The sequence below is a fragment of the Chamaea fasciata genome, unplaced genomic scaffold (genome assembly GCF_029207755.1).
Source record: "Chamaea fasciata isolate MVZ Bird 193981 ecotype frontalis unplaced genomic scaffold, bChaFas1.0.hap1 SCAF_2, whole genome shotgun sequence".
NCBI lineage: Eukaryota > Metazoa > Chordata > Aves > Passeriformes > Sylviidae > Chamaea > Chamaea fasciata.
The window spans coordinates 35,541,113-35,685,291 of NW_027094087.1; the positions used below are offsets into that span (position 1 = coordinate 35,541,113).

Genomic DNA, 144,179 nt, shown 5'->3' on the forward strand with positions numbered 1-144,179 from the left:
ACAAACAAAAAAACCCCACACTTTAACATTTACAAAGCAGACCACATATCAATCCACAAGCAACTCTCTATTAAAATTACAGAGTCATAGGAAAACATTAGAAGGGACCCCAGGAGGTCAATTCAGACCAACTTCTTCTCAAAACAGAGCCAGGATCCAAGTTAGATCAGGTTGCACAGGGCTTTGTCCAGATGTTTGGAGAAATTCCAAGATTTTTTATGCCACTTCTTTGGGCAGCCTGTTTGAGTGCTCCCATGCTGCAGGCCCTGTAATCATGAAACTCCTTCTAGTTGTTTAAAGAAAGCTTGACCCATTTTCTCATCTTGACAGAGCAGTCAGTAGCAGGTGACCCCCATCATGTCTCCTTGCTGGCCTCCTCTTGAACCCTGACATAATTCCACAGCAGAACTCCACACATTTAGGCATATTCTTTTCATTCACTCTCTCAAAGTTAAAACTGTAACAAAGACTGGCAGCTACAAGCAAACACACCTTTATTTGACAAGGTATAAAAGCTGGCCTCGGACACCACTGTAGTGTTACCTCCACAGTAAACTTGCTGTTCCTCCAGTTGGTTGTAAGTGACATAGCCATGTCCACCTCCTTAGTTTTCTGCCCTAAACAAAAGAATTTGGAACCTCCTAACTCAATCATCTGTCAAAATAGCTTTGTGACTCAGGGTAATGAAAGGCTACTGCAAAAACCAGCACTGAGACAACTTGTCCTCAACCCTTTCCTAAGTCCCAAATCTGAGTAAACTCATTTAGTAGGTATATGAAGAACCCTCCCTGAAAATATTTCCAAGTCTTATGTGCACTAAATTACCATGAGAACATTTTCACGTGCTAAGGGGCTAGAAAAGAACAAAGTTATCCTGCAGGGAAATAAAAATAAAGTAACACAGAAGTTGAACTTATCTGTGTTTGAACAACACCTCAACATACAGGTAGGTTCCTTAACACCTTCAAGTAAAGGTCCATTGGTTACAACTGGACGTAAAGAAAACTGGGTCATGAAAAAGAAGTAGATAATACTTACCAAAACGTTGCCTAAAATTTGCATCTCATAACCCAGTGTGCTTGTTTCTTCAAGCAGATGTGTTGAAAAAGAAAAATTTTCATAGATTCCTTGAGTCTCAGAGATAAGAAAAAATTATTTCTAGTACTTTGATTAGTAGAAGATTTTTCAAAGAAACAGGAGAAGCATTAACTTTTCTTACATTTTAGTGGAATGGCTTTGCCTACAAAGTGACCTATATAATTCTGTATAGAACAAGCATAATATTTAATGTATTTATCACAACTGCCATTTACTCTTGAATAATTTTTTTCTATGACCTCTGGCTGCTGCTATTGTATATTTAAAGTTCATAATGTGCTGCCCAAGCTGCAGGCACACAGACAAGACTATATATAAAACATCTCAAAGCAGTAATTCAGAACTTCTAAGTGGTGTGAGCAGGTCAGTTAATTTTAGAGTACTAAGCAACACCAAACTTTCAACAATATTCCCATCTCAACTTCCTCACTGCTCTTTCCATCTTATTTCACTTGAAATACTGTGGCCATAAACCACTGGGATTGATTAAATCCCTATGGAATATTAATCAAGAGAAAAGATATGTTTTTGTTCAGTGCCTAGTCCCATGGTGCTTCATTAACCTAATTTCCAAGTGCTTCAAAAACCAATTAACTGATCCAGGGGTTCTCCCAAAGATGCCTTATGCCCAAAGGTGCCTTGGCCAAATTAATCTTTCTAAGAATACCAGAAGACATGTTCATTCTTCAGCCTACTTAAAACTGCCTTGGTTTCATCATCTACCAGTGAATAGTGGAGGATGCACAAATACAGGCACATTGTGCAGGATGGGGAAGGCAAATAAACAGCAGGGCAGAAGTAAAACCTTCCACCATGTGCATTTCCAAATTTATGTTTCCTATATATTATAGGGGAAAGCAGGAGATTCCAGAATGGTTTTGTCTTGGTTTGGGAAGACAGGTATCTGCCAGGTAATAAAAAAACAACTGCAGTTTCCTTTCGAATGGAGAGTGTAAACCTCTCCCTCCACCCCCCTTTTTTTTTTTCTTTTTTAATTATAAATTACAATCAGAGGCTCTTAGGCAAAGATTTGGGAAATAAGAATAGCAGTTCTTTACTAGTATGTATTACAAAGCAAACCAACAGAAAAAAAAATCCCACCAAACAACTACAGCATTAATAACAAACGAAAACAGTACCAAGAACCTTGAGGGCTTTGTTTCACAAAACCCAGGGCAGTTTGGTTTCAGTGTCCCTGCAGGATCCTCAGAGCACCAAGCTGAAACAGTGGAAAAGTCCTGGGCTGGTAGCTGGGATGGCAGGGTGTCCCGGCAGGCAGGGGCAGGATGTCCCAGCAGCGCAGGAGGTACAGGGTCACACTGTAGCAAGAGGAGCAGCGCCGAAGAAACCGAAGGCGAGGCAGTGCCTGGCCCAGCTCCCGCGGGTGGCAGAGAAAACTCAGGATTCAGGCCGAACCGGTGATAGAGTAGATTTTCCAGGACTGGATCCCTTTGGCCACAGTGAAACTCCTCCAGCCAGCAACAGCCGTTCTCTCTCTCCCCGAACGCCGGACAAAGAAGAGCCCGCAGCTGCCTTAAGCTCTGTCTTTTTCCTGCGTTATCTCCCCTTTCCAACTTTGTCCACCTCTTTGTTTCGGTTAAGTACTCTCAAGTATCCAACACTTGGTCTCCTTGGTAACTCATGGGGAAAAAATTCTTTAGAGAAAGAAGGAACAAACCTAACCCCCAACAGGTTTATACAACTGTCAGGCATCTGAGTTTGACCTGATAATATGGTGGAGTACCCTGCTCAGAGTACATAAGCAGGGCTTCTACACAGCAGGGTCAGACTGCGTACAATAGTATAAAGTAGGAGACAGGACCAATATCACAAATATAGTTGGGTTTCTGTGGGGGTTTTTTGGTAGGGTTTTTTGTTTGTTTGTTTGTTTGTGTTGTTTTGTTTTTTTTTCTTTTTACTATCTGGCTAGTCCCTTGCAGGGTTTATTTGTCTCTTAGAAAAGTTCAAAGCATGCTACTCTTGTGTTATTGGTGTATTGCTTTATGAAGCCAACATTTCTGTTTTCCACAGTAGCCCTCCAGTGTTCTTATATCATGATTTACTGGTACTATAGGTTTTGCAAATGAGGCAAGACAAAGTCCAATTTCTGGAATTCATCCTAGGTCCAAGTTTTGTCTGCATCAGCAAGTAGCATGGGTCAATAGGAGTAGAGTGCACAGTCCTTGCACTGCTGCTGAGTACAGACTGTCTGTACTGTATGTGGACATGGGTACAACACAACTTCAAATTTTTAGTGTTAAACATCAGCTGTCTCCCTAGCAGGAATCTGAGCAATGGTTCTGAGGATGAAAATCCATGCAGAGCCAGTGAGGTCACAGCTGTAGGCAAGTTTCTGTTCACAGCCTTAAAGGTAAATTCTCATCCCAAATATGATGACTGAAGTGAATGGAGAGGTTTTTCCAAAATCATACAGTGATAATTTTAAGAGGTGGGAAAAAAGACACCAGCAAAGTGAAAGATGGGCAAAGTTTCAGCCTTGTCCTCAAACTGGCAGCTAGGTGCACCCACTCTCTTGGATGCTGTGCCTCCATAAAATGGAAGGAAACACAGGGCATGGAGATACATGGTAGTAACCCACCTTTACAGGGGCACATATCTCTCTCAAGTCTTTATAGCCTGTCAGAGTGTGTTAGGTATTGCAGTAAAATGTTTCCTAAAATGTATCTTTTAAAACATTGGCTGTTACATTTCTTCCCCCTCAGATTTGCCCTGCTGGTGTTGCCAGTTCTGGTGTGTCCTGTGGAGGATGGCATGGCATGGCATGGCATGGCATGGCACAGTGTGAAAAATCCAGGGCAAACCAAGTGTGGAAGTCATCGCTCTGCATTCTCACAGCCCTTTGTAGTAAATCAAAAGAACTGTGTGCCCAGGTGGCCAAAAAGGCCCGTGGCATCCTGGCCTGTATCAGTAATAGCACGGCCAGCAGGAGAGAGAAGTGATTATCTACCTGTACTCAATATTGGTAAAATTGAGCCTTGAATCCTGTTTCCAGTTCTGGGCCACTCAATTCAGGAACGGCATTCCAGTATCCAGAAAAGGCCAATAATGCTGGTGGAGGCTCTGGAGTGCACGTCCTGTGAGGAGCAGCTGAGGAAGCTGAGGGTTTAGCCTAGAGGAAAGGAAGGTCAGGGGTGACCTTATCACTCTCTACAACTTCCTGAAAGGAGGCTGTAGCCAGGTGGGGATCGGCCCCTTCTCCCAGGCTACCAAGAGGGCATAACCTCAAGCTGTGCCAGAGGAGGTTCAGTCTGGACATTAAGAAAAGTTTCTTTAGGGAAAGGGTGATAAGACATTGGAATGGGCCCGAGGTGGTGGTGTAGTAACCATTCTTGGAGGTGTTAAAGAAAGGACTGGATGCATGCACTTGGTGCCACGGTCTTGTTGATGTGCTGGTGTTCGGTCACAGGTTGGGCTCGGCGATCCCAGAGGTCTTTTCCAACCTATGTGATTCCGTGGTTCTGTGAAACACGGGGCGACGGGATATCGCAGGGCTCTGGCAGAGGGGATGCGGGCAGCCGGGAGCGGCGGGCAGAGCTCGGGCGGAGCTGGCCCCGCGGCCGTCCAGCGGCGGCGGCAGGCGGGGCCGGACGAGCGGCGGGAGGGCCTTACCCGGCCCGGGCGGGGCGGGGCGGGCAGAGCCGGGCGCTCCGGGCCGGGCTCAGCCGCGGGCACTGCGGGGCACTGCGGGGCACTGCGGGGCGCTGCGGGCGGCGACGCGGCCGGGCCGCAGCCATGAGGACCTCCCTCGGTGCCCGCTCGGAGCCAGCCGGCTCCAGGGCAGCCAGCGGCCGCTTCTGGGCTGTCGTCCTGGGAGCAGCGGCGGGGCTCTTCCTCCTCGGGTTCCTCATCGGTACAGTGCAGACTAACCCTCCTTCGCATCGGGGACTCGTCCGTCCGGGGGACGTGGCTGGGAGCCGGGCCGGGGAAGGGCCGGGGTCGGGGGGAAGCGGGCAGGTTTCCAACGCCCGGGGTTTGTGCCGAGGATGCCCGAGGTGAGTCCGTGCTCACCACCCTCCGTGCCTCCCTCCTTCACACCGGGCGGGTGCAGTCACTGACCCTTTCAGGGATACCCAGCTCCTCCGCAGGAGGAGGGTTTTCGTGCCTTTTTCTATTTACTTTTTGTTAAAGTAAATAGGAGTAAAATAGTGCTGTGGGTCAGAGAAAGGAGCGCTGGGTTTGTGAGGAGACAAAAGACATACCCCTCGTCCCTGCTGCCTTGAAACAGCACCAGCCGCAGCCAGAGAGGCAGGAACGTAAACATGGAGCTGGAGGGACTCGGACAGGAGGGCAGAAATAGTTTTCGGTGTCTCACCTGCTCTCGTCCCAAGCAGGCAGGGCTGAGGGTTGCTGCCGCAAGACTCCCCCTCCCTACCTTCCATTTGGTTTCACATACAAATCATGATCAGCTTACAGAAGGATAGAGAACAAAAGAGCCACTTGTATTTTGCAGTGCCATTTGGTATGTAGTTGACATTGGTGCCATTGGGAAGCCCCAACTGAATTCCTCTCTCATGTGGAGCCTTTCACTGTGCCGGTAACCAGTGCCTCACTGGTGCCAGCTTGTTACCCTCTTGAACCCACTGGTTCTCTCATTAACACTACCCATGTAGCTGCTGCTGCACATGCACTGACCTTGTCCAGTCTGACTTAAAAGTGGATGTCAGGAACACTTTCTAGTCAGCTGTTCCTTTCATCACTTACTCTGATATTGCTTGCTCAGAAAGGGAAGGATTCCAGAAAGGAGCCAGACAGACCAGAGAGTGAGAAAGGAGTTACAAGACATCTGTTCCTGACAAAGTGTGCCTGTGTTTCTGGGAATTTTTTGTAAAGCTGCTGCCTTATTATTGAGGTGACTATATGACTGACAGCATGATGTTCTGGTGCTTGAGGAAGATAGATAAGTCTCCTTAGCATCTACAGGAAAATAACTGATAAATAAATCTAAGATAGTATTTTATATTCTTCAACATCTAGCTAGACAAATAAGTTCTCTTACCATTTGTGGGACTAACACTGCCATCACTTTGCAGCGAGCATTAGGTTGTATCTGCTTATATGTGCTGTAATAAAACCAGTTCTAAAATGTAAAACAGTGAAAATCTTGTCATGAGACTAAAGAGAAGTGGTGTGTGTCATGGGAACATTGCTCTGATGTTTTTACTTTTGTATTTTCATGTGTTGTACAGGCTGGTTTGCAAAACCGACAGATAAGAAGACATCTCTGAGTACTCATGAGGACATGAGGACAGCATTTATGTCTGAAATGAAAGCAGAAAACATCAAGCAGTTTCTTTAGTAAGCAGTGTGTAGACTAATCAGTTCAGACAAAAAAATCAAATGAGAGCCAGACCAATGATCACAGAATCATAGAATTTTTTGGAAGGGACCTTAAAGATCTTCTGGTGCTAACCCATCTGCCATGGGCAGGGACACCTTCCACTAGACCAGGTTACTCAGAGCTCTGTCCAACTTGGCCTTGAACACTTCCAGGGATGGGACATCCACAACTTCTTTGGTAAACCTGTGCCAGTGCCTCACCATCCTCAGAGTAAAGAATTTCTTCCTAATAGCCAATCTAAACCTGACCTCTTTCAGTTTAAAGCCATTATCCCTTCTTGTATCGCTCTATGCCCTTGAAAAAAGTCCCTCTTGAGCCTTCTTGTAAGCTCCCTTCAGATACGGAGAAGTACTATAAGGTCTTGGAGCCTTCTCCAGGCTGAACAGCCCTAGCTCTCTCAGCCTTTCTTCTCAGAAGAGATGCTCCAGCCCTCTGATCATTTCCATGGCTTCCTCTGGGACTTGTTCTATCAAGTCCTTGTGTTGGATCTCAGAGCTGAGCACAGCAGTGCAGCTGGGGTCTCATGAAGCAGAGTAGAGAGACAGAATCAAATTCTCCAACTTGTTGGTCATGCTTCAAACAATTCAAAACCATTTCAATGGAACATGAAAATATAAATATTTTAAAGTCTATTAAAATTGAATTGATGTAAGAAATATTTCTATTTTAGTAACTTAGAAGCTTTAACTGCAAGTACTTGGACTTGATTTGTTTGTTTTAGGGATTATTTTTCACTTAAGATTTGTTAAAATCCTGTGTTTATTCCAGTCAGTAATAGGCCACAAGTCACAGTTTAATGATAGTTTACTTTCAGTGTAAAGAAAGAGCATCAGCTATTGTAGGAGTAATCAACAAATTTGGATTTGCCTCATACTTCCATTACATAGCATGGAGTTGTGTAAAACTAAATTACTAAAAGACCATTTTCTGTTTATAGGATTGTGGCAATCCCACTGCTGTCATTTTAAGTTTATTTGCCATGAACTATTGCTAAAGATAAATTAGCTGGAAAGTATGGTCACTCTCCTATGTAGCAGTCATGTACTGAACACATGCAGACCCAAAGATTTAGGAGTTAGAGTCTTAACATGTGTTTTGGCTCCTGCAAAGTCAACTGTTGTTAAACAGCTCTGTGAAAGGACTTTCCTGCCCTCTGAACTCCCGGTAAGCAGAAAGCCTTGTACCTCATTTACTGTCATGTGGCCAGTCCTGCAGTGAAATACAGCAGATGTTTAGTCACTGCTCAGAACTACCAGTACAGGCAGTCAGATTAGAAGAGAGAACGAAGAAAAACACAAGGTTCAGTTGAATGGGAGTGTAGTACAGGAAAATGTTACTGCATAAATCAGCTTCTAATGAAAATGTGATACTTAAACACTTGTAGCTCCTACAGAAAACAACCATTCTCAGTCACAATTACATATAAGTGTGCTCTTGGTTCAGTATATGTCATCCAGAAGATGATGCTGTCACCGTAACAATGACTTTTAGTACAGTGTTAGATTTTGGCATGATCAGAGGAACATGGTTTTATCCAGCAGCATTTGGCTGCTAAGGATTTTGTCTAGTTTGGGGAAAAGGAGGCTGAGAGGCAACCTCATTGCTCCCTATAGCTTCCTAAGGGGGGGACACGGCAAGAGAGGTGCTTGTTTTTTCTCCCTGGTATCCAGTGATAGGATGTGTAGGAATATTTCAAAGCTGTACCAGAGAAAGTTCAGACTGGACATGAGGAAGCATTTCTTTACCAAGAGGATGTTCAGACTTGAAACAGGCATTCTAGAGAGGTGGTCAATGGCCCAAGCTTGTCAGTGTTCAAGAGACATTTAGACAATGCCCTCAACAACATGCTTTAAATTTGTCAGCCCTGAATTGGTCAGGCAGTGGGACTAGATGATTGTTGTAGATCCCTTACAAGCAATCTCCTCTCCTCTCTCCTCTCTCCTCTCTCCTCTCTCCTCTCTCCTCTCTCCTCTCTCCTCTCTCCTCTCTCCTCTCTCCTCTCTCCTCTCTCCTCTCTCCTCTCTCCTCTCTCCTCTCTCCTCTCTCCTCTCTCCTCTCTCCTCTCTCCTCTCTCCTCTCTCCTCTCTCCTCTCTCCTCTCTCCTCTCTCCTCCCCTGTATAGTTCTTTCAGAGTGGCTTTCTTTGATGGCTTTGGTCCTATTTAAACTCCAGAATTTAAGTTTTTTCCTAATCTCACAGCCCTTCATAATCAAAGATACAATTTCCTTCATTAACACCAGCTGGTGCCACACATGCTTCTTTGGCCTGTTAATGGCATGGTCATATGATAGAATGAGGACATCATGATGACAGCCTCATTCAACTGGGGTTTTTTTCAGCTGGCTTCACAACTGGGCTTTCACAATAGTCTGGACAGTTATTTTATTTTTTTTTTTCTTTTCAGACAATGGACTGTTCATTATTTATGCTCTCTCTTGCTGTTTGTTATTCATGCTGGCATGAATTTTCAGTCACACACTGTTGAGTTTTTCTCTTCCTTGTTCATACGGTACTCAAAACTCACTCTTTTACTTGCCAACAAGACACACTAGGAGTGAACTTTTAGATAAACCAGTATGTGTGCCAAAAGTAATTAAAATTGTGGGATTCAAGGAGAATATCTAGTTAAATATAAGTAAGGATCAGAGTAATTATGCACATTGCTAAACTAAATACACAAAAATAACTGTACTCAGTTTGTTTATCACTTCACAATGATAAGGTTTTACTGTGCATAGGACTGCATAGGCCTACTGTAGCTCAGAAGAAAAGGAGTGAAAAAGGACAAGACCCCATAGCTGGTGTCACCATACCATTCTTGCTAAACCATGCTGCCAGGAAGATTTAAATACCTGTGCTAGATCAGGGCAGCCTGAAACCCTTCATCTTAGTTTATGTGTACAACATAAAAATACACAGATGCTGAGAAGCCTTGGTCCTTATTTAGCCTGAGTATATCTGATCACCTCTATGAGGTTTATTTCCAGCTAGGCTAGGAGGAGTTCTGATTATGACCTTCAATGCCTGACCCTGCTTATTTCTTCCTTTTCTCTAGCAATTTTACACAGCTTCCTCACCTAGCAGGAACAAAGGAAAATATGCATCTGGCACAGCAAGTCCAAGCTGAGTGGGAGAAATTTGGTTTGGATTCAGTTCAGTTGGTTCATTATGATGTCTTGCTCTCTTACCCTGATGACACTCAGCCCAACTACATCTCAATAATTGATGAGCATGGCAATGAGGTACAAAAACCAGTTTTTCCAACCAGGGAACAAAATCACTTTCATACACCTGGGAAAGCTGTGAGGGAAAACTGTCCTCTGTTCACTTAATGGTGTGGGGCCTGGCACAAAGCTCATGGATATCTGGGATTCCAGTTAGCTTTTATATTTTGCATCTCTGTTTCATAATATATGTGTTAGGAATACTAATATTTAGCCTGATTCATACAGCATCCTGACATATGGATTAAAAACGAATTATGGAAGAGGATTACTTCATGTAATTCAATTGTTTGAAAATTACTCTGTTATTTAGGAATAGGAAAGAAAGCTTGGTGAGCACCATTTTTTGCATTGATTCATTATACAGTATTGATGATTCTGCTAAATTCAGTTTCTGGAAGATTAGAATTTAGGTCTCTGGATGTACCATCACAGGGGGAATGAGTTCATTACATACTGCCTGAAGTGCACATAGAAGCTTAAGGGATGAACAGAATGCAAGCATTTTTACCGATGTCATCTAACCTGTTCCTATCTGCTGTACCCAGACCACTTCAGGGAGCCCTGTTTCATTTATGCAGGATTCTCTGTGAAGAGTGGAGGTGGGATTTGTAAGTCACACATTGAGCATGCCTGCTGAAATGGATACCCAGTGCCTGCTAAAACTTTGGCCACTTCTTAGGTAGAATTCTAAAACCAGAGTCCTTTAGATTGCTTGTTAATGCTTGTTAAATGTGCTTGTGAATAAAAGGTATTTCTTTTCCTTATTGCCTTGTTTACCTTACTTATTTTCTCCTTTCCCATTAGGTTGTCAACACATCATTGTCTGAGCCTCCTCCTCCAGGTTATGAGGCTGTCAGAGATGTGGTGCCACCCTACAGTGCCTTTTCACCCCAAGGAACGCCCGAGGTAAGATAGTAGAATGTTGCATAGTAAAAGAAATAGAGATAGGAAGAGAAGGAGGATAAAGAAGCAGGGACAGAAATAGAAAGAATAGAAATGGAAAAGATGGAATACCATAGTTAACTGTAACATTGCACAGAATATCAGAGAGCAATACAGAATAATTTGAAGTTCCTTAGGCTTTAGTTCAAAACTCAGCTTATCACCAGTAGGAAAGGTGATCTATGTTCTTGTGATTTTTGTGATGAAGCAATGTTCAAATTGAGCAGTCATATATATGTTTAATTTTTTCCTCTAGTTTGAGACAGAGCTGAGTTTTATTTTTTCTTTTCCTTAAAAACCATGGTAATAAATCCTTAATATCAGCTGCTGTAAACTTCCCCAGATATTTCTGTAACTATGCTCCATAGTTTTCCACCTTGGTGAATAAATAGACTGTTACATTTACCCGGCCAAATGAACAGTCTCACTTTTCAAAATACTGCTTGCCCAAGGCTCACACTGACAGGTATAGCTCCACAGTGCTTAGTATGCTTGAAAAGCTTTTGCTGATATTTCTAGCTGGTGATAAAGGCATTGTTGTGATCTGAATTTAACACTAATCCTTCGTGTCTTGTTATATGGATGATATCGGCTGTCTTTGATAAAGCTGGGCTGTGTAACAGGAGTTTTCTGTTCTATGATCATTAGGGGTTTCAATTAATATTTTGTTAGATTAGAATTCGTTGGTGTTGTTCTCAATATCTTTCCTGTCTGTATGTCGAATAATTTAGGTTGACAGAACCCTGGTCCAGGGTCTGCTCTATGCTAACATGCTAATGCTTCTCTACTCACACAGCTTGGTATTATATCAGTCATGTACTTTGTGATATTTGTTAGTAAGCTGTTCAAGTCCAGAAAACAAAGGGAATACTGTATTAATTTGCCTCAGACACTCAAAGAAAGCTGGAGAACCAGGCAGATAATCTGTACCCTGGGACATAAGAGCTTTGAGTGTTCCAAGAACTGCGATGGGAATTTTGGAACATAGTGTAAGATAAAATTCATGAGTTTTGACCTTTTATCATCACTATCACCAAAGAAAGGCAGAATAACATTGCTACTTTGGTTTGTGATGAGATGTGGAAAATAATGAAAACAAATTTGAAAAGCTTCAGCTTCCTTCTTTAGGAAATTGTTTTATTTTAATTAAATACAAAATCTTTGTTTCCAGTGAAAACAATACCTAAAGACAAAGTTGTCTTTTCAAAATCTGATGCTTATTTTCATCTTATTACATAATAGTTTGACAAGACCTCCAGGTACTTATCTAGTGCTGTTAGCAGTAGCATTCTCCATTGAGCTGTTGTCTGCATCTGTACTGCAAACAGCACAGGAGGGAGCATGTGGGAATGCTCAGTGGGGCCAAGGCTCTTCTGAGTTCTTGCAGGCCAAGAATTTTATGTTAAAAACCATTACTATCTTACTAGATCACATACTCCTTTCAACATGCTCTTTGACATTACTGTTTCAAGCCCTGCCTCTTTCTCTCAAGGGTGAGTTGGTGTATGTGAATTACGGCCGCACCGAGGACTTCTTCACGTTAGAACGTGAAATGGGAATTAACTGCACAGGAAAGATTGTTATTGCCAGATATGGGAAGATCTTCAGAGGAAATAAGGTAATCCCCGTGTATAAAAAGGTTGCTGCCCTTCTCAGTGTTACTCCCACTTCAACTATTCTGTCTTTCAGTGTTTTCTAGAGAATGAAACACTTCCCTAAGGTGTTCTGGAGATTTTAGAGTAACTGAGTTTTCATAGATCTGTGTTCAAAAATGATTCTTTAGTATTTCTAGGATAAAAGTAAGTCAGTTGGAAAATGTTCCATATTTTAATATTCATTTGCATTCTATAAGTTGTTCCGAAATATCACTACTAGAGTGTCATACACTCTAATTTTGAACTAGATTGTTCTTCCCTGTTGGTTCAGCTGTTCTTTGCCATGTCTATAGTGTGTTTATAATGCTTTCTGTACACCAGACAGAGACTATAACTGTATGGAAGTTATTTTAAATTCTGTATTTGGTTATTCAACATCTCTGTCATATAAATTTATTTTTAAACTACAGTTTTTGCAGATTTCCATGACCTAAAAGGAAAGGGCATAATCCTGTACATACTTCAGCATACACTCAAGTTATTTTCTCAACAGAGATATAAGAAGACAGTCTATTTTAAGAGGGTTTGGCTCTTGTACAACAACTATTTTGACCCTAATTTGAGCGGACTATACTTTGTCTTTGTCAGTTACCTAAGGGTATCAAGCACTGAATTCACTGGATGCCAATCCTTATTATATGCTGTTGATGAATCTTGTGTGAAGCTTTTAAACCGATAACTGACTGGTTTACATACATAAAATTTTCACCAGTGAAAAGTGGTATATAACTTATATTCTGTGTCAGATAATATTTTCACCAAATTGTTTACCACTCCTAAAGATACTATCTGAATAGAAAAGACTTAAAGATTGAAGAAGGTATTACTCTCTTTGAATCTTTCCTTAAAATGAAACACAAATATCTTAGAGTTACTAATATCTAGAGAGGCAGTTTTCCTGTGGTTTGGAAATTATATGCCCTCTCTGACACAAAGGGGTATCCTCATTCTTACCGTAGTATTTCTAATGACTGCTTATACACTGAAGAATTTGGTAGCCTATATAAAATCTGGAGAACTGTACTGAAAGTTTTTCAACTTCCTAATGGTGTGCAAAAATAGGATAGAGGATGAGGGCAACTACTATATTTCCTTAACAAACAAACAAACAAACCCCCTCAAAAAACAAAACAAACAAAAAAAAAACAAAACAAAACAAAAAAAAACAAGGAAAGGAGAAAAAGCTATGATATTTCTGAGTTAAAATGCCCAAATTTAAAACTGTTGAGGATTAGTTGTCACTCTGTCACTATCCATCACTGTCACATCTAGTAGCAAACCAGATTGGGATGTCAGAATGATATATATTATACAATAATAAAGTCACACAGGAACACTTTAAAAACAGCATGCAGGTCAGTCCTTCTGCCGTAATGAGCCTAAAATGTGGCTCTCTGGATTTAGTCTTGTTCACAGCCAAAGGCACTTTCAAGCTCTCCAATTATAATTTTCCTGTATAGACCAGACCCTGAGATACATTCAGGGATCATTTAGGTAAATAAGGTAAGAAGGAGACTACCTGAAAGACACTGTTGCATTAATGTGATACAGTTTTTTCTATTCGTGTAGGTTTCTATAGTCTGCTGATTGTATTGATCTGGACCACAGAATGCAAACTCAGGTTATGTAGCAATACTCTGGAGGATGTTTTCCATGTCACTGATGTTATCTTCTAACTAAAAGTCAAAGCAACTGCAAACCTTTTACTTTCATATGAAACCTGGTATCTGCATATATATTTTTTCAGAAAATTGTGAGACAGTTCCGGGCCCTCGACTTATCCCAAGCACTGTAGAAGACCCTGAGAAAAAATCACTGTAATTTATACTTTCTTTTGCTCCTTGAACTCTGGGGTCAAGCTATAAAGGACTGGATAGGGACAGGAGATGTGCTTTGCAGGTGAAGAATGCTGAATTGGCAGGTGCCAAGGGAATTATTCTGTACTCTGATCCTGCTGACTACTGCGCACCTGGAGTAGATCCTTATCCAAATGGCTGGAACCTTCCAGGTGGAGGAGCCCAGCGTGGGAATGTATTAAACCTTAATGGGGCAGGGGATCCTCTGACTCCGGGTTATCCTGCAAAAGGTGAGTGACTTGTGCCTAAGTTGTTTCATTTAGCAACTAAACCACATCATTTTGATTGAAATTCCTGAAGAACTATTTTTACCACCACTTGGGCCAGCATATCTAAGAGAGGCAAACACCTCAAGAAAAGTAGTCTATAAGTGATTGACAGAGTTGCCTCCAGGCAGCAGAACTTGTGCTGGAAGGGAGTACGTGTTCAAAACAGCAGCATGGCAGAACGGACAGTGTCAGTGATCACACAGATGAATCCATGTCTCCCTCAATCACAAAGGGTCCCTGTGAATGTTGTATTAAGGAGGAAACTATTCTGCATGTGCTTTTTTCCATGTCATGAAGATGAAGATTTGTAAAGAAAATTACTTGTATTTGAGCTTCATCAGAACAAAACCTAGATTTTGTTTTGTACAAAAAAACAGCAACCCAGAATATTCAGCAGTCCAGTGTATAAGATTTTTTTCTGCATCTCTTTATCAACTGGCAATTTCTTTTAGTTCCCAGATGAATGTTCCAAGCATCACACTATGGGCTTCTTTCTTGCTCTTTATCTGTAGCTTAGTCTGAACTTCTTTCCCATGAGGAGAAGTATTTCTATGTAAAAGCATTTCAACACACACACAAAAAAAAGAAGAAATAATCTTAAAATTTCCAGCCATTTTTAAATGCATGACTGCAGACACTATGAGAGAACCTTGATTAGTGTCTCTCTGAAAACATGTTGATGAAGCACAAAGAATGAAATTACTGGGAAGATGTCAGCTCAGCTTCTGGAAAAGCAGAATGATTATTCCTGACTTCAGTGTTAAGACTGTGCTATGAATGTACAGCTTCCTTCTGAGACTGGTAAACATGAAAATATCTGTGTTTGGCTTTCAGAATACATGTACCGATTAGAGAAAACCAGTGCTGTAGGTCTCCCAAAAATTCCAGTTCATCCTATTGGCTATCATGATGCAGAGTCATTGCTGCGGTGAGTGCATGGGATACATGAGGTATTTTTACTAGATCGGTTTTTTTGGAAGTTATGAGAGTATTTGAAAAGAGAGTAAAAAGACTTTTGTGCCCTGCTTCTCCTGTAGTTGTTGAAGTAATATGTTTGTTTCTTGTTAGGACCTCTGTAGGAGGTAAGTGTGGTATCTGTTGTTACATATGAGCTATATGCAGAGTTATCTGGAAAAAGTCGTTTGTAATATGGGCTAATATGTCTCAAATTTTCTTTTCTTTAAAAGTCTATAGTTATCACTGTTATCAGGGTAACTGCTCATAATAATAGAGGTAAAAAACCCTCTTTTATCTACTGCCGTTACTATGAAGTAATATACTATAAATATGATGTAGCCAGACATTTCTGTTCAATAAGTATTAAATAATACTAGAATTTGGTTTGGTTAATTATAAATGAAACCTAAATCCTTTAAAAATACTCGGTCTTTGTTTTCACTTTTGTTTTGAGAAGTCATAGCATCTTATTATTCCTGCCAATATATTTTTATATATAAAATTTACTCGGGGTCTGGAGACATGTTGAAGTGTTCTGTGGAATAAAGATTGACTGAAGTATGTATTTACAGTGAAAGACATGCTTTCATTTACAATAAATATATTTTGCTTCCTAAGAACCAGAACATCCAGCATACTTTCTTTGTATCTCAGAAGTTCATATCAAAAATAGAAGTCCTTCAATGGAATAAGTCTGGGTGATTGTGATCCACCAAATTACTGCATTTCCAGTTCTGTTAACAGGAAAAGCATGGCACTTTTGAAAATGGAACAAGAAAGGCTGACTTGGACTAATCATGTTTCTCTAGCCATCTTTGACACATATCAGCTGTCTGTACTACAAGATTAAACTGTGTGCAGGGACAGGCAGCATAAAACTATTGCCTGTGCTGTTAAAGTGTTGGAATGGTCCAAGTTTCTCTCTGATGATTCAAATGCAAATGCAGTTCAAGGCAGTGGAGTGTTCTTGGGACCATTTATAAAAGGCAGTTTATATGCAAAACCTTTTGGCCAGCACTGTCTTCCAGGGTAGCTTTAGGCCATTCCAAGCTGATCTCCATGCCCAGGATTATTGCTCTGTGTTAATTTACTAGTTTTAGTATAGTTAAAATTCCAGATTATTCTCCTGCCAAAGCTTGTAGCATAAATTGTATAAAACAAAGACAACACCGGTTTGTTTTTGCATGGGACCTAGCAAAGTGTGGTTTCTGGTTCCTCATTTGTTTGGTGCTCTTGTAAGATGTCTGTAATTAATAGTGTTTTTTTTGTTTTTTTTTCCATCACAGTAATATGGGAGGACAGGCACCACCTCACAGTAGCTGGAAAGGAAATTTGAATGTATCTTACAACGTTGGTCCTGGTTTTACAGAAAATTATTCTACAAGGTCAGTTTTGTTCCCTAAGGAGAGTGTTCTTGGGATCAGGGAAAAAACAGGTAAACCAATAGAGTTTGACCAAAGATTTAGTAGCTGGATTTATGTACATCTTTCCTTTTATTTTGGCTATTTCCTTGGCTGAAATATGCTCAGTGCAAAGCATTAGTACATTATGTCTTCATTGGATGGATATGACCTACTTGCTTTAGTTTTCAGCTAGTCTTGACCCAGTTTCATTTGAAAAGCATCTAGCCAAATAAACTATTTGTTGACAGTGTTTTGTTTTGTTTTGTTTTTAGCTTTTGTTTTCTTTTTTAAATTCATATGTCTTCTGGTCTTACCAATTGAGTTATATAACGCAGTATTAAACTGCTTCGTATAAGCAGTTTTTCCACTCAGCTTTTCCAGAAAAAGAGCTTAAACTACAATGTCAATTTTATTGCTTCAGATTGTTTTTAACTGATTTAGTAATTACAGTTTAGAACTAAAATCTGTGTTTCAATGTTGTCTGAGTACAGTATACTGACTTCATGTGAACTGTTTAACTTCATATAATTGTTCATACTGAACTTTATATGGACCCTTGGGGCAGAGTTGTTACACCTTCAGCTGTGGTACAGATAAACAACTGTTGATGTAGAAAAATCTCTTGATGCAGCTCAGGTTGTCTGAATTTCTGCTGCGTGAGGTGCTGCAGTAGTATTAACTGTGCTGGCATATTCTTGTTTTGGCTAGGGTAGAGTTAATTTTCTGCACCGTGGCCGGTGTGAGGCTGTTTTTCATTTGTCATGAACACAGGGTTGATTATATAGAAATGTTTTTGCTCTTGCTGAGCAGGACTCACACAGAGCCAAGGCCTTTTCTGCTTTTTGTGCTACCACACTGGTCAGAGAGTGGGGGGTGCATGGGAAGCTGGGAGGAGACACAGCCAGGACAGGTGATCCCACCTGACCAAAGGGATATTCCAGACCATCTGACTGCATGCTCAGTACATAAAGTGGGGGAAAGAAGGAGGAAAGGGGAGATATCTGGAGTGAAGGTGTTTGCATTCCCAAGTCACCATTACATGTGATGCAGCTCTGCCCTTTTGGAGATGGTTGAACAGTTTTGCTCAGCTTGTTTCCTTGGCTTTTGCTTTGTGTGTAAGATTGTCTTTATCTCAACCCACGAGTTTTCTACCTTTTACCCTCCAGATTCTCTCGCTGCTATTGGGGGAGTGGGTGAGTGGCTGTGTGGGGCTTGGTTACTGGCTGGGATGAAACTGTGACATGGAGTCAGTTCTGATTTGCTCCAAACTGCAGAAAATTAGAACTATTTACCTTTTTAACATTAGATGCTTTCCATTTTTCTTTCACTGTTTCAAATTTAAAAACTAGCTGCTAGCAAAAGATCTTTGGAATTCTGATCCTGTTTTCTGTATTAATCTTGCTGACATCAGCAATATTTCACAGCTGTCAAGGGCTAAATGCTGTTCTCATTTGTGCAAGTATGAATCCATAAAAAAACTATACTGTAATATTTTCAGATTTATTTTGGTTTAATAGGAGACAAATTTGGTCAAAATGCTTTCCTTGTCATTTGTATTGTACACTTTTGAAAGGTGTCAAGATGTTTGGTTATCTAATTTGGTGGATTTTCTCTTTGTGTTTTCTTCCCAATACACCAGAAAGGTGAAAATGCACATTCATAGCAACAATGAAGTAAGAAGGATTTACAATGTGATTGGTACCATCAGAGGCTCAGTGGAACCAGGTAAAATCTTTTGCTGGCATAATCTGAGTGAGCAGTGACCTCTATATGAACTTCATGGTTACAAGGGGGACATGAAGAGTATAATTTTCTCTGAAATATTGTATTGCATGATCTTTGAAATGGTATTTGCACTGGCTTTCATATGCTTCAGGGTATGTCAGCACTTTCACTGTAAATGCTGATTTTCAAGGGGGAGTCATAACTAAGGTGGAAATATTTGTCTTCAGGCAAGTAACTTTACAATTGAAAGAATATTTTTAAGTGGCTATTCTCTTCTAAGAAACATGGGAATGGATTTTGCATTCCATTGGAAGACACTATATCCACCATTATTGACTACTGTCTATCTTACAGTCTCTTGTAACCAGTGTGATTTTATACTCTAAAAAACAGATATATAGACATCCCTAGAATGATGATAATACCATTTATCTTCTAACTGCAGTACTTTCCTTTTGCTTATAACACAGCTGTTAACCATATTATAGTAACACAGGGACCTAGTCTGAATTTTATCTCAATAACCATATCTCTGTCATGTTTTGGACAACCCTTTTTGTGATTGATTATGTATCTCCAGAGAAATACTGCATTCAGCACATAAATTCACAATGTTGTGAATTTCTGTGCTGTACAGATATGATTAGTGGATCAGCTTCACCATGAAACACATTATTGTGAAGTAAGGAAAAATGCTTCTATCTTTAGAAGAAACCTGTAGTATATATAATAATAGAACTAACAACGTGGAGTTTGAAGTTTTAAGACTTGTGGGATTCAGTTACTGGCTTTGACAAATTCTTCAACACTGACTGAAAATGCAGAAAAAATGTCTTCAGAAATGTAAAACTTTTTTTTTTTTTCCTTTCTATCATCTACTTTATAAACTATTCATCTCTGTTGCTTGATACATATGTGAAAATTAGAAATTACTTCAAGCTGACATCCTGTGTCAGGAAAAAAGTATTCCTAAGTAAACCTTCAAAATTAATTTCTCTAGACAGATATGTCATCCTGGGAGGCCACCGTGACTCATGGGTATTTGGTGGCATTGATCCTGAGAGTGGGGCAGCTGTGGTTCACGAGATTGTGAGGAGCTTTGGAAAACTGAAAAACAAAGGTAATGTAATGAAAGAATAAAGCACATCAAAGTAGCTGCTCCCAGCAGTGCCCATTGATTTCTGTGAGATCTAAACATATGCTTGAAATGAAAAAGTGTATCTCACTGAGGTCTTGAATAAACTCACTGCTGTGCACCTTGCTGTATGTGAGGTACTTCTGCTCAAGAGAAAGTACACCTAGAGGAAAACAAAACAAAATGGGGGATGCTGAAATAAACAGGACATTTAGGTACAATTGAGTACTCTGTATTTGAGGCTGGTCAGACTGGATATGTCAGTGGTACTATACTGACACAGTGGTAGGCTGATAAAGGATTTGTCAGGGCCACACTGAGAGCCTTCTCAGCACTTGTCTGTGGCTTGGAGGCATAGTCAAGAATAAGAGAAGGATGTCAGTGTAATGCTGAAAATGAGCTGTGCAAACATAGTAGGAGGTAATGGTTAAAAATACCTCATGCCTACTTGCATTAGAATAGAGGAACAACTGTCAACTGCACCAAGTTTCTGTTGCTGTCAGAACAAATGCTGTCTCCCTATCTGACATCCCATGGAGAGGAGCTTTGACATAAATACTATGCTAGAGAAGTGTTCTTTGCCTGCCCATTACACATAAAAACCTATTGACATTTAGTTTTATTTCTATTTCTTCCCAGTAACTGAATATCAGGGGAAGCTCTCTGGAATCCAAATGGGAAAAAAATTAAAAGTTTAAAAAGAAAGGGAGTAAAAGATGAAAAGGTTCCAGTAGCTTCAAAGAGAACGTTGGGCTGAGATACAGCATCAGGGCAATAGAGCCTGTTCTCTTTGGCCTGGGTTTAAATTGAATGGAGGACTTCAAGTGAAAGATTTTTCTTTTGAAGGTGATCTGTCAAAGTTACAGGGAATTGCTTGGGTTTTGAAATCTGGAATTTGAAAGACAGGTCAAAGAAGTTCTGTAATAGGTATTAAAATATGCCACTTTTCTGTCAAAATAGACACTGAAATACAACGTGTACTAAACTGAAGAGAGCAAGAAGATTAGAAAGGTCTTCCTTCCAGAATTTGTGCACAGCACATTATTTTTCCTTGATCAGAGTTTTAGATTCTAGAAAATTTTCTTGCATTTAAAGGTGAGAGACAAAATACATTATTTGGCCCAATATTGAAGTTGAGGTGAGATTGCTACAATAGCGAATCATTATTAGATTATTAACTTCAGGTTACTGAAGTTTTATGTATATCTCTTTCCCCACAGATCATGGTAAAAGATGAGCCCCCCCAAAATGCCATGTGTTTTCACATTAGTCATGTAACAAGCAGCCTTTATTTTTGTAATACAATTTTCATGGTCTTTCATTTCAGGATGGAGACCAAGGAGAACAGTGATATTTGCGAGCTGGGATGCAGAGGAATTTGGCTTGTTAGGATCAACAGAGTGGGCTGAGGTAAAGCCAAGAGTGTTCAAAAAGCAATTTGCATGCTGGCTGCCCTTTGAGAAATCTGCACTAGAAAGAAGCACTTCTTCTCTCCCCACCTCTTTTCCTTAGACACACATTTTCCCTCTCCCTTGAGTTTCCTTTTGAACTACCAAGAATCCCTAGCTCCTTGCAGTATATGATATCCTTCTCTGAAACAGTTGTTTCTTGTGTGAATGGGAAGTTAGTTCTGAGGGGAAAACAGGTTTATCAGCATTTTCTTCCTTTTTTTTCCTTGTTGTAGGAAAATGCCAAAGTATTGCAAGCACGGGGAGTGGCTTATATCAATGCAGATTCTTCTGTTGAAGGTACATGGATATGACTTGTGTTTTATAGGAATAGTGATGGTATGACTGGAAGGGATTTTGTCTTGGAGATTCATGAGACCTTCAATGTGATAATTTTTGTTGCATTAATTCAGAAATAAATATGGGGAGTAACTGTGGCTTGGAATCATAAAGTATCCTTCAGACATTTGTGTTGTTTCAGAGAAAAAGTTCTTTACAGTAGCTCCACTGTTTGGGAGGTTATAAGAGAGACAAGAAATGTTGTGCCCTGAGTTCTGTGGCAACTCTTTAGAGTCAGCTTCTTCTCTTAAAATGTGCATAATAATCATGGGGACATAAGTTCTTAAAACTTGCTTCAAAAGCTGGGCTCTAACTCATCCTAACCAATAAAGTGCACTGAGAAGATCATAGGAAGACTCTTCTCAGCTTGCTCCTCATAAGGAGTGTAGCTTCCTAGTCCCTTTCTTATTAATAAATAACAGCATGAAGTTTCAGCTGAGGGAACTTCCTTCTTAAAATAAATAGTTTTTCATGTTTTTTCAGGAAACTACACCCTGCGAGTGGATTGCACACCACTGATGTACAGTCTGGTTTACAATCTGACTAAAAAGGTAACATCACTTGGAATTTTTAGCCAGTATGTCTGCCGCTCACTTACTTGATGGGGCTCTGTCTGTAAAAGTATGGTGTCAGATCATTCTTTTCTGACTGTAGTACCCCTTTTAGGTCAATAGCTAAGGAACTGGAGCTTTTTTCCAGGACAGGTAAGGGGATTCCCAGCTTATACCATTAAATTATTAGCTGTTCAGGATTGGAGGATTTTTCCACTCCTCCTGTGAAAGCATTCCTTCTAAAAAGAGAAGCATAAAAGCATGCTGTGAACCAGAGGACAGAAACAAGCATGTACCTGGCTGCCCAGATCAGCTACTAGAACGCCCATGGTAGTAGGAGACTCTGACTCCCTTTAGGCAGGGGAAGAAATTAGGGTGGCTACCATGTTGTTTTTGTGTGATGTGACAGGTTTGGTCAATGTCCTCAGCTTCAGTGTACCCTGTTAGTTACTCTTTGTCTCTGACCATGATGCTCTCACACATCTGTGTGGCACACAAAATTGAGAGGTAGGGACCTTTCTCAGGAATAGCCACACCATCTTAGATGTAAGATGTTCCTGGCTTTGGGACTGGGTCTTAGAGGCTTGGATTTTATTTCTGTTGTTTTTGTTTTGGTTTGGTTTTTTTCTGTTTAACTGTATTAAAGAGTGAACATTTAATTAGTTTTTGCATATGTTTTAGATGCCGATGTAATGTACATTCAACTACTGTGTATATTCTGTGAATTTACTTTATCTGCCTTTATCTGCTTTACGTATTCAGCCATTTGACAATTTATTATCTCTTTGAAGCTGGCATTAGACTGGTGCAAAAGTAAAGGAAAAGCAGTAAATCAGTAAATTTTCTGGCAATTAAAAGGCAGCAAATAAAATGGAGCTCTGTTAAAAGTGGGTACCCAGATAAAGAGACTTCTGTCCTGAACTCAAGAAGAGTTCATCACCGGCAGTTCCCATGGTAACCTGTGCTAAATGAAGGTGTTCAGAACTGTCAGGAAATCAGGTCAGCAGAGTCTCAGTTTGGACACCAAGGGCCATCATTAAAATCTTGGCCTAAATACTAGTAAAAATGCTTGTGTAACCCTTCCTCGAGTTGGGAAGCAAAGGCTGATGAATGCATTTAACTGCAGCTTGTTGGTAGCTGATGTCTGAAGAGAATGCTGATGGGGAAGCATACCCCATGTGATCCCATCCATAGTTAGCGTGTGGTAAAAAATTTTCATGCTGATAGTTCTGTTCCATGGACAAAACCCCAAATAAATTTGTTTTAATTTGATTCCTACTGTGGAGTAATTCTCAGATAGAAGATATATAGATTAATAATTGAGTATCTATTAATAATCTTTAATGGATTCAAAATAATAAAACCTCAGCAGTCCACCAATATAAAGGAAAGATGAAGAAACATACACAGTGTTTAAGTTGCTCAGTTACCTGCTAATTAGTCAGTGGTAGGAATGAACTTTAGAATGATTGTGATTTGTATTACTCTCTAGCGGCTATGATGACATAAACACCTGTAACACAGGTACTGTGCAGTTTGCCCTTTTAAAGTTGCTTTTGCATCCATAAACATGTTTTTGGGAACTGAAACAAGGTAGAAACAGTTTTGAATTAGACAAAGACAAAATTGAAATTTTCTGCCAAAGTAAAGCAAAATGTTTTGATTTTGTGAAGGATTTCTCTTTTGAATATTTAAATTAAATGGCTGAAAATCTCATAAAGAAATATCAGAATTTAAATATTGACGTGAAATGTTTTGTTGTGTTTTCTTCCATCTAATTTTGCCTATTTTTTTAGGAAATAAACTATTCTTCTGGAAAATGCTGTGCATTTGAAGTGTTAAAATGGAAATGCAGAAAGCTTGAGGGTCTTAAGATGACTTACTCATTTTCCTAAGCCATAGGCTTCGTGTAATGACAGCTTGTTGACTTGTTGCTTAGTAACATTTAAAATTTTACCCTTTGTCTTTTTTCTAGATACCAAGTCCTGATGAGGGGTTTGAAGGAAAATCTCTTTATGAGAGCTGGTATAAAAAAAATCCATCAAGTGAATATAAAGAGGTCCCCAGGTCAGTGACAAAAGAAAACAAATTACATACCAAACATTATTATAACTTCTAGGGTGTGTGTTTTAAAGAAATACTCATATGAAAAGCAATGGTGTGATTCTCACCCATATAAATTACGGATTTGTAATGATTGCAACTGATACACTATTGTACAACAGGTTTGTGAACCTGCCTTTGTGGATGAACAAGAGGCTTTATATATGAAATGTGTTCATTTAGTTCATAGAGGTTTAGAAAAATAAGGGTAGTCTGCACAAGCCAGTGGCAGTTACACAAGATGTTAACTCAATAGCTTTCCTTTGCAATTTTTTCCAGTCTTCTGGAAGGCCTCTGAGTTTGGGTGACTGGGGAGCACACCAGGCAGGATTTTACAACGTTGTCCTTCAAATTTACCAAGAGGTTTCTACAAGATCTCAAATTGATTTTATTCCATGAAGCCATGCTGGTACTGCTGTGATTTCTCTGAGTTGAGAGCTTGGGATAGTGGAAGTTCAGCAGGAGGAAGGTCATTGGTTCTTGTCAGTGATAAAAAGACAGTGAGATACATTCTCCTCTTGAGAACTCTGACCCTAAGAAGGGTGACTTTGCTCCTACAAGAATGCATTTGATAAGGTGCAGGTAATGCAGGGGTCAGAGGCAGTTCATGGTGTATTGACAAAAAAGAGAACACTGGGAAAAGACTCTGTAGTGTGTAGTGACTGACTGCTGAATAAATAACTACCATGGTATACTTGGAAGCAAACTAAAATTATACCTTAAGTATTGTCACTCAAATAATTTTCCTCTTTCTTGTTTAAAGAATAAATAAACTGGGTTCTGGCAATGACTTTGAAGCATTTTTTCAACGTCTTGGTATCGCTTCAGGCAGAGCACGTTACAGTAAAAATTGGGTAAGTCTATGTCTTTGTAGTTTGGACTCTCTTGTCTTATAGTTTGTAGTTTGGTCTTCCCTGCCTGATAACATTACCTGTAAAGGAGCCATTTGGATTTCCATTTTTTTAAGATAGTACAGTTCAGTGTGTCAGAGTGGTGTCTAATTACTACAACTCTATATGCTACCTCAACACAAATATATAATAAATAAGAATGATCCACTTGTCACTTAGATGAAAGGACTTTTGCTCAGGGCAAATGGATGTGCTCAAAATTACCTATGGCTGATGAAGGCTTCTGAGTAACTTATGGTGACTTTGAATGATTTGTAACACTTTAAGAAGCTTTGAATTCAAAATGGTTCCTGTTTTCTTGAAAATATGGGTTGGGTTCTGGAGCATACTATGACAGATTAACTGAGAAATATTCAAGGAGCAAACTATTCAATGTGGTCATTTCCTCTGAAAAAGAAGGAATATCCAAGAACACAAATGATTATTGAATCCAAGCAAGAGAAGAAGTAGAATCTCACCCGGATTTAGCCAACTGAGAGTTATGTGTCTATGCTTAGGTACTTTCTTAGGACTGTGTATATGATCAGTGGAGAGAGATTTCTCCAAATGACCATTTATCTCAGCATAGGGTAATGTCTCAGAGAGTCACCAGTACTTCTCCTTCGACTGTCTATAGTGGCTACACAGGATTAGTGTGACCTGAACTCTTAAACTTTACCATGCCTTGAATCCCACAGCAAAAGTTTTCAAAAATAGAAATAGACATAGCTGAATAATGGTTTTGTTTTGGCTTGGTTTCCTTTGTTTCAGGACATAGAAAAATACAGCAGCTATCCAGTTTACCACAGTGTCTATGAAACCTATGAAATTGTGGAACAATTTTATGATCCCACTTTCAAGAATCATCTGGCAGTAGCTCAGGTACGGGGAGGGCTGGTGTTTGAATTGGCCAACTCTGTTGTGCTTCCTTTTGACTGTAGAGATTATGCATCAGCTGTGAGCAACTATGCTCACATCATCTATAATTTGTCAAGGAATCATGAAGAGGAGCTGGCAACATACAATGTATCCTTCGGTACGTACAGTCTTCCATCACATTCCTCCTCTGTTAATGCTAACAGTGCCTTCCTTATATTAATGGATGTCTTAGTCACAACCTGGTGTTTACCTTGTGCTGTATGAACAACAAATAAAACAAGAACAATACCCTCCATTAATTTGGAAATGGAAGTGTTTTGTCACTAGCATGCCTATGTGGGGACTATGCCACTGCCAAATAGAGCTGTCACTTACAGTTGCCTGTGCTTTGACCTGTGTATGATTGGCCAGTATTGACAAAATGTATCATTGTCATGTTTCCTTAAAAAAAAAGTCAGCAGCTGATCCTGTTGGATAATTCTGAGAAACCTTTTTTTAATTAGCAACATTATAGAGTATTCAGTTTAGGGTTTGGCTGCTAATGGCCAATAGCAGGTACACGTGCATGTATGTACACACACACACACACACGTTCTCAATCTTTCTCAAAACTCTCTGTGGAGGGACATAACTGTAAAACACAGGTTGCTGGGATTTGTAAAATCTCAGACCTACCTGAACAGTCTGGTTCTGATTCCATGATCCGCTTTTTTGATTTTTCTTTACATCCTTCAAGTAGCAAATAGTAAACAATATTCACAACAATACTTATTGCTATTGTTTCTAAGAGAGGTTTTCACACAGAATTACATATTTTTTTAATGTAGGAATATGGGGTCATATTAGTTTGCTTCAGTGAGACTTTTAACAGTTCACGATCATGATCACAGTGGAAGATAAAGTTTTAATTGAAGAATTTGATTTGTTAAATGATATCTTCAGAATCTGAAGTTAAATATTTTCCTCCTGCTCCCTCCCTCCAGATGCTCTGTTTTCAGCTGTGAAGAATTTTACAGAAGTTGCTGCTAGCTTTCATGAGAGACTGCAACAAATAGATATCAATAAGTAAGTTCAACTCTTTTTTCTTCCATTCAAATACTCCATGGAGTCCTCTGAGCTCAAGAGGGCTTAGTCTTCACTTGCTGTCACTTAATAGAGAAAAAGAAATAAAGAAGTTGTAGTTGTGGCAAGCTTTTTGATGAGCTTTCAAGAAATTCTATGCACCGCCTATGCCAAAAGGCCTAGCTTGCACTTGACTTAATTCTTAATTTATTCTTTGGAGGCCATGCCCAGAATGACAAGCCCAACTTCCTTTTGTATATACATATATGTATGTTCCATTTCTTGGGAGGAATCTAATTTAGCCATATGCTTACCCTTATGGAACACTAACTGAGGATAAAAGCCATCTTTTTAATGGCAGCAACCTTCAGATAAAGGAGTTAACAGTAATCTCTTATGCAGAAGATGACATTTCTGACATATGACATGTATGTGACATTTTCAAAATGCCTTTATTGATGGATGGCCTAAATCTATGCTTTAATTCAACCAACCAGTTTCAGTTTCTGTTTACAGCACTGTAAACTTGAAAAAATTTCCTTAATGGAAGTAGACTTACTCCAGGTTTACTGTGATATAAATTTTAACTTTTTTTATTGGTGAATGCCTTTGAAGGTCTACAAGTTACTTTGGATGTAAACCACCAAGCCCACATATATTCTGTATAACCTCATCACAGGTCTTTTACTTATTAAGCAGCAATACTATGTGCAGGGCTATTAAAAGCACACAGACGCCGATGGTCTCTGCTCTAGGGAATTTAAAATCTACCATCAGAAAAACACAATTCTCGGGTAGCTCAAAAGAGGATTTTAACATCACAGGGTTCCTTTCTCTGATATTTATATAAAAACAAATGCAATTTTATTGAAGTAATTTGTGGCTGGCTAGATTTCAGGAAAAGAGGGTCCTTAGAAAACTGTTGAAAAAAAGAAGAGAATGGTCTGCTTAAGCATCCTCATGAAGAGAAAATAAAGGAATAACATGAGAGAAAACATGAGAGAAAATACCTGAAATGCTGTCTTTTGACATTATCACTTGGCCTTTAAAAACAGCTTTAAGAGACTTTCCAGTTATGAACCAGACTCTGTCACAGCACAGATCGGGATAATTCTGTTTTGCAGGTTAGCTGCCATGGGCTGTCTTTTGTGGGCTACACTTAACATTTGACATCACAGATCTACTGTCCTTCATAAATCCAGATGTGTATTCTGGGATAAGAGTAGGTCAAACACACTGCAGTTAACATATTCAATATATTCCCTTTCTTTATTATTATTATTTTAGCCTGCTTGCTGTCAGATCACTAAATGATCGGCTCATGTTTCTGGAAAGGGCTTTCATCGACCCTCTTGGATTACCTGGCAGGCCGTTCTATAGGTGAGAAAGGTTTACTTTTCACTTTCCTCCTGGAGTATTCTATGAAAATTCCTTTAAGATTTATCAGTCTCTAAATGGAGTTATAATGATTTTATTCAACACAGCAAAAGTACATGAGACAGGAGGAATAAGATTGAAAAGGGGAAACAACAATGGGGAAAACTTCAGTGTGATACACTCTACAGAATGAGGAAGATTCTTGTTGGAGGCCTATTCAGATAATTTCTCTTGGTTTTATTATGCTTCTAAATATATGTAAAAATTTAGCCCTGGAGTAATTTTAAATAATTTTAATTGTAGGAACTTTGGGAAGTTGTTCTTATTATTTGAAAGTGATATAGTGTATAATTGAAGTACCTACAATTTGATCAATTTTAAGAGTACAGCCATGCTAGCAAATGTAGTGTGGAGGGCAGTACTGAAACAGCAGGGAAGGAATTCAGTGACCCACTCATACAGTTCAAGAAGTACATCTCATTTAAGAGGCAGTGAATCAAATCCAGTTTTTTGGTCCTTCTACCAATCTGCGAAATTCAGAACAGTAATCTCTCCACTAAAAACTAACTTCAGAAGGAGGAATTTAGACTTGCAGTCTAAATACCTCTGATAGTTCATGGTTAAAAATCTGTTGGGAAGAGTGTCTTGTTAAAAGTCTTTCCTACATCAAAGCATACCTGTATCTGTTGGAGACTATATATCTGTGAGAAAAAAAAATCTTGCTTTTAAAAAATCTTTTCATTTCATTTAAGCTGAGAGGAAAGAAAATACTTTAGTTAACTTTATATCAAGTAGCTTTAAGGGTGTGGAATGCATATGGCATAATGTAGCTTATGTTATTTTCTTGCTTCATAGACTTTAGCTACTATTGCTGCAACAATCTTACTGATTTACATCTTCAGTGTCAAGTGTTTACAGCTGGTTTATAAAACAAAATAGTATGTTTCATATTCCTAATGCATAATATTGTTATTTTTCCCTTAACTTCCCTACAGACATGTTATCTTTGCTCCAAGCAGCCACAACAAATATGCAGGAGAGTCCTTCCCAGGAATCTATGATGCCATGTTTGATATTGAAAGCAAAGCTGATCAGCATGAAGCCTGGGAAGAAGTGAAGAGGCAGATTTCCATTGCAGCCTTCACTGTGCAGGCAGCAGCAGAAACACTGAAGGAAGTGGTATAAATATGAACAATATAATTGTCGGTGAAGACTAAATGTGACGGTTTTCAGAAGCCTTAAAAATGGAGCATTTGAAAACACTAGGAGGATTATGACAAAGAACAAAAAAAAAAAAAAAAAGAAAATCTTGGTCTTTGCAAATAATATACTAAAGTGGAATGCATTTAGTAATGTTAACAAGGTAATGTACTCTATTTTAAGACCTCAGGATTTAGATGTCTCCTGAATTGAGACTGATGATGTTTCAGGTTTTCTCTCAGCTTTGTATTTTAAGAACTGGTAACCACTGCATTTATTTTCAGAGTTTTGAATTTTTCTAGCTTGGTTATTATAGCAATCTCCATAGTTCTTCAGGAAAACAGAATTCATTTCATGTTTCTATCAGTTACTAATTTTGTTGTTGCCTTTTTGTTATTTACCCTGGGTTTGCATAATTTTACCTCAAGACAGACCTCTCAGCCCTCCTTTTCCACAAAGATTGAGATGGATATGGAGATGGGGAAACTGTCACATACTGTGTGCAGCATGTATAATAATGGTAACAAGTTTTGGGCAGCCAGCCCAGAATACTCATCCATGACATTCTTTTCCTCACATGCTGAACCTTGCAGCTGTTTGCAAATAAATTTAAGCAAGAAACTTTTAGTCACTGGAATAAAAACAAGGCAATACATCTTGTCAGACATATAGTCATGTCACAAAACGTCTTTCAAGCTGAAGACCCTACTGTTATTCTTTTAACTAAAATCTACCCTTGCTTTGCCGTGTCCCTCTAGAGATGTTTTTAATATGAAGACAGAAGCAAAGAAAATTCGTCATGTCCTTAGTTTGAAAGGATACGAGATTATTACAATTTTTGTAGAGTCTGTATGTCTGATTATCATGTGCTGCTTACTCTTATGATGGACAATGGGACAACCAAGACAGAGGAGACTCAAAATCAGATCCCATCATCTGAAATTTTGCCACTGGATTATTACTAACCTCTTGTACTGCTAATATTTTGTGTGATTTGATGTGCCATGTTAGCTGAGGCCTCTACCATGTCTTAAACTACTGTCCTGTCATCTGATGGTTTTCAGTACCATGGCATATTATTTTCTTTCCCACGAGGCTTCATTTAATCATAAATATTTCTGCACTTCACATTAAAACCTTTTAGACAAGTTACTATAATTAAGTCATTATTTTGCTTAACTGTTTGTCTTTCTGATAAAATATCCTAGTTTACCAGATAATGGGAAATACTATTATACCCATAGTTATTGCCCAGTTATTTTCACTTTTTTATGAAACTGATTGGAGTAAAATAATGGAGATGTCTTCCCCCAAATCCAGTGCTGACGGGAGGCATTGCTGACTTTTTGTTTTGTCACTGCTGTCTGCTCCACTGCCCCACTTTTACCCGTGGAGAATTCGTTATGACTGTCTATAATCCACCTCTGGAAAAAATTAGCCAGGTTAATTTAGTTAACTTATCGTAGATGATTTCGTCTGCAGCAATTGGGACAATGATAAGCCAAATCCACCATGCAGAGAGGGGCAGCAATAAACAGCTCCTGTTGACCAGGTGGATGAAATAACATTATTTTTCTATTGCTGAGAAAGATGAACTGAAGTGCCAAACTCCAAAATTGTGGAGATCTTTCCCTATGTGACCTGTATGCTGCTTCAGCAACTTTTTCTTTCAGTCTAGAAGACATAATTTTTTAATCTCTGGCCTAAGCATAGCATTGTTTCATTTAGGGCCCTTTTAATTAGTTTAATTGCCCTTTTTGGCAATAGTTAACAGATAACATCTGGGCCAGGACTACACAAAATACAGAATTAGTTAGACACTTAAACTACCAGCAGCATCCATTAAAAAAATCTGTTGCCTGTTCCCTAATCACTGCAGGGAACAGGATATAAGAGCAGAATTTTTTTTCTCTTCCATTGGCTACAGGCAGAAGACATAGGCTTGTGTGAACCTCATGAAGTTCAACAGGGCTGAGTGCCAGGTGCTGCACCTGGATCAGGGAAATTCTAAGCACAAATCCAGGCTGGGCAGAGAATGGATCGAGACTGGCACTAAGGAGAAAGGCTTGGAGGTGTTTGTGGATGAGATGCTCATTGTGAGCTGGCAAAGTGCACTTGTGGTCCAGAAAGCCAGCTGCATCCTTCACCAAGAGAAGTGTGACCATCAGGTTGACGTAGGGGATTCTATCCCTCTGCTCTGCTCTCGTGTGACCCCACCTGCTGTACTGTGTCCAGCTCTGGGGCCCCAGTATAAGAAAGGCCTGGTGTAAGGAATCTAGAGGAGAACCATTAATTCACAGGCTTGGAGCACCTCTGCTCTGAAGACAGGCTGAGAGAGCTGGGGCTGTTCAGCCTGGAGAAAAGAAGGCTCTGTGGAGACCTCAGAGCACCTTCCAGTACCTAAAGGGCATAAAGAAGGCTGGAGAGGGACTTTTATAAGGACAAGGAGGAATGGCCTTAAGGTGAAGTGCACAGTCCTTTACTCTCGGCCTCACTGGGTACATTCCTCTTGTGGAAGAAAGGGTCAAAGTTTGCAAGCTGCACTTATCAGCTGCCAGGAATGTAAACTTTTAGTTGGAATATGATAATGGCCTCCTGAAGCTCAAGATAAGAGAGAGTCCGACTCAAAGAATGAACATCTACTACCGTTTTAATCTGATAGAAAAGCTGCAGAGGCCATGAGAGAGTTCAGGGGACTGTGCAACTGGCAGCTCAGAAGGAAACTGCTGTTTTGAAATTGCAGTTGAGCATTCCCCTGTTGCCATTTTTCCTGCCAGAGCTGTCTTTCCCACAGATCAGGGTCCCTTGGTCTCTCAAGCCACAAGTTCAACCTTTAGTCAGACAGTAGGTCAAGCAGCACAACAGTAGCATATCTTTCTTGCTACAGATATTAAGCTTTAGGGCCCAGTTACTGAGCAGCTACAACCTACAGTTTACAAGCCCTGGCATTCATTGGTGTTTCATGTAGCATTACTGGCTTTACTACTTGGCTGAATAGTAGAATTCGTGCTGAATACCATTCAGCACACAAATGCATGCTAGTTTTGCATTTGGCAAGTGTATCCTTGCCAGTTTTTGAGCTTTTTTATTTTACCAGGGATTTATGTGTTTAAAGTGAGTAGAGTATATGTAGCTGCCTGTGGGTGCTCCTGGCTTCAGCTGAACCTCACTCTTGTTTTCACTGTCAGAATGAGCAATTCTCACTACTCTTGAACTCAGCATGAGGCATATGCAGTAACTCATAATTTTCATGATAATGCTAAAATTGATACTAATTTAAAGAAATACTCTATGTTCAGGAGTTTATGGTTTGAACCCTTTTTCTCACCTGCGCTAAAAGAGTCCTTTTACCCCTGTAATCTTTTCAGTTTGTTTTGCATAATTTCTCTGACTACTTTGGGTTAGTCTTATCTCCTTTTAGCCTCAAACCTTTGATTAAACTTAGACTGAAATGGGTGTTTTCAAAATTGAGTAAAATACTCAGCTATTATCAGCAATGCTCTTGTAGGAGTCTCTCACACTGGTAATATCTTAGTTCTAGCTGAAAATGCCCCATGTGAAATAACAGGGTGGCTGATGGATGTGGCCAGGAAAGGACTCAGAGGAAGGTGAGTCTTTGGGATACTGACCATTTCAAGAGCTCTGAGGTGTCTCCTTGGGTACAAAGTGAGATGCTCAGTAACAGCTAAGAGTGAGATGAGGTTTGAGTTGGAACAGCTTCTTCCACCTTCTCACATATGTGACTGCATTCCTGACATGCCTTATTTTGGATCTCACATGTCAGGAGCATTTTTCTCTGACTCCAGTTATTCTGAGGAGCATTTTTAAGACTTCATACTATACCTCTGGCTTTGTGATTGAATGATGTATGTGTTGTGTATGTGTGCATATGGATGCATGCAACCAAACCTCATCTCGCTTCTGTTTCACCTGGGTGAATGGTCGTTACTCAGCCTTCATATACTGATTTTCTTCCAAGGAGTTTGTAGGTGAGATAACTCAGGGATACTTTCAGCAAGCAAATACAAAATGTTGGTATATCAAACAGATATGATCCCAGGGGGACAATAAGAATTCTTGTGTAGTAGTGTCAGTCTTTTCACCAGCCTCCACAGCACACCAAGCTGATTCATAGAATACAACTCATCCGTTTGGGTTGGAAGGGTCCTCCAAATGCCATCTAGTCTTCTCCCCCCTGCAGTGAGCAGGGACATATTCAACTGGACCAGGTGGCTCAGAGCCCGGTCCAGAATGACCTGAATATTTTTCCAGGGATGGGGAATCCACCACCCACCTGGGAAGCTTGGGCAAGTGACTCACCACTCTCACTGTAAAAAAATTTCTTCTTTACATCTAGTCTGAATCTACCCCCTTTCAGTTTGAAACCATGACTTGACCTATTGCAACAGGCCCTACTAAAAAGTCTGTCCCCATCTATATTGGGTTTGTGTGACAACATCTTCACAGTGAGGGGTTACAGTGGTGGCTTCTGTGAGGAGCCCTGAAGCTTCCCCTGTGTCTGACAGAGCCAATGCAAACCAGCTTTGAGATGGCGGCTGGGCAAGGCTGAGCCCATCAGTGGTGGTGGCAGCACCTCTGAGATAACAGATTTTAGAAGGGGAAGAAAGTTAGTGTTCAGAAGCAATCGAGCCAGACTAGAGAGGAGTAAAAAAGTGTGAAAGGAACAGCCCTGCAGACCCCAAGGTTAGTGCAGAAGGAGGGGAAGGAGATGCTCCAGGTGTCAGAGTGGAGATTTCCCTGGAGCCTGTGGTGCAGGCCATAGTAAGCACCCTGGCTACACAGAGCAGTATTCAGAAAAAATCTGAATTACCCCAGAGAAGGAAGCTGTTAGAAGCTGTTACCCCAGAGCAGGACACAAATGCTGCCCTGTACAGGTTTGCTCTGTCTAGAGGTATCGGACACTCCATGAGCTCCCAAATGGCACTGGCTGTTAGGAAATGAACACTGTCAGTACAACATAATTTAAGTGCCTAAAGTTAGGTTCTTATCACACTTTAGATACCCTAGGATGTCTGGCCTGATCCCAGGATGGCCCCTGTGTTGTATATGGCAAGCCTATGGCACAAAGGAGTTGGGACTAAAGAAGGTTAAGTTGAAAAAAATGGTTGCAATATGGGAGAAGATGTCTTAATTTTTGGCTTTGTTTCTCACTATCCAAGTCTATTTTAATTTGTAATAAATTGTTTTTCCCTGAGTGGAATCTGTTTTGCTGATGATGGTAATCAGCAAGTGATACCCCTGTGTTCATTTCAACCTGTGAGCTTTTCCATATTATTTTCCTGCCCCAGTTTTGTTGAGGAGAGCATGTGATTGAAGATAGATTTACACTGTACCTTATACTCACATTCAATTTTAACAAAATATACTCCACCTGTGGCTAATCTACAGCATGTAAGAACATGTCACAACTAGTAACTAATAGTAACAAGACTGTATTTTAAGTGGTAGAAGCCATTTGGCTGCTGCTTGTTCAACCTTAGCATTGCTAATGCCCTTGTCACTTTAAAAAGTCGTACGCAGAGAAATAAATACATTTCATACATTCTCACAGTTGCTATTCTTACCTTCTTCCTCCACTGATGTTATTATCATGTGAGGTCTAATTTTGATAGTAATCTCCAAAAGCCCTTGTCACTTTACTGTCTATTATGTGCCAGTCCTACACCTGTGGTGCCATATAAATGCTAATAATACATCAATATGCTCATTCTTTATGAGTTCTGTAGGTGGAATTCCATCTGGTTTGTATATGTCAATTCAGATGCTGGTGAGAAATGTCATTGCTGTTCAGAATTTGTGACGGTTTATGAGCAGTTGGGAAATGACAGGAAAAAAATCACAAGACTGGACCTGCTTATCATTTGAACAAAGACATCCATCCCTGTGCTTAAGACAGTGGCTGTGAATTATGTGGAACACCCAGGTTGTGTAATTTTTCTCTGAAAAGCCTTAGTTTAAGTAATTAGGACATCAATCAGTCTTTTCTGCTTTTTCTGAATATTTTCAGCTCATCATAATGTATTTAAGAAAGTTTTGATATTCAGAGTACTGACATTTCTTTCACAAACTATCGACTTTGGGAGTTAGTGGTAGGAATTTGGAGCATTCCTGGGCTTCCAGAAAAACTTTCCTGTCTTCAGCCATATATAATTGGTCTCAAATGGGCAGGTCCTCAGTTCCAGAAAGATCAGTCTTGGCTTCCATGTAGCCATGAAGGAACTTGGCAGCAGGAAGTGATGCACAGGGTCAGAATAAGTTTATGCTAAATGTGATGATTGTAAGAATGTGTTTTTTGGCTGTTCCCTGGGCTGAAGTTGTTTCCTTCCCCATGAGATACTGATGTATTTGACTACATTAGACTAGGAAAACTTGATCTTAAGAACCTTGTAATCTTAAGTGCAAGTAGCTAGAGAATATAGGACATAAATTTGCAACTTTTCCTAGTTGCAAATTGGATGATGTCTGGAATTGTTCTTACTGGCCAATCTAAATTATGTTCTCAGCTGCTGTAAGTGTACATTCCTTGCTGAGGATTAATGTTACTATGGATTAAAAAGGAAAGCAACTCAGTGTTTCTTTTGCTGGTAAAGAGGAAACAAGTTTTCCCTTAATTTCATCTCTTGGCCACTTCCACTGGAACAGGTTGTGAACAAGCCTTAAACAGGAACTTTCAAATCCAGAAAGTTCTAATAATTAGTAGGCATTTAGCATCTTGAATACTACGTGTACATTGCTCAGTGCACAGCCTGGGTACATATTTGTTACAGAGATTTGTTACACACCCAGCTACACAGAGACTGTCTGGTGGGGTGAGACTAAGAAATGGAAGAGTGTTATTGCATTTGGAAAACCGTATCATCACTATCACCCAGGCTGGTAAGGCAGCATGAGAACTGAGAAGCAAAGAAGGCTGGGACAGCCCTGGGGCTGTGGGTGGAATGAGGAGGAGGAGGTGGAGGAGGAAGAAGGCAGCTGCTTGCCAGCCCTCAGAGCCTGCCAAGCTGCCGGCCAGCGCTGACCGCATGGCCGCGAGCAGGAGCAGGGCCACCCTCCGTGCGTGGCTGGTGTGCCCCGGGCTGCTCGGCTGTTTCTTGCTGGGCTTTCTCACAGGTGAGTACACAGACCCAGCGGCTCAGCCCCGGCTTCCTTCCCCTACACACACTTGTGTGCAGCTCCCGTTGTGATTAATACACAAGCAGGGAGGTTGTACTGCTCTTTAGGGACATGGCAAAGTACTCGTCCCACTGCTTTTCTCAGGTTTTCTGTCTGGCAATTTCAGTCTTCAGGGAGTGAGGAACAGAACGGCTCTGTGCTTCGGCTCAGGACGAGCCCTGGTGAACTGACAGCCTCCCAAAACAGGCAGCCAGGCATTCAAAGAGAAAATACAAGAGTCTGAGACTTCAGCGATTGCAAGACCTCCCAGATTTTTCTTTTTAAATTTTTATTTCCTGTTTTTTACTGAAGATATTTTTAAATGCTCCTATTCAGTTGCTATTTTAGAAATTAAGGGTAGTGTGTAGAGGAGGAGTTTGACAGCCAAGTTACTGAAGTTTTCTTTATGCGCAATGAACTTTACTTGAAATTCTTTTCTGAAGTTGATTGCAGTATTTGATTTTAAATTAAAATTGCATGTCCTTTTTAAACTTGTGTTGTAGCACAAACCTAAGATTAAAGCATGAAAGAAAAATCCATGAGGGCTATTAAATATACAAAATATTAGTTTAATTTAGGAGACCCCTGAGCTGCTAATTTCTGGTGCTTGTGCTATGCTTATACATTTCCCTGAACATCATCTTTTGGCCCTACTCCTAAACAGGATACTGGGCAAGATGGACTTTTGGTCTGATCAAGCATCACTGTTCCATTCAGAGTGTTACTACAATTGTATTTAAGTCTAACGTCATATACACTGTGCATGTGACAGCACATGTATTTGTCTAATGAAAATTTTCCCAGTTTGGGATTGTCTAGCTATAATAATAAAAGGTTGTTGTGGATTTTTTTTTCTTGGTTTTTTTTTTTTTTTTTTTTTTTTTTTTACTTAAGACAAACTCATACAGTTGATATACCCTCTCCTAGTACTATTTATGGCTGCTGAATAAACATTTTAAAACTCGCTTGGGTGACAGTTAACTTTATTCTTTTAATTATTAAATTGACTAACCCCATCTTTCCCCAAGTCTGTAACTATTACAATGCTGGAAGGGTGGCTGTTGAGTCCTAGACCTTCACTTTAAATATATTTACACAACTATTTTAAAATACATGCATAAGCTAAATAAAGAAATTTCATCATGAGTATCAGAATTCAAACCTCACACTACAAACAGTTGATCAAGAATTTAAACTATAGTTTAAAATTAATGAGAAATGAGTCTGCCTTAAAAGGGGAATTTACCAATGATTTAGGGTTTACTCTTTTCATTATTTCACTTTTAGGCATTTCAGTCAATGAAATACATTTTACTTTTCTGCTTGAGCCTTCAGACACTGGCAGAGGGTGCTCTAAGCCCTGTTCATCCGCCGTGCTTTTAACTGTTTAGTACCACAGGTTCACCTGTGCTCAAACATGTGAGGACATTCTTGCTAATTAGGAAACTTTTCGAATGTGTTTCAGGATGGTTTACAAAACTGACAGAGAAAAACCCCGACTCTCCAGATATCCATCAAAATGTGAGACAGAAACTTGTGACTGAAATGAAAGCAGAGAACATCAGGAAATTTCTTCGGTAAGCCTTGTGCCTCATTTTTTAGACAATTTTATCTGTCAAAAAATCCAGAAAGTGATAACATCAGCTCCAAGGAAGGGCCTCTGAAAGCAGAGCTTTTAAGATGCTTTGAAAGTTTGGAATGTCTGAGGGAAGAAGGGAGAGGCTTACAGTTCTTCTCCTTCCCCCCTCCCTGCTTTTGAAATTGCCTTTTTGAACTGGTTGTGCTGTCATGTACTTCCCTCAGCTGTATTAGTGCCAGTGCTTACCAGGCTTCATGATTTCTCATCTTCATAATTTAATGAAGTGTGCTTTTTTTTTTTTTTCCTTCACAAGTATCTGAAGCTCTAACCTCAGATAACTTTGTTTTCTTCCAGACTGAGATGATTCCTCTGTATTAGGGATGATTGGCATGAATTACATCTGACTGATCATCTGTTCAGTGTCTCTTTAAATTTTCAGTTTGAGCAGCTAGTCTAAGTAGAATTTTAATCTATTAAAAATTAATGCTACAAATTTACATGGCACTGAGTTGCATGTATACTTAAAATTCCTTTTTTGTGGCCATACTGAATAATGTGCTGTTAATTGGGAGCTCTGACATCTCATTATAGCCTGTTTTGTGTTTCAAAGATAAAGGGCTCTGTCCATGCTCAGTGTGTGTGTATGGTTGGTTAAGGCTTGCATGATGTAACTGTTAGTAAATACACTTTTTTTGCATCATAGTGCATCCATGCAGTTCTTTCAAAACATCTAAAATTCTAGGGATATAAAAATACCTTTTTTTTTCCCAACTGGTAATGAAAAGCCCCCACATTATTGTGTATATTTATATTTTCTATAGAGGAACAAATATATTCACATGAAAAGTAAATAAATATAACTCTGGTTAGTAAAATGTTTGTAATTCAGCATGTAAGTCAGCACCTGCATCAAGAACATCAAAAGATTACTGACAAATTTGATTTCTATACATTTAGTCTAAACCCAAAGGTTTCATGCCTAACATCAATTAGTTTTTAAGTCTACAGGCCTAATCTTATTTTGTATTTCTTGCTTTCAGAATATTAGAGAGTTCCTGAACATTATGCTTGACTGAGAATCTAGGCAACATAGCCTGAAATAGCTCTGTAATTATGCCAAAGTCTCTTGGCCGTGGGATATTAGTGGTTTCTCATTTGTCTGCTTGCTTTGGTGATGGGCCAAATGCTTCATGCTGGTTGGGGTTTTTTTTTTTCCCCAAATTCAAAAAAAAATCAGGAAATGCAGAGAAATTGTGTTAACGTGCTTTCCAAAAGGTTTGTCAAAAGCATAAAAAAAGTGAACTTAAGAATTTTGATCTATATTCTTCAATTTTCAGACTACTACACCTGCTTTTATCACATGGGGGAAAAAACCCCCTAAGTCTCAGAAAATTCAGGCTTTGGTCTTAGCATTGTGTCATAGCTCTGGAAAGGATTAAACTTTTTGGAAGGGAAAACTTGGAAAAAAAAACCCAATCATGTGTGTTTTTTCCTGATGGCATATGTAGTATTTAGTATACTTGAAGAATTGAAAGGTACTTAAAATACTAGTGAGAATTAAAGTGCAAGAAGCAAACAAGTAACAAGGGTTTGGCAAAGATTGCTTCCAGACTTTGGTGCATACCCTCACAGCTTAAAGGGAGGGAACGACAACAGCAGAGAGCAAAAGGTTGTGGTCTACTTAGAGAATTTGGATGCATTCAAATCCTGGGGCCAGGTGGGACTCATGTGAAAGATCTTTATGTTATGATTGCAATGTTTCTGTAGATGAGAAGTTCTGATGATAGAAAGAGGCCTCAGGGGCTGAAAAAGGCTGATTTTGTGCGCCTCTTTTAATAAGAACAACCTGGAGGGACTCTGAGCTGGTCAGCTTCAGGCCTGGAAGGGTGACAAAACATCCGTCTAGAATCTATTTTCAAACACTTGAAGGAGAGAAATAAAGTTTGGAAGAATCAGCATTTATTTACTATTTGTGTGTATGGTCAGCATATTCCATACGGAAATGACAGGCTACTTGCAGGAGTGGAGGCACTGGAGTGGCTGTAACCACCTTGACTTTAACAGGGCTTTAAACATCAATCTCCTTTGGAAGCTGAGGAAGTGCACACTGCAGAACAGGGGTTGAAAAGAGTCTGAAATGAAAGGCTGAAGTGATATTAGTTATGGTATTTGCTACCACTAATGAATGGTAATTGCTGGTATCTGACATCTGTGGGGCAGCTATTGACAAGTAGCCAGTTGGGAATTGGAAGTTGATGGAGCATACTTGGATGACTGATGAGCTTTCACGATTCCTTACTTGTCCAATAGGCCAAACAAATTGTACACAGATTTCTGTAGGGTAGCTCAGAGGGACTGGGCTCTGCTTCTGACTATTAATCACCATGACGTGCTGTATCTGATATGGAAGTAAATGTCATTAAGAAGGTTTTGTTATTCAGGCTTTTGATTAAGAAAAAAGAGCAAACCTGTGCAGATAATTTAATGTAATGATTTTCAAGTTAAACTTATTAAGACATTAGGACATGTTATGACAACAGTACAAATCCATGATAAGATACCAGAATTATCTGGAAGGCTCCTTACTGAATATGTAGCTCTCCTATATTTATTTCTGCTTCTTGCATACTGCTAATATTCTTTTGCTGAATCTTTGACATTGATTTTCATTGCTTGTGTAGATGTGGCTATTCCTGTTATGCAAAGCTGACTTATCTTAAGGCCTCAGGAAAGATCCTCTGCTCTGAGTGTATTTTGTTCATGTCCTGATGCAGACTCTGCTAAGAAATCATGTTATACAGCTCAAACTGTAAGACCTTACTGTCCATACAATGTGTCTTGAAGATTAGCTTTATACACACTGATCTTATTTCACCTATTGTTTCTCTGCATTTTTTGCTTAATAGTGGTTTTCTGTTTTATTCTAGTTCCTTTACCAAGTTGCCTCACCTCGCAGGAACTGAACAGAATCTTCTTCTAGCCAAAAAAATTCAAGGCCAGTGGAAGGAATTTGGATTGGATTCAGCAGAACTTGTTAATTATGATGTGCTTCTTTCATACCCAAATGAAAAGCAGCCAAACTACATTTCAGTAATTGATGATCAAGGGAATGAGGTGATCTTTTCAATGACAACACTATGTTTATGTAAAACCAAAAAAACCCCAGTGATTCCTGTTAAAAAAAAGTGTCTTCCTCTGTATTCTCACCTACTCAGCTCAGCATGTGCTTAATATTGTTTAAAAAAAAAAAAAAAGCCTCCAGTGCAACATATTCATATTTAGAAATGGTTTTCCAGGCTATGCAGAAAACACAGCAAAGTGGCTGAGATCTCAGGGCCTCAAACGTGTGGAGAGGCTGCAGTTAATACCAGTAGACCATGAGGTGTTAGAAGGGTTCAGCTTAAGGATACATCTTGGCTAATATCCTGTTTCCATAAACAGCCTTTAGTGGATGCACAGGGATGTTTAAGAACAAAGAAATGTACTTCAGGCATGCAGTTCTTCCAGAGTCTAGCTGTTTTCAGCTCAGGGTTTCTCTGAATCTGCTGCAATTAGTCTCTTGAAAAATCCTCATTAGGCCTTTTCCAAGCATTTATCCAGTCAGTGACCCTCATTACATCTCTTTTCCAAGTACCTATCCAAACCCTGCTTGAACACCTGTACAATATTTGCTTCCACAACATGCTGAAGTAAGGAATTGCAGAGATACTATCAATTTTGTGTATTATTGCCTTGTTTCCCTTGCTCTGAACCTGATCCCACTGGCTTCCTATGGTATCTCCTAAGTTAGTGTTGGTAGTACTTATGAATTAGCCAGTGTATGGACATCTTCTCCCTTTTGAATACCCAGGGAAATAAAGAAGCAGATGTAAATTCTGACAAGGATCCTGAGCAAGGAGAGGAGGTGGATCTACTAGAGAAGCATCATAGCACATAGGCAGGGATGAAGAGCCAGAGTAGAAAGTAAGGAATAGGTTCTCAGGGATGACATGAGCTTAGGAGGTGAAAGAATGAAGAAGTTCTTCCAGAAACCCTGTAACAGTGTCTCAGCTACAATCTCACAAGGTGACAAATGTGGACCTGCGCCTTAAAGCAACATGAGTGCTACAATGCATAGTGATAAAAGGCAGCATGTTTAACTGGAGTATTACTAGATAAGAGATAAAGAGAATAATAATGCAGGTGGGAGAAACCACAAAAGACACCTGGGATAGCATGGATGAACCAGATAGATTTTACTGTCGCCACCTCTTGGCAATTTTTAGCTACTTCTTTCCTTAGTTAGGTTCTGGCAGTGACTGATGAGCATCTTCGACACGTGATCTGTCTCTTAGTATTCATAACTGCATTCTATTACAAAATTTCAGCTCTAAATCCCTACCTGTGTTTTTGTTTGAACTTATGTGTACTAGTTAGAACTGTATTTTTTGCTATCAATTTATGGAAACTGTAGTTTAAACTGCTGACAAAGCTAAATAACTTGGCAAAAGCCAAGCCTTTTGATACTTTTCATCCACAGGACTGCAGTATTTTGAAATAGTAATTATTTGACAAGGAGTCTGATGCACACAGACTGAATAACTGTCTCTTCTGACTTTAGTTTAAACTATAATTAGAATTTGCTTAGTGTATGAATTTGTGCCTAGAATGTTTGACCAAAAGCTACTGTTATTTTTTTGATAGGTTTTCAATACATCATTGTTTGAACCACCTCCACAGGGGTATGAAAATGTTACTAATATTTTGCCACCATATAATGCTTTTTCAGCACAAGGAGTGCCAGAGGTAAGAAAAGAAATCATGTAATGATGCTATTACCTAATTTTTGAAACATTTTCTGGGACAGATTGCTCCAACTTCTCAAAATATTTTTTGCAGTACTTTTAACTACCACTTGTCTTAATTAAAAAATGCTTAGGCACAGATAAGCCACATATTATACAAAGGTTAGAAGTCTTTTATGGCAAAAAAGAGATTTCTCAAATTGCTAATCTTTGGATCACATAATAAGTGAAACGTTTTTTATCTTGATGGAAAATTTTGAAAACATCTCAGATATCTCCTTATTATTCAGTCATATATAGAGGACTTGCTTAAGGCACAGGTAGAAGCAGCAATATTTTTATCAAGCTAGAATACATTTTAGATTAAATGAATGCCTTCAAAGGCCACAAAAGTTCCTCACTCAATCTGCTAATTCATTATGGAACAGTTCAGGGACAACATTGCATTCCATAGATGAGTGAAATTATATAGTATTGAGTATTTGTGTATGCAAGGCATACCGCTGCTTTGTCAGAGCCAGAGAGGTTTGTTAGTTTCCTAAAGTACTCTGGTTTATTTTCCAGATTGTGTTTAAGACTGTTGTCAAGTGCAGGACAATATCCAAATGTCAGAAGTTTGACCCAAAGCTTCCTATAGAATGTTGTGGATATCTTTTTCAATTGTTTTTATGGGCACTGGATCTCATTTGTAGAAATAAAATAAAAATTAAATTAAAAATCTTCTGTCATGCATAGTGAATGAAACTGTATTTCTGATAATGGGTATTTTGTTTGTTGACTGACCAGTTGCCACAACACTGCTTTACTTTTCTGCCCAGGCAGATCTGGTGTATGTGAATTATGGCCGTACGGAAGATTTTTTTAAGCTGGAGCGTGAAATGGGAATTAACTGTACAGGGAAGATTGTCATTGCCAGATATGGAAAGATCTTCAGAGGAAACAAGGTAAGGGTTGTGTTTTAATTTTTCCTCCGTGGGTCAGACCCTGTTCGTGGTAGAGCCTAAGGGAATTAGTAAGGGCTGTTTGTTGGAACATATGAACAGAAGGAGGCCTGCAATAGATCCATTGTGACTGCAGTCTAAGAAAAACTTCCAAAACAATAAAAGCAGATGAATCTATTAAACTCCTGAGACAGATATGACTGCAAACTCCCTAGGCAGTTCTTGCAAGAGAATAGTTTAGGGAACTGAGTAGTTTATCGAGCCAAGTGTTTTGATACTTGCCATCCATGGAACTGCAGTACTTTGAAATAGTACTGTTTTGACAAGGATCCTGATGCACAGAAACTGAGTAACTATCTCTTCTGACTTTAGACAACAAATCTGGCAAATCTGGTGATAGTGGGGCAGTGGGGGGTGGCGGTCAGGTTTTGCGTCTCATGTTTATGTTCTGTGCTTTATTTCATAGCCTTGAGCTATGACTAAAGGTTTGACACAAATAATGAACATATTGCGTTTCACTGTGCTTGGTTCTTCTGCTGAATCTGGGGTAATTTTTACTCTTTCGCACACTCATATTCTAACACTGTCTACATGGAAGCAAATCTCAACATTCAGATTTAGTGCTGCATTAAAAAAAAAATCCCCATCTTAAAAGCAAATAATTTCACAGGTTAAAAATGCCATATTAGCAGGAGCCCAAGGGATCATACTTTACTCAGACCCTGCTGACTACTGTGCCTCAGGAGTAGATGCTTATCCAGGTGGCTGGAACCTTCCAGGTGGAGGAGTCCAGCGTGGGAATGTTTTAAATCTGAATGGGGCTGGGGACCCTCTAACACCAGGTTATCCTGCAAAAGGTGAGTGCAAGTTCTGTAACCTGGGCCATCAAGTACTTTATAAACTGCTGCTGAAAGTGTGGCACTAGAAATTAATTTATTTTCAGCACAGATGCACAGAAACATGCTGCTTGAAATTCCTATTGACAGTAGTTAATTTTCTATTGCAGACTAAGTTCTATCTGTGTCAGTCTAACTGGTTTCAGTCAGGCAGGAGAATGAAGTTTCTAGGAAGCTCTTTGTATGGTCCCACCATTTTGACACCTAAAAAAGCAGGATGTGTAGGTTTACAGACTGTGAAGCAGCAAAAAATTACTGAGAATTTATAGCCATTTTAAAATATCTGTGTTTCTCAAGAGGACCAGTTTGAACTAGGTTATACTTTGTCATCAAAGAGGACTAATAGCTTTACTTGGAAGTATGTTTCCTTTCTGGTCATAAGTTCCAGGCAGAAAAAGCAGTTTAAAATCCTTTTTAAGGGGAAAAAAATTCCTGTAGCAAAAATAAGAGCAGCCTGGAGTGTTTCAAAAGTTGGCACCATGTTCTTCTCCTGTCTCTCGTCCTTGTCGGCATCCTAAACTCAGTTTGAACTAAGATGCCTGCCAGTGTTGGGTGCTGCTGGGATGGCTATACAGGGTTGCTTCTGGAAAGCTCATGGGCTTGTGTTGCTACTGCTGAGGGCATAGGAATCCTAAAACCAGGAGAGATTGTGTGTGCCAGGCCCAGCAGACTCAGAGACACATTGTCTGTCTTCAACCCAGGTAAATGCACCTGTGGACATCCTCTGCAGCTTGTCAGCCAGCTGCACAGGTGCCATCTTCACCTCACACACCAGCTTGGTTGCCCCAGAGCCAGCCTGGAGGAGATGTTATAATGTGGTTGGACAGCAAATCTAACCTTGCATCAAGTGTGGGGACATATTTCGCGCTGCTGTTCAGATGCATTACTGGGTTTTCCATTAGTTTGGTTTTCTAGAAACTGTGTGTGAGAAATGATGTAAGAATTAAAAAGAATTATGCATGCTGGTGGCTGCTCTGCTCAAAAGTGTTTCCAGTTTGGTAAAAGTTGCTAAGAATGCTATAAATTTGACATTTTGTTCTGGATTCTCAGAGTATACTTTCAGGTACAAAGTTAATGAAGGTGTAGGGATTCCCAAAATCCCCGTTCATCCCATTGGATATCATGATGCAGAAGTGTTGCTGCGGTGAGTATACATCAGTCCTTCTCTCCAGAAGTCAGTATTGACAAAGGTGCATATAGACTTTTCATATTAAGATGGCAAAATCTATGCTTTTACTTGCCTTTTCTACTCTTTTGTAGTAATGTGTGCTTCAGAAAATGTGGAAAATTCAAAGGAATCTGTTTTTGCAATAATGCTTTTAAGAATTTTGTAAAACCACCTAAGTTTTGCTGCAGTAATTATTAAGAGAATTTAAGGTTTCAGCTTAGTTGTCACATGCATGTCTTGGTTTTCACTTCACAGTGCAATGGGAGGACCTGCAGCTCCAGACAGCAGCTGGAAGGGAAGTCTCAATGTGTCTTATAACATTGGGCCAGGATTCACAGGCAACTCCTCTACAAGGTCTGTTTTAACACTTGCCTGTTTATACAATATTGGAAAAAAAAAAAAATCCCTTGGAGGAAAAGACTGAAACAATACATCTAAAGATATTCTGGAGATACTTCCTTATGTTAGGGTTACATTTGGAGATAATTATTAGAATTTGAAGATAAATTGAATTAAAAAAAGATCATAAATTAGAAGATCAGGCCACATGACAATGACAGTTGGCAATAAATTGCAACAAAGCTAAAGATCACTTTTCTGTGACTTTTCCACATTAAAATAGTTTCAGTTTACATGAGGTATTATTCAATGAGAACTGTTTGTGAACTCTGATGAACAGTGTGTAAAAATGGTATGTCATTATCACTACTCCATCTCCTGGATAACAAGGTTATGTCTGAATATATAATTTTATAAAGACTTAATTTATCATTATTCTTTTCTTTTCTGCTTTAACACTAGCTGAAAATGATTAAGTAGGAATAACTAAAGAAAGCATATTTGACATAATCACTGTGCTGTTTGGGGTATCTTGAAGAACAGCAGTGGGAAAACATTATGATTCCTCCACAAGACTTGTATTTTTGAGTGGAATTTTTAACATCTTCCTACTTGGTAGAGTAACAGTTTTTTTGGTTGTTTTTTTTTTTTTTTTTTTTTTTTTTTTTGTGGGGTTTTTTTTTTGTGGTTTTTTTTTTTTTTGGTTTTTTTTTTGTTTTTGTTTTTGTTTTTTGTTTTTTTTTTTTTTTGTAAATATGGATTACTTCTACACATACTTCTTTCTCAGAGTAGTTCCATATCAAAATGAACCTTTTGATTCTAGGTAGAAAGTCACTTGCACATGGAAAGTGTGTAAGTATACACATGTTCAAGGCACTGGTGTCAGTTATCTTCTGGGCAAAGATCCAGTGGCTGTCCTGAAGCAGGTTTTGATTTTGACAGCTATGCAGATTTGCTGCTGAAAAGATAACTTCAAATGTGGAACTCCTGAGGTTTTGCCAGACAAAAAACCCCCCATTGTTTGGTGCTTTGTTTCTTCCACAGGTTAAGGGGGCTGTATACTGTGTTAGTTTTATCTCTCTGAATACCTGGATTCCCTTTGTTACTATAAAATTTCATGAGTGGATTTTACTGATGGGGGACAGGGAAGAAAAAACTGCTTCTAGTAGAAGGTTTTCTGCCTCTAATGGAAGATTCCCTGCCCATGGCAGGGAGGTTGGAACTAGATGACTTTTAAGGACCCAGCCAACACAAACCATTCTATGATTCTGTGATTGATATATCTTGATCACTTAGATCTGCTGTCCTAAACAGAGATTTCAGTTTATTCCTGGATAAATATTCCTAATGACCTTTTCTCCAAGTTCTGTATTATTACATAGACCTGTGCTAGAAAACCGAAGTGTATTCTTTATAAACATCTATATGTCCACAATTACAATTTTTGTCAAAATGTAGATGTATTTTTTATTACTGTGCATGTTTTTCAGTTTATTCCTCTAGTAGACAATTATCTGATTGCTTCCCATAAATAAAAATTCATTACATTTTGTAAATCCTTGCAAATTTATAGACTGGCCCAGCTCAAAGGCTTTTTCTAAGGCATCAGCAGCAGGCTAAACTGAAATAAAAAATGGGTCTCTGAGACAGCATGACAATGCTGAACACACATTAGATCAGTTCTGAACACAAGGCACAGAAGCATAAATTCTCTGGTTTATCTGTTATTAGCACTGACTTTCTATTGGCTTATTACTCAGAAATGGTTATTCCACACTCCCTTTCATTTCAGAAAAGTCAGAATGCATGTTCATACAAGCAATAAAATAGCACGAATATACAACGTCATTGGCATACTCAGAGGAGCTCTGGAACCAGGTGAGCATCAGGTGCTTGATTATTTTAATTCCTTCCTTCTTTTGCATTTGTTGAAATTGTACTTATGTTCTAACAAAGTTTTTTAGATAACCATATAAGATGGAGTTTTGAGAAATCCTTAATAGCTTTTCCTTCCCATCACACAATTTGTCATTGGCATTCCCATAAAAATACAATGATAGACATCAGAGAATTTTTTTTAATAATGCCTATCATTTTACAGTAAGCTTCCCCTTACATCAGTCATACATTTTGCCTTTGCAAAAATTAACATCATTCACATTGCAGAAAGCTAGTGATGATTTGGGGCCTTGATATTTTACCATTGGTGCGTAGTAGCAGGTCATACACATGAAAGACTTTTAGATGGAAAAATATTTATTAAATATTTCTTGTCTTAAGTTGCATACCTTAATAGAGTAAGTGAATGGTTGCAGATTCCCCTAAAAATAAACTTGTAGCACTGGTATTGAACTTCGTATTTAATTTGATACAAGTAAAGATGCAGTCAAAGGAAATCACAGGTAATCCAAGTGCATTTTTAATTATAAATTGATACTGGATGTTTGTTTCCAGACAGATACATTATTTTAGGTGGTCACAGAGACTCTTGGGTGTTTGGTGGTATTGATCCAACAACCGGTGCTGCTGTTCTGCAAGAAATTGTACGGAGTTTTGGTAAAATGAAGATGGAAGGTAACTTACTACAGGTGTAAAATTATGGATATGAAAAAAACAGCAGCTTTGAGGATCAGTGCTTCCATAAGCAGTTGTATTGATTTAAATTCTCACCTCTGCAGAAAGTTTTCTTTCTCATTATGAAAGATGTAAATTCATTGAAGGGATGCATATGTAGCATTGCATGGTAGTTGGTTGAATTTATTCCCTTTTGAGTGTAATAGTACCCACTTAGCTGTGTAGAAGGAAAATATTGCATTAAGAAGAACTGCCCCCGCAGTTATATGTTCCTCTAAGGATTTTAGAGAGGATTTTCTTTTACTCTTTTATCAATTAAGTGCTGTTTTTAAAGCAATTTCAATTAACTGTGGTCAGTAGACTTTTAAAGTATCAGTTGAGTTTTCAAGTTTAACTATTTAATTGCAGGTTGGAGACCTAGGCGAACTGTTATTTTTGCTAGCTGGGATGCAGAAGAATTTGGATTATTGGGTTCCACAGAGTGGGCTGAGGTAAATAAAAAAAACCCTGTAAAACAAAGCCAAACTTGAAAGTGTGTTGCAGGTGAGTGCAGTAACCAGGATCTATTCCTAGACGGCAATCAAAAACTTCATGGTAAAATTGGAGCACAACAGACTCCTTCCGGTGTTGTGAGGCACTCGTGTTTATATAAATTACCTACCTACCCTCTTCCACCATAAGTGCACTAACTCTTCTTAGATTTAAAAATCTACTTTAATTCAAAGCTAATATCCCACAGTAGTCTCTATGTGGAAATCTATCCTGTCATTTAGCAGAATGATAGTGTTTTATTTAACCCAGATTGGTCAATTTTTCTATTTGAGAAATTCCTTAGTTACTATAAATTTAAGTCCAGATCCTGAACCTCTGATCCATAAGCATGCCAAGCCTTTGTATGAAAATCAATCCTACTGAGCAAATGAAAGAATAGGTTATCTATGAATGAATAGATCAAAATTTCTGTGAATTCCAGCATTGTAGGGTCTCGGGGCAGGACAGTAAATTAATTCTGTAGGAGGATCCCTGGCTATATACCTGGCTGAAAGAAGAATGTTGGGAAATTCAGAAGTGAGATTCTGGGTATTTTTATCTTCCTTTTCCTATTGGGCATGTTATTTTCATCTTCCTTTTCTTGCCTGAGAGAAGAATGTTAGCAAATTCAGAAGAGAGGTTCTGAATAGTTTTATCTTCCTTTTCCTGTTGAGTATGTTCAGATCTTAGTGGATTTGTTCAACCCCAATAAGAAATATAGGTCTTATGAAAGTTTTCATTGCTTTGTCTGTAAAATCCAAATTAGAAATAGAGCAAGAAGAAAATTGCTTGATGAAATGCATTTCTGCTGAACTATGTCAATTTATTAGTATTGAATGGTTTAACATAAATGTGTTGTCTTGTTCTTCTATTAGAATTTTATTTGCAAGTTAATATTTAGCTGTGTGGATAGAGCTTTCTGAATCTATGAAGTAAAATTTAAAAAATCTTTCTAGTTTAGTTTATTGACATGTATTTCAGCAAATCCCAAAATTACATAGCAAAATGACACATGTCAGAGGAGGTAACAAACCCAGAAAAATGCTCCCAAAGACCAGGGATTCCATCATTCTTCTGTTGACAAAGCTGAGATTTCTATTCCTTTAGATTTGCGCTATTTTTTTTCACCCATAAACTGTTTGGCTTCCAGCTGTAACAGAATGTCTTCATCTTACTGCTGGTTTATGAAACATTAAATTAAGAAAAAGTAATTTAAATTATTTTAAATCATTTACTGAGAAATTTTAAGTAGTTGACATTAAAGTTTCATCCCACCTGAACTCCCCTGGTGGCAGAAGTATGCTGTATGTAAAACTTCATTTGTGATTTCCTTATCTATGTATCTCTGCACACATATAGGTGCTTTCAAGAAAAAAACTCACACAATTGTTTTAATTGTGAGGAATATGAAACAATGATACTTAAAAGATCAACTTGTCTTGATCAAGTAATTAAAAAACTAGGGAGCTTTCTTATGTTTTATTTGTTAAAAATTGCTACTGCTGCTCTGTAATGGGTTCTGTTTAATAATTTGGTATCTAGTAATCTATCATTCATTACTTCATGAAATGGCAGCTGTATAAGGTAAGAAAACTGTAAGCCCAGTTCATTTTTGAACATGTGTTTTAATATTTTTTTCCTTGCTTCATTTTGGTGGTGTGCATTACTACTCTTTTAGACCTAAATTAGATTCAGTTTCTCTAGAGACATTCCTCACAACTTACATTCCTCTTCTCTGCAGCTGCCAAATCTGTCATGTATTAAATCTCGAGGAAAGTTAACCCATGATATTCACCATCTTCTGTGTAACAGAAAGAATTCAACTGTGGCAACATCCTTTTGCTACACAGATGATCTCCATTGCTCATAAACAAAGGAATTTCTTTATGCTGCAAATATGATTTTGCATATATGCAAGGCCCCATATATAGGCAAGTGCAGTCAGTCTTGCTCCTCCCATCATATTCTTTTGCAAGATCTCCTCTCCTGGTTTTGTTTTGGTTTTTTTTCAAGATATTAATTTCATTATGTAGTTATCAATTACCAATTAAATTTTTAGTTCACATGGCTTACAAATTATTCGTTTGGTTATAAATTGAATGAATCAAGTAACAATTGCTAACCTAATTAAAATATCTGTCACAAAGCCAAAATCTCACAAAATACCACTTACTCATTAAAATATCAATTTCAAACATAATTACCAGTTTGCAAAAACATAAACAAGATGTCTGCATACATTTAGCATGAAAGCAATGCTTAGTGGACTCCAGAATAGTCAGCCAACTGCATTTTAGTAGAGAATTTCATTCCTTTGACTAATCCCTTTTTGAAATGGTAGATATGACAGAAGTTCTTGGTTTATCAGTGTTAAAATTGAGTTCAGTGCTGGGAGCACATATGAAAAAACAGAGATTAAAAGCATGGAGGGATTCTGGGTGACTTCACAGTCCCATGTTGCATGTTCAGAAAGTCCTGAAGTGCAGAGCTAAAATGCATGTAGTAATGTTATTTTACTGTGTTACAATTCTATTCAATAATTTTCCTGCTCCATCTTGCTCCTGTGAGATGCAGCAGGCAGCAGCTACATTTTGTGGATGTTTTCCACAACAAACTAATTCCCAAAAAAGAGCAGTGAATGTCATATGCCCAGATCATTTACCCATCCTCAAACAATATAATTAGTAAGGTACACAGTAGTAATTATTCTGACTGAGATCTTAAAGGTAGTACTGTAAAAAACAGTGCACTTGACATGCTCTTGAATAAATGCCACTAATTTGAACTAATAATTACACATTTACAACCCTAGGAAAATGCCAAAGTCCTTCAGGAACGGGCAGTCGCTTACATCAACACAGATTCTTCTATAGAAGGTGGGTCTTTTATTTTAAATCTTACCTGACTTTACAGGTGTAATTTTTATTAGTTCTCCATGAATTATTTAGTGCATGAGATAGGTATTGTGGTGTACAGAGTAAGTGTAGCAAATACAGAATTAAGTGGAGAGAGATAAGAGTTTAAATTTTCATGTTGCAAATAGTGCCATCCATGAGCTGCAGTCCATGTGTCTGAGTCTAAAATGTCTCCTCTGGAGGAGTTTATTATTCTGTGCTAATGAACTGAGAATTCTGTATGTTAAACTGTCTCTTAACTGCATTAGGTTTAATTTACAGTTGTAGTTTTAATATATGACAGTCTGCTCCTTGTTCTGGTCACAGCTTCAGCTCCTTTCCCTGTGGAATTATAGTATTTTGAGACAATAAATTATTATGATTGTAAGACCTCAGGCTTACACTTCGTGAGGGTGGGAGATGCTTTGGTGCTTTGAGCCAGTGTGCTCACCTTTGTTGATTGCCAGGAGCACGGGTTATATATTTATTAAAGCAAGGCTTAAAAAAAAAAAATAAGCACTGAAAAGTGTTTCACAAAAAACCCTTATCCACCATTATCCAATTTATTGTGTCCTTCAGATTAGGAGAAGAATATATTATTCAGGAATGCTGCTTAGAAACTGGCTCTTTTTTTGAGAAGGCCCAACACTATGATCTATATAATAAAATCCTTCTGAAATTATGCTGCACTTTATTACAGATAGACCTTTTTTACTGTTTTCTGTGCTGAAATAATAGTCAGAAGAGTCCTGTGAAGCTGCTCTGCATCATAACCTCAGTTATTCAGGGCATTACTCTTCCCATGTCAAATTCAACTTATTTGGGCTTCCTGTGTGTGGATAAAATGGATATCTACAGGCATATTTAGGAACTCTTTTTATTCCTGTCAGCTAAAAATTTTGTCTGTCACAAAAGGATTGGAAAGATGCTCAGTTGGAGTTGGGGAATAAAGAGGGTTAGAGCTGTTCCTTCATTTATGCTGCCTACATGCTGTGTAAAAAGTAGAGCAGAATTTCACGCCTAGAAAATCTCACGAATGAAATAATAGCTTTACAACTGCTTCATATTCTCACCATGGATTGTAACGCATATTTTTTAGTTGGTTTGCAGCCAACATGCTGCTGCCTTAACAATTTCTTCTAAATCTTGATTATTCAAACATGTCTCTTGCTTTAGGCATTAAAAAAAATGTTAAAGCAAAACAACTGGAAAAGAAGTGTGCAATAATGAAAAGAACACTGTGTTCAGTGCACTGGTTTAAGTATTTGGGACACCTCTCACCTGAGCAATAAAATCCCCTGTAGAATCCTAGCATCCATGTACTCTGAAAATTTTGTTTATCATCATATGTTCTCCACAACACTTCTTATACCACTTTTTGGACAGCAAATTATTTCTATTTATTGTCTTATAGCAATGAAAAGAAACAAAGCAAGGGCACTTTGTGGCTTTAATTTCCAGTTTTCACATACAGACTCTTCTTGGAAACATCATTAACATTATCTGGCATTTTTTCCATCATCTTACTTTTTGCCTTCTGTTCAACAAGAGCTTTGGGAAGTGTATGAGTGACAAGGGCTGATAGCTAATGAGGGATAATTAGGCATACTTTAGAGCTGTGGGAAGGCTTAACTATATTACTGTGGATGTACTACAACCAATATATTATTATCTTGTAGTGGCAGTAGTTTACGAAGTGAGACCATGCAATCTATTTCTATATGTATTCTGAGACAAGATCTAAATTCGTGCCTTAGTCAAAAAGTTTATCTAAGAAAAGACTGCATGGTTTAATCCATTAAGAAGATAATGTCACTAGTACATGAAGGGAAAATTTGCATGTCTTTGTTTTACTTTCAGGTAACTACACATTAAGAGTTGATTGTACGCCCCTTCTCTACAAATTGGTGTATAATCTGACAAAGGAGGTACAGAATCAATCTATTTTTTTCTGCCTTTCTAAGAATAAGTTAGACTACAAGTTTATTTAATAAACTTGGACTATTGAATAATATCAGATTTATTTTATGGCTGTGCTGGAAGAATCTTGATCCCACCAAAATCAATAACAAAACATCCCATCAGCAGTACACTCCATGCTCACAGCTCCTCAGTATTCTTAAAAGGATTGAAATGTGTCACTGACATAAGTGGAATCTTACTTGCAATATAGAGTAAAAACAATAATGATAAAAGCAAGATGGTAAAGCACTTGAGCAAGATCAATTCTCTAAAGTTATAAACATTGAAGGAAAATATTTTTTACATTAGCTAGCTATCATTTTCTCTCTGTTCCCCCAAAACTCCTCCATCTTTCACTGAGCCCCTGAAATATGTGATAAATATTGAAGGATTAAGAAGGTTTTTTAATAGGTCTGATGTATGGATTTTCATTATTTCAAGTGGTCTAACCATGACTCTTTTACTTTCACCTCTCAGGATATATTATCATAAGCCTGAAAGGTTGTGATCCATTAAAGCATGGAACTTTATTTGCCATATGAGGAGTTAACCAGATAAGGCACCAGTCATGAGCCATGCCACCATCCTCAGATGAGGATTTGTCTCAATTAACAGAAGACAGCTCTGTCTGACTGAAGCAACATAGGCTACCTGTAAAGGCTTTGGGTAGAAATAGGTGCCTTTAAGATGAGATTCATTTTACCAAATGTGGTTGACTACCTTTGTATGTACCGAACTCAAACTATTTCCCCCCCTGATCTTAAGGGAACTCAGGTCACTTGGTCCAGTGTAAAAATCTGCACATAGTAGGATGACTCCCAGTCTCCCATCCTGCTAGATGCATTCATCCCAAGCTATTTTCAAACACAGTACACTTTTACCACCTGAATTGTCACGGTGTAGATCTGGAGAAGTTTATCTATGTTATTCCCATGATTTTCTTTTCTTTTCTACGTTCTATTTTCCTATCAATTCTTTCTATCTTAATCTTTCATCCTTGCTAATATCATTCAGATATTAGCTCTGACACTTGGCACACCTAAAGAGCATTCTCTTTTGTCCATAAAAATTTTCATGTCCTTAGTGCTTCAGGGCCCTTGATAAAATAATTTACTTTCTTTCTGCAGTAAGCCACTAACTCAGGAAGACATTTTACTGCAAAAGATAAACAAAGTTACAAAAAAGTGCCCTGGGCTAAAAATAGTACCTTGCTCTTGATCTTAAGTGAACTATTCATCTATTGCTGGTTTGAGTAGAAAACTTCTGTGAAAGTACCACGCAAAGTACTTGAGACTGACTTGAAAAAATGAATCTCATATTCACTGTTATTTTAGCTTTTAAAAGTAGAAGCATGATGTGAACAATAGAAAACCTGGCAGCCTGACCCCTGATTATGTGTGTCCAAAGGAAAATTATTTCTTTTCCTATTAAGGTGTCCAACATCCAGTTATCCAACATCCAAAGATCTCTTTGCTCTTTCTGTTTTTTAGTGAGCCAGTTCTCACCAGAAAGGAGTGTAGTGTACATGTGAAGTGTTTTCTTTTGGGGAGTTCTGCATTTAAGTGTGGTCTAGCATACAGATGGGACATTTAGCAGTTGACTGGCTTTTTGGCCCTGCTTTACTCCCAGGCTTTAGACATTTGGTCACCACCAAACGGTGTCTGCAATAGTTCAACTCCAATTCCACAGTGATTATCACTGCTTCTTTTGCATTTATACTTCTCTGCATCTTCTTTTGAGTTAGAAGGAGGCTTATGCTGATCCTAGATTTGGATCTAGGGCAAACATTATGTTTTACTATGCTCTCAGTGTTGTATGAAAAAGCTGACCAATGTTTTTTACATGACCAGAGCTGTTAGAATAACATCTTTGCCAGAGTATAGATTGCTTTTGCTCTCTTATGTCAGAGTTCAGCTTGCTCATATTAATGTGCAGTTTCCACTTTAGCCCTAGGACTTGACCAGAGTACCCTGAAAATGACAGCAGCCAAGCAGTTATTTCACAAAGTTGTTATTTTCTGCTAGCTGCTGACAGAATCTCAGTGGTCAGAACTCTTTGGAATTTCAATTCTGTATGTTTTTGAAGGCCAAATTAAAGTCTCAACAATATGGTGGGACCATGTAAGTGTCCATGAACATTTACGTTTTGTATTTTGGGAAATAAAAAAAATATCCAATCCTGTGCACATCATAACCAATCTTATATTTAAAGGACCACATCTATTAAAGGTTGTTGAAGTGGAGTAGAGGTTGTTTAGGTGGAGACCAGGGCTGGAGTCTTGATTTATTTCTACTCTGCCACAGATTTTCCAAGGGCTTTAGTCGACTTATTTTATACTCTTTCATAGTTTTCCTCACAGCATGATGACAGCACTAATACTTAAATTTTCCATCCTGGTTACAAAGGTTTTGGGGGATTATTTGAGGTAAGGATGAGACCTACATTTGTACATACAGTGTTCTGCACAGTGATTCTCCAGGCTTGGTTGAGTCCCCTTGGAACTGCTACAATATGACTGGTTTGGACGCTTCCTTCTAGTACAATTCTTTTGTACCTTCCCTGCAGAACAAGCAGTCAAATTTTAGGTTTAGCCTTGTTGAGAGAATGTTGCTGCTGTGCAGGACAAACCTCAGGTCAAACAGGCTTGTGTTTGTCATCTCCCCATGCCTGCTGAAAGGAAAGCGTGTTCTGCTTTCTGGAGAAGTCCCATAGTATTGACCACACTGCTGTGTGTGTACATGCACATTCCCCCTCAAGCAGATGAGGTCCAGGTATCATCCTTAAGCTTTTACCCTGTTCTTTCCTACTGTCTGTTGTTGGCTCCAAGTGCCTGTGAGATGCTTTCCTTGTTTGGGAATGTATAAATGTGTGTAACAAATGTCAATATTTGCTTCCCTGCCTGCAGCGACACTGCTGGTTAAGAGCGATGCAGGAAGCTGCAAAGTGATAATGAATCGAGTTAGAGGTACTTCCAATGAGATTATGGTATTTCCCTCTCCAGATTTTAAGCCCTGATGAGGGTTATGAAAATAAATCTCTTTATGAAAGCTGGCTTGAGAAAGATCCTCCATCTGAAAATAATACCTATCCCAGGTAAGTTGTTAATATGTTTGGGGATTTTTACCCCAATGTTTAATCATATCATGGCATGGCTACTCACCAGAATTTTTTGAGATGTGATATTTATGGTAGGAATACAAAAGCTTTTAGCACTCTCTAGCAATATCTTTTATAGTAAAATAAAATAAATTTTTATTATTTTTATTTAATGATGGTGACATTATTCCTGTGGTGAAATGAAGCCTCACACTTTCTAAAGACCTTTTTATTAGTAGAAAAGCAATTTGAAAAGCATTCAAAAAAAAGCAGGGTGGGGAGAAAGTTCAAAACATAGTTTAGTTACCTTCTAGATGAGATAAATTCAAAATTGTTGGGATAAGCAAACAGTTGAAAGAAGATGCCTACAGGAGCAATTAAAAAGCTGTGATTAAAACGCTTGAGATAATTATTCCTTGTTTATACAATGGGTGTAAATGTACATTACAAATCTATACATGTGTGTATTAAGACATCATATTTACAGGCATTACAACTCCAAAACACTCTTTCTTTTTGCCTGTGACTTAGAAAGGCTAAATCTTATTCACAGTGTGGCATTACTGACATAAGATAAACAGAACTGCCCCTTTTTGTGATTTGACAAAAAATTTTTCTGCCTGTTTCTGACCCTTCTAAGATGAGTTTCTGGATTCATTAGACTCACTGGGATTTCATCCTTTTGAAAAAGCTGCCAGATCTGATCTTTCTTAGTCGATGCACACAGTTAGTGTTCCTGTACACTGACTTCAGCTGGAACATAAGAAACCTTTTTTTTTTTCTTCCCAGCTGAGAAACACTAATTGTTCACCACTCCAGACACGTAAACCTAAAACTTAACTTCAAGCGTAAATATTTGAAAATACTCAGAATGCTACACGTCTGTCTAGCGCCGTTTTCTCACCCCTGCCACGCCACAGCTCCCCATCAGATGGCAGCGGTGTTCCGCTGGTGCCGAGCGCCGCCCGTGCCTTTCCCGTGCAGCGGGAATTATTTATCGGTCTTGGATTCTGCTGTGGAATTTGCCAAGTACACAAACACATCTGTCTTTACACATACTGCTGCCCAATTCGTATTAGTTTAGAAATAGATGATTGATGTTTTAAGACGGCAGAGGCATGCCTGATACAATTTTATGGCTCCTGTGCATAAAGTGTTTTGTTTGTGTTTTTCATGCCATCATTGCCATAACTATGACTGCTGCAATTAAAAAATCTTCCTAGCAATATTGGATACTGAATCAGAGTGCTAGAATAAAATCAGTTAAGTAATTAAGCTCACCACTCATCTAGTCTTTGATCTTACAAGTGTCCCTGATGTGCCCTTCAAAAGAACTGACCTCAATTTCTCTGAAAAATCTGCGTTTTGCATAAATTACTACCATAACGGTTCAGTAAGTGCTCTCACTAAGATGCTGTCTTTTCTACATGCAGAATAAATAAACTGGGGTCAGGCAGTGATTTTGAAGCTTACTTCCAGCGACTGGGAATTGCATCAGGCAGAGCTCGTTACACCAAGAATAGGGTAAGTCTGACAGATTGCTTGAACAAGTTTGATAGTGCTGAGCAGTCATCCTGTTAAAAGCATTTTTTCATAATTAATAAAAAAGCTTCAAAGCATCTTTGACTGGTTTGTATATCAGTGACATTTCTTAATTTAGCAAGAAACCTAAATGTTTGGAGAATGAAGCATATTACAGTGATGTGTATATTCTATAGGATGTTAAGTTCACAGACAGGTATTTATAGAGTCTGAAGGTGGATAGTTTCTTCTACCATGCTATTAATAGTACCCTTAATATACAAATCTTCCATAGTTGTGTCCAGAAACAGCTACACAAGGTAAAAAGGGGCTGTGATCAAGGACTTTGGCTATCCAAACTCCAACCTGTTTTCACTCTTGGAGAAGGCAACCTCTGTGCAATGGAACTGAAGGCAGGTCTGTGTGGGTAGAGAGAAGGAAGCCTGCTCACTTAATCCTGTGCAACTGTCCACAGATTCAGATTGATTTTATAATGGGAACACACAAAAATGAAGGATAGTAAATTGTGTTTTGTAGCAAATAGCTTTTTGATTTGGAAACCGTACAAAACGTCAGAGTCGTAAAGTGATCAATACATCTTTTAAATGCAGTCAGGATACAGGGCATTGACAAATTTCCTTGCTCTTTTCCAGAAAGCAGACAAATTCAGCAATTATCCTGTTTATCACACTGTGTATGAGACATTTGAGCTAGTGGAAAAATTTTATGACCCCACCTTCAAGAAACAGCTAACCATTGCCCAGTTACGAGGCAAACTAGTTTATGAACTGGCAGATTCCCAGGTCATTCCATTCGACTGTAGAGACTACGGGGAAGCCTTAAAAGGATACAGCAACAGAATTTATAAATTGGCCAAGAAGCATGAAGAACAGCTGAAACTTTACAAAGTATTATTTGGTGAGTAACAGCCACAGGACTGTTCCTTGGGTGTATTAATTAGAATTGTGCAGAGACATGTTGCATCTCTCATAGCTCTGCAGATTAATTCTTTCCAGTTTGAATTTTGCCATCACAGTAAACAGCCTCTATTTTTTTTCTAAATACAAGATTTAACACATTATTGTCTTGATAAGAGGGTTCTAACAATTTTCATGCATACTATTAATTACAGGCATTAATTCAGTGCTTATGGGCAGTCAAGGACCTCAGATGTAGGACAAAGAGGTATCTCAGCCTGCTTCTCACTTCCTTGTTTAAAAAAGAAGACAAGTCAAGTGCTTATGGCAACTGCCTTGAAACTAAGGGCTCTAGGTGTCCATTCCTCTTCATCCATAACAACATTTGAACCTGGGGAGCTTCACCATGTCCCTCAGTGCCTGGTTGCCATTTTTTAAGCCACAGGAACACCTTCCCAGCTCTCCTGCATGAACGAATCCATTTGCTGAGCACTTGAGCACATTACTCTGGAGCCCATAAAACAAGTCTAAAGCAGCAGAATGCGCTGGATCCCAGGCTGGGATAGCTTCCATGGTCATGTTCTATCTCCCCATTTTTTCTTCTTTTTTCCTTCTTGTCTTGACCACTCCTTGTGTTTCTGCACCAAGGAGATTTTTCAGTCAGTCTTAAGGCACTTGCTATCTGATAAACCCATGATGTAGAGATATAAACCACCTTTTGGAAATGCAGTCCTTGTTTGGGGTATGTGAAACAGTGTAAGTAACTCAAATTGAACCCATATTTGGGGAAAATTAAAAATTACATTTGAAATATCATGTAATGGTTTAGGTGAAAAAAAGTTGACTATTTAGAAAAGACATTCTTTTTTGTTAAAAGGCCTCTTGAGACAGAGGAAGCCTTATGTGATGGATCGTCTGGTCTGAGATTCTGTAGAACACCAAAAGTTATTTCAATATGTTCTAGCATTCACTGCAGCATGTTTTGTAAGACCAATTCTATTTTTTTTTGCATTAGTAGAACATCTATAAAAAAATCTGTGAAGTAACTCATTGTTTGAGTTTCTGTCTATTTTCAGATTAACACTTGCACAAACTGCTTCCTGACAATGCATCTATTCTTGTTCCTAGAATCTAGAGGCAATCTTCTATTTTTAACTTTTTTTGTTTTCACCCAAATAACACTGAAACTTCTTAATACCTTTATAAATGTATCATTTTGACTATTTTTTACAAGGCATTTTTTCAGTCTTATCATTATTTTCATGCCTCTTCTCTGATACCTGGTGAATTTTATATTATTTCTTGAATGAAGCTATAACTTCTAATTTTTTATTTATTCTATTGTTTCAGAGAACATCAAATAACATAGGTATGTTTTACAATGCTGTGAAAATTAAAGTTTATTTCACTCAGCATTTTCATAGAATTGCTTATTGACAACACTGAATGTCAGAAAATTGTTGATTAAGCCTGACTCAATCAAATAATTGTCCTTTAAAATAATAGATAAAAATTCTTATTTGCATTTGGATTCACATTTTAGCTGTTCATCTGCAACAATGAAGGCTGGAATCTTTTCTTCATGAAATATGTGATTTTAGTCATGTGCCAGCAGGAAATAATGTTTTCCAGTGGGGAAAAAAAGAAATGTTATTTTTTCTAAAATAACCAACACTGACAACATTGAATAGCTAGTGAACACGAACACGAAGTTTCTTATGTATTTTTCAGATGGTTTTTATTTTTTTCCCCTCTTAAATCCCCTCCTGCTGCTTCTGAAATATAATCTGTTGCTGTGATATGGCCATGATGTCAGCAGGGCAGAACTCTGCCCCCTGGCAAACTTAGAGCTCTTGCCACAGGGTTGTGGACAAGTGTGAATTCTCACCCTCACAAGGTGACATGTCCCTTTGGGCTGCAGTCTGTAAACAGCTTGCATACATAAAATCTGTGCCTCCATTTGCACCAACTAAACAACAGCAATAAGACAAAAAAGAAGCAAGTGTAGGCTTGTGGTGAATAAATAAGTTTGCTAGAAATAGAAGAGCAAATGAGACTGAGGAACAGCTTTCAATAGAAGACCTGGGAACAGAAAGCCTGTCACGTGAAATTGGGTGATAAATCTATAAACAGTGAAGGGATAATAGTTGCCAGCAGAGGACTGGATTTAGGGGATGATCTAATCATATGTCCCATCCCCCTTCACAATTGAAGAGAGAATACTCTGGTTTAGCTAAAGTTTTCTGAAACTTGTGGGCAAAATTTACAAGTTTTAAACTGTCTTTCTTTCTAATTGAGTTGAGTTTTGGTGGGGCCAGAAGTTAGCCTCGTAAAATCCACCTGTGATTTATTCTACAAAAATTACTTGCATAAATCGATACATTTCCCAGGTCTGTATTAAATAGAGCCTTCCGCAGGAAAATCATCCCAGCTGCTACTGCCATTAATAGGAAGGCCTGCTGCTTCTCTAACTAAGTTATTCCACGTGTCAGATGTACTGGGTTGGGACAGGGCAGAAAAAAGCAACAGCCATTTCTGCCCACCTGCCTGCACAGTCAGGCAAACTCTGGTGTGAGTGGCAGTGCTGTGGGACAGCACGGAGGGACGTGGCAGAGACACCTCCTGTGCTGCAATTCCAGCGTGCAGCAAGCACAGGACTTGGCTGCTTTAATCTGCTCCGTCTGTCTCTGTGTGCCACGACAGCTGGGCCTTTTGTGCCCCACCTAACACTGCTCAATGCACTTATCACACCCTCCTGTTGTGCTGTGAATCGTTCTCCGAGAGCGAAATCCTGCTGTTCTTGCACAGCCTTCTGGAACAGCTGGTATTTCTGATGGAAGTCAGGCTTTTTATACCTGAACACCGCAGTGCATTTGTTAAACAGGCAACTGCAGAGCTCTCAGTTTGCAGAGACAGCCAATTTTTTGCTTGCAAGGCAGAGGGATGATGTATGGTTGTGAAAGGTTTACCAAGCACTCTGCTTTACTGTTGGTCTCATTGCAGAAGGTATTTGCTAGTAGTGCAGCTCTTTAAAAGCTGCACTAGAGAAACCAATCAATTACGTAACGACAACAAAATTAATGTTATTATATCAGCAGGACAACTGTAGTTCTCCCACTGGGCAACTGAAAGGTGTATTTGGCTTAGTGAATACTATGAAGTTGTTCATGTAGTCCTTTCATTCCTAGATCCTCTTTTTTCTGCTGTGGTGAACTTCTCAAAGGCTGCTGCTGAATTTCACAGGAGACTTGAACAAGTTGACAAGAAAGAGTAAGTCAGGAAAAAAAAGTTATATATATATATATGTATATATTTCTGTCCTAGTTTGCCTTAGCTCCCCAGAGTGGCAGTTATTTCTTCTACTACACAAGGATTCTCTCTGATTAATGTAGAACAGAGCTCTGAACCCTGAGACAGGCAGTATCTTTTAAGATGAATTAGCAGATACAAGAATGTTTCCTATGATTGACAGTATGAGCTGTAGAGTTTATTACTAGTATCAAGTTGTCATTAAAATTACTGTAATACCTGGAAAGGCAGGTAGCAATGAAAGTTAGAGTTGGACTGAGATCTCTATTTAGACACCTACACTTGAGTGTTGTAGGTGATGCCGGAGTATGTAGTTCCAACACACTTCAAAGACAGAAGATGATGCTTCAGAATATCAGAGATATCCATAAGCCTAAGGTCCCTGCAGGACTCCTGTGCCCTCTGAGCGCAGTGACTGCAGGCCACATGTGGTACAAGTTGTGTTTAGGCAGCTGAATCCCATCCTCACTATGTTACTCTATAGATTAGAACAGGACTATGGACATTTGGCTTATGGGTGGACACCAAAATTTAGCTATCTTCATCTAAGTAAATCTCAGTCTTGCTCTCACCTCTGTTAAGTGGCATCTTTCCAGTGCCATTTAATACTAAGCAAGTATGTGACACTCTCAGAAAGTTCCCCATTTTATTTTGCACATGTGAAATGTTGTTTTCTAACACAGAAACATCAATTAATTAATATAACATGGATTCAGCATCTCCATTTGCAAAACCTTTTTCTTTGTGAACTGTAGACCACACTTGTTTTTCTTTTTCTGTAAAAAAAAAAGAAAGTGTTTTAAATGAAACTGGAAGTCATGTTTCCCCACTGTGTGACATTTCTCTGTCTTCTTCTCCTGCAGTTCAGTTGCAGTGCGCATCATGAATGATCAGCTGATGTTGATAGAAAGAGCTTTCACTGATCCTCTGGGCTTGCCAGGAAGGAAGTTTTACAGGTGAGGCTAAAAGTTTCTTGACCTGCTGTCTAAGGTGCGCTATTTTTGCAGTTGACTGGTCAGTTGAATTGCTTTATAGGTCTCACAGGAATTACAGTTCAATACATTGCTTTAAGTACAATCCATTGAGTAGTGGACTTTTATTTACAAATCTTACAGAGAACTCCTTGGCTACATTGGTCTTGTGGAGCCAAATTCCTCTCTTTTGGCTCTCTTTTTATCAGCTGTGGTTAAACCACACCACCATTATACTCTTTTACTTGTAGATGTGTAGTATACTATTGTTACAACTTGCTCTTGTGATCGTCTGAAAAGTGAGGATTGAGTGGAGAATGAACAAACTGTATTGAAAAGAAAGGTGAAAAGAGGGTAGAGTAAAAGGGAGATAAGAAGGAGAACAGATGTGTAGTGAGGGTCAGTTGAAGGGAGAATTTGGAGAGGGAGAGACCTTTCAGCATAGGATAAAGGCCTGTGAGCTGTGCTACAGAGCCCCATCTGTCCAGCTTTGGCTGCTTCCATAGGTGCTCCAAAAAGCTTAAACAACTAACTTCTATATCCTGTCTAGAAACCCAGTGCTTTTATTAGGAATACCTGACAAGAAGCCAGCTTTCAGTGTTAGGGGTGTGAGTACCTCACTTTGCTCTCAGCATCCCCCTTTTCCTAACAACTGGATATACCTGACTCACTGATGGATGGCTTTCACACCACTGCCAGAAGTCTTTCAATCAGGTAGAACTGAGAATCACACTTCCATCCATCTAAGATAAAGTGTCATTCACGGTTGGAGAAGAATGATGTAATTTCTAGAAATTTTCTTCTTGGGTCTTGGGTATCATTTGGAGCTATCTGGGGTTTTTTTTATTTTTAGTTCTTGCACGCATTTATTAATGTAATTTTAATGTTTCATCTGGGAGGACTCTTTCACATGGTGTAAATGTGCTTTGATACTTCATAGTTAAAATCAATTTAAAAGCAGATCTGCAGCTATTCATTATTTTAAAAGAAACTATACCAAAATGTAAGATTGATATTTTGTGCAGTTCTGATCCAATATGATCACTTCTTTTCTGAAGAATTCATGCTTTTCATAAGAATTCACCCACAGATTTTTTTTCTCCTCTTTTTAAATCCCTTTCCCAGGTAAGTTATCTGCTGACCATCATGCAGCTACTTAGTTGTTTTTGAGGTTTCTATTCCATTTCTCACAATACACCTATAACTAGTTTTATTCCCCATTCCAGATTGCCAAATAACTTTGACAGGTTTGTTGAGCTCCCATTTTCAAAAAGTGTAAAATGGTTTTTTTCCTAATTAGACAAATGCGTCATCCCTTCCCAAGGAGAAGGCCACCTGACCTAAATCTGTGCCCTTTCCAATAGATTTTGCGCTTGGGACTGTTCCTGTCCTTTTATGGAACAATTCCTGTGTATTTAATAAATTCTGATCTTCGTGGGATTCATAGCTGCTTTATATAGTACACATACAATGAACACACACTCCATTAAGAGTTTCTTTTATTTAGGATAATTGCCTTTTTTCTTCTTTTCCCACAGACATGTCATCTTTGCTCCAAGCAGCCACAACAAATATGCAGGAGAGTCCTTCCCAGGAATCTATGATGCCATGTTTGATATTGAAAGCAAAGCTGATCAGCATGAAGCCTGGGAAGAAGTGAAGAGGCAGATTTCCATTGCAGCCTTCACTGTGCAGGCAGCAGCAGGAACACTGAAAGAAGTGGCATAAGATGATGGCTTTGCATGCCAGACTCTGCTGTGTGAGTTTTCAGAGTTGTCAGGCTGCTGCAGCGGCCTGGTGTCCCCCACTGAGTCTCCAGCCTCCCAAACCACATGGTGGGTGAGCAGAGCTCCCTGTGTCAGAGAACTCCTGAGCTGGGAATTGCTGCATCTCTGGTACTGACAGAACTGTAGCTTTGTGAATAGCCCTGGATGGAAGCAAATTTGGTTGTGGGGAGAAGTGGGAAGAGGCGGAAGCAGGAACCATCAGTTTCCTATTAGAATTTTTACATCCAATGTTTTGGATGTACAGTTACAAAAAACAATTATTTGCCAAGCTACTTGCAAATTTTGTCCACAGCAGTGATCAACAGCGCATATTTTGACAGAAAAAATGTAATACTCAGCTTGCCCATTTTTCTTTTCCTGATAATTACTTTTATAATAGAATATACTAAAGGCATCTCTGCGTTTCAGAATCTATTTTGCAGGACTGGTGAATGCTCCTTACACTGATTTGCTTTCTTTCCCTTAAAAAAAAATAAAAATAGTGACTCCTACTGATTGCCAAAGCAATACTGGCCATTCTTGATAATCAGGGAAAACAGCTTATATGCAGAAATCAAAAAGCGTGTTCTTGGTAGAGTGCACATACATTCCTCTAAAAGACAGTATGCATCTCCCTCCTTTATTTGCTCTTTGGAAAATAAAGATTTTGGGGGGTAACCTCTGATCTCTCTGCTCTTTTTGGCACTTTCTCTAGTTCCAAAACCATGGCAGCTTTTGTTCCTATTTTCCTGGGCAATCTCTTTTGCATTTTTTCCATCTGAATGAGCTGGAGTAACAAATAATTGTTACTAGTAGCTTGGGGCTTGAGATAATTCTTTCTTCAAATAACATCTGAAGAAAGTTTTCCACCAGCAGCTGATTTTACATTCAAAGAGGAACTGAAATGCATGAAGTGGCCAGTTTTACAAAACTGTTTAATTTGTATAAAAAGAAAAAAAAAATTCTTGCTTCATTTGCCCTTTAGATTTAACTCTCATCTACATGCTTTGAAACTAATAAAATTGGTAGAATTTTACTGAATCGCATTTCAGCTTGCGGGAACTGACATTAATGAATTTCTTGTCTTATGCAAAATATACTACCTTTTTCTCACAACCATAAATTGCACCAGGTTGTGGAATTTTTTTTTTTTTTTTTTTTTTTTTTTTTATGGGGAAGAGAACAGATGTGGTACTAAAAAGGACAGAATTAGAGTTGTTCTCATCTCAGATGCATTCAATTCAAACAAGGGAACCAGAAGTAACTTCCTGTGGAAGGTTGTTTTGGGCGATATATGCCACCAAGAAGAGAGGCTTTCACTAGCATCACTTCCACTAAGCCTCCATGAAAGATGAAGAATTGTGTACTTGTGGATGTTGTTCTCAAAGTTTACTGTTCAATTGCTTTTTGCAAATCAAGCCTTAGGCATGTGAGGAGGGAATTACACTTCCACAGTCCATGCTTTAATTCTTCTGTTGAGAAATGGAGTGCAAAACTGACTTTGCTAGCCCACACCTAAGAGACAGGAGCAGTTGATGCTGGGGCACAGAACAGGTGATTCTCTCCCTCTGCTCTGGTGAGGCTCCACCCGGAGTGCTGCTTCCACCTCTGAGGACCCCAACATAACTGGGATGTGTGGACCTGTCCGAGCAAGTTCAGAGGCCACAAACATCATCAGAGCACTGGAGTATCTCTGCCATGAGGACAAGACTGAGACAGGTGGGATTGTTCAGCCTAGGAAAGGGAAGGCTCTGGAGAGACCTTATTTACAGCCTTCCAGAATCTAAAGGGGCTTCAAGAAGGCTGGAGAGGAACTGTTTACAGGGGCACGTAGTGATACAAGGGAGAATGGCTTCAAATGGAAGAGAGTGGGTTTAGAGTACAAGAAATTCTTTAAGGGTGGTGAGGCACTGGCACATGTTGCCCAGAGAAGCTGTGGATGCTCTGTCCCTGGAAATGTTCAAGGCCAGGCTGGATGGTCTAGTGGAAGGTATCTGTCCCCAATGGCAGGGGAATAGGAACTAGAGGATCTTTAGGGTCTCTTCCACTACCTACCATTCTATAATCCTGTCAACAATGGCTACGTTTTTGTTGTTCTCTTTACTTTTACCTAACTGGAGACACTCACAGTTAATAAGTTAATCTCCACATCTGTAGCTGAAGTTATTGCTTAAGAGTATCTTGCAATGATGTGACTGGCAGATAACTGCACTGAGTTTTTTTCCTTTCTTCGAACCACGTGCCTTTCTTGCTCCATCATAACTTTACATTAATTGCAACAGACAGTTCTCAATGTGCCCCCACGGGAGGGTTAGGATATCTAGATGGTGGAAAAAAGCCGTTAGTGCCTCTTCCTTATGAGCAGCAGCCAAATTTGGATCTGTCAGTGGTTGCTGCTGTAGCATCATCACAGTATAGGGCAAACAAGGATTTCCACATTGAAAAGATGTATTTGATGAAGCTTTCTTCTTCCCTCATTAACAGAAATGTTTGAACCAGCGAACAAATGTTTCACCAGTAAACATAACTATTTCAGTGGCAGCTAGCCTCTGAGGTTCTGTACTATCACTTTGCTGCTACAAAAGAACATACAATCTCTCCTTGCTTCCCTGTGCAGTTTGAAGCTGTAAGAATAAATTACAGCTCACAGCAGGCTAAATGCACAGCTGGCATTGATTGCTTTGTTCCTCTTGTCAACTTAATTGATAACTGGATGTGGATGTGAAATTCATCACGACCAGCTACATCCTGAGAAGTATACAAAATAGATTAAATCTCTTTCCATTCTTGTCCATGAAGTTCTACTGAGGGAGTGATATCCAAACCTTTATAAATAAGGAAACCAAACCACTTACAAATAGTTTATACTAACTCATTTCCACAAAACCCCTTATTCTTGGTATTGAAAGGATCAGTTACTCAGAGCTCCAATTGCCTTAGTAGAATTTTATGTTCTACAGATAAGCAAACAAGCCTCTGTTGCTGTCCCCCAGTCCAAACCATTCCTCTGCCTCCCCGTAATTATGAAGTGTGGGAAGGGAATTTTTCACACTCTCTTTACAAATGAATAACACTGATCATCTACTCTCTCCTTCCTCAAGTCCATTTGCCCAGTTCCTTAACTGAGCCTGGCTGAAGAAATCAGTGAATCTTACAACTGGGAGAAACCAACCCTTCAGCCTAGACTGGGGCTGCAAAACAATCTGGCAAAATGAACTTGGATGGACCAAGTATCACCAGAATATCTGGGTTGTCAATTGTCTCTTTAGAAAATTAGTTCCAAAGGGACAGTGCCTGGAAGTTTATTTCAGCTTGGAGACGATTTTAGCAGTACCTGTTGCTTTGGTACAAGAGGTAATAGTTTTAAACTGGAGAAAGGTCAATTTCGTTTAGACACAAGAATAATTTTTACAATGTGAGGAAACACAGGAACAAGTTGTCCAGAATGATGTAGATGCCCCATCCCTGGAAACATTCAGGGTGAGAGCTCTGAATAACCTGATCAAGTTGAAGATGACAATGGGATTGGACTGGATGGCCTTTAGAGGTCCCTTCCAACTCAAACCTTTGTTTGATCCTACGATTCAGATTCTCTTACGGTTGAAATACCTTTGGTTTGCCTTTGGAAAGAAATCTGTAACCCTAGGTACTGGAATCTCCAGGTGACACTGGGTTAAACTCATCTAGGGACCTCTCTCTGCAGCTGGTAGAAACTGGATACACTCAGCATCACCTGTTTTTTTCTTCTTCTCTAAATTCCTATAGTTTCATTCATGGCATTTCAGTGTACAGTTTACAGTGCTATTGAAAAAGCTGAGTGATGGTTATGATCATGATCATGAACTTCTCTATGGCAGAGAAGACAACACTAATTAAATGAAATACAGAACTCTTGCTTCTGCTGTTCAGAGCAGAACCAAAGTGCTCTTTTCCTCACTGAACAGAACCTGCTTCACAGAAAGTGTCCCTGGAGAAACCATTAGGAGCTGAATTTAGCAAGCAGTCTTTGTTAAGGTAAAAGATTGCTCCCAGTACACCACTGAGACTTGTGCCAGTTAGAATCTATGCAGTCAAGGATGTTTCTGTCAGCATTGACAGTGCTTCTCATGATGGATGCTACACCCTTAAATATCTTCTTCAGCTTGGGGAGCTCAAATAATCGAGGAGGAAGAGGAGGAGGAGTAAGAGTGCTTTGTTAAACACCTCATGCAAGAAGGGCTGGACCTGGTTAAAATAAACTTTTAATTAAGGGAAAGAACAGGAGCGGCAATAATAGAAGGGCATTTCACAGGAGGGTATGGGATAAGAATAGACTTGCTAAGTTTACATGGCACCTTCCCCAGATGTGCTTTGCTAGCTTGCTGACAGCACAGTTGACGTGGTCCTGATGCTGCCATCCACATTACTTCCAAACTTGGCTGTACTTCTAGAAGGAAACCCAAGTCACAGTCACTGGACACAGTGACTGTTGTGACAACACACTCTTATGTAGCCTGTAAGAAGCAGGAATTCAGGCAGAGGAAACATGGTCAGCTGAGAACACTGAGCACTGAAAAATTTAGATCTCTCTGAGGCAGCTCATCCCTTCAGACATTCTGGAACTACCCTCCCCCCTCCCCACTGAAGCATTGCTTTTCTTAGCTCTGTCTCCTAAGCCGTATTTCCATACTCTCTACGAGAGCCTGCATGCCTGCAGACCTCCTGCCTACACTAAAGCTTGCTTTAGTTTGCAGCACACACCATATTATCCTGGCACTACCCTTACCAGGTGTGGGTACTGACAGCAGTGATAGTGTCGTCCACTGCCATGGCAGAGGGGTCCAACAAACATCCCTGCCAGTGTTATTACAGGCAGAAAGAAACACGCTTTTTAAGTAAAGACAGGTTCATTGTCCGTATGCTTGAAATCTTAACTCTGTGATCAAAAAATGATCAGTATCTATTGTTAAAGAAAAAGAAAGGACAGCATAAACCTTTCAATAGAAGAGAGTTACAATATTTATGAGCTGCTTCTCTTCCTGGGATCTCTGTTATCCAGAAGTGACTCTTCTCCAATCATCCCATGACAGCAGTCCTCTATAACACATCCCATGCCCCAGTTTTCAAGGCATGTATCCCGCTGCAACATGGCACTATAATCAGAAGTATGCTACTCTACACAGTAAATCTGCTTTAGTTTTAGTAGTTATATTAAAAATATGTCTACACCAAACAACTACAGAATGAGAAACAAGGTAAACCAGTTAAGACAATAGCCACCTGGACATGAGAAAAGTTTTAACAGCCAAACAAGCCATAATAAAGCTGCAGACAGGTTAAAAGAAGTTCAGACAAAGCAAGCCTGGCAGGTTCCAGTACCCTGCAGAGCTGGAATGAAGCTTCTGCCATGCTGCCAGTCCCAATTGTTTTAAAGATCAACCATTAAAGACAGCTGTTTATCCATAGTCATTTGCACATTTAAGTGTCCAGCCCTGGTAAACATGAGAAATGGATGAAATTATCCCAGCCTTTCTTTCTGTATTTTCAAACCACCCCTGCTCACCTAATTCAGCCTGACTGGACTTTGGTTTTGCAAGTATGATTCTTGTCATCTGCAGTCTGATAAAAACAACCTGCCTGAGGACCAGATATGTGTATAGGATTCAGAATGCAACTGCAGGACTTGGCAACTTGCCTCTCAGGCAGCACTACACTCTGTTTTGTACTAAAACACAATTACCAGAATACAGAGAAGCTTTGGCAAAATCTATGAGCTCTCTCATGGCTACTGCTCAGTCTGCACAAAACTATACTTGCAACTTCAGTGAAAAACACCTGCAATGCATGGAGGAAAAGGGAGGAGGTACAATGCTGCAGGTTGCAATATACTCCTGAATAGTTATGCTTATTGAAGTACCCTTATGGGACAGTTTAAGGTAAAACGTATGTGCATTATATAACACAACTGTGAAATACAAACAATCATTAAAACAACACATGGTTTAGCTTAAGAATTATGCACTCAGCATTCATGTGTTCACTGTACAAGTCCCAACCATACCCAAGTCTTCAGGCAATATTTAATAATAAATTCAACAAACTTAACTGGCTGTTTTGTAAAGTAAAATGTTGTTGAGGAAAAAAAACAGCAAAAGAGGCACTGACCAATACCACAGTGCTCACACAGCAAGGTGAACCCTTACAAAGGTATGTGAGAAAAGTATAAAACACTGTCAAGTTTAGCAGTTGGGAGTTGTTGCTTTGTATTATCCTTAGAACGTCTTCTCTGAATTAGTTTGCAACAAACGCGATAATCTTTCTCTCTCAAAAGCTTATTTTCAACTACATTTCAATATCCTCCATTCATTTTACCAACCTTCTCTTCTTTACAGCTGTAAATTGCTCTTGGAAAGCACAAGCATCCCCCTTAAGTTATCCAGTTAAGAAAACTCTGGTAACAGAAGAGTCAACAAGCTTCCAGTTCACAAAGCTGCATCTGAAGAACCTAAACCACCTCTTTATTGTAGGTTTTGCTCATGAATAGACACTCCAAATGTTAACTGCTTTCACTACAGGCAGAACATTTAAAATTTGAGTTGTTTATGTACAAAGTGATATAACCTGATTACAAGGCATTCCCTTGAAGAAAACCTAAATTAAGTCCCTTGGGATATACAGCGAAGTACACTGTATCAACTCTGCCTCCTTACACACAAGTCTGATTCCATTTAAGGAGGAACAAATTAGGTTAAGCACATTAGACTAGAAGCACATTAGGTTAGTTTTCTCCCAAGCATGGAATTCAGCAATAATATTGCAGTGTCAGTATTTATCACAGGTTTAAATCACGTTTCAGAGAACAAGGTTTCTGGACTAAAAATGTTTCAGAGATCATTTTAAGGTAACAGATCTGCCTCCAAGGTAGCTTTAAATTAATTTTGTTGCAATGCAGCCTTCTTTAAAATTTAACAAGGAACTAATTTTTCAAATACTTGCTTTCAGTAGGTAACAAAAATATTTTATTCAAAAGGATATTTCCTTTTTTGCTTAACACTCCTTTGACTGTGGATTAATTTGTAATGTCTGTGACAATACCTTGGTTAAAACATCTACTCAAACTTTGGGAAAACACCAAATAATTATAACCATAGAAGATACCAAGGTTCAAGAGGTGAACCCTTTTCTACACTGAGTGAATGCCAGAGGTTTTGAAAAGTATCTTCTTTTTCCAAGAAACCAGAAAAAAAATCTAAGCAACAGTACCTTCAGCAACTTTAGAAATAGCCACTGTATCTGGAATTATTCCGCTTCCATTAAGTTTGTGACAGCTCAAAGTTCTTGGACTGAACAATTTCTGTGAATGAGACAGGCCCTCATCTCAGTAACCACACTCACATTTCTGCAAAATTCACACATCCTGATCGGGCCGTAGCATTAGAAAGCAACAAACAAAGAAAGGAACTTGAGGTCAGGAAAAACCCCTTGGCGATGCCGTTTCCCCCCTATTTAGACTCACATGTGGAAAAAGTCCACCTACATTTTACTTCAACAACCATGTTGCAAGCTAACAGGGAAGTTCTCACCCATAACAAAAGGAGTCAAAAACCAACCCCAAATGCAACCAGCATGTAATAAGAATTTTATTGAATACTTTTAGAAAAAAGCTAGAACATGAAGACATGAGATTAATTTCTGTGCAAAGTTTTATGAATGTGCAGAATCAAACAGCCATGCAAAAAGTCATCTCCTCTTCAACTGTTATTCAAGACTCTTATAATGGGAAAATTATAACCACCCTAAAACAGTGTTCCAGACACAAAACTCACTACTTTAAAAAGGATCTCCTTCCTGCACAGAAGTAAAAAAAAATTTAGTAGTAAATTCGGAAAGACCAATCATTAACAGGTACAGTATTTATTTAATGAGTACTCATGCCATGTTTAAAGAATGCAAGCCAAAAATGCATCATTATGTAGAATAGGTATATTCTTTTCCCAAGGCAAAATTCCTACTAAAACTAATTCCTAAACTACTGAAATGGTGACTTGATAATGTACACAATCCAGAATACCATCCAATGGAAGATTTTTTCTGTCAAGCTGTATCAGTGCCACGTATGACCTAAGAGTCAGAGTAGCTGATCAGCCCTGTGCTTAGCAGTGTATTAACAGTCCACATAAATTCCAATTCCTCCAAGAAATGTTATTACAGATACAAGATCATAGAATTGTTAAGACTGGAAAAACCTCTAAGATCACCAAGCACCAAGGTAGCACCACCACCATGTTCACCATTAAACCATGTCCTTAAATGCCATACCCATGTTTGGTTTTTTTTTTAACACCCCCAGGCATGGTAACAGCACTGCTTCCCTGGACAGCTTATTCTAGTGCCTGACAACCCTTATTGTGAAAATCATTTTTCCTAACACCCAATCTAAACCTCCCCTGGCACAACTTGAGGCCATTTCCTCTCAACCTATGACTTGTTACCTGGGATGCAATATTAGGTACAAAATATGCTATCAGATAGGAAAATGGGTTTATACATGAGGGAAAAAAGATTTCTGTCATAAACTTGTGTACCCATGCTATTTTTTGTATTATAAAGGGATCATGAAGGTGAAGTTTTATATGCACCTGGACAGTCAGTTCTGATTCACGTAACACGATTATCTACATGTGTAACAAGTAAATCCATACTGAAACACACTATAGCTCTTAAACACTTGTTTATAAAAATATAGTTAGACTGCATCAACTTAGTCAATTTGATAAATATTGCACAACATCTGAAAGCATGAAAAAAAGGACAAATTCAATACCAAGTATTCCTGTTCATACTGGTTTGCAATTTAGTATTATATTATTAGACAGGTGACAGCCTGTAATCAAAAACCACTTTGCTTACTTGACAGATCTTGCTTTTGGGAAAGTATCAATCATGATTAGTACACAGATTTACTACAGTACAGTTGGCCTCATTTTCTCTCCACACTTACTAATAAAAGTTATAGCCAAGCCAATATTCCATCAAAGTGTCGGCTACCACTATGCATGTCCAGATGTCATTGCATGGAACACCAGGATCAACCCTTAGCTGAAGCCAGTTGTCAGCAACTGCTCAAAACACAAAAATTCAGTGACAGCTCTTGCAGCTTCAGGATAGATGCAGACACATGGTTTTAAAAACTGCTAAGAATTGCTGCACGTAAACAGAGAGTTTATGGCAGTCTAGGCCATCTGAAGGTTTATCTATTTTGAAAAGCATCCCAGGCCATAGAAACTATGCTGTTATTGTAAAATCTATACCTTCCTGCCTGACCAACACTGTTGGGGTTTTATGGGTTCTTTGATTTGTTTGCTTGCTTTTTTAAACAGGTAAGTTTTAAAAGTGGTTGTATTTCCACTGATGGGGAGAATCATTATAGAGCACCTGAAGTATCTTTAGTTTTGTGCTGGAAGTACGAACAACAGGAGAAGAGCAGGAGGAATAATAAAAAGCAAAAGCAAAATTGGAGACTGTTTACAGGAGCTTTCTCCCACTTATGGCCAAGGTGACACAGCTACCAGTAGAATGAAGCTTGAAAGAGTGTAACAAGTAGTTGCATGATCCCAAAGCCTGCAGCATTCACAGCAGATGGTCCATTCATCCACATTTCTCTCCATTTAGGGTTTAGTGCCCTAAGGCAGAATACAACTTATTTAAAAACAGAAATTGTTTTCCCAAGGAATTCCATTTTCCATGTAGTTCTTAAAAAGGGTTTTACGTTATGCAAACCTACTGCACATGAGGATGCAAATCAAGTGAAAATGTTTTCCACATTTTTTTAACATAATTAGGGTATTTATATATCCATATGGATAGACACATTTGAACTTGCTTGTTAAACAAGAACTTTTATCCTGGCGTTTAAGCACTGCTAATTTTGCTGCCCAAGTTCAGAGTTCTGCACACACAAACATAGACAGCATGCTAGTAGCTACAGCTATCTAGAATTTTTCATCCACTGATGTTCTCAGTGTCATGCTAGTTAAGTACTCCACTTGTTGGTTCAGAACACATCAAGGAACATCTGTTCAATTTTCAGAGGACCACTTGGCAGGCAAACTTTTATAAGTTTGTACCCTATCACTTCCCAGTACCTTAAATTTTCAAATTAAAAAAAAAAAAAAGAGGCAAAAAACAGGCATTATTAGAGGTTAACAGAATCTATACAGCAGAACTTAGAGCTGAAATTATTTAGAAGGGCCCAAGGGAGTATGAAACCATGCTCAAACTAAGTAACTGAGGACAAAGGATCTTGAAATGAAAGTAGAGAAGCACCAAAACAATTTTATATATGTGCACATATATATATATATATTTGTATCACCAGTGTTACTTTCTTGGCATTCAGGGATGGTTTCTTTGGTAATGTATTTCCTACTATTTTAAGCATGAAGTAGGACTTCAAGTACTCTTAGAAGAAATCTGAGCTCAAGTCAAATCATACTTAATGGAAAACAGCAAGATTCTTAGAAATCTGTATTTCACTTGAGAATGCCTTTACTACACCCTGTGTTTATCCTGACACTATTCCAGGTTTACCAAGGCTAGTAGATGAGCACCCATGCATTTCAAGAGCCTGTAAGATCTCTTGTTTATACATACAGGATTAGGCACAACAAATAATGGTGTGCATTTTTTATTACTTCTATAGGGAAACATCTTTATTTCACCTGTAAGCCAAAATTAAGAAATTATTCCAAGCAGAAAGCAACATTACTGTGTGTGCTGCTGCTTGGATAAAAAAATAAAATCTCATTTTTACAGCTATCCTGTTTTCAGCCACATACCTTTAATGATGAACTGAAAACAAAACTAAGGTCCTGATTTCTAGTTATGGTCTGCTCAAAAGATGTAGTATTCTTTTACAGTATTTTGATTTAAAAGCACAATTTGAGACAGACATTTTAAAGCATGTTGTTTCTCCTAAGATTTGTGCTGTATATAACTGCAGTTCTTAGATGACCATCCTCAGAGTCAAGAGATACACACATCTATGTGGAAACTGTTTTACCAAGACACGTACAGAATGTCCTGGCTTCTCCTACTACACATATCCATCTACTCTGAGAAGAGTCTTGAGATTTTCAGTGCTGTAGAACAGGACAGGCTATACATTCTAAAGGCTGTCAAATGTATCCAGCACTTTGGTAATTTTACAATAGTTTGCTGTTTGCACTCTTCACAGCTGAAATGCTAAGTTATACAGCCATTTCACAGTCCATTTGCCTTTATATTTAACTATTCAAATAGCAAATGTAAAGGAGTAAAAAAAAAAATCCCTTCTTGCCATCTTTCTTTTAGTTTTAACCCGATCTGCTTTGATACATGAAAGACAGCAGGAGTCATCTAGTACTGAAATCCTTGGAGTAACAGCAATTATTTCATCCCTCCGTAGCCAACAAGTTTTGAAACAAACCTATATTCCAGAACACAAAAGTCTACAAGTGTAGAACTTCATATTTCTGTTTATGTAACCTTTTATTCTCGATGTGGAATTACATGCTAATCAGTTCCAACTCAGATTTTTATATCTGCATTACTGTATGCTTCGTAACAGCATTGAATTTAACATGGGCTACCAAATACAACCGGTCTAAAGAGAAGAGCTGAAAAACAAAGAAACCCACTGTGAACAGAAAGCACATCTACTGGGATAGTCAGTGCATGGTAGGGAAGGTTGCAAGCAAAGGGCAATAGCTGGTTTGCTCTAAATTTCCATGGAGACATTGCATCTAGCATAAACACACCCATGGGAGCAAGAGCAGAAATAACTGTTACCCTTTCAAGTTTACAACCCCATTTACTGTGCGTCAAATTTCTTTCTAGACGGGAACAGATGATCTAGCATTAAAAAAAAAGAAATCTATATAAAAGTTAAATATTTGATTACAGTAGCAAGTCACCACTTCATCATAGGAAATAACTTGTCTCTTGGAATCGTTATTGATCTCAACTCTCCTGTTTAGGTTGTGTGTTGGATGCTGGTAACTCCAGACTTGCCCATAGCAGGGGCTCTGCTTTTCTCATAGTGAGCTCAATCTTTGTAGCGGTCATGTTCACGTAACTCCTCTTCACATCGATCACCTGCAACAGGAAAAGTATTTCACACCTCAGTTTAACAGACTGACAGACACTGGGGAATTAAGTTAGGGAGTACCTCATCACTAAATTTCAGTAGATGTTTAGGGAGATGAAGATCCCTCCAGTATCTTGAAAAATCAGCTGTTTCCCATTCCCAAGCTATGGAATGTTTATGGCATAAACATATGCCTTTGCATATCTAACATACATCAGCTAACATACATAAACAAGAGTTTTCTGCAACACCACTACCATGGTGTTGATATCAGAAAGAACCTTGGAAGGCCAACTTCTCTACAAAGCAGTGCCCATCATGATGTCATATTGGATCTCCTGGGTCATTATATTCAGATTTAAATGCAATTACTCAATGTCAAAACAGAGTAATGAGGAAAACCAAACCATTTGGAAAGAGAGGAAGCTAAAGGCTTATGTTCTGTTTTCTTTCTGGGGTTGTTTGATTTTTTTTTGTTTGTTTCTTTTTAACAGATAAAGTATTTTTATACTTACTCCCCATAACTTCACACTGCGATGAAACTCTTTTTCTCCTTCAAATACAATATGGATATTTACCTTAAAAGGAAAAACAACAGAAATAAGAACATTTTATCATGTTAATAAAACATCTGACACCTCAAGCATGTTTAAACAGAGTATACCATGTTAGGACTTGGATTGTACAATGACCAAAGTGATAAAATTGTCCCTCAGAAACAAAAATGAGTATCTATTTTAAAAGATTCTGATACAGTTGCAGCCAACAGTGACCACTGGTAGCTTATCATTTAGAAATTAAAGAAGCATTTAAACACCTGTTTAATATTAGTAGCTGTGAAACAGCATACAATGAAGAATGCTATCAAATTACATTAAGTCAAATACAACTAAATGATGACTCTATAATTACTTATATATATGGTGATGACAAACCCATCATGCTTGGGTTTTAACTATGGAAGTCAAATTAAAGGTTTGTTGTTTTTTTTTTTGCATGATGTATTGCAGCTTTTAAAAAACCCCACATAATTAAGTGCAGATGTCCAAACAGAAGGGAGAGAAAAAAGCTATACATACTTGAACAAGCACAAATGCCAAGAAAAAGCAGTTACTCAAAAAAGAGTCTTATGCTATCTCAGGAAAATCTGCTCTGCTTTATTTACAAGGCTAAGTTCAAGTTGCTGATCTAAAGGTAGAGGCTCACCATGGTGCTATTAGCTTCTACGTAGCTCAGATCAGGGACTGAGTTTTTAGCATATACAGAAATAGTCACTTCTCCTCCAGTCTGGTGCCAATCATGCCTGCATGGAACTACTTTTGTACTCTACATAAGGAAAAAGGTATAGAAAAAAAACAACTTAGAATTACATTAGAATATTTTTTTACAAGATTAACAGCATAAATGCCCAAGACTTTTTTAATAGCCAATTAGCATAGCTAATAAAGGACTATAATTTCATCTTCAGAGGAGATTGCAAGACTCCACTTGTAACTCTTTTTACTAAGTATTTCAGTATCTCCCTCTCAAACAAACTACCACAAAAAAATGTTACTTGGTGGATCAACTTCCTTTCCAAGACTACAGTTTGCCAGCAGGTTATAGAAAGGAACTGAATGAAGAGAAAGAATGCCGTGACTCCAAGAATGCTTCATATTCCTGAAAAAAAGATTTATTACCCTCTATTCTCTGATGCAGAAGTAAACTGTGAATAAACCCTCAAAATAAAAAAAAGCTGAAATAAAAAAAAACCCTTGTTGGATAGAAGCCCATTATCTCAATATGCATACATTTATTATACACATGATTTCTTTAAATGTGGGTAAATTCTTTACTCTCTTTTCCTACACTCTCCTGCTTTAGGCTCACAACTTCAGCTTTTTTTAAAACCCTACTTTCTGTACCTGCAAATAATTTCTGAACAAAAATAATCTTCAAAGCAAGCAGCAATTATAAGAGTTAAGGGAAGTAATGGATTTGTGAAGTAATTGTTCTAAAATGAGGTAACAAAACTACACTTTTTATAACGTATCTTTATTTTCTTCTGATAAACATTCCTGATGGTTGCAGTGTCAAATCCATTTTGCCTCAGCAACATACAATATATTCATAACAAGAACATTGTGTTCACCTGTATCCATCATGTGACCAAATAATGTTTTTGAAGTGTTATGGTCCATTATTATGTTCTATAATATTCTTAAAGAATTAAGTATATGTGTAGCATAGACTACTTCACGTTCCATTTCTCAGTTTTCCTGCTGTGTACAGTATCCTCCATATTATGTCAGAGGTAGTGATCTGTAATAGCTCAGCTACAGTAATAACTCAGTCAAGCTACAAACTACATTTCAGTATTCAAAATTCAGAATGGCCAGTTACAGAATGCAATCTTAATGCTACTTACTGCATCCTTTTTAGTCCATATGTGTGTTCCTCTTGTGCAGCCTTCTTGAGCTAAAAATGTATTGAAGTCAGAAGTTTTTCTTTTACAACAGCTCCAATACTTCATCCTTGAAAGTTTGCAAAGTAATTAACAAACAATATTTAGGACACTATTTACTGTGAACATTTAAGATCTTTTCTTTATGCAATATTACTGTTACTTTAGTATACCCCCTTCAAGCATTGCCATTTTTGACTCAAGAGAGACTACAGACTAAATCAAGGCAACATCTACAAAGAAAGCATGAACACAACAGACTAATTAAAAAAACCTGAAGTTAACTGAATACTAACCCTTCACAGAACACAGGTACAAAAATGGAAGTTAGCTGAATACTAACCCTTCATGGAATATAGGTACACCAGAATGGTATATACATACTTCTTCTGTGCTGTGTGGTCCTTCATATGTCTGGGGGGACAAAGAATTTTAAGAGTTTTACTGTTACAGGAGGTGGAGCAAGGAAAAAAGTAGAACAAAACACAACAAAAACCAGAAATAATGAGCAAAGTACAACAAAGCTTTTGGGTAACTAATCTATACCTAATGGCTCGTCCTAGTTTTTCGAAGTAACCGTTCAACCTTCCTTCAGAGGAGGTTCTCTGGCACTCCTAAGAAGCTGTACTTTATGTTACTTCAATGGCACACATCAATGGTGACACCATCTATGCTCATAAAGGTCACTGCAGATCCTCAGAGATTTCTGTCTTTAAGATACTCTGAGTATTCAGAGAAAAAAAGAACTTAACTTAAAAAAAATGAAATTCATCATTCATAAAACACACAGATTCTCAAAAGAAAGTGAAATAAACAATATACAACTTAGCCACTGAATATCAGATCAGTTCTTCCCAACACAAAGAGTACCAAAGTTCTCCTCTCACCAGAGTTCTGGTAGATACTGCAAAATCTGTCAGGTAAAATAGCTATTTAAATATTACTGCCCCATTTTGCACAATGCAAGCGTGTGGGTATAACTTTCACTTTACATGACTACGTAACATAATGACTAATTTTGGTGCTAGAAGTGTTAAAACACTGACTTTTTAATTCTTCTTGCAGGAAGCATTAACTGTTAAGATCTGTAGATGCTTCTGATCTATACACAGATTATCAAAAGCAACTCAAGTGCTATCAGTAAGCCATCTCTCACCAATATAATATTTAATATGTTAAGTTGAAACAAAACAGTACCATGGATTTGACAAGCTTACTATTTAGAAGTTCACGACAGCTTTAAAAAAATAATCTTCGACTTTCTACAAACTCATATTTGTCTATACTGAAATGTGTCATCAAATGTGCATTTGTTAAACCAAATGGACTTTGTGCCTTTTCCAAATTAACTTGTAGCACACAGAAAACCAAAACTGCCAATTTAACAGCTGAGTAGCTGGATACAGAGTATAACTGAACCACTTACTTTTGAACAGCCTGCATTTTTACATGCCGTCCCAATCTTGATTTCATCACTATCTTCCTCTGTAAACAGAATATTACAGAAAATATCAAATGCATTCCATAATCTGCTGAACACTTTGCTTTTATTAAGAACTGAGTCAAGGAGGAGATTAGAAAAACCTCCCTCTACAAGCCTCTATTTTCTGCCTGACACTGAAATCTGCCAGAGAGATATAAAGGAACATTCCAAGAGCTGTATTACCTATGCATCAATTCTAGGCTCTATATATTTACACATTTTAAGTGGGGTAAATAAAAAAAGATGAAGAGGATCATTACAATCACAGGGGAAGAGAACAAATCATTCATCTTGTTCAGTTTTGTAAAACTAAGAATATAAAAGGCTTCAACTGCTGTCTATAAATACACACAAGGAAATAATCTGGACACTATGGAGAAAGAAGAGCTAAATTAGTTTGGCACAAGAACAAAAGAGCATAAAATAGCCACAAGCGTAGGTTGAAATTAAAAGTTTCTTAAAGAGCAGAGTCGTTCTGGAACCAAATTCCAAGTAAAATGTGGGAAGAAAAAGGAAAAGCAGACAAGGGAGAACCAACTACTCTTCAGAGGAATTCCACCAGTTTATGAAAGCTTTATATGATACTGTCTCTGCAACAATAGGGAGTAAAGTTCATTTCTTGGTAACTCTGCCAGTCACATACTCAGAAATGGGTATTCCCATTATGTCTATTCTAACCAGGATATCTTAGAAAAGACACAGTTCAAATAATGCTAAGGACAATGTACTTCTGACAACCAAGTGTCCATGTTATCCACATTTGAACTTAAATCATCATTCCCTAGACTGGAAGGTATTTTCAAGATTATTAAGAAAAAGAACATAATTACAGGAAACTATTACTTCACAAATGACAAGATCAGCATCGCAGTTATTTGTGTGACAATTAACATCACATATACCTACTTAATCTCCCTGTCTCCTTACCTTTTCTCCCTTCATTTTCTGATGACAGTTTCAGTTTATCCAGAGCTTGTTTCAAGGAAGCTGACACTTTCAGCTGCAAATTTGTCATTGGCTCATCTGGGCTAAAAAAATCCATGCATTAGTGTCAACTTACTCTGTGAGAAAGAATTTATAGAAGACAAAGTAGTAACTTTTAATCTTCCTACAAGGCTATTCCTTTTAAACCTCCCTTCAATAAACAAACTACATTTGTAAATGCCAATCCTTACTGTTTATGAAAAAACAGACTAGAAACTTAGAAGGCAGCCTTGGCTTTCAACTGGAAATCCTAAATACTCTACAAAAATAAAAATAATTCAGAGATACTAAGGAATCTAAATACAAGCACCCCAAAATTATTTTTATTACTGCTTAAAACACTTAACACAGCCTCTAGTGGCATTTTAAGCTATGAGGTTATATACTTCAATTTTTGCTTCTTATGGATTTAAGTGCTGAAAAATCAAGTACTTCTTTGTCATAACCAGAATCCTTTTCTCATATTTTGAAGCTTAAGATAACATCATCACTGCTGCCAAAACCGAGGTCTTCTAAGGTTAGTTTTGAAATTTCTACACTATATTAAATGTATAACACTGAATAACCAACCAAGCTTTAACTTGGCAAACTGACTACAAATTTAGAAAACCATAAGTTTCATATACTGTACCTTGGCCTCTTAATTGTTTCCAATGGTTTTGGTGCCTGAATTATGTGTTCTTGAAATTTGGGTTTCAGTTCAGCTAGCTCCTTTCGTTCAGAGGTAGTTTTGACTTCTGGTTTAACAGGCTCAGGAGGTTTCTCGCTGTTATGGAGACCCTTTGTACAGCCCTATTGTGGAAAGCATGTTTTTATTTATATAAAAACACAGTGTAGTTCATGTGCATGAAAAATTAACAAAAACTGCAACAAATTTTCTTGAATCATTTCTTTAGCTCCATCATCTCCTTTAGCCCACTCTAGACACTGGCTGCAAAAGAAACCCTACCACCAAAGTGGAAAATATTCTCATTTTGGACATAGGTTAAAAGAAAAATGCATACTTTCTGTAGTCAAGCAAAACACCAATAAATGCTGACCATCCATCTTTATTAGCAAGTCGATCTATCAAAACTTATTTTGAGAATTTTAACAATTAAAGCTTGAAAGTGAGCCTTGACTTCACTATTATATGAAAGAAATAAAGCATGTAAGAATTAAGACAGTTTTAGTAGAAGTAGGCTAATTTAAAACACGTAAGCACATGTACCATTTAATATTAATCACTGCCACATGACAAGTATAGAAACTGTAAATAATCATGAGTACATACCACAATGCTTAAGAAGTCAGAGAAGTCTGTTGTTCTCCTCTTACAACATGACCAACCCTACACACATTTTGGAATAGAAACAACACAGGCATGACTACCAGACCTGACAACAGCTTGAAAAAAGCAAAATATTTATTATATTCCTTTAAAGTATGTGGCACATCAAAATTAGCAATTGTTTTCTTCCCTTCTGTGGACAATACTATCATTTGCATTTTTAAAAGTCAGAGAAGTCTTCTAGTTTGCTGCTGTTGCCTTTATCAGAAAGTTCAGTAAATGTGAGACAATAATTCTATGACAAGTTAGGTGCCAACTCTGTACAACAGAGAACAGAAATGTTACTTCATCTCATAAAGTAACAAGTAAGCAAAACAAACAAATACTACACCTGAGACCAGGCTCACCTGTGGCCCAATGCACAGGCCCTCTTTCAAAAATTATAGGGATTTTGTTTTTCTTTTCTTGAGCACCACTCAGATCTTTGAATTGCTTATTTCCCACCAAGAGAGCTGGATATTTGCATTGCACAGCTATCCAACTACATCAATCAAGAGCACTTTTTATTATATAAACCAGAAATGCAGTTTTAGAGCAAATTGCCTTTACACTGCGAACAATATATCTTAGAACTCAAAGAACCTTATTCGAGGCAACAGTTTGACTAATGCAACACCGCTTTGAAAGCTTAAGTGGTGCAACACAATGAGTTTTAGGTAGGTGGTTCTAAAATACCCTGAAAATACTAACCATTTCCACAGCTGAGGAAACAAAAGGTTCAACCTGCCCACCTAGACTATCTAAAACTCACAGCAGGAAGAAAACTCATTTGCAATTATGATAGATTTTTAATTAGGTCAAGAGGCAGATAACGAAAAGGGAGAAAGTGGCACTTGTTTATAAACAGTGAATATGTAAGAGAAAGAAGGAGTAAACATAAGTTTCTGAGCTAACTGTATAATTTCTCTCTTTATAATTATGTAGAAGATTTTGTACTGTGCTCTGATTACAGCTATAATCTTGTACAAAAAAATAGCAGTCTAAGCAACTCTGAAGTATTTGATATAAGATTATTTGTCCCATTTCACCAGTAGCACACAACGGCTGATTCCAGAGTCAGGTACTGCACTATAAGCAACAACTCACAGCAAACACACTGCCCAGCACAAATGCAGAAGCTTTCACGAGTCTAAAAGACACCACATTGCTGGGATAAGATGCACTTCCAGTAGAAGCAGTTCATAAGCATCAAGAAAAAAAAACAAAAAAACACTCACCCCCCCTCAAAGCTCAGCTAAACAGTGGTTTAGTGTTCTAAGAGATATCACTTAGGCTACATTAATAAAGTGCCAGACTCCATTTTTGAGCACGAGATTTCTGACTACACGTAATAAATTATTAGAATGATTTCCAGTACTGTTTCAGCAGTTGTTTCTCAAAGGATTCCCTGTAAGCACTTTGTATGCATCCTTTAGTAGACCCTGAAGAGGGAAAACAGTTTAGCACAACACCAAGCATGGGCTGTGCAGTTGGCCTAAGCACTGGAGACCCAGGTATATTTAATTCATCACTGAAGATGGAGCCTAAGAGTCCTGGAAACCTGCATAAGAGGCATGGCTGACCAGTCCCAATTTAAGCAACATCCTCATTTGGCTGATTAAAAGAACATGACTGTTTTTTACAGCAGACAAATGTTACATACACATTAGTACCCTGGCCACATTAGACCACAAGCAGCTACTGTGAATTCCAAGCAGGTTAATTAACTGAAAGAGTGTGAAACCTCTCAGTGGCTCCACAGTCCTATTTAGAGGACCTAATTAAACTGCTGAGAGACCTAAAGCCAGTCAATCAACAGGAAACAAGTCATCTAGACTTGCATGGCATTTAGACCATATGAGTGGAGCTTTTAATTTCTTTTTCAGGAATGACTAACTGTGCTTTTCTAATTTCATGGGGTTGCTCATGATAGGCTGAGCATCAGTTCCTCAACACTGAAAGATCTGGAATTAAAAAGATGAAAACCCAAAAATATAATACTTAAAAGGACAGTTGCATACTTACTTTGAGAGCATCATGAAAAACGGGCACACCTGGATGGTATGTGCATGAATCTAAAAGACAGTGATAATTATTAATATTTAGGCGTACCAAGAATCTTTATTCATATGATAACAAACCCAGCAAAAAGGTCACATTTGCAATTCATGTATGCCATAAGCTGCCCCACTTCCCTGAGTGCACATCATTACTCAGAAAAATCCAGATTCCACATAAAAAGGTCTCTGAGTGCATACATTAAACATAAATAATCAGCTCTTCTTTTTTCTGAAGTATTATACAGCACAAACTAGAAAGCAGGTAGTTATCTAAAACAAACTACTACTTCCATGTGGAGCAAGTAAACTTTCTCTGGACCATCCCTCTGGCCTCCACCAGTAGTCAGGCCTTACTGGTAATTTTGCAGAAGTGAGAAGGTGACCCTACAGCTACCTGACAGACAGAAAATACTGATTTACCGCTTCAAATACATCTATTTGAACCTGGTCAGTGCTTTCTACCGAGAAGCATTCTGTTAAAAAAAGTCCCTTATTGCAAATACTGAGTTCGTGATTTTGACTGTAATTACCTTGTTCTTTTTTCAATGTTTATAGTATCCTAAGCCACCTAAGGACTTGAACCCGAAGGTTAGTCCTCCATATGCCCAATTTTGACATGTCAATACTATTGATTACTAATAGATTCTGTACAAACACTACGCTGGAACACAACCTCCATTAATGAAAGTGTTTGTATTCACAGATGTTTATCAACATTACACAGCTGTTCTCTGTTACTTGTACTCCTTTCACATGTAATAAAACTGCTCTGATTATATAACTTCCCACTGACATTTACTGCATGGATAGTATTTTACTGACTTGACTCTAAATACCATCTTCTAGCCTTTAAAGCAAAATTAGAGACACTTAAAATTAAAAGTGACATAACAATAACAATGCACGTAATAGGAAGCAAAAAAAAAAAAAAAGTAATAAATAACTTTATTAGCAATCTGCCTACAGATACCTAAAAGGCAAAAACCCAACCCAAACTGGATTGTTTTTATCTTTTGTATAAATATGTGCATTATTAACGAAACCTCGTTTTGTACAATTTTCTTTGATTTTATATTCAGTGCCTAATTCGAAAGCACTAATACAGTCCAAGGAACACCAGTTCTCACCTTAACTCGAAATGCACACATTTTGGGACACCAGTCCTTCAGCAAGACTTAAAAATATACCCATAAATCTCTATCAATTCCTTCAGTTTCGGGATGAAAAGCTAATGTTAGTAAACCTCACAAGAAAATTAAAAAGGAAAAGTGGTTATTTTGCACAGAGACCAGGAATTCACAGTTAAATCAAATAAATTAAAAAAAAAAAATGTAGAGGCTATTCTTTTCTAAAAGTATGAAAGTATGACATTAGAAGCATCATGAGGGTAAAAATACATCATTTTGTAGCAAAGACTATTTCTGAGTCAGAAGACTTAAATGAATATTTTTAATTCTTCATTACAGAGATGCTGTTAATAACGGCAAGTGTTTTAGAGACCAGAACAATCTCATAATCAAATAACTCAGGGATGGCTATGCTCCAGCTCAAGGCAGGCACAGACAAGTGCCTGGCTGTCCATCTGGCCAAGGGCAATCCTTTTTCCTCACTCCCCAGAGCCTGCTCTGCAGCAGGTACATCATGGAGCTAATGACAGCCCACTTGGCTGCTGCCTCCTGAGGGCCCTGCGTGCTCCATGAGAGAAGAAGCCAGGACCAGGAGCTCTGCAGTGCCTCAGCAGATCTGTCCTCTGAGCAGTCTGACCACTGTCCCTGCCAGAGGACAGTAAAACACCAGCTCGTCTGCACTCATACCGAATCCAACAGCTCCTATCTGGCACAAAGGATCCCTTCTCACGCTAGGCAGGGAAAACTGGAAAATTAGGATACAAGCAGACAAAAGCATATTCTAGTTCTGATTTGTATAAGATCAGATTACAGCAGCCTTTGGTTGTTATTCTACATTTTCACTGAAAAAACCCCCAACAAAACAAATTACCTCCCCACTGCTATTAATATCTTTCCTTTACCAGGAAGTCCAAAGTATTTCAAAGCCATTTTCTCTAACCCTCAGATAATTTTTGCAGACACAAGTATCGCAATTTTTCAGGTTTTTCTTTGTTTGTTGGGAGCTTTCTTGATGTCAGTTTCATAGCCAAACTGATCCTACCGTGTGCACACTGCTATCGCCTTACTGCTACATCCCTAAAGCACTTCATTATTCATTTCACTAAATGTCAAATCAGAAATTTGTAAGGGTCACCCAAATGCAAAACCTGGTTCTGTGTAGCGACCTGTGAGTAACTACATTTACCTTCAGAACTGCTGAGTCTAGGAGACAGCGATTCCACTACATGTTCCAGCCACTCACTGAAACTAATTTCATGTCACGAAATTGTTTGCCTCAACCCAAGCACCAGAGTTAGCATATGGCCATGCCAACATGACCTAATTTACTACAGCTTGATCACAAACCCTAAAGAAGTGTTACTTTTACGACGAGTTCAAGTCACAAGGTCCTAATAGGATTTCTTTCTTTTTTAAACAATAAATACCCTTATCTGCTTTGCCTTTTGGGGTACAGGGGTATAGGGGATGGTGGTGGAAGAGATGTAATGTTAAGAAATATAACGCTAAGAAATGAAAGCATCCCACAATGTGCCCGCTTCTGCTATTACTAACAATTATGAACTCCTACTCAATATGTTGCCCCTCTCTATGCAAAAACACGTAGCTCAGAAAAATAAACACTCGTTATTGCCACGGTTGTAAACCACGGAAAATGCACGGGCTAGAACAGGTTAGCCTACTTCTAACCCTAGGGGGCGTCACTATAAATTAACGCAAAGAGAGATTCTAGAAATTCAACCAACAGTTACTTCACGAACCAGGTGAGTGCGAGCCTTCTGCAAACTCAGACCGCCCTTCTCTCAGATCAGCCTCTGCGAAATTATGAAACCCCAAATGACACAGCTTTCAACACGTTTCACCAGGATTCCCAGCACTCACAGCAGACGCACTGTAAGCGCTCAAGGCACTTGCGTAAAAGCAAACACACGTGTGCCGTTCAGACACATTTGATTACCTGCTGCAAGTCCACACATGTGAACTAAAAAAAAAAAAAACAAACAAAAAACAAAACCAAACCAACCAACCAAACTAAAAAAACTGGCAACAGCGATGAACGCAACACCCACAGAGGCCCGCAGCAGAGGAGACTGTGCTGGCCTTAAGAACCTTTGGCACACATGACAGCGGCCCAGGCCGCACACGCGTGTCCCCGGGGCAGCAGCAGCCCGCGGGCCGGGGGACAGCCCCGCAGAACCCCGGAGGCCGCGCCCGCTGCCCGCGCTGTCAGGAGGGAAGCACCACACCCCGGCCCCTCCGCTACTCTCACCCTCCGTGTTGTTCTCGGGGTCGAAGCGCTGCCCGCAGCCCCGGTTGTAGCACAGCTGCGACATGGCCGCAGCACCCCCCGCCCCGCCGCCCGGGAGAGCCGAAGCCGGCGGTGTACGGCGGAAGGAAGAGGGTAGGAAGGAAGGAAGCCGGGCAGCGGCACCGGGGGCGGGGCAGCTCCGCGGCGGAAAGAGCCGGCCGGAGCCTTCCGGAATATTCACGAAGCTTCGGGGGCCGGCGAGAGCGGGCGGGCGGCCGCGCAGGCGCTGAGCGGGGTCGCGGAACCGCCGAGCGACCGCCGGGCCCGGCAGTGGTGCCGCGGCTGTGGGGGAATGCTCGGCCTCGGGAGAATTTATGGCGGTTTTTGTTATTATTATTATCATTATCGTTATTATTTTTTTCCCTGCGTGTGAGTTTGGTTTGAAATAAATGCTTGTGTGTATGTATTAAATGGCTGTCTCATCTGCACTAAAGCATAGGTACCACTGTCAGAAACCTACTATGAAAAACTCTAATGTTCTCTTAGTTCCCTGAAAGTTTGCCTGGCTGCTCATGACTGCTGGCCACTTATATATGCTCTATAGTGTGCATTAATAGAAGTTGTATTTAAAGTCATAGGGTAGTTTGCAGCAGAAGGGACCTTCAAGATCATGCGGTTCCAATGCCACCACGATATTCAGGGACACTTCACTAGACCACAGCGCTCCAAGCCCCATCCAACCTGGCCTTGAACACCTCCAGCGATGGGGCATCCACTGTCCCAGTGCCTCACTACCCTCACAATAAAGAATGTTTTCCTAATACCGAGTCTAAAACTTTCTTTCTGTTTGAAGCCATTCCTTGTTTTGTCACTACGTGCTGTTCTAAATACGTAACTAGACATCTACGTTTCTGCACGCGATTACGGAGATTCCTCCTAGCTAAACATCTTTTGCACAGCTTTAAAAATAGAATTGCCTAGGTGTTTGTTCAGCATGTGACAAATCCTGAAGCATGCGTGCGCAGAATGAACAAAAAAATGGTTTCTTCAAAGGGAGTTGCAGGATGCAAAAAGGATAATCAAGAGACTGCTTCTGATGTAGCCCTGAACTTCTGCACACTTGTGAGTTGATGCCTGATGTCTGCTGGCATCTTTTTATGTGTGTCTCACATAAAGATATGCTTTTGTCTGAGCCATGGAATACCGACTGCTTCCTTCTGATCTGCAGTTCCCATTGAGGCCTCTTGCAGTTAAGAGCAGCCAAAACCCCTCATTCTCTTGCTATTTACCAGAAGCATTTTAATGTATAAGTGCAAGTGGTAATAAGAGTTTGGAAAGAGGAGACGTAAGAAAGCCTCTTTTTCTATATAAAAGCATTTAATTGTTTCTTTTTGTTAGATGGCTTATAAGTAGAAGATGGACAGAAATGTTGCATAAAAATGTATGCTAGATCATTACCATAAAGTGATGAACTGTTCTTAAAACATAAAATTCTTCTGTTTCCCTCTTAGTGAAAGTGCCACATGAAATTAAAATGTGATTAATATCCATAAAATAAATTTTGTGGTATTTCTGTGACTGTGGTTGCATTTTCAGCTGTAGCGTGCAAGCATACATCTGTTTTAGAAGAAGCCAACGTTTTGTTGGCTTTGTGCAATGCGAAAAAAGTTATGCTTCTGCGGAGGTAGCATCAATTTCTGTTCAAAGACTATTTTTTAAAAATTTGAGAGGAGTTATATTAGCAGCGTGGTATTTACTGCATTAAACAGTAGCATTCCCATGACGTTAGTAATGGAGGTTGGTTCTAACACTCAGAGGAGACTTGTGAAATGAAAAATACAATCTATGTGTTCCCAAAAAGTATCATGTGTATATTCCTCACCTAATTGCTGTCTCACTGATATGGAGACACACCTTTATATCTTCCAGACAGAAATCAAAAAAGAATGTATTTGCTTCATAAATCAAAATTCTGTAGCATATTGCACTAAAGAAAATTCATTTGAAAACTCAGTTTGTTGTTAATTTTAACACACAGAGTCAGATCTCTGAAAGTCACCGAGCTGTATCCATCGTCTTTGTACATGATGTTAAATAGAATGAGGTTTTTTGTTTCACAGAACGCTATAGGAGCAAATAATGGTTTGTAATCACCTCTTGAAGTTGCATGTGTTCGGCCTGCACAAAACACTACAAATTGACAGTACATAATCCTCATCTCACAGAAGTCTGCACAGCTTCACAAATGCATTTTCTGTGCTTGATAGGAAGGCATGAGAGGCTTTCAACCTAGTTTTGGAAAGGTAGAAAGTAACTTGTTCAAATAAGATTTAGATAATCATCTTGTGGGCATGATAGACTTAAATCTAATTTATTCCAGTATGTTTTGTGTAGAAGCCTTTCATTTGAGATTTACACTGATAAAGAATAGTCATGTAATGGATGATCACTGGGTTTTGGTTCCCTGCTCAAAACATGAAAAATATGTAGATAATTTTTTATGTGTTTTGTCCTTTATTTTCAAAGTCTTCCAGAGTGTTAGACAAGGTTTTATGGTGCCTTTAGCAATTGGATCTTGTATTAGGTGCTATAAGACATTTTGTCTGAGGAATACTGAAAGATTTGTGAGTGTATGCTTTTTATTTTAATTACATCTGTTCTATTTTTCTCATGTCAGAAATGTTATGGTTAAAAATTTTTGGAAGCAGTGTTCTACCTTGAACAGATATAACACAGGAGAATGTACACTCTGGATTTTATGTATGTATGATAGCAGAGGGGTTTATATTCCCCCCCCCCCCCCCCGCCCCTTTTGTTTTTTTTATGGAGCTAGATTCTGTGCAAAGAGTTCCCTGATAAAAGCCACCCTGAATTTCTACCAGTTAAACATCATTCCATCTCATCCATGGTTAATGGAACTTAGGTGTCTATTTCCAAGCATTGGAAATGATGTAGTTTCCCTGTAGAACTGGAATCTGTAAAGAGGCAGGATGTTTCAGTTCACTTCTCAAAATGCAGAATCTTTGTAAATCTGATTTGCTTGCCAGTTTGTTGGGGGAGGAGATTTTCATCCTGGAGTCTTCGAATGGGTTTCTGCAGAACTGCTGAACATGGGGTTGCAAAAAAACCCCAAACTAAACCAGTTTTCAGTAAATCTGAAGGAGGGTGAGAAGAAGGTTTTCAAGACTCAAACTTCAGGCTAGAGCTGTTTTGTCACACCAGAATATTTTTGCTTCTAATAGGAGGCAGAGGGCATTTTGGGCTCCCTCAGCTTCCTTGGAACAGAGAGAGAGTCCTTGAAATTTAAATGGATTCTGAGGACTCATTTAAAATCAAGGCAGGTAGCTCTGTTTCAGATCTGAAAATATCAAAATGTGAAATAATTAAATCCTTTCTTTAGGAAGCTTAACAGAGGTTTAAAATACAAATGTAAATCCTTGTAAAGCTAAAAGCCAAAAGCCTGCAGAGTTTGCAAGAAAATGTCCTGTTCAACTAAATACGTTCAGATTTGATGGGCAGAACATCTTAAAATGTCACATCTCATGGAGAAGCAGAGCAACTGACTTTTTGGGAGAGAACACTTTTTTCTCCCCTCTGTGATTATTTAAATGCCAGGTTTTCCAAGGAGGTAAGAGAGATTAAACAGCATCCGCTTCCAATAATCCACCAGAGTGCTTGCTGCTAAAGCACGACCTGAATTTAAGTAGATGCTTCATTAAGACTCACCACTTCCTTTGATATCAGACTTTAGCACAGGCTTGCTGTGTGATTGTTGGAATTCATTTAAGGCAGAATGTTCAAAGGTAATTTTCTAAGTAACCTCAGTGCAGTATCTAGAGAACATTATAATATTTTAGGCAGTTCAGAAGTCTGCTTTCAGGTGCTGCTAAGGGGGCTGGAAATTTCGTTACTGAGTTCACCAGGGCATGGGATAATATGTTGATGCTTCCCTGTTTAAATTTTCCCATGCCTTTGACTTCACTGCAGAAAGTAAAACCTGTTTGATGCAGTATATACAGCCATTCTCCAGAGTGCTGCTTTGTCATAACTTGTAGTGATGCATGTATTATAATGACCTTTTTCATTCTTCATGCAGCTGAAACAAGATTGAAATGCTACACAATCTGTGAATTATTAAACATAAATGCTATGCTGAAATTTAAAGAATTCAACTCCCTAGATGACAGAAAATAGTAAGATAATTTGTGTAGCTACATACAGCGCACTAATGCTGTGACCGAAAGCAATTCAAACACAAAGTTGATGGATTACAGGAATACTGCTGGGAGAAGAACTGAAACAAAATATGCCATCCAGAGGGACTTTAGCAGACTTGAGAGGTGGGCCTACATATACCTCATGAAGTTCAATGAGGCCAAGTGCTAGGTCCTGCATGTGGATCTGGGCAGTCCCAAGCACAAGACCAGGCTGGACAGAGAATGGAATAAGACCAGCTCTGAAGACTTGGAGGTGTTGGTGGATAAGAAGCTCAACTCAACACAGCCTGGCAATGTGCACTTACAGCCGAGAAAGCCAACCATGTCCTGGGCTGCATCAAAAGCAGCGTGGCCAGCAGGGCGAGGGAGGGGATTCTGTCCCTCTGTCCCACTCTGATGAGATCTCACCTGCTGTGTTCAGCTCTGGGGCGCACAGCATAAGAAAGATGTTGTTGGCCTGTTGGAGCAAGTCCAGAGGAGAGCCATGAAGGTGCTAGAGGGCTGGAACACCTCTTTTTTGAAGGCAGGCTGAGAGAGCGGGGGTTGTCCAGCCTGAAGAAGAGAGGGCTGCAGGGAGACCTTAGAGCATCCTTCCACAAGGGTGGCTGCAAAAGAACTGGAGAGAGACTTTCCACACAGAGATGTAGTGATGGGACAAGAGATAATGGCTTTAAACTGAGAGAGGTCAGGTTTAGATTAGGTATTAGGGAATTCTTTACGGTGAGGGTGGTGAGGCACTGGAACAGGTTGTTCAGAGAATGGAAGTGTTCAAGTCCAGGTTGGATGGGGCTTTCAGCAACTTCGTCTTGTGGGTAACATCATTTCCCGTGGCAGGGGGTTTGGAACAAGGTGATGTTTAGGGTCCCTTATCCAACTTAATGTTTCTATGAGTCTCTAAATATACATCAGCTATTTAAATGTTATGGTGTAGTAACATGTTCACTTTGACTTGGTGGATATTTTCATGGAGTATTTGAGCTTCCATCTCCAGTTTTTTTGTCCTTTTTTCTTCTTTCCCTTGGAGGTGACTAAAACAGCTAAATCTGGTTGAAGTTCTGAGCCCCAGTTTCAGCAAAATAAAGGGCTTACATTAGAAGTGACCCAGCCTTAGTTCTGGTAAATAATGATGACCTTTACTTTGCTCCTCTACCATTTCCTCATGATTACTCTCACTTGGTCAGGATTACCAAACTCATTCAAGGTGCTCTCTTGGACAGCTCTCCACATCTGATGTTGTTTTCAGAATAAGGGTATTTTAAATGCCTAAATACACAGTGTAAATTTATTTGTCATAAGAATTCTGAAACTTGACTCTAACAACTTCAGGCTTTTCTGGAGCTGATGTCTGGCTACTTAAGAGCAAAAGAAAGGAGTGCTTCTTTTGTTTGGCAGCTGCAGAAGTTTTAAGAATAAATTGTGGCAATGGTAGAAAAGGTCATAATACAGCTAAGGAGCCTATGATCTGGTTATGCTCTTTTTTTCCATTCAATTTACTGAAAGCAAGTGTATTCAAGTAAAAGCAGCTATCCAGCATACTGATTACATTTGTTGCTGATGCTATTAAGTGGGACTAATTGCACATTCTATGGGAGAAGTGTGCAAAAGAATTTACAAGACCATTTTTATGACGTATTTTTCATTGTGGTGTTATCAATGGATTTCTCTGTTTATTGGTAATGAAATAAATTGGATTGAATCACAACACTTTTTGGAGAGAGATAGGACGTGTAAAAAGCAGACTTAGTTTTATGTCAAGAAGTTTAATTTTGGTTATGAAAAATTTAAATCTTTCTAATTAAAAAACAGAAGGGTTTGTAAAATGACAGTCTGAGTTTTTGTGTGTAATTACTATTTATGTATTAAATAAGATGGGGCAGTAACATGTGAAGAGTGCAGACTGAAAAACAGCAAATGTATTATGAACTAAGTGCATGCTGGTTAAATAAGTGCTAAGAATTTCTGTCAGCCAGAAGGTGGTAGCAGAATTCTCCTGTAACAGCCCTGGATTGTGTTCCAGAAGGCATTCTCAATACAAAGTGATTTTGAAATGCAGTTCAGAAAACATATTTTTTTTTAGTAGCAGGAACAAATAGCACTGACATTTTTTTTTTTTCATTTGGCAACATCTTTGAGTAGAAAAGTGTCTGCACTTATGCCTGAGATGTCATGCATTGGGAATGCGTGTAGGATCTGTTACTTGGGTTTTGTCTCTGTTTTTTTTGCAATTGTAATTATGTTTTTTACAGACTTTTTAATGCCAAAGAGAGCCATTTATGGGCTGAAATGACAAGAGATTTATTTTCCTCGTAGTATCACAGGACTGGAAGATGTCAGTACCATGAGAAGCCCAGATAACACATTACTTCCATCCAGAGGAACTCTGTCATTCTTTCACAGATATAAACACAAAGGCAAAGAGTGATATCCTTTGGCTGGGACTGATGCAGCACCCCAGTCAGACTCTTACCAAGTGTAACAACTTGAAGATGCAAAGAGATAGGTTTTATTACTCTGTTTTATTGTTTTGTGATGGACTTGTGTGACCCTCTGTGCACATAGCCATTCCTATTTCAACAGAGTCACTCTTCATCTCTGTGAGAAACTTGTGAGAAATTCAGGCTCTGGAGCACAGCCTGTCCCTCATTTTTTCTTAACCACTGTGTCACAGCTCTGATGATACATTGTACTCCTCTGCAGACTTCTTTAAGAAATTGTTCCGTACCTAAGAGATAGTTTCTAAGGTAACTATGATTATGATTTTTGTGGTTTCTTGGGGTTTTTTGTTTTGTGGTTTGTTTGTTTTTTTTTAACTTACTGGATAGTTTGGAAATAGAGGGAGCAAGGCTTTAATGTGACATTAGGAAGAGTCATCACAATAAAATAAGCTAGAAAAATAAAGCATTCTGTACTTGTGTGTGTACTTGATGTAGCTACCAGTAAACTGAAACAGCAGTTCAGAAGAGCATCATATTAGCTCCCTGGCTTATAAGTAAGCAGGCTGGAACTGCTGGAGCTATGCAGGAAAGAAAAAAAATAAAAAGAGGAGACCCAGAGCAAGCTCTGGAACTCTTACAATTTTGCACCTGATGGTCTTTTTAAAATTGGCTTTTTACAGTGACTGCAGCTTTCATAGTCTCCTCTTACTGAGGTTCTGACTGAGAAAAACATTCACCCAGAAGATTACAACAACAGACCATTTTATAATATGTGCTTCTCTCCCCATTTGCTGTTCTTTACAGTATAGATATGAAGTTGTTTTGGGCACCGTGTGCAGAATTTCTAGTGAAGCCACAACAATGACAGTGATGAAGATATGAAATGAGATGGTTTAGAATACAGCAAAAGATGGCAGGAAATACAAACTATAAGTAGATATAGATATCAATAGATATATAAATATTATAATGCAGACATAGAAAACATGGTAAAGACCAGACGGTATGTACTGTGTGAAAAACATGCCAAGATATTGAGATAATCACAAAATTCAGACATCCATTTTGCATATATGCTGGGAAAACGTATTCATAGGAAAGGTCTCTTCTAGGCAAACATGTAGGTGTTGTTAAAATGCCGGAGGTAAGATGCAGAATACATTGCAAGAGTTGGGCATTTGAAAAACCCAAGTTTTGCCACCAGCCCTGTTTTCTCTTGATGCAGAAGCTAGGAGAGGGTTAACCCAAAATTAACTTATTCAATGAAAATTCAAATGATTATGTAATAAATAATAAATGCCCTAAAATGTTATTTAGAGGTATATCATTGTTGTAATGCTTACCAGTTCTCTGTATTTAACTGTTTCATCTCAGAAAAGGAGACAAAAAGTTTATTTTGTGGGACCAAAACAATGACATGAAATCAAAGGGTGCTGGTGAAGGAAAAGATACTCCTAGTGGAGTGCTTTCATATTTTGTCAGTACCGTTAAAAAATACATTATCCTTCTGTTTCATTGTAAAATGGGGGAAGGTGGACCACATTATTCAAAAGTAAATTGTGAATATGGAGTTCAGTTCAACACAGTTCTAAAGTGCACAGTGACTGCAATTTCAAATGTGCAGGGTACAAAAATGTAATTTCTAGATGGGCACAAGTGAATCTTTTAGAAATAATGTATGATTTTTTTAATCTCAAAGTCTGAGAAGTTTAATGAAACCCAAAGATGTTCCCATTGACTTTAAATTGGTACTTGGCATCTCCTTTGATATCATTGAATGTTATTTTATCATATAATGCTGAATGATTGTTTGCTGAAAAATTGAGGTTCTTTTAAAGTGCCTCATGTTGGACACTATATTAATTGGGTTATCTGAACTCTATTAGTCATGTGAAACAACTTGGTCTCCATTTCCTGCTCTTAGTAACTTACTAATGTGGCTGTGGCAGGAGAGGAAAAGAGCAAAGCAGAAAATGTCAGTGCAGTTATTTGCAGATAATGCTTCCATCTGGAGGGCAATGACCACCACAGTTCCTGCAATAAGCCTGGGTTCTACAAACCCTCTGGAGATTTTCTTTGCTAGAACTGAATTGAAAACCCTATAGCAGTAAAAAGTGGAACAGACCATATTCTGTAGAGTGTCCTGTGTTGACTCCTTTTAAATTTTCCATTTAAGAGACCAAGTGAGGAATGAGGACACCCAGCTGCCACTTGTCCTTCACATGGCTCATATTTCCTTTTATCCTATTGCAATAATGTAAGTGAAGTGTGCAGCCTGTGTCTATTAAGCTGTAAATAAATGGATCTGTCAGTCAGTGAGAAATTTTAAAAAGGGGAAAACTGTGAAACTGATCATATGTAACCACTGGGAGAAACTTAAGCATTGAAACTTCTGGCACTGTTCATGTTCTCAGACATAGGTAATTAGAAGCGGGACCAGGAAAACCAGGGTATGTACTTGTAATTTCAGCTGCTGGGCTGGTCTCAGAATTCTCCAGAGTAGCCTGTAAATAGTCGTGTGACAAGCTGTTTTAGCCTAAATCCATGAAAAACATTGATGAGTTATTTCAAAATATATGTCAGCAGGCAGTTAGTTACTAGAGGTCTTAAAAAAATTAAAATTCATATTTGTTATGCAAGGGAAGCTGGAGGTCCCTGTATTCTCTGGTTGTAGACTAGATCCCAGTGGGTGCAAGTACAATGCACACTGAACTTGTGCTGGTGGTAGAAGAGCACAGAGGCTTTGGAACATCTCTTCTGAGAAGATGCTCAGCTGCAGAACAAGTGATAAGATGGCCAGGTCTCCCTTAGATGGTCTCAGCACCGTAAATCAAAGGCTCCACAGGAACAGCACCTTGCAGTAATACCTAGTGGCGGATAAGTGTGTGAGCACTGGGGATGTATAAACTACACGGTGTAGTTTGAGCACAACAGCACCTGACACACTCAATGTAAAAAGTGTTACATTATGTGATACTAGGCTCACCATAGATTTAACTATTTTTGAGCTTATTTAGTGAAATCGTCTGGGTGTGGTTTTGTTGTTGTTGTTTTTGGGTTTTTTTTAAATATTGTTCCCCCCCGCCCCCCGCCAGATTGTTGCTCAGATCTCTACAGTTGATGGCAGTTTCCTTTTATTTTGCCTTTATTACATTATGCCATAATCCTTGCTTACCATCTCCATAGAAATCTGTATTTGCAAGCAAAATATTTATCTGCATGCTAGAGCCTGTTTCAGAGCTTAGTGATAAGATGGGTATTTTCCTTATGATCTTCTGGGTATTTGCCTTGCTATTCTATGTTGGAAAAAACAATCTCATCAGTAAGAACAGTGAGATTTCCCTGTTTTCACAGTTATGTGAATGCCACCCTTCCACAAGTAATAATCACTCACTAACCTTGCATTTGTTGCTCTTTCAGATTTCGCTGCCAGAACTGACACTGCTGACAGCTTGATAAACTGTTTGCCACTTACGATGGCTTTGCCTATTCCAGGAACATTCTTTCCTGTGTATACTCACTTTGAAGAACCACCCTGATTTTTATCTGAAGCCTCTGCACAAATTAGGCAGCCTTTGCTCCTGGAAAATCAACCAGGGTAAAAAATGTGAAATTCTGGCTCAAGGAAACATTGTCTATAATAAAAGAACAAGTTCATGTGGAAAAAGAGTTCTGTAGCTCCAATAGCGTGGGTATACCTTGATGTCGGTCCTAGTTTCACACAGATCTTGGCAGTAGGATGATACAGTTGAAGATAAAGTTTGCAGGTTATATCTTTCATTTCATTTCATTTCATTTCATGGTCTGCTTCGGTAATTTTCTGTTTGCTTCTTAGGTAATTTGGTGACAAATTTACCGATAGGTGGTGCTGCCGCTCTAAATCCTCTCTGTTCAGTCTTAATTTGAGAAAGGAATGCTGGCACTTGTATTTCAACATTCCAGTGATTTCTCAGGCTCTAAAGAAAAATGCTATGAAATATTACTCACGGATAATCTTTTCTGTATATTCCTGGGAAGATAATTACAATAATGAATCAGGCTCTTTTATTGTAGCCGTGTTATTGTGCTTGTATATAACATCTCTCAAAACAATTAGACTCATCCTACACATGAAAGACCTTGGACCACCTGACTCTGCTTGCCATAGTGTCAAGTAATATGCAATGAACGTTTTCTTAATACACACTGAAGTCATTGTTTCTATACATAATGCTTGGGAACAGAAAGAGAGATATTAAAAATGACTTGTCTGAGTCATGTGGGAAGTCTTTATCAAGACAAGGAATAAAATCCAGGTAACTTGTGCCTTACCTAATTTACTTGCCGTTGGTCAGCCGCTCTTTCCTTAAGAAATAATTTGAGAAAGGATGTCTGTCTTGTCTGGCACTGACAGAAAAATCACTGTAACATCAGAACAAGCAGGAATGTGGTTATACTACATCTCTCTCCTCTTTTCTAGAAGCAATGAGGCGTAGCTATTTTATTACGTTTGTTGTCATTAGTCAGGGCTACTGCTTGTTTGTCTGAGGCTACCAATAAACACAGCGTGATTCATGCAGAACTGCTTGAGGGATGGCTTGACTCCAAAAGCACAGTTTAGCCTTTATTTGGCAGTTGTTTGCTTAATGCAGAAAAATGTGTATGAAAGCTATGAAAAATGAATCTGTGCTGTAACACCCAGCTTGTAAAATCCACTTGATTTATCCTGCAGAAGATATTGCAATATAAAGGAATAATGAAGACAATGCCTGCCTTCATTTTCTCTTATTTTTTGGTTATGCTGTCATCTTCGATATTATTGCAATGGATTCAAGCCTATATGGAGTCATCATGACGAATAAAGTATCTCTAAAACCAATGATGATCTGTGACACTGAGCTTTGAAAGGGCATTTTTTAAAATCTAATTGTAACATATGTGGAATTTTCTTTCCCTTGTATGATTACTCTGATTTAATCATGAACCGTAAGGGAGAGATGCAGTGGAACAGGGTAGTAGAGCATTTGAAGAGGCATTGTTGCCTCTCCAAAGTAGGTCATCCTCCATAAGTGCTGTGTTACTGTTGTAAGCTGATTGTTGCCTCTGTCCTTTTCTCTGTAAAACAGTGGTTTCCCTCTTGTGGCTTTGAATCTCTGGAAATCTTTGGGCCACTTCCTTTGGGTCCTTGGTCTTGTCAGAAAACCACAAGCATATTTCTTAAATGTGGTATACAGGGACTGCTATTTTTAATGAAAAAAAATATATATATCAGGGACAAAACAGGAAAAAAACAAAGTAGGAAACTTTGAAGTCATCAATAGAAATTATGGTCCCTGCAGAAACTGGGCATATGAGAGTGAGGAATGCAAAAGCAAAAATGCAGAAACAAAAGAGGCTCATGCTGGGAATAAAGCCCAGATTTTTCTACACCCAGGTGAAGAGGGCTAAAAAGGCAATTGCCTGGAAACTCTGAGTAATTGGATTAATGTCTATTAGCATTTAAATTTGGATCAAGAGTGCACTTTTGAATTGAACTCCCACCATCCACATTTTCTCTGCTTTACTTCAGAGTGGTCTCAGAGCACCTAAACTAGAAACATCCCAGCTGATATTAGGATGGAAAGGTAGTCCAGGAACACACCTGTTCCATTTTAGTTGGTAATAAGCATGCAGGAGGCAGGAATAGACTAGATGTAATCTAATCCAGTAATCTGAAAGAAAAACCCTGCAACTGTGCTGTGCAGGCACTACATGATAATGATCATGTGAAAGCCCCTGATGCAGGGCTTTTTGTCTGTTGATGCTGGTCACTGCTAAGTGCTGAGGACAGTGCAGCTTGGTGGATGGTGTGCAATGGGCTTCCCCCAGTGACCACGATGACTAAACCCATCTTCACATGGAGATGCTTCACAGCCTTCATGCTTTGAAAGCAGCCCTCTCAGAAACAGTGTCTGTCACAGGTGAGAGCTGGGTGGGCACTAACTGACCCTGTCCTTGTGGGTAAAGGTGAGCACGGAGCTCCAGCTGATTAGCATGGCTGATTAACAAGGTGATTAACATGTCTGGAGGGTGGGCACACCACTGAGGGAGGGGGCAGCTGCAGGGTCAGGGCTTACCTGGCTGACCAGCAAGGGAGTAAAGGTTTTAAGGAATTTGAATGTGGCAGTCTCCCTGCTGGAGTCCTTGTTATGCAGTTCTGTTCCCCTAAAATGTTCATATTGTCTTGCTGAAGTAGTTGGGTATTTTTTGTGGGGTTTTTTTTGTTTTGTTTTGTTTTTTTTTTTTTTTTTTTTTTTTTTTTTTTTTTTTTTTTTAATTTGCAAGTCCTGTTAAACACAAATTGGTTTAGCTCTATTACACAGTGTGAATAACTCTCTTCATTCCTTGATGTTGCTTCCTTCAGGGTATTTAAACTGTGTTATCATCTGCCTTCAGGCTCCTTTTATCTGACAGTATGTATTAGACTCCCATTTTCTCTATTTTTTATGTCACAGTCTCAAATCTTGTCTTCATTTATTTGCCTGTTTCTGTCCTTAAATATGTGGGATAACCTAGCATACTGAATAGAAAATTTCTTATAATTCCAGGTAGATCATTACTGCATTGTATAAATCTTCTGAGGATTTGACTTAGACTTTTCAAAATTCTTTTAGAACTCTACTGTTCTAGCTTCTTTTATATACCCAGCTTTGTTAAATTAGGGATGTTAAATTATATGTATCTAATAGAAGGGATTTATGGGGTTGTTTTGGATTTTGTTGTTGTTGTTGTTGTTGTTGGGGTTTTTTTTTGTTGTGGTTTTTTGGGGATTTTTTTTTTTGTTGATTTTGGTGTTTGGGTTTGGTTTTGCTTAGAAAATGAGACCTACAGAAAAGGTGTTTGTTTAAAAGGCAAGTTGGAATCCTATGAAATATTCTTTAACATGATATTTGTTCTCCTTTGCTTGCATAGAAGGTCTGCAGTCCTGCCCCAGGAATGGATGCTTTTGCACTAGGGTATAATCTCATTAGTACCACCAGGACTTTCTACAGGTAGTAAGGTACACCAATATAAATCCAGTTTAGGGATTAAAACATAGCTATGAAACTCACAAACCAAATGAAAAGCCTTAGCTAAGGAAGTGGTGCGTGGTTGAAAGATGAGGGGCAGTGGGAATACATGACAACAGGAGATTCACAGCCCGCACAGAGGCATGCTGCAGTTTCTGTGTCTGGAGGTTTTCAAGAGCAGACTGGATAAAGCCAGACACAATGGGGTGTGACCACAGATGTGGCCTTTCTTTGAGCAGAAGATTGGACTAGGGTCCTCCTGAAGTTCCTTCCAACCTGAATTTCCCTATGAGCCTATGAAAAAAAAAATGATGTATTAGAAAATATTAATAATCCACAGGACTAAATCAGTGTTTACTGATCTTCCTTCCACAGTTATTACTATATTAGATATGTTCAAGAAAGGATGTATTTTCATTTCTTAAACAGTCGGGATCAACCAATTGCTCCCAAGATACACACTATAAAATATTTCCTCGTCATATCTTCAAGATGGCAGAATCAAGTTTACAGACATCTATAGATGTTTATGCTTGACAATAAAGCCTGATTTTGGAACCACAGCATTTTTTTTTAAGCAGTTTGCTGAAGCAAATACCCTTTTATGTGACCATTTTCATCAATTATGATTTGTCACTGTGAAAAAGTCAGGATCTTAAAATGTAACAGTATATGGACTCCCTATTAAATACTCTTACAACATGCTTTAAAGTCTTATAACCTTTTATAATCCTATAGAAAATTCTATAGCATCTTTCTGTAAAGGTTCAGAATGCCTACTCACAGAACCTTGTGTTCTGAACTACCAAAATGTATTTTTATTATTATTTTTGTAGATATATTCTTCAGAAGGTCTTCCATCTAAGTATAAATTTAGTCCAAGGTTGCTTAGCATATGAAGCCAGAGGAGATCATAACACTAGACAGCAGGTTGGTGACATAATTCTAAATGTGCTTTAAATTAGAGAGAGGTCAAGTATTTATCAATGTATTACACCATGGTTGAATGAGCTGAAGGAGATTGGTGAATTCAGTATGGAGCCACTGAAAAAAACCAAAAAACCTCTTAAATAAACACAAATAAGGCAGATTTATCAGAGAAAAAAATTCTAGATGTAAAATACTTGTTATGTACATGTGCTTCTTCCACAGAGATCTGACTGAAGAAAATACCTCATGACTTGTGCTTTGACCTCAAGAATTCACTCAACATTTCCCAATGCAATCAGATTTGTTGATTCCTGTAGCCATGAGGTAGTTTCCCATTTTCCTCCCTTCTTCCCTCGCCCGCTTCTGCCTCTAAATTTTCTTTTACTTCCTTCCTGCTTTTTTCTCTCCAGTTCCCTTCCTTTCCCCGTGTCTCACACATCTGGTGACTAGCAGCCTACAGACATGATTTTCCAAAACATGCAGTATGTTACTACTATAATAATATAGAAGGAAAGGGAATTAACCATAAAATCATTGCCAGATCGAGGAAAAACCTGGTCTGTATCACATGGGAGCACAGGACTCAGAATAATGCGGGGGTTTTTATTTCTCAGGAAGAATTGTAATGATATGTAAATTAAAGGCAGAAGAATGGAGGCCCAGACTGCCGCATGAATAATGCTTCTGTAGTTCTGAACAATGAGGATAAGAGTTTTTCAGATGGCTCATACAGGCGCCTCCATACCGGTTACACAGAAAACCACATCCAGTTTTGTCCATACATTTAAAGTGTCCATTTGGGGATTTCTGTTCAGGAGATGTTCTTGATGACCTATTAATTGGTGGAAGGAAAAATAGAAAATTGAACACAGACAACATTGTTGAGTCCACCTGAATGTAGGAGATGTAGTTGTTCACGTTTCAAGACAAGTCAGCTGTGAACATCAAGTCTAATGTTCTTCAAATTATGAAAAGAATTATTAATTGTTTTATGGCTAAAGAATATTTATTGGTATATTCAACGGCAGGGCTTTTTGTTTTCTTTTTATGTATAGTGTGAAAATAATTGAGGAATGAAAAATTCTTTTTAGGACTGTAATAATTAATCAAGATTGAGCGTGTTGTAAAATATGGCTTAGATGTTCATCTGATGCAAATAAGCTTTTGTTTGAAATCAATAGAGCTGTGGCAGTTTATGCCAGCAAAGGGCTTGGCTCTTTTTCTTTTGAATGAATAAGATACCCAAGCAATAATTTTTCTTTCTTATAGTTAAGTGTCAGATTTCAACCTGTTCATTCACAAAGCTGTGGAACATAATCAGTTGCAAACTACCCTGTCTCCCTTAATTCAGTGCTTTCTAGGATGGGGTTTTTCACTGTCCATTTTTCTCTTTGGTGTCAGCCAGGTGAAATAATGTGAGTTTAGTCATGCTGCTAGTGTGAAATTAAAAGTTGAACAGGACTGGAATTTCTTCTCAACTGTGCCTCCAAAAATCTGGCATAATACTCATGAAGTCTTCAGTGTTACAGTAGTGTCAAATCTTTCCTGACCTTGGATATTTACTGACATGAAAGAAAACAGTGGGTCTCAGCTGATGAGGAGCTGGTTTTTGACAGAGATGGAGAGGCACTTTGTCAGAAACAATGCTGTGGCATTGTAGCAACAGCTTAGGACATCTCAGCAGGAGATCTTAGAAGGGGGAGAATGATTATATTTTAAAACAGAGTTGGTTTCATTCATTAATTCACACATTTTCACAAACACACACAACACCAAATCATGTATGTTCAAATATTCTGTCTTCCCTTGCAGTGCCAACATGCTGATGGGCAGGGAGGCAGACCAAGATTCCCAGTTGTTGCCACAGGGACACAGTTTTAAGTCAGTGTACTAGTTTGAAATCAAATCAGTGGGAGGTTGTAAGTCAGAATTATAATTTTATAGGGAAAAAAAATGAAATAAATACATGCAGTAGTACAAGAACACTGATAAAGACAGAATACAACCTGACACCCTATGGTGGTAGCAGTCCAAGCAGAGTGGTTCTGTTGAAGCAGTGATCCTGTAGAAATAATGGGTCTGAAGATCCAGCAGTAGCTCTTGTCCTCTGGGAGTCCAGTAGGTAAGCGCTGCTCTGGTGTTCAGAGTCTCAGCTTATATCCAGGCTGGAATGCTTGGTTCCTTCTGCTGGGCGGAGCATCTCACAATGGGATGGTGAATCATATGATAAGGCCTGATGGGCCCATTAACAGGAGATAGTCCAAGAGGGAGTTATCTGTGAGTCATGTGGCAAGGTGCTGATGGGCCCATTAACAGAAGATAAGCCAGAGTGGAGGAGGCAGGGAGCACTGCCTCACCTGGTTTTAACAGTTCATGAAGATGGTGATAGAATATACTTCAACCCAGGACAGTCAGTCCCTCAGGTAACAAACAATAGGACAAACAGAAGTGGCCTCAGGTTGTGCCATGAGAGGTTTAGACTCAACATAAGGAAAAATTCCTTCACTGAAAGGGTGGTCAAGCAATTACATGTCTTTTCTTTCCCAGTTTGAGTATCCTGAGAAGGAACATAGAGATGTGCTGGGATCTTGATGACCTCCTGATCTAAATGACATCAATGCATCGTTCTTCTACCCCTCCTCCTGCCACATGATTCTTTGTGGTGCTTCCATACCTGTACATTTTATCTATACCAATCTAAACACCTCTGCTCCAATTCTCTATACAAGACAGTTGCTGTTCTCCTAATATTTAATGCAGACCTTCATGATGAACGGTGATGCTGAAAAATACATTTATAGGGGCATTACAGAACTGATATCAAACTCGTGTCATAAATTGTCATGTTAAATGACAGTATATCATCACTGGTGTATTACTTTCCACTAGAAGAAATGTTGCACTAACAGGACAGTTATGGACTTGAAGGCAAAGGAACATTAAGCTTATTTTTCATTTAATCCACAGCTGAGTATACCTCATAATACAGGTAATTGCTGCTAAGAATTTTTAACATAATCTGCATATCTTCTTATCCTTGGGACTGAATTAATCTCATCTAACTATAGGCATCTGCAGTGCTGGCATTTACTTCTGAGATATCCAAAGTTCTGTGTTACTGGTGAAGAGAAATGTCCACTTCCAACTAAGGTGCAGGTTTTTTGGCCTATTTTAGATGCCTACTTTAGCATAAGAAAAAATAACAGCTAAATATGTTTATTTTCCTCTCTCTTCCTGATTTTGAAGGAAGCCTATAGAGAGTAGTTCAAATATAGAAATCTACATTTAGGTAGTAAATACCACCCCAGATGTCTACTTTCTGTAATAATAACCCCACAACTATTATTGCGACAAAAATAAAATTTGCCTTCTGCCCCCCAAAGAATCAAAGCAGTGATGGAAATATTTCTGGAATATAAAGAATTTGAATTAAAATAAATAACTAAATTTAAAAATATTAAAATATTATCCATGTGTATAGAATGGAGGGATTGACTTCTTTTGTGATGTAATTGAATGTATTTTCATTTAGTAAGTGGGGAAAAAATTCATTTTTATACAAGGGGAGAAGTTGATCCAGAATCACAATTTTTCACCTGGAGCATGATAAAAGTCAATCAAATGTCTCCTGCCCATGACAGCATTTTGTATTCCATTTTCTTCTTACTGATAATTGAGTTGATAACCCATTTATCTCCTCTGATAGGTAAAGATCAGCGCCCAACACAACCATCCAAGGTAACTGCGTTCAAGCTGCTGTCTTTAATATTTTGGTTTTCAGTGGTTTTGACCTACTGCTGCTCTTGCTAGTTTAAAGGCTCAGATTTCAACATTTCCAGATGACCAAGGACTCTCTGTTATCACTTCAGGTAAGTTGCAACGTCTGTGCAACTCCTGTTCAACCATTACAAGGGTTACAAATGTGGCTACTACTTTTCAGTGCTCCCTCAGGAGTACTTGAATCCAGCCAGAGTGGCATGGGTCTTCCTGATGACATGGCTGACAGCTCCACACTGGTGGTTGAATATCCCAGTAGATCCAAAATAGTGCTGTGTGCTTATGTTTAGGCATTTGAACCCTGCTCCATCTGGTTTTGAAATTCCTGGACTAAAACACTGGACAGGGGGTTTTTTGAGCTGCATTTCAGTAAGGTAAAGGAAAAAGTAAATAATTTTTCCTGAATGGGATTCCCTTTAAATGACTCAAGTCTCATTTGTCTGCTGAAAGCCACCTTTCCTACCCTTTCAAAGCCCCAAACCCCAAGCTCTTTTCAACATGTGTAATTGCTATTAAATCTGGTCCAGATGTTAAGAAATAACAAACTGGTATTAAAAGCTATTGGAAACATTTCAGCAAAATGCAGTGAAGATGGTCACAAATGTAAAGTGTCCAACACTGCATTGCAAGTGCATTCCAATACTGCTGAAGCATTTTTCAGCTTCTGACTGCAGCCCACATTAGTAAACCAAGCCTGATTCTTTTTTTTATTATTATTATTATTTCTTGTATTTTTTAAATATTAGTTTCTTTGTACAAAATACCTTAGCCAGTCATGAACTTGTGATGTTCAAAGTGCTTGCCTACAGGAAAGACTTGAGTTCTTTGGAAAAGACTGTAGGATCAGGAACATTGGTTAATATTTACTGGCTTACAACTGTAGATGCTAAATAATAATATGTTGCACAGCAACACAAAAATCAGAATAGTTCACAGAACTACAATTAGTCCTTGAGCCTTTCCTCTGTTCTAACAGGTCCTGTCAAAGCAGATAGAGACATTCAGAAACAAGTGCTCCTTCAAAATAAGAGTTGACAGCAAAAGGAGTGATTGTACCATGGAAATGGATTGTGCCATTTGAAATGGAGAGCAAATGTGTAAGAAGAGTTAAGCTTATCCCTAAGACAAAGCTCCTGGAAGCAGGCCCAGTCACAGAACTCTGCTGCAGAATCCGCCTCTATGAAGTGACAATGGACAACAGAACAGATGTTCAAGTGCAGTGCCCTTTGTTGGTGGCAGTGTGAACAGTGTATTTGAGAGGGAAGACCAGCAAGGACTACTCAGTTGCTGGAGGAAGCTGTTTGTAGGAGGAGCTGCTAATACCACTGCATGACAGAAGTTTGATGATGACTTACAGCCTTTCTGTAAAAGGACGAGAATATGCTATGGCACCACCCCTCCTATGACCCAGCATTCCAAATGAGTAACATATCTCTGTTTATAGATGAAAAAACATGGTTCAGCTTCCTTGTCAGGAAGGTCTACTGGCATTTTTTACTCATGTCTTTTTACAAAAAAACTTGCTGTATCTGCTGAGCGGAAGCCTTGACAAAAAAATTAGAACAAAAATTGGGATGAAGGAAGTCCTTGAACTAACATTCTCAATAATGCTTCCCATCATGTTGACTCTCTTGTTCTAATTTGCACTAAAATTGACAATTTTTTTTTGTGCTGATTTAGGCCCCTGTTCAGCATGATTACAAAGTTGAAAACTGGCTTTAGCTGCACTGAAGAATGCTGATTGCAGGCTCTGTTACGTTGTGTCAATACTCTCATGTCATTAGTGCTGAGCTTTCATGATGCTTATTGTAATAATGATTGCCCTCCTGTAGTCCACACTGAAACTTTGCACACAGATGATCAGGCCTTGCTTTCCTTATGTACACAGTGCATTAGAGCCAATGGGTCAATAGCAGTTGGCTGCAAGATCAAACCCTGAATTTTGAAATAACCTTTGCCAAATCTGTAGTCTATGAAAGCAACATTATTAATCTTAAAGTACCTTCCATCTATAACCAAAACTCTGAAGTGCACATTTGGGATAGTGCAATATTTAATGTAATGTTAATTTTATATATGATGGATACTGTCCCAGAATGAATAAGGAAGAATATATCCAGTATTCTCAAGTAGAACATGTAATTGATACCAGAGATAAACCTTCCTTGTCTTCAGGACATCTCTTTTAGAAGTTGTATGACAATCTCCCATCCAAAAACCTATCATTCTTGATTAGATTACAGTGAATATTGATAGAAAATGGAATAAATATCCACATGGTAGTGGTTTATTAGGACCTTTCTGGATCTGTGCCTTCATTACATTCTTAGTTTTTCACTGTCCAATATGTAGAAAAAAAAAAATCTTAGTTGCTGTTGTGCTGCAGTTTTCATGTCAAAAATGCTGGGAAAATGTGCAGGGGTGGAGGAGGGGAAATTCTTCTTTCTGCAAATAGCCAATATAAGCTGCTACCACCATGACTTAAATGACTGAAGGTCGTCTCCTGGCTGTATTCATAGAGTGATAAATTTTACCGGCGTCATTAAAGTGAGCATCTTAAAATATGAACAGGCATTTAAAAGATGGCAGTGAAGTCCTTACTCTGCAGTGTTTCACAAAACCCTGAGTCTGTGGAAGTATTTGAATGGTAGAGGTGGAAATGGGGTAATTCCCTTGTCCTAACTCAAGCAGCTATGAAGACCAAATCTGAATGAATCATCACAGGCTCCTTCTGCAGTTGAGGTATTACTCATCTCATGCTAGCACAGAGACTTATGTACTTAGCTCCCAGGACTCCAGAGTTTCCGAATTCACCTGTTTACAACGTTAAGCTCTGCATATTTATAGTAGCCTATTATTGCATCCATTAAGAGCTTTTTAACAATTTCTTTTGAGTGCTTGAAGATTGCTATTCCATAGTGTTAATGAGCAGACTTTCCCTGCTGACAGATACAGTATGATTCAAAGTTATTATCAAGACTTCTGAAAGCTCAAGAAAGTAGACACTTGAAGAAAAGGTATTTGTATTTATGAATTAACACAAATGAGTGACTTACAGAAAGGCATTAGAATGATATAATAAGGAAGCAGTGTAAGTCCAAGGCATGGTCTTTCATTCCAAACAGTTGATTTTGCACCTCTTATAACTTGTCAATGGCAAGACCCAGGGCCTGTGTTTACCACACAGTTCACCTTTCACAGGGATTTTCACAGTGCATATTATAACAATTTTTTATTGCCAGATATCAGCAAACTGTCTTGGGGCTGTACTTTGCCTCTTTCCCATTTGCCTAAGCAATCTGTTGCAAGATAAGCCTTGCATTGGGTGCTTTGCCTCAAAGGCACTGGGAGTACTTTTCTGTCATCACTGTGTATGGAGCCAGGATCTGCATGTGGTGGAAAATAGCATAGGTTGACTCCCTGTTAGGGTACCACCTGATTTTTTTTAAGCTTTGGCACCTCACTAGTTATGTTGATGAAGTTCAGTACCTCTGTTAGGTGGGTTGAAAGTGGTCTTGCAGTGCTTTTTTGCTTGAAAATCAGTTGACAAAGGTAGAACCCCAAGATGGACATTTCTTCCTCTTAATATTAAACTCTCTTGCTTTAGAAAACTGATTTATGCTTTAGTTAGTAATAATCACTCTTTTTCCTTGTAATGTGGTTTAGCTTGGCATTTCATTTTACAGTACCAAAGTGAGTGAAAGCTGTTGTGCAACGAAGCCTTCCCATACAATAACAGTACCACCAACTGCTTTTTTTGGGGAACAAATATCTGAGAAATGTTTACGCAATGAATAAACATCAGAGCTATATATTATTTCCTGGTAAACAGAGACGTAGAACCTCATAACACTGAAAGTTGGTTTCTTGACAGTAAATAAGCCGATTTCTCCTTTCGTCAGTCAGCAGTGCAGTCTAGTGTTTTCTGCACTCCAACTCTAATAATTTTGTTCATTAAATATCTCAAAGGCTGTTTCCATGCTGATCTTACAGACATTAACATCAACCAGTCTACTTGGTGAATATCTCTGAGACGCTTTATTTCTCAACATCCTGGTAATCCAATTTACTTATGTGCTAACATTGGCCACTTTCTTCTGACAGTGAGAATAAGTCATGGAAAGTCTCTTTCTTGAACAGGGACATGCTGCTTTAATTTTGTTTCTTTTGGAGAGAAATTTGATGCCCAGAAGTTGTGGTGTTGGAAGCAAAGGGGATTCGCTGACTTGTACCAACCGGTGTGACAGCCCAGAGCTCAGGAAACAGGGATGTACTGCTGGGCTGTAGCACTCCAGCCTTCCTCTCAGTTCAGCTCAGGGCTGGTGGCAGCAACCCTCAGGAAGAGAAAGCAGCTATCTCCCATCTTCTCATTTCATGCTCTTCTTTCTAAGATCATGTACAGGAAAGAAAAAGAAAAGGTTTTTCAGTGTGCAGTTTGAATAACAGGGTTTGCAGAGTGAATCCTTGTTCCAGGGTACATTTCCCAAGGCATTAGGGAAATGCCCTCCAACTCCCACACGTTGGCTGTGCTGAATGGAAAAATGCTCTGTGTCTATAGACCAAGGGAAGACTATGCCAAGGTGTCATGTCTGGTTAGGAGGAGGAAAGAAACCTAATCTAAAGGCAGATAAAGGCTTATAGATAGAAGAAGGGTAGAAAATGTCAGAATAAGGCTGAATGACTAAACCAATGCTGACATATTCCTTTAATGAGGGAAGAAAGGAAAGAAAGATATGCCTCTTTGAACTATCATAAAGTGAATTTTTGGAGCAATAGAAAAGAGAAACCATGGCCTCACTGGGGCCTGAACTAAAACTCCAGTCTGTGCTGAGAACCATTTCTATAGGGACACAGATGGAAAGAGCCATAATATCAGAGCACATGTCCTTGCTCAGGGCCCAGCTGTGATGGGGTATGAGATCAGCATCATTCCCTTTGCTGGTGGCTGTCATTCCTTTAGTTCTGCTTTGGTGAAACAATTACCTTTAAGCAAAAGTACCTGGATTATAACAAACAATGTTATATCCATAATCAGTGCTACTGTGAATGAAATTGAAAAATTCCATGTAAACCTCTCAAGTGATGGATTGAGAAGACAACATCCAGCTGGTGTGTGGCGACATGCACCTGAGGTAGCATCATCCATAAGGCAGCTTGTGTGCTCTTGGCTTTGAGAGTCAATTAAAGATTAGCTACAAAATACTTACTCCATGGTGGAAAGGTTAGTAGAGGGGACAGCTGGCTAAAGCCATGAAAGATTTGTGTTGTTTGGCTTAATCTCTTCCCCCTTGTTCTCTTTGTGCATTCTTCCTGGTCCTTTTCTCTGACATAACCTCTCCTCTTCCTGCCTGTCAGATGTCTTTATGCCTTGAAATCCTTAAATTAATTTTCTTTTTCCGCTTCCTTTCTCTGAGTTTCTCTTTAAAAAAGGTAATCTCTTGTGTTTTCCCAAGATACCTAAAAATCCTCTGCAAAAATGAGCTATTTTAAACAAGACCTTTGCTTTTTGATTTTTTTTCTAATTTGTTTTTCAGATCTAGGATATCACTTGTAAGGTCTCTATAAACAATAGCAGAATACAAAGACACTCCCTGATACCTATTGACTGTGTTCAAAACTGACCTGACTGGAGAATCCAGGTATATTGTTTGGGGGAGGAAAAGAGGGAAATCTGGTTTTATCTAAATAGGTAATTTCATTTGCTGTAGGTATGTGGTAGAGAGCATCTAAGATGCTAAAGCAGGTGCTACATGTAGAATCTGAGTACCTCTAGATTTTTAGAAATCAGGTACTCAAGTGTTATTTGACCAGGGCATTTTCACTCACAGAATTCCTTTGTCACACCAATAGATGGCAATATGTCTTCACGTCCCTTCACTTCTTCAAAAGTGAACTAAAAGGTGAGGAGCAAAGAGAGAAAACAGTTTTCCTCAAATGCTTTTTTCCCCTTTTATGTGTCAGAGTTTCAAAGTGAAATGTTCAAATGCCCTGGAAATGAGAAATTATCTTAAAACTAGTACACTGCATGCTACCACAGCACAAATTACCCCATGCTGTCCTGTCAGATTTAATCTGCTTGAATCATTTTTGGAAGGGATGATATGGGATTTAGTTTCCATGTGAGCTAGTAAACTGAGATTTACACTGTTCTTGATACTATTGCATATTTTAATCTAAGATTCAATTTATTGCCAAAGTTCTACATTGTGAAATCTTCAATAGATATCAAAAAGAAGAAAATAAAAAGAAAATATAAAGAAGTCTCAAGTCATTTAAGATACTTGATCTTCCAGTCTGGTTGTGCTTTGTGCTACAGCAGTGTAATTCAGAAATAACGGCAAATAAAATATCTCAGAGTCAGATTAGCAAATGTGATATAAAAATTAAAACCGAGTCTCATTTGCTCTGCTGCCATTGTGAGAGTGCCTGTGGGCTTCGGAGATGGGTTTTCCAGCAAAACTGGCCTCCGTTTTGATTAATTGTTGAATTAATTTAAACTTTTTACTCCCTTTATTTTCTCATATACTACCACTACTGCCACATGGCAGATAGGTTTTTTAGGACATATTTCCTACAAAAACTATTTTAATTGCTGCCAATTTGTTTGAAAATTGACAAGCACAGGGAAATGAATGCCTCTGCCCTGACTGTGCAGTTCTCTGCAATCAGGAGTGATCTGGAACCAGCAAGTTCAATTCATTTGGCAAATAATACTTATTTCAGCTGCATTGTCTGGTTGATCCACGGTGTACCTCGTACTGCACGAAGGATAAGGCTTTATGTGGAAAGTGGCTAAACAGTTGCTCCCTCCAGCCTGATATCTGGGACGAAGCTGCCTGGATCCCAGGAGGCACGGGAATAAATAACATCTCATGGATGAACAGAGCAGCACCACGGGGAGCCATCCAGCCCTGCCGCAGCCACAAAGGCCCGGGGCTGCGGCAGAGCTCAGTGCTCGCTCCACGCCGCTGCATGAAAGGCTCCGTGAGCTCTGCACCCACCGCCCTCTGCTTCACCCCCAGCCCTTCTCCTGGCCTCTCCTGGCACTGCATGACCTGCCTCCCTCCTGCAGCGCTGGCACCAGGCTGCCAGAAGATGCCTGTGCGGGTCTCTCATTCTGGCTGGCACCGTCTGAAAGCCCCACGCTATTTGGGAAGAAACAGTGTGCTTCTGCAGAGCATACTTTTCCCCGAGTTCTTGGCATCCTGGAGTTTTTTCTGCCCTTTCATGCACTAGCAAAGAGAGCACTGCAAGTCAGTAAAAAGGCCTTAATGTCGAGTTATTGTTAACTAAAGAATGCAGGTAGTGCTGAAAATAAATTGCATCTACTAACTGTGCACATCATGAGACCAAGCATTTCTTATGGGATCCTCCCCTTTACCAAAATTAGTGCCTTGTGTATAAAGAATTGCTCCTAGTTTTGTTGGGGGTGCTCGTAGCTGATGAATAGAGCTGAGGCTCAAGAGGTTATTGCGGATGCTAAGGACAACAATAGGGCAGCTAGAGCAGCAAGCTAAAGAAAATGAAGTTTCACTCATTAATTACCCATTCTTCTGGTTTCCAGGTGTAAACATGCTGTGCTTCCACAAGCCTGCAGATACAGAAAAGGGTATGAAGTGCCTTGCAACATTCTTACCTTTCATAACATTTCTGCCCTGAATGTATGCTCTTATTTTATGTAGGCATTTTATGTATTTTATATGCTTCAGAGGTTAGGCTTTTTTTGTAGTAGTACATCCATTTACTTCCATAGGGAGTATTATTCTGCCTCTTTGTATTTTATGAAAACTTTTCCTTTAAAAAAAGAAAAAAAAAAACAACAACAAAACAAACAAACAAACAACAACAACAAAAAAAACAACATGCCCCAGCCACAGTCTAGGATTATGTGAAATGAGTAGAAAATACACAAACCCCAGCCTTCAGCCTCAGGGATGAATCTCCATAATCTGAAGCCAACACCAGATGAACTGCTGAAGGGTTGCTGCTTAAGCCTTGATACCATTACCTCTCCTCTTTGACCTGAAGGGATTGATTATCTGCTCCTGGAGTATTAATGAGTTTGCTGAGCTTCTCTGCAGCAAACCTGTGGGCACGAACTTTCTCTTGCCTGGAGGAATGGAGGATAAATCCCTGAACTTGTTTTCATGGCTCCAGTATAATTGCTGATACAGGGGATTTTGTAATTTCTTCAATGAACAGCATCAGAATCTATGAATTTTATATTTAAAAAAAATAAAAAAAAAAAAAAAAAAAAAAAAAAAAAAGCAAGGGAGCCAGGTAAATGTAAGGAAGGAATGAGAAAAGGGGGTAAACACACTAGTATTATTTTTCTGGTCTCAGAAATGCATTTGCTAATGCAGTGAATAAATTTTAACAAGGCACAGGTCTCTGTGCAGCCCCAGCCAGTTCCCCAGATCCATAGCACTCTCATCCTACTGAAAGAGTGTCAACTTCATTAATGGCACCATTCTCCAGGTACACACAAATTAATCAAGCATGCATGAGAAGTTAACAAGTATAAAATTAATTGGATATTTTGATGCCTTTTGTAGATATTTCTAAGTAAACAAGGATGCTTATGTCAGGAGCTAGAGAGCAAAGTCAGAAAACCACTAAGTCAATTGATTTTTTTTTCATTTTCAGTGAGCTTCTGAGCAGGATCTGGTAGTATAAGCACAGCAGAAAGATGGGGCCCTGGGTACAGCACCAGGCTAAAAGTTACAGCACTCAGCTTTAGAGTGTCAATCTACCGCAACTTTATAGTTCTCTATGCCTCGGTTTCCCTCCAACAGCTGCTGTTTTTCTTCAAGGTAGAATTTACTCTTCTTGATGGGGATTTGCTGAACCCCAGTTGTGAAAAGGACATGGACTTTCTTGGAGACCACTGGGGCACTGTAATGCGGAATGTCAGACCTGTAATCACAGGATAGGAAATTCCTGGGTATCAATAGAATCTCAGGGTGCACTGCTGACATCCAGATGCTCTGTTCTGTGTCACTGCAGGCCTTTGGCATTTCCTCTGTTTGGGTTCTGGATCCTTTCTGAGCATGCACCATCAGTTTCACCAAACAAGGGCAAAAGGACTGAATACAAGCAATTTTAAAAACAAATGCTGAACATATCAGTTCATGCAACATTAAGTTCATGATTATGTGGATGTTCTTTCAGCCACTCTGTGTGTCCTGTTTATTTCACAGCATGCTTACACATTTAATATATGAGTTTGGAAGGGAGAAGGAATGTAACTTCACCTGTCACATGGGGAAAGTTACCTTGTTAATTTCCTATTGTTTGGCATTTTGAGCTCTTGAGGAAAAAGTATCAAGAGATTTATCCCTGCCAAAGGATATGACCTTTAGTGAACTGAGAAACACAGCATGCAGTCTCTGTCTTAAACCAACTGTTGCATTGCTTGTCATATTTATTTAAATGTCCTCCAGCATAGTGCGAGAAGCCAGGAAGGATCACATGAAAACTCACCAGGATTATGTTGGTTCATTCCCTAAAGAAATACATCCTTTCACACAAGCACAGCTTTTCTCATGATGGAAAAATAGGAGGACTCCTTGTATGCTATTGGAATGACTGTCAAATGGAAGCTACATCTGCCACTGACAGGAGCACTGGGGCCATGTTTAGCCCCACAAGTGGAAACTGGATTTAGTCAGAGCCATCACTCCTTTTGAAACATTTCTGTTTAGCCAAGGACCTGTATATGAGGAATGATAGATAGTCATTTTAATTCTATCTTTAGTCTAAGCTGAGACCACCAACATTAAAATGCCACAGCATTTTTTTTTCTGTAGCATTTCCCTAGGCTAAGTTTCTGCACAAGCCCTAAATGTAGATTTCCATAATATAGTATATTGTGATGTCTTTAACATGTTGCCTTGGCACTGATCACTGAATTTTCTGGGTTTATTGTATTTCTGGGCTTAGGGGAAAAGTCCCCTTAAGGAAGAAATCTCTGTAAAGAAAAAGTAAAAGAATGATTCCTTAAGAACGAAAAGGGCAATAAAGGCTCCACTACAATCCCTAGAAAGAGATTATGCAAATCAAGGGAAGGAGAAAGGGAGCATTGCAAGGGAGCTGGCACAATAACTTATGAGAAAGGAAAATTAATTCTGTCATGCCAAGACCAAGCACCTTTCCTTCATACTATCCCCTCAATGTTTTTTCCAGCTTCCTTCCTGATATCTCTTGTGTCAGCAATAGGTCAAAATTTATGGAGGATTTGGATACAGTGAGTGTCCCTTCATTTTCCTGAGTGTTTTCATGGTTCAGTTTAGTACATTCTTCCCCTTCAGCCTTTAAATTCTGTTCCCCTTCAGGAAAACCTCTGTTCCTTTCAGAGAATCTCTGGAGGGTTTTCCCAGTCTTCTTTGGCTGTTTTTCTCAAAAAGACTGTCTCTTGCATTAATATCTTTGTCCGCAAGCTCCAGTGAGCAAACCTAGGGTGGCAGTTTATGTCCAAATAATTTTGCTAAAGGGTCTTATATATTTGAACTTCTGCCTAAGCATCAGGACTTGAAAGCATCCAGCAAGGGTGGAAATATTTCAGTAGCTGGGATGGCTCCCACAATTTGTTGTTGTTTCATGTTTTTATTTTGCCAAGAGTATCTTATACTTTCATTAATTGCCTGGCTGTTTGGAGATAGGGTGCACAGAGCTCCAGGCATGAAAATAGTGAGTCCCTCCTGAACTCTTTCTGATGGCCTTGTACCTTAGCAGCCCTTAGGTTAGCAGCTTCCAGCAGACCTGGATTATGATATGGAGAGTGAACAGAGAAGGAGCAGAATTATTGAGCCTGGGCAAAGAAACTACAGAGAATGAGTGAAAACATGACCTGAATGATATGGATTGGAATTAGGGCAAGGAGCAGGTCACTGGTGGACTGGAGGTGAGATGGGCATGTCTTAGACAGGGATCCAAGCGCGGAGGGAACAGGGACTGACTGGGCAAGGAGACTGGTGCAGGAGAAGGTGCAGGGAGTTGAGAACTGAATGTGCTTGATGTCTGATGGCTGAAATTGGGGTGAGAAGCTTGGATGGAAACTGGTGTGGAAAGGATTAGGAGAAGAAATGATGATGAACCATGTGGAGTGGGAGGGAGAGCAAGAGGAGAGCAGGGTAATGGAGTGAATCAAGCTGGGACAGGTGAAGGGAACGGCAGACACTGCATTCACTCACTGCTTGCCTTCTCACGCCAGGCTGGGGGTTCCATACCATGTTTCCTTGCTCTCTGCACATGTGAAGGCTTCCATCTCCCCAATGAGAGAAACATATTCCCCACCCTGCATGCTGATTCACACCAAAGATGACAATCAGCACTTGCTTTCAATTACTTAATTCGTTTGAATTAGTTGAAAGCTATTTTTGCATCCTAGAGGGATCCAGCCTGGTCTGAGCTCTATGACTGGCACCACATGATAGAAAAGCTTCTGCCTTTTTTTGATTTTGCAGTTTGTCTGCATATTGCAGCAAATAATACTTTCCCCAAATTCCACTCTTTCTTTTGCACATTTTGAATTAATCTCCTGGCCATTGTTACAAGCTGAGTCTGGTCTGTTTATTTAGCTGGATAAATGTCTGATATAAAATCTCATTAGCCCAACAATTACCTTTGACACCACAGATGAATAAAGTCTCTTTGCCATGTAAATTAGGAAATCATAGTAAGTCCCTTCCAGCTCTGAAAAGGTACACTTTTGAAAGACATTCAAAATGCGGAAAATCAGTTAGAGTCATTAATATTTCTGTGGTGGGTACAGTTCATATCAGACATCCCAGATACCACCAGACCTAGGCTTTTATTATTTCTCCTCCTGAAAAAACTGTCTTTCTGCATCATATGCAGACCAAAAGCCTAGTCGTTACATTAATCATTCCACTTGATGATTCTGTCAGTTCTTCCTGTATGGCATTTCTTTAGAAAATTGCAAAAAGAATGAGACAAGAACTGGTCTATAAAGGAAATCAGAAAGTGAGTCCATTCTTTGCAGCATTTCTATTATCAATCCCCTTTAATAATTTGTAATAAGCAATATTAATGGAAAAATTATTTACAGTATTAATGCAAAAATATTTGAAGTGCAGGACATTTAGATTTGGGTTTGATTTCCTCCTCCATTTCTCAGGTATTCTCTCTGATGTGGTAAAAAGACTGTCTATTTAGTAGTGAATATGGAAGAAGCTCAAGATTTCGGTACTGAGGGAGCTGACAGAAGTGCTCACTGAGCCACTTCCATCATTAGATTCAATATTAGGAAAAATTTCTTCATGCAGAGATTGTCAAGCAGTGGAAAAAGCTACCCAGGGGAGTGTTTGGGTCACCTTCCCTGGAAGGATTTAAAAGAAGTGTAGATGTGGCACCTGGGGACATGGTTTGATGGTAACTTGGCAGTACTGTGTTAACTGGTAGACTCAATGATATTAAAGATATTTTCCAACCTAAATTTGATTCTAGGATTCTATGATTTCAAAGATGCCCAGATCCCATTCATAGCCAATGCCATTCAAATGGCTCTGAGACTTTGAAAATTTAGTTGAAATCTTTCTGAAGTGACAGCCATTGGAATCGTCAGTGTTTGGTTTCCCAGTCCCTCAGGTCCTTTTACAAATATTATCCAAGCAGAGTGCTGCTTGGAAATGGGAGCTTGTATTGGGCTATATTTTTTCAGAGAACCTGTAAAAATGAACATGAAAGTGTGTGTGCACAGAAGAAAAAGGATCTTTGTGTGATGTTTTCCATTCATGTAGCTGTGTTGTGTCATTCTTTCATAATAAATGGAGCTATGTAGGTTTTCCTACATGTTAGAAAAATAATTGGATTTCAAGAAGACATGCTATACCCTTGTTTACTCAGATGTCATTCCTTTATGGTACAGCATCTCTAATTCTGTAAGGCTGTTCTGGCCATCCAGGTCACCAGCAGCCTCAATATTTTGTACAGGCATGGTATGCCCAGAGTCAAAACTGACTGGCAAAAAGAACACACTGTAATTAACCCTAGAATTGTAATTAACCCTAGCATGGTTCTCAACCTAGGATGATGGTTTTTAATACTGAAATTACATTTAACCACTCCAGCAGAGATGAGCAGAAAGCAGGAAATGTAGAAATAAGCAAAATAATGAAGTGATTAATATTCACAGTATAACGAATTCACTCTTCCCATCTGTTAGAGATCACTATGCATTCCACACTTATCTGTCTGTAAATCAAAAGCAGACTGATGATTTATAAAAAACCCAGTCATTTATTCAGAGAACTGCACGTCTCTTGATGTTTTAGTTGGTTGCCTGTTATCTGGATTTTACAAATGTGGTTAATTGTCCATAACTCTACTGAATTTTTTTTGCAAATATATTTTCATGTTTGGTCAGAAAGTGTTGTGCATGATTATTCTAATGATAAGAGTAGAACATGACTGTAAAGTGCACCTCTAATTTCTGCTGAAGGCAGTGGGATTTACAGCAATGAGCTTTAAAGATGGTTCTCCTGCTAGGCCTGGATCACTTTCTTAAGCTCTACAAACTATATTGCATTTGCTAGAGTAATTTCTTTGATCACTAACCCCTGGCCCAAGCCATTAGTATTTGGGGACCAGCCAGGTTTCCATTAAGAGGAGAAATTGATAACAGAAATCAGACAGGTTTTTTTGGTGCTGACCTGCTTATTTACAATGAATATTCACAAAGTTATGCTTGCCTGAACCTAGCAGAAACCCATAGATTTTTAAACTGTGTTCAAGAGCTGCCTCTAATGCCTCAAATGCCTTTAACTTTGTCCTTTTTCCAGGACTGCCAGCACAAAAGTGTTTTTCATTGATTCGCCACTTTTTTTTTGTCTTTCTCCTCTATTTTTTGCGTTCCACATGAACATGAGGTACTGTGCAGGTGACTAAGCATTGGAACAGGCTGCCCAGAGGGGCTGTGGAGTCTCCTTTCCTGGAGATATTCAAAAGCCATCTGGACACAAATCTGAGTAACCTGCTCAAGCAGTAACCTGCTTGAGCAAGGAGGTTGATCTACATGACCTCCAGGGGTCCCTTCCAACCTTACCCATTCTGTGATTCTGTCCTTGCAAACACTGCCTTGCTGCCTTTGGGGCCAGACTCTCAGCCTACATACAACAGTTGAGCCAAGGTCCACTCTGGCTCATCTATCCATCAGCTACCTTGGCCACCAGGCACCATCTTCCATAAAACAATCTAATTTCTTCCCTGTGGGTGAAAGATCAGGATTTAACCAATGCTGCAGTAAATGGCAGCTGCTGAGACCTTTTTTTTTTAACATAATGCAAATTTTCTGTCGCTAACACAAAGTTATTACATGTATAAAAATTGGTAGGAAAGAAAACAAAGCTGGAATCAAAACTGAAGTTTTTTTAGAATTTTCAGGTAAAGGGGATTGCAATTATTTTTAGATGAAAAATGGTGTTTATATGTCAAAATGTTATGCCTTTTCTTTTTTTAAATCTATTTAAACTCTTGCTCCTTAGCAAAAGTCTAGTAGGATTGCTTTAGTTTGGGTTGGTTCAGCATAGTTAAAAGTGTTTTATTCTGTTGAGTGGCCTCAGAAGTTTTAGCTTTCTCTGTTTAGTAAATTTTTATACTGCATTTCCACTTCATGCGTGGAATGGCACTTTGAGGTGCTATCACTCCTGATGGTCTGGAGGCCTCCAAAGAGTGGTTTCTTTCTTTCACAAGATCAAATGGATTTCTTTCCAAGTATCCTCTATGGTTCAAGGTAGAAATCATCTGACTCCAGTGCATGATAATAGCTGGCAAAATAATCCAACTTGTGAAAAGAAATATGTTCATCACTCTCCTGAGATAGAAAGCCTGTGCAGTGAGGTGGTATAATGAGAAAGCCCTATGGGCGTATTAAGCTAGTTCCAACCAAATCATGTGAGACCACATCAGTAAGACAACAATGAAGTTGTTCTATTGAACTTTGTCAAAGTATTTTATTCCCGATAACAATGTAAAAAAAAAATAATAAAATACTCTCCATTTTTTTTGGTCAGGCTGCAGCATAGGAAACCACTGGCATGACTGTTTTTTTTTTTTTTCCTTCAAGATGAATTTCAAACATTACTAAAATCTGAGTGTAATCCCTTGCTTGCAGATCCAAGCCTGACTGTTTTTATTTTAGTTTATTTTTATAATAAGTGTTGACATGAAGTGCGAATAAAATGTAGGTTTCAGGTGTATCTCTGAGCTGATACTTTTTTGTTTTCTTAGCCTTTGAGCTTGCTGTTCCTTGTGGGTTCCTTCTTGCTCAAAATATTCTATGACTCTGATTCTTAGATTGGAAGTCACCTTTCAGAAAGTGTGTATATACACTAGTTTTTCTCTAAGGCTTTTGGATAGTAACAATTTTATAACTTATGCTATCAGCCATTCTGCCCCTCTTTCAAATGTCTTTCTACTCCTGTGGTTTTCAACTTCTTTCAGTTTCAAACTCTTACTAGTTTTTTTGTGGAAATGTAGACCTCTGTATACCGTGTTCTAGCCTGCTGACAAATGCCTTTTATTTCTTAGTTACCCTTTGCAGATTCCTTAGAAATTTTCTTTGGGCTGCCAGACTGAAAAACCACAGATCTGCTGTCAACCCACATCAGCTGGACTGTCCTTTTCCTTTCCCCTACTGCATATGCATGCTTTTACTTGGAGTAGATATATTCTTGGCAAATGCAAAGTTTGTCTCTGGCCAAGGGATTCCAAAAGAAAAGCCTTTACCATGATTACCCTTTTCAGCTTGTATTGATTTTGAGTCTTGAGAGATTTTCTGCTAAAGACTACTGAGGGCTTGTGCTAGCTAGTAAGAGAAAGAAAATAAAAAAAGACCTTTTTTTTTTTTTTTTAATCAAAAGAAAAAACAAACTTGAAACAGACAAACATCAGTGTTTCCAAGGTAGTCTCGGCACCAGAAGACTTGACATTGCTTAGAACCAATTCAGTTCAAGTTCAGTTTTCAATTCTTCTTTGCACTATTGTCTTCAGCCCAAATACTGCTCTGCTACCACAGTTGTTTTTTACATCATTGCAAGGTCTTATATGCTTTCCTTAATATTAACAGGGATTCTCAGGTTCTGAAATCCTGTGTCTTACAGTGAGCACCCTGCCTTGACACCTATCTGAGTCAAGGCTGCACTAAAGAAATACTGACATCTCTTTTGTGTCCATGTCAGGTATCTCATCAGTAGAACTTCAAAGTTCTTGTGAGACCTCTAATGGTGCACATGGAGCTATATATATTATAGAAATAAGCAGAAATAAGACAAGAGAGATTGAAAGTGTATTGCTAGGAATGGTACGTTTGTGTATTTGTTGTAAAAAGTTATGAGCTATGACTATGCCCTTGTGTCTCCTTTGCCTTGATTTTTTACTGTGCAAACAGCAAAAGACCACAAATAACCTGCCTTTTGTGCACCTGTTTTATGGAGAATCCTTAAAAATGATGCAGTATATGGTGTGTGGGATGGTTTTGTGGGGTTGTAGGGACTTCTGTTCTCTCCTTTGGGTCTCTCCTTACAAAAGGGTACTACCATATTGGCTAACAAGGAAAGTGCTTGAAACAAGCTGCATATACTCCTGCTATTTTAGTGTAACAGAGGGAATACTCCTACCTGCCAGTTCCAGGCTCTGCCTGAACCCTCTTCATCCAGCATTTAGTCTTTTGAAATTCTCCACAGCATGAGCTTATTGGTGATTTCAATTCTCATTATTTCTGAATATAAGAAGGTCACTAACTGTAAACTGGTTTCCCAAACAATATCAGGAAGCTTCGAAGTAATATGTGCAATTCAGTACAGCTGTCAGGAGGAGCCAAACTGGTCCAAAGAGAAACTTGGAAAAGTATGTAGCTCCTCAGGTGCAGAGAGGTGCTCAGAAGGCACTGCAGGAGCTCTGCTGATTATTCACCCTGTCCAAACTTAGAGGGGCAATTTGAGACAAGATAGTGTTTGGAGCTTTTTAACAAGCTGGAGGAATTGTGGTTCAGACATACATGGTTATGGTGAGTGTGAATCCTTGACACAGATCTTTGAATAAGGCAAGCTGGTCATCGGACCCCACGGAGAGTGGCTATGAGGCAAATTCCAGTCAAGAGGAGTACAGACTCTGTCTTTGCATTGGCTCAGGGATCTTCAATTTTGCAAAACAGAAATATGAAAAATTGAATGGGAAGAAATCCAGTTTTGATGCTCAGAGAAGGGAATTGCAAAAGAACTGATCTGTTTTTAAAAACCTTAAATCCCCTGAAAGCTTCTGATTAATTTATTGAAAAAGTGTTCATAAAAGATGTAACCAAACCCAAATCTGTTGCTTCAGTAAAGAACACATTCAGGATGAAAAGCCCAGGGCTTTTCCCTAGTAGCACAGAGAGAGAATTTCTGCTGTCATCCAAGTAGGCACCTGTCACTCCCATCACAGCAGGAGCAGCATGATTTTCGGCCTAATTTCTAGAACATCAGGGGTGTTGAATGGAGATCTCAGACACTATGCAAACCAGGACCCAAAGCTACAAACACTCCTCTTTTTTATTGCTTCTTCTCTTCCCCTATGAAAGCCTCAAGTAATATGAAGTCATCCTTAAGTCTGTTTCTGTTCCCCAGGCTTTTCTTTCCACAGTGGTGGGCTGCTCCTCATTTATTTGTGAGATGGTGTGACCCACTTTGAACAAAGTTATATGCTGATCAGTGAAAAACAGAATATGCTTTCCTGACTTTTGAATTATTATTCAAAAGGAAAGAAGACCCAGAGAAGCATGCCATATTCATTGTTGCATTACAACACATCTGAGTAGCCTAGCTTTACTAAAACAGACCCATGGAGGAACAGGAGTCTGCCTTTCTGCAGGCATCCAGCTTAGTTCCATCTGGAACAACTCTGTGGCAAGAGCTGTGGGATGTGAGTTATGTGTAGGAAAATGAAGTTTGCTCTTTATTTATTACTGTGGTTTAGCTGTATATCAGGGCTTTGAAATCACAATGCACATGTTAATTCCAGGGGTAGTCCAGCAGCTCATCCTGGTTTGTCACTTTCACAGACAGGACATCTGACAACATTGTTCTGCACTCAAAGTCTCTTTCCAGTGATCTTGTCCATATCTGCTGCTTGTACTGTTGAGTCATGCTGTCAGGGAGTGTTGTTCATGCATACTTGGAATGCTGTCCTGAAATTTACTAATCTATTTTCTCTATCAAATCTGTAAGAATTAAAGGAGAATTTAGTTTCTAAGAATCATTTTGCTATCGTAAATTTGATTTAACTGCAAAGCAAATAGGTCTCAGTGAATGTTTTTGTTGGCTTTTTTTTTTCCCTGAACAGTGATTAATATACATTTAAAAGCAATATTCATAAATTACTCAGCGCTTTTATTTTTCATGCCAGTGATTTTCTGTTATGTCTATATCGCTGCTCTTGTGGCTGTTTTAATTGCAGGGACTATGCAACAACAGGTGCTGAACAAATATGCATATCATGGATCTGCAGTTCACCAGATCCAGTGACAAGTCGCGAAGCCTTCCTTTTGCTTGCTCTTATTTTAAAACAGAAGTAGAGGTGCTGGGTGTAATGTACATAACAAGGACACGATCAGCTCCACCTGGAAGGCCCAGTCCTTCAAGGATTTGCCTCCCAAGGACTTTCTATGTTGAAGGTTCCACATTTCCTAACATTCAGAGATCTTTGCAGAAACACATTTAATTGTTGCCTTTATGAGGCCTAGTCATAAAAATAATAATAAAAGCATGGGTTTATGACAATTGTAATGTGACAAACATTTGGCAGATCTTTGGAAAAACTGTCTCTATTTGTGCCTTATATAGACCAGCACTCCTAAGTAAGAGTAGAAAACCCCAGCAAAGATGACAGAAAATAAAATTTTAGAGATTTTCCTAAGCTAGTTTGACTTCTTACAGGTATCTGTGCACTTTTGAGGCAATCCTATGTATATTACAGCTTCTGTAAATGAAAAATATAATGATGGTTTACCAGGACCAGATGAAATATTTCTTCCAGTTATGCAACATAAATTTATTAGGGTCAGTCCCTCCTGCCCTAATATAGTAAACCCCTTAAACATCTGCACACATTTAAGTCCAAGTATATGTTTGCAACTATTATTGGGTACAGAGTAGAATAATTGAAAAATTACTCACAGATAAAGTGCATTTGGCAAATTACAGATGGGTATACATAACCAAGCTACTGGATTTGTGGTTTGGATCATGAGGTTTAAAATCCCTTAACACATTATTTTAAGCTGCTGCATACCAGATCTATAATTCAGATAAGAAGAATTAAGAAAGACTTCCTTTTACATTTACATTTATCCCGCACTGTAAAATTTGCAGTCACTGCTATTGATGAGAAATGGACTTGTGGCAGTTGTGTTACAATCCTGAGTGGACACAAAATATTGGAGCCAGACAGGGAAGCAGGCAAGAGGCAGAAGAAACCTCTTTGTGCCTTTTTCTACCTGATGAGAACAATCTTAGGTTTTACCAGCTCTAAATCTTACTGGGTGTGCATTTTGAACCTGAATTTGACAGGTTTTTAAGAAGCCACAGGAAAAATAGTTTGAAATGGCACTTAATCTTCTGGCTGTGTTTTTGAGCCCAAGAACAGTGGTTGCCATGCTTTGTGCTGAAGTCAGGACTGCCAGCAAATATTCATGTGATCGCACCTGCCAGATCAGACCTCTCAGGTTACTTTAAACAAAAAGGCACTCAGATTTTGAATCCTAAATAGCCTGAAGCAGGAGATTTTCTTGAACCTGAGCTGGGATGCAGAAGTCCAAGGCTTTCAGCATCACAGCTTCAGGTCCTTGTCTCTAGAAGGGAAAGGCAGGGCTATTGGTGCTCAGCTGAAATAACATGTCGATAGCCAGCCCAGCTGTTTCTTGGACTCCTGCTCCACATACCCTCCTGCTCCACATGCCCTTCTGCTCCTGCTCCACAGAAATAAGGAGTTCTTGGTGTTTTTACAAGGTGGCATTTAGCCCTGTGTCTGGCCTCCTCTGGCAATGTTTCCTGGCCAAGCATCAGTGACAACAGCTTCTTGTCATTGATATTCAAATAATGTCTTGAGTGTTCAGGATGTCACATTTGTGCACATCCTGTATATTTTATACTTAAGCATATCAAAATTAGCCCCTTCTCCAGGAATGATCACTTAAGAGAATTGCTAAGAGTAGAAGCAAAAATAACTAAACAATGTTTATCCTAGTCATTAATTCATACGAATGGCATAAATAAATAAATAACACGACAAAAACAAATAGGGTAAAATAAATTGATTTTTGTTGTAGTTTGTGCAAAGAGTAAGCACTCATTTGATATCAGCACCACTGCTGTGACACAGGCAACTATTTATAGCCTCATTTGTTCTGTGCAATATATAGTGCAGAGATGATGAGTTCTTTACCAAGGTCAAGGATTAAAGTAGGGGAGGAAGCTGCATGTAGGGCCAGACATCTTGACACCTGTATATGAGCATCTGTGACTTTCCTGTGATTTGGTCAGTGTCTCTGTTAAGTGAATTAAAAGTGAGATTTTTCAAACCTCCATAAGACATTAGTTGCAATTAAAACTATGCCTTACAGTTCCTTTTGTCCACTTAGGAAAACCAAGGCATTTTGTTTTATTGGCTTTGGAGTATCTGCAGTTATAGACTGCAGGCAACTAGTGAAAAAAAAATGCAAAACAAACTAGCAAAACCAAGGCAAATAGAAAAAAAAAAGATAATTCCTGCTTCCAACAGCAGCACAGAGCTAATCCCTTCAGTGGACATTTGTAACAGCCAAAGCAATGAGGTCTTCCACATATTTGAAAACTATTTCACAACCTTTACTGATTTCTAATGAGGCTGAATTAGCACCTCCTTTATTTTCTAGGGGCTGCATCTTAGCATCAAGGTTGTTGGAGAGGTGAGGAGAATGAAATCATGTAGCTGTGCACAGAGGAGGAGCAGCCTCTGAAACTGCTCACGCTTGGCTGGAGTTCACAGAGCATAAGCCAATTTTTGCGCCCACAGAGCAGTTCATTTCTTGGCAGCTGAATTGGAATAAAGCTCCAAGGCTACCGCGGCCCACAGCCTGCTGTGACTCGGTGACCACAGAGCCTAATTTGTGCTGGATAAAGCCCTAAAGAGATTAACTGACACAGAACATATGCTACTTTACCTTCTACAAATGAACCTCAAATGCAGTGCCATGTTTCTGATCCCTCTCTAAATTTTTCAAATACCCCACCGCTTAGTCACAGATATAGGGGAAACTGAAGAAGAAAAACAATTATCATTAATTCATTTTTTTACAAACACTTCAAAAGACTATATGCTTTCCCTGCCAGAAATGTGACATTTCACATTAAGGGATCTATACAAAATGCATGCATTCATTTTAGGAAACCTCTGAGCAGCAGCAATACAGGTGTCTTACCTGCAGCACAGCCATGTAGGAGAAGCAGCTACATCCAGTGTTGAGTTTAGCAAGGGATGGCCACATAAAAGTCTGTAAAAGTCACTGAATCTCTTCAGTCTCCCCTGGCCCATAAAGAGCTTCTTGGAGGTGGTCAGCACCTTAAAAGACAGACCAGCAGGAGCAGGAGTGCCAGTCAACAGGATTAGGGTGTTTTCAAACCAGACTGGTGAATTTTTGCACTGTGGATAAGATCCACTCTGTGGTGCAGCCGTTCCTGACTCCACACCATGGAGCTGGCTGGGATGAGTTATTCTTTCCTGGTAGCCCACACACAGCAATATTACACTGGGGACAAGGGTGCTGTTATTCACCCAGATGTCATTCCAACATGGACTTTGAATGTGGGTCTGGGGACAAGCAGTACCATATAGCATAAAAGACGATGAGGCTCAATCCATTTCCATGTCATGAAACTCGATCTTCACAAAGGATTCAGGTTAGGATACCTGGGATGGTCACATGTACAGGCCATCTTCCATGAAAGCAGTGGTCTGACGTCATTAATCTAACATTTCATAAATCCTTTTGAAAACTCAACCCCACTGCAGAGAAAGGCATTTATTATCAGTGATTTCAAATGCAGCTAGCTTCATTAAATTCAAGGCATTTCATCCTATTGAAATAGCAACAAATATCAGTTCAAACAGCCATTTAAAATGAACTAATAAATACTGGATCAAATAAATGATGTCGCTGTTTAACAGCTCTACATTTTTAGCCTGCTTTATTGTTGTATCTTAAAGCCAAATATATCTGCAGACATTAGGAGCAGTGTCCAGAGGAGGGTTAAATAGGAATGAATCTGTATCAAATGGCATCTTAGAAAGGTTTTTAGCTCTTACAAGATGGTTCAGACCTCATACACTAAAAGCTCTGTGTGTCTCTTTAAAACTGGAAACATCATGGTGTTGAAGTTAACAGTTAAGATTCTTCCTGGTGTCTTTTTTTTTCTGAGATTTTCTGGATGCCCTTAAAAATCACATCATCCAAATCCAAATGAGAACTGCAAACCTAACACGTTTAGTGCCTTTTTAGAAGCATAATCTAACACTGCTGTTCTCAGCAGATATATGTCAAGAAATTGAATTATTGTCTTTTACCTTCCAGGCATTTGCTCCAAAGACTGAGCAAAGCGTGTCAGCTTTCGTGATGCAATTTAACTCGCGTTGGGGTAGTGATCATGGTCAGTGTCTGTGGGTGAGCTGATGAGCAGGAACTCATGCTCAAACAGCAGTTGTCAGTTACTGTGTGAATACAGTCTAAAGTCCATTGTAGTGAAGTTTCCAGAATCAATGGATTTAAGGGGCCAAATTCAACACCATATTCTACCAGTGTGCCTCCAGGATAATCCAAACCCATAATTAATATTCTGTCATATGTCAAACTTGTTTTCAGGTCAGACAACCAGTCTGCACAGGCTTCACATTTTTACACTATCAAAACTGTTTGGTTTTTATGTCTGGAATCTTCTTGATTTTTGTATTCATTCCTCTCCTAAAATGCATAGTGGGCTGGGCAGATCAAGTCCTTACCATAACTGATTAACTGGGTATCTTCTTTTTCTCCCTTTTCTTTCCATACTTTTCCTGACAATGACATTAGATCTTGCAGGTGCCAGAAAAACAAAGCTCAGAAGGTGCCAAGTTGGTAAGATGTGTAAAACTGGATTATTTATACAAGTGAAAGAAGCTCATAAGTTTCTACCCTCCAAGCAGCGACCCTGTGCTCCCCAACCTGTTACATGTACATATTGAGTCTAGGCCCAAGTGAACAAGTCAATTCCTCCAAGACCATAAAATTGGCACAGGCCCATTGGACTCAGTAGAACTACACTGCCAAGGATGCTTTTTTAGCTCAAGGGGGAATGATGATTTTAATCTTGGAGGATTTCAGTGTTATAAGCTCTCCAGTAAAAACCTAAGGAAAAGAAAAGGAAGGAAGGAAGGAAGGAAGGAAGGAAGGAAGGAAGGAAGGAAGGAAGGAAGGAAGGAAGGAAGGAAGGAAGGAAGGAAGGAAGGAAGGAAGGAAGGAAGGAAGGAAGGAAGGTTATAAATATTATCAGCAAGAAGACTAGAAGCATTCCATCAAACAGAAAGCTGTGAATATCTGGAAAATAACCCACACTTACTACGTATATAACTACAATCTTTCCATTTGTTTGGAGGCAATCAGGGTTTTATGCTCAAACAAGAACTTTTCTCAGCTAGGCTTTGTTCAGAAAGCTCCGTTTTCCTGTGGCAGCAGCATGTGAATGCCAGGGTGCCACATGGAGCATAGGCAAACTACATTGCAGGGAGGGCTCCTGATTTCACGGCTTTTGGTCACACAGTCCTGGTGGTAAATGAAGATATTTTCAGAACGTGCCTTTCTCCAAGATTCTAAAGCTTTCATTAGCCAGGCTCAAATGGAGATGATCTTGTGCTTTGGATGTGGTAGTTGTTAAACTATAGCACCTGACAGCCGTTCCCACTGATAACTCCTCAGAAGTCCTGCACACAGCATTTCCTGAGGGGGACTTCACCATCTGCCATAAACTCACAGGGGATGCCAATCAGGCCGGGGGCTCAGAGCCCATCCTGTGTCCTCCTTAATAAGAACACTGAAAGGCTGTAATTTTTGCCTTACTAACTCTGTCACATTTCCTCCCTATTTGATTGATTTCTTTTCAGCTCTTCCCTCTGTTGCCTATGTAACTACCTTCCTCTTTTTTTCTTTTCATATAGCACACATGCACACTAGCATTTTAATTCCAGTGTTTAAGGCCTTAAATAATATAGTACTGCTGCTGTCTACTAGCAAGACTGTCCATGATCTCTTACTGTGTCATGGTTGTAAATATCAATTGCAAGGAGAATGTAACATGATAGAATGTAATTGCATGTCTTGGAAGCTTGCTCAGATTGCCAGCACCTGCATTCCCAAAGGAAAACAAGACAAAACAAAACAAAGCAAAACAAAAAGACTGGAAATCTATACCTTGGTGTGGACAGTACTTTTTGCTAGTCTTTAACCTGCCTCAGAGCTTTCCTTTGCAAGAGCTTTCCTAAGACTGTTCAAGAATGTTCAATATCAGGTTGGACAGGGCTCTGAGCAATCTGATGTAGCTGGAGATGTCCCTGCTCACCGCAGGGATGTCACACTAAATGAGCTTTAGAGGTCCCTCCCAGCCCTAACCATCCCATCACCATGGTTCTGTGTGCCTGCTAGTCCCAGCCTTGCTGGAAGGAGGCTGTGTGCACTTTGCAGAATTGCTCTGTGCCATGGTTACAGTTGTCTGTGAGGTCTCACAGTGAGACTAGGAGAAAACTGCAAATCCCTGTGATGATAAGTGGAGGAAAATGGCCTGATGATCTTCTTGATTTAGGATAAACAGAGTGTAAATAGATTTTTTAGTACAAAACTAGTGGAAGGTGCTTGCATTCCAAAATACATCATTTCACTGATCTGTATTAGGGTGTATCGCTGTCAGAATACAAGGAACAGGCAACCAGGCATAGGGAAAGGCAAACACCTTTAATGCTGCTTTTGCCTTATAGGGATAACTCAGCATAAAATTATGCCCTGAGATACCATAATGTGGAACTGCACTGTCAGGCTCCTGAAGATCACCTCAAGATAATATGAGACAGATTTTTCAAAAAGAACTGAAAACATTCCCTCAGCAAAAACCATTCCTGTTTTTAAATTACTCAGCTGAAAGACTGCTTCCTCGAATGATTACACACATCAGAAAACTGTATTCCTATTAAAAAAAGACCCCAAATTTTGTTTCTCATTCCAAAATATATGTGCATATTGGCCTGCAATTTCTGTGTGTAAGCACCATGATAAATCCCCATGATACATCCACAGATGAAAATAGCAGTTCAGAATTTGCTAAACACTGTGGAACACTTTCTGCAGCATGGATTTGTTTTCCACCTTTTTTACAATAATAAATGTTAGACTCAGCAGTAAGGGCTTATAACACAGCCACACCAGTACTGCAAAGTGTAGGATTTATTACCCAGATCTGCAGAACATAAATTTTCCAAGGGCCGTAATTGTATAAAATGCTACATGAATCCAACAATGTGAAGAAATGTATTTTTAGGGCAAAAATTTTCCAGTTATCATAGTCTCAACCTTTGGCTGGGAATTAAAAACTCTACAGGACTGAAGTGCTCAACAGCGTGTTGGAACTGGCACGTGTCTTTTGTTAACTAAACACAAATCCTTCTCAAATGCTGGGAAGACCTCTCCCATTGCCTGAACTGGTCAATTCTGGGCTGTCTCTGGTACCAGCACTGGTGTCAGCAGAACAGATAGTCCCCCTCGGGGTAAGTAAAAATATTAGACCTCATGGAGGGAAGCAGCGTCTCATAGAAAAAAAGAAGTGGCCTGCCTGAAGTATTTTCATATCCTAATGGTTCTGAACTGTTATCAAGTCTACCACAAGACTTCACTGCACCTAAATAGCTGCAAGTTGTCTCCCTCAAGCAGATAGCTGTTTAGCTTAAAATAAGGTCATACTTTCAGATCAGCTTCAAGAAAATGCCAACAATTCCTATTGAACTCATCTCAGTGGATGAAACTCTTCATGAATTGCTGTGCCTACCTAGGAAAACCCAATTACAGCTTTAAAAGTTCACTATCTGTATTCATAGAGTGCATAAACATATTGTGAAATACCTCAAAAAAACCTGCCCCCCCCACCAGAATCATCATGGCCATCATCAGAAGTTTGGTGTAGTTGTGAAATAATCTCTTTTTCTAAGACTGATTTAGGTATCTGAAAAAAGATGCTTCAGGTCACTACTCTGTGACACCCATTTTTTTGGCTCTTACATGTGCTTCTCTTAAGTCACACTGGAGAAAAATGCCTAAGAAAGCCAAAGATGGTTGTGATCATGTTCAACAATGTATAAATAGTTTTAAAGGAAAAGTTAAAATAAATCTTAAGAAAAAGTTGTCGTAAGCCATGGATTCAGCTTCCATTGTGTGCTTTCAGCTCTTTCTCTTTGTTTTCTCAAAAAGAGTGAGTGCAGGATTGTCCCACCTCACAGACTGGTCTTGACAATAAATGCATTAAGGTGCAAGATGTGGATGAAGTAGCACAACAGAAACCACTTCATACTTGCATACATGAATTGTTGCATATTTACAGTTTGTAGGCAAACATAAAATAACTCTGAAATACTTACTCTTTAAGGTGACTCCTTGCTTTTTTCTTTTAAATACCTATTTCATGGTTTTCTGAAGCCTAGTTAATGAGATTTAGAAGTGATTGCTCTGTGGCTTGAGGTAATCTTCAGATGTCTCTCACCAGTTCTTTACACCAGACAAACCTCTAGTGGAATCTTACCACTGAACTTTCAAAGAATATTAAAATCTGCTTTTGTGTTCTTTCTTTTTCTTTTTTTTTTATAATAATTTTATTCTGCCATTTGCCATTTACCCATTTGTGATTCTAACAAGGCCTATTTGGTACTTTCCCCTTAGAAGCTGTGGGTTTTTTTCCCCTTTGTAGATACTATTTGCAAAGCTTCTATTTGTCACCCTAACAAAGCAGAGCTGAATGAGCTATTTAGCCATATAATAAATGAATGAAGCAAGAGGACCAATTGAATTGGTGCTATTATTTCAACAAAATCCTTTCAGCAATTGTCTTTCTCTTCATAGAGACCTTCATGGCATTATTTCACTAAATGACACCATGAATGTAATTACTTTGATTCAGAGTGTTGGAATCACACAGGTAACAAATTACATTGCCCCCTGATGAGTAATAATTCAATAATTCAGTGGCCTTATAACAGTTTGAAATAGCCTATTCTCATTTCACAAACATCATATTTACTGCTGGAAATAAACCATTTCTCCAAAATGAAATATTAGATCTATATATCTTAGCACATGTAAGCTCACAAATGGATCACTGCATAACTGCATATCTTTGGTGTTTTTAAAATTAAAGGGTCTGCAGAGAAGTTGAGCCCTTGGGTTACTCTGTCTCAGTAGATGTGTTCATATATATTGTCTATTTACCACCTGGTGAATCGAGAGTTGATTATGTAAATATTGAGCAGCAATTGTGCACAGAGTGAGGTTTGAGAGATTTCACTGACACCAGCACTTTTGGCACTCATCCCAAAATGAAAGCAGAAGCTAATTGTGCATCCAAAGAGACATTCCTTGGACATGAATCTTCTCTTCTGTGCTCCAGCACAAATGAAGCATACAAGACTGCTAATGACAGTACAAAACAGGAGTGAAGAGGGGAAGAAACAGCCCTGCTTGCTGAAAGGTCAGTTTAAAAGCAGGAATTTCGGGGTAAAATGTGTAAAGCTCAGTGAGATTTTCAAATGCACTAAGTGCAAAACTCCTAGTTATGCAATCTTCAAATCATATTTAGATGTATGGGGACCTGTGAAGATCCCACAGACATGTCTATCTTCACCTTAATGTGCCTAGATATTTTTAAAAACTGTAGGTGTTTTCATCTACTGTGATGTGATTTATTCAACTCGTATTCGGCTCAGCAGTGCAGCATTCCCTCAGGCTGTCTGCAGGAGGCATCAGTAAGGAATTTCCAAACCATGATTGCTGGGTTTGGTCCTAAAAAAAAAGCAGCAGCAGATGTGCAGCCCCTTTTTCATCTGATACTTGGCAGCTTGGGGTTTTTCTACAGGATATGGCAGACACATATTCCATTTCTGAATTTGCTTGGAGGTGTCCAAACTTTTACTTCCTTGAGGACTGCCTTGACACTCAGCTTGTCTGCAAATTAGTAGGATAGCTTTCAGTCTTTCCCATGGAAGTTGTGCCATTATCCATGAAATATTTAGAGATGTGTTAAATTTTAAGAGCAAGATGTGCTCCACAATTTCTCAGCTGAGAGACAGCCTACACTACTGAGAGTGGAGGGAGCAGAGGGCTGTCTGCCTGTCCTTTCTATTAAATTACTTTTACAAGAAAGAGGTGATTTTCCTCTCAGGTGAGGACTTAGTCCTTAGACAATGGAATCATTTTGTCTCTGTCAAACAATTTCTTCAACCAGAACTAAAGTCTGGTATTGCAGTGTATCTTTTCCAACTTTGTTTCAAAGCAATGGTCATTTAGATGGTTTTGTAAAAGTCAGTGTCACAATGTGGGTGTAAAAACATCAGTTTGCAACTTGCAGTAACTGAATTCTACTAAGGAAATCTAGCAAAATTTTGCAATAAATTGCCACAAAGTTATAATAAGATGAGGGATGAATCCCTCAAGCAAAAATGGGAAAATGAAAACAGATGAAGAAGAAAATTAGGCTGATTTTCTAGCAAGACTCAGTGCTGCTCACCAGTGTTCAGACACACCTCTGTAAGTTTTAAAAAAATCTCCAAGATTGTGAACATGCATAACCAATATATCTGTCTACATATAGAAATGCAAATCCATGTGAAAGGAAGGGTAATCAAAGACCTAAACTTTTTAATGTATTTTCAAATGAAGAGAATTTCTGGTAACCTCATGTTTCCAGTGCTAATGCAAATCATCTCTAAAAGTCCAGCTATGTACTTGAACATTTAAAACTCTGAAAAGTCTTTCTTATATGATGGTTTGCAGGCCAAGATCTCAGTACAAGTTTGTCCTGAAATGAAATTTAGTTACCCTGATAACAAGGCTATGAAATTCACAAATTCATTTCATACTTTAAAAAGAGCAAATTGAGTAATGAATATTTGAAGACACCAGATTGTTGAAATTAGCAGCATGAAAGAGAGAGGAAACTCAGTCCAAAGTGAGCAGCACCTCTCACCTCTGTGTAATGCTCCACATTCTTATATTTAATCATATTATATGTCTTTGTAGGATTAGAGACTAAACTTCAACTATGGTCTACCATGCCAAGATCTCTGTTTAGCATAAAGATTTTTAAGTAGTACTCCCCTTATTGGAGAGGAATAAATTAAGTCATTCCTCTAAAAGTAAGCCCGAGGTTTAATCACTCCATCAAAGCCAATAGCAAAATTGATTGAGTGAGGCTGTGAGTTCATAGAATCACAGAGTATTCTGAGTTGGAAGGTCACTGCCAATGTGCATTGAAATCCAACTCCTCGCCCTGCACAGGACCATCCCCAAGAGTCACACCATGTGCCTGAAAGCATTATTCAAACACTTCTTGAACTCTATGAGACTTGGTGCAGTTAGTACATCCCTAGAGAGCCTGTTCTGGTACCCAGCCACCCTCTGGCTGAAGAAAATTTTCCTGACATCCAACTTTAATCTGCCCTGACACACCTTTAAGCCATTCCCCTGGCTCCTGTCCCTGGTCACCACAGAGAAGAGGTCAGTTCCTGCCCCTTCTCTTCCCCTCACCAGGAAGCTGTAACTGCAATGAGGTTTCTCCTCAGTTTCCTCCAGGCTGGACAGACCAAATGACCTCAGCCATGCCTCATGTGGCTTCTGCTCAAGGCCCTCACCATCCTCGTTGTCCTGCTTTGGACACTCTCTAATAGTTTAATGTCTTTCTTCTATTGTGGCACCCAGAACTGCCCCAGAACTGGAGGTGAGGCTGCCCCAGCTCAGAGCAGAGTGGGACAATCCCCTCTCTTGCCCGGCTGGTCATGCTGTGCCTGATGCCCCCCAGAACACACTGGCCCCTCCTGGCTGCCAGGGCACTGTTGACTTATACTCAGCTTGCCATTGACCAGAACCCCCAGGTCCCTTTCTGCAGCATTAATTTCCAGCCTTTTGCTTCCTCAGTTTGTACATCTATCTATGTTTGCCCTATCCCAGGTTTAGATTTGGGCATTTCCTCTTGTTAAACTTAATATGGTTGGTGATTGTCCAGTCATCTACTTTATCAAGGTCCTTCTGCAAGGCCTCCCTGCCTTCAAGGGAGTCAACAACTCCTCCTTTTGTGTCATCTGCAAATTTGATTGGTATCCCTTCAAATCCTGCATCCAAGTCATTAAGGAAGATGTTGAAGAGAACTGGTCCCATCTATGCCCACAAAACAGTGTAGACTTTCCCCAAACCTGTAACATTTAGAGCAGTTATTTCAGCTCTCAAAAGCATAAATTGACTCCTGTAAGATAAAGATCTCAATTGACCAGAAGCCAGAAAAGTCAAGATTGTGTGTCTGCTGTTCTCTGTCTTATCATGATTACAGGTTAAAGATCTGAGCCCATTCCTGAAGTAGGTTTGAAATAGAATTCAACCTCAAAAAGTACTGCTATGTTGCCACCCAATTCTTGATGTGAGCAACCCCAGCAGCTGTCTCAGTTTTTTAACCTTGATGTACCTCAGATGGTAGCAGAGCAGCTTGGCCTCTCTGTCATGCTCAAGCTTGACTGTGATCCTGAGACAAGATTCTCCTGTGCCTGCCTCACATGAGGGATTTTCTCAGGAACAGCAAGTCTGGCACACTTCTTTAAGAATAGTCTTCATCCATGGAGGAATGGTGTTTGCTGTTGTCCACTAAAAGTCAGTTGAAAAGGAGTGTTTGATTCCTTTTAAACAAGAGCAATTTGAAGCAGAAGCTTCCTACTTGTCATCAGTCTTTGCCTATGCAAGTGCATGTAGGAGTTAGAGAGAAATCAGGAGGATTCAATCATTCTTCTCATTGCTTTTCAGAAAAATTCAAGACTCATTGCCTTGGTGAAGCAAACAATACTGAATATGTCTATGTAGTTTATTAAGTAGGGCAGCTTTTCAGAGTAGGAGAGACTTGGAATCTCTCCAATAATTATTCTAACATTTTCCCAAGTTTTTGTGTAAGACTAAATTCCACTCTAGAACCCAGCACATAAAATTAAGATGTCTGAACAGTCATTGACTAAGTTTATTTTGAGAGCCAGAACTAAATAAAATGTGCTTGAAACCTTGTTTGTGCTAATTGAAGACATTTATGTACAATAATACATTTGAAAACACAGAGTTTTGTGGGAGGGAATTGCCCCATTGAATACCTTTTCCTGCTACGTAAGGCTGCCTGCCACCAATACTTCTAGGCTTGTCAGGATGCATTTGACAGTCCTCGTTATTAGCTTTTCTTCCTGATCAAATAAAATCACCCCCTGACTGGAATGGCACTGGTGACCTAAATCCCAGTTCTAGTGAGAGTTGCTGAAACTGAGGGAAATGGATTGAGGAATGAGAGGTAGGTACTTGCAAAGAGCAACTAGCAGCTCACTGTGCATTTTAAATATTTTCCATATTGCTTTATGGGGAATCATTTTAGGGTTGCTCATCCATATTCCAAGTGTAAAGTAAAATGACAATAAACAGGACTGTTATATAACAAAATAAAAAACAGTCTTGCTAGACTTTTTCAGAACAGAAATCTCAGCTTTTCTCATGCATTATGCACTTCTAGTATCTTTTAGATCAATATTTTATTCGCAGTGTAATAGCCCTTTTTTTTTTAAAAACAAAGTTGATTGGAGAAAGAAAGGCAGAAAGGTTTCATTGCTGTCTAACTGCTATTGATTTTGTAACTGCTGAATTTAGAGCAAAAGAGGCTCCAGTAAAGGAATACATTTTATTTCTTGTGACATATATTCCCTAAGGAGAACGCAGCAAAAAGAGGGCAAAGAAGGATTTGGGAAGCTAATTAACACAGATCATAAAAATCAAGGAAATCAAAGGGAGAGACTTTAGGAAGGCTGGCATGGCCACTCCAGAGGAAGGATCAGCCATATCTCTGTCTTCCCTGACAGATGATTCTCTGAGCTGCTTTTGAAAATCTCCAGTGACAGAAAGACTAAAATCTCCCTAGGTGATCTGTCCTCATGTTTATATAACCCTATAGTAAAAAAGATTTCAGAATCATAGAATATTCTGAGTTGAAAGGCACCCACAAGGTGCATTGAAATCCAACACCTGGCCCTGTACAGGACACCCCCAGCAGTCACACCATGTGCCTGAGAGCCCTGTCCAAATGCTTCTTGAACTCTGTCAGGCTGGTGCTGTGACCACTACCCTGGGGAGCCTGTTCTGGTGCCCGGCTCCCCTCTGGGTGAAGAAGCCTTTCCTAATCTCCAACCTAAACCTGTCCTGACCCATTCAGGCCATTTCCTCAGGTCCTGTCACTGGTCACCAGAGAGGAGAGTTCAGTGCCTGCCCCTCCTCTTCCCCTCCCAAGGAAGCTGTAGAATGTGATGAGGACTTACATCAGTCTCCTCCAGGCTGAACAGACCAAGTGACCTCATCCACTCCTCATGTGGCTTCCCCTTGAGTCCCTTCACCATCCTTGTTGCCCTCCTTTGGATGTTCTCTAATGTCTTCTGTTGTTGCACCCAAAACTGCTCCCAGCACTGGAGGTGAGGCCATCCCAGCTCAGAGCACAGCAGGACAATCCCCTCCCTTGCTTGGCTGGCCATGCTGTGCCTGATCCACCCCAGGACACCATCAGTCCTCAATAACAATTAAATGTCTGTGGCTTCAGTTCTTCAGTTGTAGACTGACTTATTTTCCACGGTTATGTATTGAGTTTGCTATTTTCTTGAGGTCCATTGTCTCTATTCCTCTTCTTTTCTTTCCTGAGACAAGAATGCCATTGTTCAATGGTCAGTGCCACCTTTCCCTTCTTCCAACTTTCATATCAATTCCCTCGTTTTGTTGTATGCTGTAGAAGACTATTCCCTCAACTTCCCATCTCCAGTTTATTTCAAGAACTAGATAGTCTATGTTCTGCTGTATTAGCTGATGTCTCCATTGCTTTCAGCTTCTGATAATTGTTCTGTTTGCTCTAAGAAAATCTTTTTTCTTGATCTTTCTGGCTTGGTAGTCTAAAGGACATAGAAAGACTAACTGTGTGATACATCCATGTAATTAAATTTCTCTTCTCATCATTATTCAGACCCTTTCAGTCAACCTATTCTCTTTATCTACCAAGCACAGAACAAGTATAAATATCTCTTATAAAGCAAATCTCTTAATATTTTTGTGGTTTATTCCTCTTGAGAGGTAATTTTCCATATTAATATTTTTAGCTATGTCAGTAAACCCACCATTTATAGCAGTTAAGCTGTAATTTTTATTATTCTTTATGTTTTTATTCCATGTGGCTTATTCTCAATACATCTTCCATTGCAATATAGGCATGAAAAATAAGGTCATCAAAGACATAATTTTGAGCCCTTATTTTGCTATTGGCAATGGACTTGGACCTCAGTTCTTGGGTCAAGTGTGGACATGTGTCTCCTTGTACCATGTAGGTACTTGGCAAGATAGTGAAAGGTTGAGAGATTCATATCACCTGCTTCAGTGTCTGTGAAAAAACACCTTTTTAAAATGCAAACAGTGCTGTTAGACCATAGTTGGTGCTGTTAGACCAAAATATCATAATAGCTATAGCAGCTACAATAATTTCTAATTTAATAAAGTTCATCACTTGTGGTTTAAAACAACCAATTAGAATGTACTTTTACTTGCTTACAGCTTAGGCTTGCTTATGGATTTTTCATTTGAAAGTGTGGATATTCAGCTCTGAGGCAATTTCCCATAAAACTGCAAGGTGTTTAAACCTTTACATCAATGAATCTTAAACACCTGAGTTAGGAGGTCTACTGACCCACTGGCTGCACTGAATACAAGAGGATATTTACTTCGCAGAATGGGTGAGGCCAGATGGACTGAATGCCTCCCTATAGTGCAGGGAAGTACTTGAAAATACATACTTGGAATCTATAGGCTCTTTTGATTTCAGTGGGATTTAGGCAAGTGAGTTACCTTTGAAAATCCTATTCTTGGTACATATAACAGCACCATTGCCAATTTTCAGTACCAGATGCCTTCTAAAAAGCTGATATTGTGGTCACGATGCATGCAAGATCCAGAATGATCTTGTCTCTGTACGCAGTAAAAGAAATAGTTTTTCATTTTAGAAGACCAAGTTTTTTATTTAAAAACTTTTGATAAATCTTGTTTTTTTGAAAAATAGATATGAAAAGCCTAGAGAACTTTTTCTATTCCATAGGTTCCTCTGACAGGTCAGAAGTTCACTTTGAACCTAGCCAAGATAATGAACAGATCTATTGGAGAATTTCTTCTCATTTCTAAACCAAAATGTTGCACATCTCTTATCCAGAGAATTTATTGTTGTTGGTTTTAGTCAGTCTCTGAAAATCACTGCCAATCTATCTTTTTAAATTAATATTGGTTGAGAAAAATTGAAGTGTCTTTGGAGGTTGCAGTTAATAACTGGAGAAGGAATTTCATCTCTATGAAAGAATAATAATTCTTCCAAGGAAATTAGGTATCTGGGGAAAGTATACTTTGAGACCAATACTAATGTTATTATGAGAACACTTGGATTTACTTTACCTATTCTAACTGTCCAAGATTCAAACATTATTTGACAAACTAATAGGACACTTAGTATGAGCTTGAAAATAAAAATTCTCTCCCACAGAAATTTATGTGATTTTAACAATTTTATTTCATCTCAGATTAAGAACTGTTGGTTTTGTTTTGTTTTTTTTTTCTTACAGATCACTTCAGAAGAGATTTTATTTATACTCATCTACATTGTTTTAACTTCCATAATATGTTTTGTTATAAATCTTCAATGACAGAATAATACCACTCAAAACTTTTTAATTATACCAAAGTGTGAAAATTAGGTAAATTACTGTATGATTTTTAAATGTTTTTATTGCATGGAGTCAGCATTTTCAGATGTAAAATCATGCCTTTGCAAGATGTTTTGATCATATTTTATTATTTTGACATGTTATTATGGGGAAACTTTTTCTCCTATATTGTTACAAAAATATTTCTGTCGTCAGAATGCAAACTAATTAGAGAGTCTGGTATACACACCAATATTCTTAAACTGCCTATTCTCCTTCTGAAGAGATACATCTTTTATATTCTTTAAACAATATTCACAGGGAATAGGAATTTACAATTTTTTTTTAAAAAAATCGTGTATTACCTGATTCTGGTTTTTTTTTTGGTGGCTTGGTGAGTTGCTTTTGCTGATTTTTTAAAGTTTTTTTTTTGTTAGTTTTTTATTGGGGGAGGGGAGTAGCTTTTACAGGCCACACTTGGTCCTAACAGATGAAGTTCTTCCAGTGAGGAGCCAATCACAAAGAAAAAAAATCTATCCATAATTTAAGAAATTTTATCTGCTTTTTATCAGTTAATCTCAGAGGATGCTGCTAGCACTTCTCCAGGAAGGAGGAATTAAGTCAAGGGGTATAATGCCACTGAGCTTTGTGGGGCTGTGTGTCCTCATGCAGACCAGTAGTCTTTTTATTATGCACTTTGACATAATCACACAATTAAATTTTGCACTGTCACAGGAGAATATTTTAATCTTCTTGTCTTATCTTATTCTTGTCTATTGATAATGCCAATCAATCTTTATGGAAAAACACCCAAAAATGCAGGTTTTTACCTCTCATTATTCTATAGCAAAGATATCCGGATTTAGCTCAGACAAACCAGACAGATGCAATGTGTTATTTCTCAAAAGGCATCTCATTATAGCACAATCTGTGTAGACAATACAAGTGGGAATGGATGGTGTTTTACGGCTGCATTTCAAACCTGTGTATAATTATGTGTGAATAGGTATGATATTTAAAAGTATTAGAGCTGAAATGTCAGAAGCCTCCATTACTAGCACCTTGGGCAAGATAAAGAGGTAGATAAAGATAGCTTGCC

The 144,179-nt window shown here is 38.9% G+C and overlaps 3 protein-coding genes across 4 annotated transcripts; 2 read left to right on the forward strand and 1 right to left on the reverse strand.

Moving 5' to 3' along the window:
- Positions 1-4,837: 4,837 nt before the first annotated feature.
- Positions 4,838-35,110, forward strand: LOC136285037 (putative N-acetylated-alpha-linked acidic dipeptidase). The gene is made up of 19 exons (XM_066175670.1): positions 4,838-4,969; positions 6,306-6,414; positions 9,513-9,699; positions 10,489-10,590; positions 12,119-12,244; positions 14,181-14,367; positions 15,241-15,334; positions 16,650-16,748; positions 18,406-18,491; positions 19,492-19,611; positions 20,954-21,036; positions 21,311-21,374; positions 21,897-21,964; positions 23,940-24,031; positions 24,831-24,921; positions 25,729-25,993; positions 26,820-26,901; positions 28,186-28,278; positions 29,271-35,110. The coding sequence occupies exons 1-19, from the start codon at positions 4,852-4,854 to the stop codon at positions 29,458-29,460; spliced, it is 2,256 nt and encodes a 751-aa protein (XP_066031767.1). The 5' UTR covers positions 4,838-4,851; the 3' UTR covers positions 29,461-35,110.
- Positions 35,111-36,518: 1,408 nt separating this feature from the next.
- LOC136285038 (N-acetylated-alpha-linked acidic dipeptidase 2-like) lies at positions 36,519-67,004 on the forward strand. Of its 2 annotated transcripts, XM_066175671.1 has the most exons (19): positions 36,519-36,606; positions 38,114-38,225; positions 41,155-41,341; positions 42,911-43,012; positions 43,830-43,955; positions 44,623-44,809; positions 45,899-45,992; positions 46,272-46,370; positions 48,148-48,233; positions 48,810-48,929; positions 49,338-49,420; positions 52,273-52,336; positions 54,215-54,282; positions 57,318-57,409; positions 58,846-58,936; positions 59,587-59,851; positions 63,039-63,120; positions 64,023-64,115; positions 65,669-67,004. In XM_066175671.1, the coding sequence occupies exons 1-19, from the start codon at positions 36,519-36,521 to the stop codon at positions 65,856-65,858; spliced, it is 2,229 nt and encodes a 742-aa protein (XP_066031768.1). In that variant the 3' UTR covers positions 65,859-67,004. The 2 variants fall into 2 exon arrangements, with proteins under 2 accessions (XP_066031768.1, XP_066031769.1); XM_066175672.1 differs by lacking the exons at positions 36,519-36,606; positions 38,114-38,225 and adding an exon at positions 40,811-41,036.
- A 6,487-nt stretch (positions 67,005-73,491) lies between these two features.
- Positions 73,492-89,823, reverse strand: CHORDC1 (cysteine and histidine rich domain containing 1). The gene is made up of 11 exons (XM_066175675.1): positions 89,678-89,823; positions 86,247-86,296; positions 84,186-84,242; positions 83,544-83,704; positions 82,856-82,956; positions 81,872-81,930; positions 80,789-80,859; positions 80,410-80,515; positions 79,209-79,328; positions 78,518-78,580; positions 73,492-78,010 (listed from the first exon to the last, which is right to left on the reverse strand). The coding sequence occupies exons 1-11, from the start codon at positions 89,739-89,741 to the stop codon at positions 77,876-77,878; spliced, it is 987 nt and encodes a 328-aa protein (XP_066031772.1). The 5' UTR covers positions 89,742-89,823; the 3' UTR covers positions 73,492-77,875.
- Between the last annotated feature and the right edge of the window lie 54,356 nt (positions 89,824-144,179).

Bases quoted from the DNA above. Each gene is read 5' to 3' on its own strand.
- LOC136285037 (XM_066175670.1), top strand. From the start codon at position 4,852: ATGAGGACCTCCCTCGGTGCCCGCTCGGAGCCAGCCGGCTCCAGGGCA. The intron at 19,612-20,953 runs GTAATGTAATGA...CTTTCATTTCAG, and splicing joins TGGAAAACTGAAAAACAAAG to GATGGAGACCAAGGAGAACA. The intron at 26,902-28,185 runs GTAAGTTCAACT...TTATTATTTTAG, and splicing joins CAACAAATAGATATCAATAA to CCTGCTTGCTGTCAGATCAC.
- LOC136285038 (XM_066175671.1), top strand. From the start codon at position 36,519: ATGGCCGCGAGCAGGAGCAGGGCCACCCTCCGTGCGTGGCTGGTGTGC. The intron at 41,342-42,910 runs GTGATCTTTTCA...TTTTTTTGATAG, and splicing joins TTGATGATCAAGGGAATGAG to GTTTTCAATACATCATTGTT. The intron at 54,283-57,317 runs GTACAGAATCAA...TTCCCTCTCCAG, and splicing joins TGTATAATCTGACAAAGGAG to ATTTTAAGCCCTGATGAGGG.
- CHORDC1 (XM_066175675.1), bottom strand. From the start codon at position 89,741: ATGTCGCAGCTGTGCTACAACCGGGGCTGCGGGCAGCGCTTCGACCCC. The intron at 84,243-86,246 runs GTAAGTATGCAA...AAATGTGTGTAG, and splicing joins TTTTTCATGATGCTCTCAAA to GGTTGGTCATGTTGTAAGAG. The intron at 80,516-80,788 runs GTTAGTATTCAG...CAAACTTTCAAG, and splicing joins GTACCTATATTCCATGAAGG to GATGAAGTATTGGAGCTGTT.